At 42.0% G+C, this 144,179-nt stretch overlaps 1 protein-coding gene and 1 pseudogene across 4 annotated transcripts; one reads left to right on the plus strand and one right to left on the minus strand.

Annotated features, from left to right (window-relative positions):
• Positions 1 to 2,915: 2,915 nt before the first annotated feature.
• On the plus strand, positions 2,916 to 16,471 carry LOC309834094 (DNA polymerase subunit gamma-1-like; annotated as a pseudogene). Its single transcript has 2 exons — positions 2,916 to 2,970; positions 14,571 to 16,471. The product of its transcript is annotated as a DNA polymerase subunit gamma-1-like (transcript).
• A 4,285-nt stretch (positions 16,472 to 20,756) lies between these two features.
• ATL2 (atlastin GTPase 2) lies at positions 20,757 to 83,995 on the minus strand. Of its 3 annotated transcripts, XM_082671871.1 has the most exons (14): positions 83,867 to 83,995; positions 53,690 to 53,934; positions 37,277 to 37,411; positions 36,871 to 36,975; positions 33,529 to 33,579; positions 33,173 to 33,229; positions 31,625 to 31,717; positions 29,392 to 29,530; positions 28,490 to 28,617; positions 27,080 to 27,136; positions 25,773 to 25,844; positions 24,659 to 25,090; positions 23,102 to 23,116; positions 22,564 to 23,004 (listed from the first exon to the last, which is right to left on the minus strand). In XM_082671871.1, the coding sequence occupies exons 1-14, from the start codon at positions 83,982 to 83,984 to the stop codon at positions 22,897 to 22,899; spliced, it is 1,755 nt and encodes a 584-aa protein (XP_082527997.1). In that variant the 5' UTR covers positions 83,985 to 83,995; the 3' UTR covers positions 22,564 to 22,896. The 3 variants fall into 3 exon arrangements, with proteins under 3 accessions (XP_082527995.1, XP_082527996.1, XP_082527997.1); XM_082671869.1 differs by lacking the exons at positions 22,564 to 23,004; positions 23,102 to 23,116 and adding an exon at positions 20,757 to 22,517; XM_082671870.1 differs by lacking the exons at positions 22,564 to 23,004; positions 23,102 to 23,116; positions 83,867 to 83,995 and adding exons at positions 20,757 to 22,517; positions 83,322 to 83,449.
• Between the last annotated feature and the right edge of the window lie 60,184 nt (positions 83,996 to 144,179).

Below are 144,179 nucleotides of genomic sequence, written 5' to 3' on the forward strand. Positions count from 1 at the left end.
CTATTCTAGCTGCAGAGCCCTTTCTTCAAAAGAATCTTACCAGAAAACGCAATGAGCAAAACGGATGAAACCCCAGGAAGAAAAGCCCTCCGCTTTCGCGTCTATGGAGCCCAGGTGTTTTGATTTTATCTCCCTTCCATCTTGACCAGCTGGGGCCCCTGACATCTCGGAGCCCGCCTACGGTGTGCCCTCTCAGACTGTAAAGCCAGGCCGGCAGGCAGCCTTCTCTTGCCCGTGCAGGAATGGTGTTTATGGAAAGCCGTGGAAGATGGGCACATTGATGAAAGCGTTAGAATGTTCTCTCTTGAGAGTGGTAGAAGCCCAGTACAAACAAGCTTAATTAAGATGCAGCTTCGTTGTAAAGCTCCTGGAGCATCCAGACACATGTCTGGGCTTTCGATGCCTAGAATTGGGCCTCGACGCCATGAAGACCCCTCTCTCCCCGCCTCCCCTCTCTCCCCGCCTCCCCTCTCTCCCCGCCTCCCCTCTCTCCGCCTCCCCTCTCTCCCCGCCTCCCCTCTCTCTCCGCTCCCCGCTCTCCTTACCGCTACTCGTCTTTATTACTCCAGTGAAGACGGATTTTCTCTGCGTGACTGAACACATAGCCTGGGGGGCTCTAAGATTCCCAAACATCCCTCCAACCTCCCTGAGTTAGGATGACTTCACCACTAGCTCTTAGAACAGGGCCTCCGATTGGCCCAGATTCTGCCATCCCTGAACCAATCACTGTGGCCCAAGGGATGGGTACATGCCTAAGCCCTGGCCAAGAGCGTGGAGTTCTGGGATTGGCAGCCCCTCAGAACCACAGGGAAGGGGGACTGGGAGAAATAGTTCCCCGAAGAAAGTGGGGGCCACTGTTAGGTTAATGATCGTGAACAGCCCAGATTCTCAACATTTGTGACAAAGACTCTCTTGGAAACAGGGCCCTAACCCCAAGGAATGATCCCCATGAGTTCAACTTCAAGCATTAGAGACCGGGGCAAAGAGAGCCTTGCAGAGCCCCCGGGACCACCCACAGAAGGAGCCCTCTACCCTCTCTGCCCACACCACCAGAGCTAAACCCCAGCATTAGCTGGGAGCATGTGTGTTACTTTTCCATTTAAACTTAATTCAACTTGAAAGGACTCTTCATCATATCTTGTGCAAGTGAGCAAGGGAGAGTGTTGGTTCAGTGGTGCAATAAATAACCTCTCGTTATGAGAAACATGATGCCTCAGTCCCTAAGCCATTTGGTAACCATAATCTGATATTACAGAAGCTTTTCTTGTGAGACCAGAGATATCTGAGCCACTTCCCTTTTCAAACAACTTCAGCTAATGGCTTTCCATGCTATTAGTGGAATGAGTCCAAGCTCTCTTTGATTTGTGGTCACTTGTTTGGATCCTGAAAGGGGAGGCTCAGATTTGCAAGCAGGAATAATTGCCTGGGAACACTGCAGAGTTATACAATTCCTGTGGAGTTGGAGGAACCACTCGTTTGGAGAAACTTGACTCCTCTACAGAGATGAAAATATTTGTCAAGGTTTCTCACTCCCATGCTGGCCCCTTCCTCTCTCTGACAGCTCACTTCAGCCCTCTCTCTCTCTCCCCAATGTTCCTGATGCTGAGAATGTTTTCTTAGAAAGGAGGGGGCTCTTCTTGGATCCTACTACACAATGCCAGAAGCCATTTAGAAAGTGATGCAGCGGCACAGCCTGGCTGGCAGGTCCAACCACCGTATCCTCAGGCAAATGTCAGTCCTGGGAGTGCACCTAGAACTCTGCCTCTGAATTTCAAACTCCAGTCACTGTAGGGCAGGTAGAGTGGGAGCACAGCAGTGTGTGTGGCCATTAAACAGTTTCTCTTTCTAGTAGAAAGAGAGACACCATTTTGTAAAGCTGCCTGACACCTGCATGCTTCTGGGCTAAGCCGCAGGCCCATTTGAGGAGTCCTTGGTCCCATTTGATCTGAAAGAAAATGATAGTAGAACTTGACACTGTACTAAATACACTTCACAGGGCGGGAGGGAGAACACCAGTGGGACAGCATTTGTTTTGACATTAGAAACCTGGCTTCATTTTCTGAACCATAACAACCAGAGGTTATCTCAGGCCTGGAAGGGACTTTTTCTTTTTAATAAGCTTTTGATTTTGGAATAAATTTAGATTTACAGAAAAGTTGCAAATGTAGTGCCAACATTTCCCATATACCCTAAGCCCAGTGTCCACTAATGATAACATCTCTCCTGACCGCGCTGCATTTGTCCAAGTTAAGAAATTAACATTGGTACCCTGACATCAGCTACACTCCAGACATTAGTCAGATTTCACCCATTTCTCCATTAACGTTCCAGAATCCCACATGGCAGGCAGTCATCATGTCTCCTTCGTCTCTTCCAATCTGTGACGGTTTTTCTGTGTTTCCTTGTTTATCATGACCTTGACCATTGTGAAAATTACTGGTCAGGTATGTCATACACTGTCCCTCGATTCAGGTTGTCTGATATTGTCTCAGAATAGACTAAAATTATGGGTTTTGAGGAAGAGACCCAGAGGTGAAATACCTGGGAGGAATTTTTTTAAAGAACAGGTAGCTCAGAAGTTACAAACGAACCCGCCTTCAAATCAAATCATGTTTTGCTCGTTCTGTCTGTATCTTTGAGAAATTTTGTGCCAATTTTGTGCCGAAGTTTTTCAATTTAGATTTTCAACTTCTCTTAAAAAAATAGAAAGAGCTGGTGACTGCAGGCTTCCATGACGGTTAGAGGTGGGTGCCAGGAAGCTACGGCCCGCCGTGGGATGCGTCCTCTTCAGGCGCCATCAGTCCTGTGGCCTCCCCAGCTCTGAGCCTCAGCATCAGCTGCCATTGGTCATCATGTCCACGGTGTTGATTTTCTTACGGTAAAGAGGTGGCGTCTATGTTTCTACTACAGCAGAAATGAACCCAGATGGCCCCATGCTTCAAGAGAAAGAAGGCAAGAGCAAGAAACGTGGTGAGTCGAATCTCAAAGAAACTGCATGTTTCCTAATGACAGGAAAAGGTGTGAATGCACACCCTGAAAACTGCCTGTGATCCTCTGTGACTATCGTCACAGCCCTCACCACTCATTTGGCAGCAAAAAGCAGGGGTGTGGGTCAAGAGAGAAGCCAGGGCTTTCCTGGTGGCGCAGTGGTTGAGAGTCCGCCTGCCGATGCAGGGGACACGGGTTCGTGCCCCGGTCCGGGAAGATCCCACATGCCGCGGAGCGGCTGGACCCGTGAGTCATGGCCGCTGAGCCTGCACGTCCGGAGCCTGTACTCCGCAACGGGAGAGGTCACAACAGTGAGAGGCCTGCGTACCGCAAAAAAAAACAAAAAAAAAAGAGGGAAGCCAGTCAAAAGGGAAGTAGATGTATGAAGGGAAAGGATGCTGCCCTGGGTTCCCTTCCCCAAGGTCAAATTCATGTCACTGCCCGGGATGGCCCTGTTAACCTACTGGACACGGCCATGCAGTAGGGTCTACGCAGCTGGGCCTACCCTGGGCAGGAGTTTCCAGCACTGCCAATTCCACCTCAGAAGAGGTCCTGCTAGCAGAGAGAGGATCTTCCACATCTTTTGTGCCCTCCCTAAACTATGGGCCTGCTGGAGGCACAGTGAGGGTCTGTCTGGCTATCCTCTACACTCCACCCTGCTGTCTGTGAGTCAGACATCCTCTGGCACATCACCTAGAGTTCTGAGCCCCAGCCTTCCCTGACCCCTGACAGGTCCCCCAATCCCTCCTGCTTCTCCTCCTCCCCTTTCCTGTCCCACCCCGTCACCCCAGCCTTGAAGGCTTTAGGATCTGAAGAGTGTGACCACACCAGGTGTTGAGGTGGTGACCAAACCAAGTCTCCAAGCGCTCCACTAATGTGCTGAGTCCTACCTGCTGCATCATCAAAGCAAACCTGGGGGGAGCAGGACCTTGAGTGAAAGGAGTGAGCACTGGACCAGGAGTCAGAGGATCTGGATCCAGTCTTGATTCCAGTGCTGTGCAGTGTTGGGCAAATCACCTAACCCCTCTGAGCCTGAGCTATCTCAGCTATCAAGTCCAGTGACGTTTCTGTGATGTATAAATATGATCCAGGGACTTCCCTGGTAGTCCAGTGGTTAAGACTCTGTGCTCCCAATGCAGGGGGCCCGGGTTCAATCCCTGGCCAGGGAACTAGATCCTGCATGCCACAACTAAGAGCCCTCATGCCACAGCTAAAGATTCCACATGCCACAACTAAAAAAGATCTTGCATGCTGCAACTAAAGATCCCGCATGCTGCAACTAAGACCCAGCGCAGCCAAATACGTAAATAAACAAACAAACAAACAAATAAATAAAGATGATCGAGCCACAGAGTCAGTTTCATGACTTGTTTCCTTTGCTCTCAAGCCCAAGTTATACCTTTCTCTACATGTCCAGAGCAGCCCAACTTTCTCCACCAGTGCCCCAACCTCACATTCCCTGCACCCCTACTCCTAATAGAACTGCCTGAGGACAACATATTCAGATTGGAGCATGGGGCCCAGCTCATACATGAGGACTTGCCTGAGGCAGGGGTAGGTCTGAAGGCTCTTTTGTGGCCCAGGACAGACCCTAAATCCCAGAGTTGACAGTGGGAGTGGTGTCTCCCTAAGCTGACTCAAAGATACTTCTCTCAGATGAGCAGAGAAGACTGAGCCATAGGCTTTAAAAATATTCCAGAGAAATAAACCTTCATTGTTATCGCTGTGGCCAGATCAGGAGGCCTCCCAGGACTCTCCGTGGACATGGGCTGCCTCTGAAGTGCTGGGAACTTACCAAACCAGGAGAAGGCAAGCTCACGATAGGCAAAAGGGCAAACAAATCATATGAGCAAAGTGACAAAACCAAGAGAGGGAGACAAAGCCCACTGTGGGACTGGCCAGTGGGATCCTGGTAAGAAAAGATTCCTCGTCCAGGAACTCGGATGGTGTTTGTCATAAGATTATGAAACACTGTGGAACTTGTTGTTCCTGTAATTTGCCTGCTTCAGAGGAGCTAATGTTTATTGATTTTCTTCTGTAAGAGGCAGAATCATCAATTTGGGTTGCCACTGTTGAAAGTTCTCAGGTATCTGGAAGAAGCTTGAACAAAAAGAATTAGGCATCTCTATACTGGTTTTATTCTTAATCACAGAGGTTGCTATTGTGACAGGCTTCGCAGACATCCAAATCCCTCTTCTTTTTCAAATTCTCAGAGGTTGAAAGTGTCAGAAGGAATTAACATTTGTGGAACACTGAACATGTGTCAGGCACTGAGCTGGGCCCTTTAACAAGACCACAGGAGGACTTCCCTGGTGGTCCAGTGGGTAAGAATCCGCACTCCCAATGCAGGGGGCCTGGGTTCGATCCCTGGTCAGGGGCCTAGATCCTGAGTGCCGCAACTAAGACTGGCGCAGCCTAAATAAATAAATATTTAGGCACTCGGGATCTTCGCTGCGACATGTTTAGTTGCGGCATGCGGACTCTTAGTTGCAGCATGCATGTGGGATCTAGTTCCCCAAACAGGGATCGAACCCAGGCCCCCTGCATTGGGAGTGCAGATTCTTACCCACTGGACCACCAGGGAAGTCCCAGTAAATAAATATTAAAAAAAAAGCAAGACAGCAGGGAATTTAATCCGTGCAGGATCTCCAAAAATTATTATTATGCCTATTTCACTGAAGAGAAAATTGAATTGTAAAAAATTAAATAGCTTGCCCAAAGTTCCACAGATAAAATGGAGCCAAAGTGAGATTCTGATCCACGTCTGTGCGTCTCAAGTTCCTAATCTTTCCTTGGCTCATACCGCCTCTTTGTGACTGGTTTTTCTCCAACATTTTACATATTTTATTGTCCTATTGCATTATTTGAAACTTCCAAAACAACACTAAATAATGATACAAGTGGTCAATGCTATTTGTTCCAGGTTTTAAAATGGCTTCTCTATTCCATAGTTTGATACAGTCATCAGCATGTTTAAAGTTTTATTCTATCCCTAACTTACATGGAATTTTTATCAGTAATTGTTGCTAGATTTTATCAAATGCTTTTAGTTTCTACTGGTATAATAATACAGGCTTTTTCTCTTTCAATCTAACACAGTAAATTTTTTTGATGAATTTCCAAATTTCAAACTATCTTTATAAACCTGAAATAAACATGGGCTTAATTTCCTTTCTTTCTTTTTGTAACTTTCACTGGATTGTGCTTACTGATTTTTGTTTAGTATCTTAGCTTCTACATTCATAAGTGAAATTTTCTAGTTTTCTTTTTCTATCCTCATCAAGTTTTAATATTGATATTACTTGGGAGCTATTTCCACCTGTTTCTCTGGCCTATGATGGTTTAAATAGTAACCTACAGCAGTTTCATGGATGCTGGCACGAAACTCCTGGATCAGAGACAAAAGGCAGCTTGTTACTCACAGCAATAGCAGCAGAGACAGATCAGCGTTTTGGTGCCAATTTCCTAAGGGCAATGTGAAGAGGACCAGATGACACCTGCACATGCAGTGGTTGGACTACAGGAGAGAAGAACCCTGGGTTTAAGGAACCTGATAATTTCACAATGGGCACTAAGCATACCTGCCATTTGCTCCATTGTGAGACACACTCTGTCTTCCAAGGTCATAAGTAACCTGCCCTTTATTCTGAAGGGAACCACCATCTCTACCTTCCACAGTCGTTCACCATCCAAACACCCTGGAAAAGATGGCCCAGTAGTTCACTCGCAAATGCACAAAAAGGTGAGAGACCCATGGAGAACTATTTCCCAACAGTGGACAGCTGAGACCAAAAGGACAAAACATTAGTACTTGTTTATTCTTAGACAGTGGGCATGTGAAAGTCATTACATTCTTTTCTACATTTTTTAAACACCCCTTGCCAAAAAAAAAAAAAAAAAAAAAAAAAACAAGGAAAGAAAGAAAGAAAGAAAAAGAAAAAGGAAGAAGAGCTTTCTCGTAATGGAATCACTACTTCAAGATTTGGTGAGTGTTCCAGCAGAATAAGGTGACTTCCCTTTAGGGACGTTGCAGAATTCCTGAACTGGATGGGTGGGGCAGGGTAAGGCCCTTCTAATTGAAGGAATCTACAATATTAGGTCAACTTCGAAGGCATTTCAGAACTCCTTAGCTATTCTTACTCAGTACCTCTGCATTTCGTCATATTCATAGGTGAACAGGGACAGATGATTGGAAATCTCTCACACACACATACACACACACAATTTCCAAATAACTCATGGCTGGGATTACCCACGTTTCTTAATCTCTTTAGTCTTTTCTTAATGAGGTCAGTGGGAGGGCTGTTATTTTTGCTTCTAAAGCACTGGTGTATGAAAAATGTCATGGTCACAGGAAAGTCAGTGGTGAACAAGATAAACATGACCCTGTCCCACAGAACTTACTATGTACAGGAGAAGAGAAATAATTCAACAGAATAATAAGATTTGATTGGCTCTCAGATTCACTAGAAATTGATTTAGCCTCTCCCCTCCCACCTCTACTCACCCACTGGCTCTCTAAGGAGCCTTTGCCAGAGGGAGTTGGTGTGGTTTTCCTGTGTTTGTCCCGTGGAGAGTAATAGAACAGGAGGCCCAGGGAAACCATAGATTAATAAAAGATCCAGTAAGGTGCTGGTTGATAAAAGGTATCTGCTCAGGTAACTCTCCTCTCTTTAGCTCAGATTTTCCTTTTCATAGGAAATTCCAATGTCTAGCTTCACAGCTCAGCTGAATACTTATTGCTTTAAAGGACCCAGCAAACCTAACATACCATTAAAAAGTCCAAAATTAGGATATTCTCTCGACGCCTTTGCCCAAAATGCAACACCCCACATCCTTGGTCCTTTCCTTTCTTCTGCCCCTCTGATGCCATTCTTGTGGCCATAACAGTATGTCAAACACACACACACACACACGCACGCACGCGCGCGCGCGCGCCTGCATTTGCTTTCTCTACATTTCTAACATTTCCTCTTAATTCACTCCAAAAGGATGTAGGAGTGGCTACTATTTCTGAAATAGGAATAAGATTAGCTAATGAGGATGGTCTTTTTACCCATCCTCTCAGCAAAAATCAAAACACAGCTACAGTTCAACTTAAGCAAATACTTAAATGAAAATTCAAATTTATAGAAAATATTAAATTGAATTAATGTTAAATCCATTGAATAGTCTTTATTTTTGAAAGCATTCAGAGTAGAATTCCTTTACTTAGCAAGCGTCCCTCACAGCTATTTCCCAAATATATTTACTCTGAAAGAGAAAATGTACCTGCAGTTTGGCTTTTTCCCAGATTTGATACCAGAGATACCGGAAGTCGGATAAGCAATGAGCAAAATGCAAAACCAGATTCTAGTTTCCTTCAAAAACTGAAGTGACAATTCTAATCTGCTGCCATCTAAAATGCTGGGCTGCCGCAAATGATTTTGAAAGATGGGCTTTATCTGCCCCCTGCTGTATTCTGGGTAAATGACAGGCCATCCTAATTTAGCAGCAGGAGACAGAGCCAGACGTGGTATGTACCAGCACCCCTTACTAGAATAGAAAGGCTATGGCAAAAAGACCATGCCTGGGCTTCACCACTGTGTCTCCAGAATGGAGTGTAGCTGGAATGTAGCAGGCATGACACTAATATGTGCCGAATGCCTGCACATACAGGAAAGGAAGTTGTGCTTACATACTCTGTTTGCATAAGCATAATACCAAGCGCGTATAGGCCCAAGGGGAAAAAAAGATATTTTGCAATTCTCTGTTCATAGTGTTTGAAATAAACTGGTGGCAATTGGGCATGACTGACGTCCTCTAATAATTCCACTGGGCTAAACAAAATAATAAATTGGAATATTCAGACTTAACAATAAAGATAGATTTTCTAAATGTTGCTTACTGCCAAGAAATAAATCTTTGAGAGCTTAGGATCTAAAAGCCACAAGGTTAAAAGACCATATGATTATTTCCAAGATGGAGGACTGGTTGAGATATCATAAAATTCGCTGTGTTATCTCTTTCATCCCTTTCTCCAGAGACACCTGCTGCTACCAGCCCTCTAGTCATTATCCGTATATCTCTCAAACACTAGGGAAGGCAAGGACAAAAATAATAGGCATCTTCCTTAGTTGGGGGTGGATTTATTGAATACGAAAGAAGTCACGTTAGGGCTAAGATTTAGACATTTGATATACCTCCATACCTACCCTGAAGGTTAAGCTTCTCCGATGACTCAAAAAATCAGGGTATGCAGAACAGTTCTAAAGGGAAGATAATTAAGTGCCAATGGATGTGATATAGAAAATGTCGAAAGAGAAATGTTTCCACCAGGGGAATCTTTCTACCAGTTGAGACTGGCACTTGGCCATTTCAGGTTCCTTGCACCACGCCACTAAACCAGCAAATAAGATGGGGTGCAGTGGGGAGTGCCAACCGTTTCAGCTGAGGCCGTTGATCTTGGGTGTTAGGGAAAATAGGAGTGCTTCCTTAGACAGGCCGAAGCAATGTTCACAAACTGAGGGGTCCTCCTTGTACCTCCCCACGGAATGCTGCAAGTTAGCAGGACTAGAGCAACCTTAGAGAAGTAGAGGGCCACCAAGAACTCAGATGCTCAGGAGTGAAGGTTAGGGTCACTCCACCAGGTAAAGGCAGACCAAGTTGTGGCTGAGGGCAAAGGGAACATGGAGTGGGTAAATATCAACTATAGCCTTATATTTCCCCTGCAGGTGAGTTACGTTATATAAGAATATATGTTAAATTTTTCCCCTCTCCCTTCCCCAGATATATAGTGTATATAGCCTCTGTGGATTTATTTTACAATTTATCCATGGCTAACAGGGCATTAAGAAAAGAGTGTGTTTAAATTAGAAGAATGAACATCAAAATTCTGAATATGGAGCTGAATGCAATCAACTGAAATTTGGGGCTTCCCGTTTTGAGGACAGAGTAGCATATTTTGTATAAGGGATTGTTGTATTGTGTTCTGCAGGCTAGAGATTTAAGGATGGAGGGAGGGTGTACATTGATGTTGGGCCTCCAGAGGGTGACTGCGGTGGACATCTGTCCCTACACCAAATCTTTCAAACAGCTTCTTCTCACTTGGATAATTCTCCAAGTATAAATCCTACCTCCCTCATCTGGAATAACTTTTTAAAAATACATTGAAATTTTGAAATTAACACAACAGGTGTGTTAGAGTCTACCAATCAGATATACATGTGTAAGACTTTGTTTTGAAAGTGAATTTTCTGAGAAAACAGAGAAGGTCCAGGCCAGCAAAGGCAGCCAGTTCTGAAGTCAAGTGGTGACGGGACTGTCTCCAGCGTCCACAGCAGAGTCCATGTGTTTTGGCTGGGCTCCGTTACATGGTCAAATCTGAGGTGTGGTTCTGAGAGTTGTTCCGAGAAGCTCAACCTAGCTTCTCCAGAAATTCCACAAATTTCTAATAGCCTTTGTGAATCCCTTCCCATGTAGACTAGCTAGAGAGGATTCTACCTTAGAACTAAAACGTCTGATTAGAATAGAAAAAGCTAGTAGCTATGTGCCCAAGGCAGTTTGCTTTGCCTCTCTCAGCCTCAGGTTTGTCATCCTTGAAAACTTTCAAGCACTGTTGTAAAGACCAGAAATAATACAAAATGTCTTACATGTAAAAAAACTCTATGGAGAACAGTATGGAGGTTCCTTAAAAAACTAAAATTAGAACTACCATGTGACCCAGCAATTCCACTCCCGTGCTTAATTCAAAAAGACACATGCACTCCAAAGTTCATTGCAGCAGTATTTACAATAGCCAGGACATGGAAGCAACCTAAATGCCCATGAACAGAGGAATGGATAAAGAAGATGTGGCACATATATACAATGGAATATTACTCAGCCATAAAAAGAAATGGAGTTATTTGTAGTGAGGTGGATGGACCTAGAGTCTGTCACACAGAGTGAAGTCAGTCAGAAAGAGAAAAACGAATACCGTATGCTAACACATATATATGGAATCTAAAAAAAAAAAAAAAGTTCTGAAGAACGTAGGGGCAGGACAGGAATAAAGACGCAGACGTAGAGAATGAACTTGAGGACACGGGGAGGGGGAAGAGTAAGCTGGGATGAAGTGAGAGAGTAGCAGCTGCATAGCACAGGGAGATAAGCTTGGTGCTTTGTGACCACCTAGAGGGGTGGGATACGGAGGGTGGGAGGGAGAGGCAAGAGGGAGGGGATATGGGAATATATGTATACGTATAACTGACTCACTGTGTTATACAGCAGAAACTAACACAACATTGTAAAGCAATTATACTCCAATAAAGATGTTAAAAAAAGAGAAAAAGAAAATGGGGTTAGACTAGGTAGCGGTTCTCAGTCCTAAGTGCACAATATAATCACCTGGGGAACTTTTAGAAAATGAATAACCGGGCTTCCCTGGTGGCGCAGTGATTGAGAGTCCGCCTGCCGATGCAGGGGACATGGGTTCGTGCCCCGGTCCTGGAAGATCCCACATGCCGCGGAGCGGCTGGGCCCGTGAGCCATGGCCGCTGGGCCTGCGCGTCCGGAGCCTGTGCTCTGCAACGGGAGAGGCCACAACAGTGAGAGGCCTGCGTACAAAAACAAACAAACAACAACAAAAAAAGAAAATGAATAACCAACAAGGACCTACTGTATAGCACAGGGAACTCTTCTCAATGTTATGTGGCAGCCTGGATGGGAGGGGAGTTTGGGGGTGAATGGATACATGTGTATGTATGGCTGAGTCCCTTTGCTGTGCGCCTGAAACTATCACAACGTTGTTAATTGGCGATACTCCAATATAAAATAAAAAGTTAAAACAAAAAAAGGAAGAAGGTATCAGTGTTTATCTCCAAGAAGTTCAAAGTATTCAAGATAATTGGTTTTTATATCTTCTAAATTTCTTGCATTTTATAATGAAAGGAAAAAAAGATGTTTTTATTTAGGGGGATTGTTTAAAGAAATGAGTTTACAATATAGTCCCAATTCCCACTGTTCACAAGTGGAATTTGGTCTGTCTGACCCAGTCTGTTTCTGGTGACAGGAGCATGACATAGGCCTTGAAGTATTAAGAAAAATCATCCAAAACTTGGAAATAACCAAAGACAGTTACAGCATGTCCTTTCAAGGTCATACTGGTGCTTTGTTTAACATGCCTGCCAGGGTATTTCTTAATCTAGGGCAGTGGTTCTCAAAGTGTAATCTAAGGACCGCTGAGGGTTCCCAAGACACTTTAGGGATTTTGTAAGGTCCTCCCTTTCCAACTACATAACTCTGTGAGGCCAAATTTTCCTCATATACTTCAACCAAAAACAACATATTGCAACATATGAACGCAGAAATTGATATAAGGATTCAGCTGTCTTCTGATAAGCCAATTAAGTGTTCTATTTGCAAAAGTGTAAAACAATGCCTCTTTTCTCAAAATATATCTGAAGTTATTTTTCATTAAAAAATGTTAACATATAATGGGCTTGTTATTTTTATTTTTAAAATACAGTTGACCCTTGAACACACGGGTTTGAACTGCGCAGGTCAACTTATAAACGGATATTTTCCCTTAGATACCAACTGCTGTGCTACATGATCCATGGTTGGTTGGACCCAGAGATGTAGAACCCAAGACAAAGGGCGGACGGTAAAGCTATTCCTGGATTTTTGACTGTGGGAAGGGTGGGTAACCCTAACCCTCACCTTGTTCAAGGGTCCCCTATAACTAATACTTAAACATTTGTGTTTTAGTTTCTAATAAGGTTAATATTGATAGATCATTGGGATCCTCAGTCTTTAAGAGTATTAAGGGATACTGAGAACAAAACTTTGAGACTCGCTGAGCTACATGCCTGACTTTGCTATTCATTTTGGAGGGCTCAGATCACTCAGCACACTCATTTCAAAACACCCTTCCTGGTAGACCGCATAATTCCTGTTCCTCCGATTCTGCTTCAAACCAGCTTTGCCATCTTATCCGTTTCCTCATTAAGGAGGTGAATAAATTTGACTAATACTCATTATATATGTATAACAGTCAAGTTTGATCTTTTGAAGATTATACTTCGATAGGAGGTGTAATCTCTGCTGATTCATAAAGACATTTACGATTTAGCCCTGGAGTTCTTTTCTTTGCATTCAAAGGTGGATGAAGCAAGGAACACTATGAAAATCTTACTCTTAAACATTTCCCTAATGAAATGAAATAAGACAACTGTGATGATCAGCTGTGCCTAAAACTACTTTGTTCCTCGAGGAAAGTGTTTAAGAGAGAACCAGTCCAAAGCTTGGGAAGCAGAGCGGCAGGGGTTTTTTTTTTTGTTTTTAATTTTATTTATTTATGGCTGTGTTGGGTCTTCGTCTCTGTGCGAGGGCTTTCTCTAGTTGCGGCAAGTTGGGGCCACTCTTCATCGCGGTGCGCGGGCCTCTCACTGTCGCGGCCTCTCTTGTTGCAGAGCACGGGCTCCAGACGCGCAGGCTCAGTAATTGTGGTTCACGGGCCCAGTTGCTCCGCGGCACGTGGGATCTTCCCGGACCAGGGCTCGAACCCGTGACCCCTGCGTTGGCAGGCAGATTCTCAACCACTGCGCCACCAGGGAAGTCCAGAGCGGCAGTTTTAAAAGAATGTCTAAGGTTAAAAATGGGTCTGTAATTTGGGAGAGACAATATTCACTTTAATATGGAAGAATATACTTTTTAAAAAATTTATTTTATTTTTGGCTGTGTTGGGTCTTTGTTGCTGCGTGTGGGCTTTCTCTAGTTGTGGTGAGCAGGGGCTACTCTTCATTGCGGTGCATGGACTTCTCATTGCGGTGGCTTCTCTTGTTGTGGAGCACAGGCTCTTGGCGCGTGGGCTTCAGTAGTTGTGGCTTGTGGGCTCTAGAGCGCAGGCTCCATAGTTGTGGCGCATGGGCTTAGTTGCTCCGCAGCATGTGGGATCCTCCCGGACCAGGGCTCGAACCCGTGTCCTCTGCATTGGCAGGCAGATTCTTAACCACTGCGCCACCAGGGAAGCCCTGGAAGAATATACTTTTAATCTACTGTTAATAGCTGTCCTTTCCAACACAGGCTCCACCTCCCTCTTAGGTAAACAACATAAGAACATAATTTCAGCTGTCTGCAGAACTTTCCTAGTCAGTATAAAATCAGCAGAAATTGATCACCCTACTACCCATTAGGAAACACTTCTCAAATCCTTCAGCTCCAGGGTGCGTCAGAATGATCTGAGAGGCCTATTAGACACACAGATTTGAGTTCATCGTACAGTGTGGGGCGGGGCAATACTGTGCATTTAAAACAAGCACTCCGGGGGATTGATTTAAAAATACATAAAACCACACTTTGAGAAATTATCTAGACAATTAAAACCTGCTGAACTTCCATTTTTCTAAGAATCACCGTGTATGCTTAACATCTGCATGCCAAGTCTGTCTACAGGGTCCGTAAGGCACTTCACAATCAGACTGGTGTCTCACAACTTCCTCTCCCACCACTCCATCCATCTCTGCCCTACAACCCCCTCCCATCCTGGAGCCCAACTGGCCCACTGCTGCAGTCCTCCTTGCTGTTGATCTCTTTCCCTCTCCCTTCCCCTGCCTGTGCAGGACTGTTTATTTTTCACAGCAGTGCAATAGCGTGGACAGTTCCTGGCTATTTGGACTCTAAAGCCAGTAGACCTGGCTTCCAATCCCAGAACCCTTTGGTAAAAGTGGCCGACCCTGGGGGCGCCTGCCCCTACATAGCCATCGAGTCCCTGTACAGGAAGCACTGTCTTGAACAGGGGAAGCAGCAGCTGGAGCCGCAGGAGGCAGACCTGGCTGAGGAGTTCCTGCTCACTGACAGCAGCGCCATGTGGCAGACGGTGGGAGAAACGGGCCGCTTAGAAGTGCAGGCCGAGGCCAGGATGGAGAACTTGCGAGTGGCAGTTCCAGGTCAGTTCCTAGCTCTGACTGCTGCTGGTGGCCCAAAAGCCAGCCAGCCAGCTTATCACCATGGCAACGGACCCTACAATGATGTGGATATCCCCGGCTGCTGGTTCTTCAAGCTGCCTCACAAGGATGGTAACAGCTGCAATGCTGGCAGCCCCTTCGCCAAAGACTTCCTGCCCAAGATGGCGGACGGCACCCTGCAGGCTGGCCCAGGAGTTGCCAGTGGGCCCCGTGCCTTGGAAATCAACAAAATGATTTCTTTTTGTAGGAATGCCCATAAATGTATCAGGTCCCAGATGGTGGTGTGGCTGCCCAGGTCAGCTCTGCCCCGTGCTGTGACCAGGCACCCAAACTATGATGAGGAAGGCCGCTATGGGGCCATCCTGCCCCAGGGGGTGACCGCTGGCACCATCACCATCTACAGCCCATCACGTGGGCTGTAGAGCCCACCTGGCTCATTGCCAGCAACGCCCGACCTGACCGAGTAGGCAGTGAGTTGAAGGCCATGGTGCAGGTCCCACCCAGCTACGCCCTCGTGGGTGCTGACGTGGGCTCACAGGCGCTGTGGATTGCAGCTGTGCTTGGAGACGCCCACTTTGCTGGCGTGCATGGCTGCACGGCCTTTGGGTGGATGACACTGCAGGGCAGGAAGAGCAGGGGCACCAATCTACACAGCAAGAGAGCTGCCACAGTGGGCATCACCCATGAGCACACCAAGGTCTTCAACTATGGCTGCATCTATGGGGGGGGCAGCCCTTCGCTGAGCGCCTCCTAATGCAGTTCAACCACTGGCTCACGCGGCAGGAGGCAGCTGAGAAGGCCCGACAGATGTATGCAGTCACCAAGGGCCACTGCAGCTATCGGCTGTTAGATGAGGGCGAGTGGCTGGTGAGGGAGTTGGACCTCCCTGTGGACAGGATGGAGGACGGCTTGGTTTCCCTGCTGGATCTACGCAAGATGCAGAGAAGCTTCTAGGAAATCACAATGGAAGAAGTGGGAGGAGGTTGCTGAATAAGCCTGGATGGGGGACACAGAGTCAGAAACGTTCAATAAGCTGGAGAGCATTGCGATGTCTGACACACCAGTACCCCGGTGCTGGGCTGCTGCAGCAGCCGAGCCCTGGAGCCCTCTGCTGTCCAGGGGGGCGTTTATGACCAGCTGTGTGAATCGAGCGGTGCAAAGCTCCGCCGCGGACTACTTACACCTCATGCTTGTGGCCATGAAGTGGCTGTTTGAGGTGTTCGCCATCGATGGGTGCTTCTGCATCAGCACCCATGATGAGGTTCGCTACCTGGTGCGAGAGGAGGACTGCTACTGTGCTGCCCTCGCCCTGCAGATCGCCAGCCTCTTGACCAGGTGCATGTTTGCCTACAAGCTGGGTCTGAATGACTTGCCCCCAGTCAGTCGCCTTCTTCAGTACAGCCGATATTGACCGGTGCCTCAGGAAGGAAGTGACCATGGATTGTAAAACCCCTTCCAACCCAACTGGGATGGAAAGCAGATACGGGATTCTCGAGGGGGAAGCACTGGATATTTACCAGATAATTGAACTCACCAAAGGCTCCCTGGAAAAATGAAGCCAGCCTGGATGGTAGCTCTGCCTGGAGGCTCTGTATTTGCTCCCGTGGAGTTTCATCGGGGCGGTGCAGGCTCCTAAGCTCAGGCTTTCAGCCGTGCTTTTTACAAAAGGGCTTGCCTAAGGCCAGCCATTTTTCAGTAGCAGGACTTGCCAAGAATGATTGCCTCTAATTGACCGTGCAATTGAGTTCAGAACCAAGATGCCAACGTTGGTGCAGGCTGTAGGACAAGGGGGCATTGTTGCTTGTTGGGTAAAAAGCAAGCAGAAGCCCCAAAGTTCACATTAACTCAGGCATTTCACTTCTTTTTCCTTTTCTTCTTGGCTGGTTCTTTGTTCTGTCCCTCATGCTCTGATGCAGTGCCCTAGAAGGGGAGAGAAGTAATACTCTAAATGGAATAAGCCTGCTCGGAGGCAGTGGAAATAAAAACAAAGACCCTTTATCTTCTCACCAAAAAAAATAAAGTGGCTAACCTCTGTGAGCCTCAGATGACTCCTCTATCAAAACGGACATTAAAATACCCACCCCAAGGTTATTATTACACCAGCATTGGCGGTATTTCGTTTAGATGCTAAATGTCTTAGTTTGGGGGTTTTGCCTCCTGTAAAACCTTCAATCCTCCCTGGAAGAACTGCTCTCTCCTCTGTTCTAAGCAGTGCTAGCATTTCTAGAGATACTCGATGTATATAAAAACCCTTATCTCCTTACTGCACAGGTCTATAAACCCAATTCTGTTAAGGACTTAAGAGCAGATACTTAAGCTGCATTAGATCAAATACTAAAGTTCTAAAGATAATCCAAATCCTTAAGGGTAACCTAACCTCACTCTACCCCAAAGTTATTATAGCAGATACTTTTTACTTAATGATCATGTTCCTTCGCATCTTGAGGCCAAGGGGAAATAATGCAAAACATTGATACTTTCGGGCCCATAGCTGCCACGTAACCACCTCGCTCATGTATAGCGGACAGAAGGTGGGTGAAGGGGATGAAGTTGAACAGTCCAGCCCATGTTAAAATACTCTGAGGGCTTGCTTCCCTTGTGGTGCAGTGGTTGGGAATCTGCCTGCCAACGCAGGGGTCACGGGTTCGAGCCCTGGTCCGGGAAGATCCCACGTGCCGCGGAGCGGCCGGGCCCGTGAGCCACAACTACTGAGCCTGCGCATTTGGAGCTTGTGTTCCACAAAGGGAGAGGCCGTGACAGTGAGAGGCCCGCGCACCGCGATGAAGAGTGGCCCCCGCTCACCACAACTAGAGAAAGCCCTCGCACAGAAACTAAGACCCAACACAGCCATAAAGAAAGAAAGAAGCTTTCATTAAAAAAAAAAAAAATACTGAGCATTTACCATATACAAAAATACTAGATAATATGAAAGATTAAAAGATGCATGAAGTATGGTTTCTTCTTTCCAAGGAGCTTAATCCAGTTGAGGAAAAAAGAACTTACTGATACTGCTTTTCTCCATAGACAAAATAACAATGACCACCACCCTCCAAGATTCATCATGTTTTTTCTCTTCAGGAAGCAAAGGGTGTAAAATTAAGTACGTACGGTTTGGAAGGATAGATGCACGTTTCACAAGTATCATCCCCATAAAAGGGATTCAGAAGAATGTCTACCAGGATGTTGATATGTGTTTTCATCTCATCCTCCTCACAACCCTGAGAGGTAGGTATTATCTCCATTTTATAGATGAAGAAGGTGAGGCTCAGCTGTTACCTAAGCGTTTGCCCAAGTTCACAAAGCTTGGAAGTGGTGGTGCTGGGAACAAAGTTCCGTTTTAACTCCAAGGTCCATCTCCTTTTCCTGGAGTTGAAATTCAAGCATTCTTCCAGTTCTAGGTTACATAAGTGTTTACGGAGTCTTCACGTTTTGTGTTTGGGAAATCTAAACTATGCCATTTTAGATGACCTTTCTTGCTTGCTCTGTCAGTAGCTATAGACCCATTTTCCTCCACAATGACCGTGTTGTTTGCCATATAAACGTATTTGTCAGAAAGCTTAAAAATAACTGTTATGTAAATAACAGCCCAAATTACTCCCATGCCCCACCAAAAAAAAAAAAAAAAAAAAAAATCGTTACGGACAAGCTTCAGGAAGTAGTTATCAGACAGACTATTGGCCAAATAGAGCCAGCAGATGGAGACTCAAGACAAGCAAAACTGAGTACAAATTTTCTATGCTACTTGCTTCTTTTCATATTTGATTCTCTCACCAATCCTGTGAGAGGGCAGGAATTGTCATAAAAAGTAAGGAAACTGTTAGCAGAGATCCAAGGTCTAGTGCTCTCTCCTCAAAACCCCTCTTACCCTCAGAAGGGTCAAAGCAACCATGTGAGCATTAAAGAATTACTTAATGGCCTAGAATGTCAGTTATATGAAAAAAATATATCACGTACAGGGTAATTCTATTTTTGTGTAAAATAAAAATTGAGTATGTTTTATGCAGTATAGTGACGTGCAGTATAGTGACGTGTCAATAAGCACAGGGAAAGATTTCCACAGCACACACACCAAATATACGGTTACCTCTGGGGTGTATCAAAAGGACCGGAAGATTTTCACTTCTTGCCTCATGTGACTTGTGTTTTTAATGTAGTATTATGGGTAATTTTCACCTTGTTTCAGTATTAACAGAATCTTTTTTCTCCACATTTAGTACTTCTCAGAATGCAGCTGAGACAGAGCTTTGAGTTAGAAATGTTACTCATCTGTGTCTGAAACCTTCCACTGACTCAAACCCTTGGAGGTGTGGAGTTGCAGAATGCTGGTTTGCAAGCCTGAGATACCTGAGACACCTTTTTTGATAAAGTGGTTTCCTACCACACGACTGTTGTACAAAAAGTGCTAATGTATATTTAAGTGCTTGACTGAGCTATGCAAAGGCTATGATCCCCTCTTCTCCTAAGCTTTTTTACAATCTTTAGGCACTTTTGACCTGGTCAACTGCTAGCTTTGGCACTGAAGAATCGAAAACGTCACAAACCTAAAGAGAACATGATAGGAGCTGTATCGCACTCAAGTATGTCAAGGGTAGATCAATTCTTCAGCCTAAATTCCAGCAAACTGCAAATCTGGAGAGAAAAATTCCTAGGATCTGATAGAAGACTTAGGTAGAGAAGGTGGCATTTCTCTGTCCTGCTTGGGAAAGCTCTAATGTAGCTTTGTTTGCCCAAAAGCCAAGTGGAAGGATTCTCTCTGACAGAGGCTCCAGACTGAATCCAAGTAAGACAGTCATTTGATTAGTAAACTCTGGCCAAGTAAGATGGCTGCCTGGAACAGCTGCCAGCTCTCCAAGCTGGTTCTCACCATCACCCCACAACCAGGACACAAATGGAAAAACATTTAGGTGCACAGATCAATTATGGTCAAAGTACGGGAAAATTCAAGCCAGGAATGAAGCTGCTGAAACCTAAAAGTGTGTGCAACAGACCCAAGCAACCCGCACTAGCAGAGAAGCAGCTCATCAGAAAGCTTTCCGTAAGGCCGTTTGACCTCAGTGGACCACTAACAGCAACGTCAGTGTTTTCTGAAATTTCATGGTATATTTTAATAGGTTCTTAACCAAGTTAAGACCAAAAAACAATTTTTTTAATCCCACAATAATGAAACAATGTAACTAACACCAGCAGCACTCACGCCTACAGCAAGGTCAAGTCCCTAGTAGCTAGCCCAATTGTGGGAGTAAAATAACTAAAGGAAGCCCTGCTCAAAGTTCATCGAAAATATAACCCTCAAAAATTAAATACTGCTCTTCAGCTTCACAAGTAGAATACGTTCAGTGAAGCAAGGATGACTAGCTATCTTCATGAGAGACATACAAGGCATACTCAATAGTAGGGTCACAAATGACTGTCCCTTCCACAAAAGTAAATTATTTATGTCTTAATTAGGAAGATAGACTGTTTGTTATTGGGTTTCTTTTTTAAAAACCTACCTTATAATATAAATTACTAAAAAATTATACCACAGAAAATATACTAACACAAAACTTATTTCAGCAAACAGTTTTGAGTTTGTCTTTAGTCCCTTTTATTGCTTCCTGTGTAGCAATATTCAGAGTCTTCCAGCTGAAACCAAAGTACTTTCTTAGAATCCTTTATAGAATTGTATCTTTGGGGAAAACACTCTTTCCAACAAGAAATACTAAGAAATCCAATGGTTTAGATTTCACAGCACTTTTGCTTAAAAATAAATAAATAACCAACCTGTCTTTAATTTCAGAAGAATTGCTATTATACAACAAACTTTTTATTTTTTCCATTCATAAAAACAGTCTACGGCATTCATAAAACAGGGTGGTAAAAGAAATAAAAAGAGACACATTTCAGGTGGATTCTGTTTAAGAACAGATGAGTTGGTAGCAGTTTAATACAGATGGAAACAAATACAATCCATATAAAAACAGGATCTGAAGCAGGAGGCGGATATATCAACCAAAGTAAATTTAGAGCTTTCGGCCATGCAACTCAACATCTGAGTTCTCTTCACTTAAAAACCAAACTAGACGCTTTAATAGGTGTTCATAGAGAAGGCTACAAAAGTATTACAGAATGTTAGCCTTACGTACACCACAAAAAAGAGAGAAACAAAATTAATAAATCCCCTAGGCTAATCACAACAAGTTTTCCCTAACAGAGACAGACACAGAAAAATAACTTTTTACAAGCTTAGATTCGAGGTATGAGGTACGATACCTTACAGCTCTCACTTGGGTGTTTCCCACTCATGCTCTTTTCAGTATAAACAAATAGGTTTATGTAATGGAATACATATTTGAAGAATTCCTTAAAAAAAAAAATCACAAGTTCCATTTTATATATACAAATTTTTAATTATGTACTGAAAATAAATTACAGGAAGGAACTTTAAAATGCAACAGAGGACAAAGTCACAATAAACATTCCCATTGAATTCCCCTGGGGGGAGGGGGTGGGGGGAGGGTGGTGAGACTGCAGTGCTCAAGAAGATAAATATCACAAATATATCAAAAACTTCAAATTGTCTATGCATTCACACACTGACATGAGCCACAAACATTCCTTCACAGGGACTGTACTCATTAGCCTACCACAGAACCAGATTTTGTCATAAACTACAAAACTTTTAATACAAAATCGTATTTATATATTTATAATTCATATACATGCCCTACCTGTGATTTTAGAAAATAAAAGCTACACACTGTATAGACACTCTTAACTCATAGCTGTAGGCAACATTTTTGGATGGAATTTCTCCCCCAATAAATTAACGGCATATTTTATGTACATGAAGGCTAAACTGCATAAAGACAGTTCAGTTTCCCAGATATGCATCTCCTTTTAGGGCAGGTTTACAAATTTAAAAAGGCAAGACAAATGTACACCTCAGAATCACTTTCTTAGCTACAAGAGTTGTCATGTAATTTCTGTGAAGTTTCTGATACATGCATTTATGTAATACTGGTATTGAAGGCAGTAAAGCAATATATACTTTTAATGTCGTGGCTCAATAAAGGCTTCATTGTCATTCCAATCTGATTCTTGATACAGTGATTCATAACTTCTCTAAAAATTAAAATTTCAATGGGACACTGTGTTAAAGAGACTCTAAATAGATTTCTTAAAATATTTCCCTGAAATATCCTTTACATAAGACAAATTTCACTAACATTAGATTAAGTAAAAAGGGGAAAAAAAGAATTAAACATGGTACAAGTGTGCATGAAAACTAATGCTCCTCAGCCAGTCTTCATGCCTTAGGAGCCATGAACAGAATGCTTAAAACCAACAAACAATTTCACACTCTGTGGCAGCCATCTGTGAAGCCAGTTATCTAAACTACTTCTACAGTTGATTGTAAACTTTGGTTTATTTTTATTTGAGTTCTCATTGTACAGCAAGCATGAAAAAAAGAAAGAGTGGAGTCCATGAGGAGATGAACTGTCAGTCTGTCTTTAATCTGGCATGATGAGACACCTGGTCAGTCAGGCCTGCTTTGATAGAGTTTGTTACAGACTGCCTTATGTTTTCCTCCATCAAATTATCACCCAGGGGCTTCAATACCTGTGGTATGAGAAATGTGCAAAACAAATAAAAACATGAGGTAAAAAAAGAGTTACATATAAAAATATATAAAAATTCAATTCAAAGCAATGAAGAAAATAACCAGGAATGTGGGAAATAAAAAGGTGCTTCTCCCAAAAAAAGTTATGATGCTACAAATAATGCAGTTAGACATTTTATAATGCAACAAAAATTACTTTCCTCCTATTCAAACCATTTACAATTCCTATGAGATGGATGTGCAATTCCATACCCTATATGCAGCATCAAATCTGGTATGTATACAGCATTTATGCAGACCGGCCCAGACGGTCCTGCTTATTGTCCTACATGTGTAAGTGTGAACACTTCGGATAGAGAAAAAAGTTAAAAATACTGTCTAATTTTTCTTCTTGTTATTGTTGGATGACAGTCTCTGTCGCTGTGCTGATGAAAGAGCACGATGAACCATTCGACGTCTAGTAACTTCAAACAGTTTGGAAAACACCTAAAACATGGAGTGATTCGTTAGGAGAATGACTCAGAGTGCCTTGAAGTTAAAGAACTTAAGACTACAAGAATTTGAGACTTTGTAGGTTTCTCACCTTCCTGGGACTCCTCTGAAGCAAAAGAAAAGAGAAATGCAAAAAAATTTAGACAAGTGTTGACACAGCACAGATCTTCTGACTAGTGATCATCTTACCTCAACTATACTGAAAATAATTTTACACACTTTAGATTCTTCCATTCACTTGTTTTGTAATAATGGCACTTCTAAACTCCTAGAATCAATGCTGCATGGGAGATGAGTGGTTTTCAAAAGAAGACAATGTACAACTATCGAAATTCATGTTGCACAAAATTAGTAATGGTCCAACATTTTTAAAGTAGGTAATATTTTAAGTGACATTGTGATAGCTTTTTTTTTTTTTGAGGTTGTGATAGCTTTTAATCCATCTTCGGTCAGAAGATATCAAAGGAATATAAAGAATGAGATTATTTTTGATATAAAAATTTAAATTTTACAAATATCCAGACACAAGCTTCCAAATCAGATCTGAATAAATAGAGCATTTCTATAAAGAAGAAATATAAAATCCAAATTAATATAGTGGGTCACTGTATAAAATAATAATGACATTATTAATAGAAAAGTCAACATCCAATCAACTTCAGTCTTTGAATTTAAAGCCAAACCAACATGGACCTGCATATCTTAGATCTTCAAATAAGCCCAATACTTCATCAGCCCAGAAATGGTATCTGAAAACACCTTTTATAACTGTCCATCGGTAATAACTGTAGTTTTCATTCTGGTCCTTGACATGATGCTCAAGTATTTCACGATGATCATTTTAATGACAACATCCTTAAATGAAATTTTCTGAACACAGGCAATTCCAGACAACAGTTGGCTGATATACAACAAGGCTTTCCTTAGTAGATACTTGTCAGGCCCAACTTTGAATTCTGGTTTGAGGTAAAAAATCATGATTTGAATTCTGGTTGAGATAACGGATTATGATTAAGAAAAGCTGGTTCTCTGTTTGTGGTGCTTTGCTTTGTTCATTAGTATTTCCACAGTATAGAGGTCAAACAAAGTTTCTTTGATGTAAAGAATTCCCTATAAGATTGTTCCTTGTAGTACATCAGTAAATCACTACTAACTTCATGGAAGGCAATGAAGACACAATATTTTTCCTGGAATATAAGCATGCCTTGGTTCTTGCCAATATTAGTAAGAAACTTCTTTTGCTTTCCTAAAGCAAAAGAATTACACTTCCAAACTTCTTTCCTTACCTTCATAACTCTTGCACTAATTATATTTTCTTTTCTTAAAAAAAAAATCCTTAAAGACTCTGGCCCTGCCCACTTGTCTAGTATAATCAGGCCTATGACTAAGAATCTATCCAAAGGATATTACAGATGTAAGCCAACCAAAGCACACTATAATTACAACTTTAAAGGGGAAAAAAAACCAGTTCATACTTTATATTCAAATTATGCATCTAAACAAAAAGGAAACTATCCTTTTACCATTCTCCAGATAAAGGAAAAGTAGGTGTGCAAATACTGGGGGTGGGGAATGGGGGACTGGAAGGAGGGGTGGGGAGTCACAGGGATAAGATTAGTCACTGAAAAACCAAAAGACAGATACCAACCTGTTCCCATAGTGTTTCAGCAATCTGATCAATCACTGTTCCAATTTCTCTGAACTCCCCAGAGTATTTAACATATGCCCAAGTACAAAGAGACGTCAGTGCTAACCCCATGACAAGGTTACACAAGACGGCTATAGAGTTTAGGCCAACGAAGCCAGTCAGTCCTGAGATTATATACATAGCAAACATGACTGCAAATAGTGTGGCAGGGGTACGAGCAGCATAGAAGATATTTTTGCCATCATTGTGCTTTATAAAATTTGCATAGGTTTCTTCTATTTCAGCCTCAAGCTGGTCCTGATAACGACGGCAGAATTCATCTCCACCCATTTTTTTTACTGAACAGAACTGTTTAATCGCCACTTCCTTGAGATTCAGGTGTCTTCGCTCCAGATCTGAAGGTGCAATGTAAGGCTTGTCCCCACCACATACCTGTAAAGGCAGGGTTACATTAGGACAGATTACATGCTGGAAATAATTCACACTTGAAAGAAATTCCCTGATCATAATTTTTAATCTCAAAAAGTCAAACCACCTACATGGTTTAGTTTTACATCTGTTCATAATACTTCACACATTATCATAACCTACTTATTTCTTATATGTTTAACTGACTCAAGCAAAATAAACTTTCCAAAATTAATTATATTGGTATTAATTATATACCAATAAAGACAAAAAGAATTACACTGCAATCTGTACCTGACTTCACCTGACCCAGCAATACACCAAAAGAGTACAAAAGACTGCTGGCAAGAAAGTGGGTAAAAGATAACATAAAAAAGGTACTTTAATGTTTGAGTTAGCAAGCTTAGCAAAGAAGCTGCTATTGCCCTTAAGCTGATGTTGCTTGCGTCAGAAGCTACTAATAACAGCACTCTGAATCATGTGTCGGAAAATATTTCAGTGTGGTCTATGTAATAACTTACTACCCATATCCTGCACTCTAACCATGGGAATTATATTCTTAGTTTATTTCCAGCAGAGATGATAAAGGGAAATTTGGGAATGATGTAACATGACAATGTAAAAGGAGCACAAATTGGTTCAATTATTTTAAATATAAAAATCTTCTATCTTACTCTAGTGTCAAATTTAGATTTTAGTTACAAACCTGCTCCATACTTTTGCAATAGATCTCTCTTGCTCCTGCTACTGCAGCAAGATTATTAGCTTCAGCTGTTGCCTAAGAAATAAAATAAAATGTGCCAATTTTATGTGAAATACCTGATAACTATAAATTCTGATTAAGACAATAAATTATGTACAATGACCAAGTCTGAAAATGAATCAGAGAAAATATTATCAACTTCCAGTTTCCCTTTCTAATTGAAGGAAACACCAGTATAAAGGACATAATAATTGCTTCTAATAGGACTACCTGCTTAATCTTGTTTTGCTTAGGTTTGTTAAAGTGGGTTTGTAGAAAATACCACATATGCCCAGGAAATTATAGAAAATTAAACATATACAACCCTAAAATGTGTCAAGTCCCCAGGTGCAAAGAATCAAGAATTACTCATATGGTCCTCTCTCTCATAATCAGTATTACACACAAGATACATTTTTAAATCCACAAAACTGCTTATTGGATGGGTTTTATGAAAAAACAGTTTAATCCACTATAAAACTGAGAAACTGCCCAAAGTAGCAAATTTTTTAAAAAATGAATTAGGTTGGGCTTCCCTGGTGGCGCAGTGGTTGAGAGTCCGCCTGCCAATGCAGGGGACACGGGTTCGAGCCTTGGTCTGGGAAGATCCCACATGCCACGGACCAACTAGGCCCGTGAGCCACAACTACTTAGCCTGCGCGTCTGGAGCCTGTGCTCCACAACAAGAGAGGCCACGATAGTGAGAGGCCCGTGCACCGCGATGAAGAGTGGCCTTCGCTTGCCACAACTAGAGAAAGCCCTCGCACAGAAACGAAGACCCAACACAGCCAAAAATAAATAAATAAATTAATTAATTAAAAAAAAATGAATTAGGTTAAAATAACATTGTCCCTAAAGAACACCTTTTTTAAAAAAATAAAAACAAAATCTATATTCACTAGAACCAGACGTGAATCATTAACATCAAGAGAAAATAAGCCTTATTTCAAACAACATTCATTGTCGAAGACTCAGAAAGCAGAAGCAAGGCTCTTGGTTTGGCAAGGCCCATATGAAGCTATCTTCTGAAGCAGAAATTCTCCTACACTTTTTGAGCAACTGAAGAGAAGGCACCGAGGACCCTCACTTCTGGTGTGCAAGGTGTGCAACCTGTAGTTACAAAAACCCATTAAAACTTCAGGACCCATGCCTTAAGTATCTGAAACGTATTCGCATGGAAAGAAACACTACCCCATTTCCAGCATTTATCTCTAAAGCAAAGATTTTTTTTTCTCCTTCGTAAATAAATGTATGTACAACACACACACTACCTGAAGCATGGACTTTGGATGTGGAAGTTCCTCTCCTTGATAAATTTTAATGTAAGCCTAAAAATACAGAAGACTCATTATATTCATAGGTTATGCAAGTTGGCTCCACATCCCCAAAGAAAGAAAAATCATTAAATAGAAAAATGATTCACACTATTATAAGAAAAGTCTAGGCTTTAAAAATCATATACTCTCATTCCAACAGAGTTAACCCTATTCTCAACATTATTAAGTGTGTATGTTGCTAAATAATATCCTAGAGAAATGTCTCTAAATATAACTCCAACTTGGCATAAAAATTATGTCTCATATTTAAAAGTTATATATAAAATGCCATCTACTTTATGAAAAGAAATCCATAATTCTCCCCTAATGCCAACATTTCAAATAAATATGTAAGAAAATATTTTAACTCAGTATTTTACTTTGACCAGCTTAAAATATACTTCAGTTCAAGGGAAAAAAAATTACTGAATTTGTGGTTTAAGAGTAAGAAAGAAAGATGAACGTTTTTAAGTAAGTTCTATATAGGAATCTTTCACCTCAACTTTCTACTGACTCTAAATTAATTCATAACTGAACAAAGATAGTATGAAAGTGATCAAGTGTCCATTAAATAATACAAAAATACACTCTTAGTTAACTGTATTTCCCTTCTGTCTATTTACAACTACAATGAATAAATACAAACCTCTACAATAGTCTTGCTCTGGCAAGCAAGCTATAAAGACTAGAGAACAGGGCTTCCCTGGTGGCGCAGTGGTTGAGAGTCCGCCTGCCGATGCAGGGGACACGGGTTTGTGCCCCAGTCCGGGAAGATCCCACATGCCACGGAGCAGCTGGGCCCGTGAGCCACAGCCACTAAGCCTGCGCATCCGGAGACTGTGCCCCGCAGCGGGAGAGGCCACAACGGTGAGAGGCCCGCGTACCGCAAAAAAAAAAAAAAAAAGACTAGAGAACAGCAGAGGGGGAAAAAAAATCCATGCATAATTTACTTGAGCTCAAACCCAGTCTGGATACTTTCAGCTGCTCTTATCAAGGCCCAGACTCTGAGAGAAGGCTTTTGCGAGAACTCAGGATACAGAATTATGCTCCCAATACCTATTATCATTCTCAAATGATAGAGTGGTATTGTAATATTATGGTGAATGGTTCTTCTTTCCATATCAGAGCTGGAGAAAAAGTAGGATAACTCTACAAAGAATAAAATCACTGTCTAGAAGATACATGTTGTCTGCTACAATCTTAAATATTCTTAAATACTGATACATCCAATTCAAGGCAAAAAAATATAAATTTTACTTTTTTGCTTTAAAATAAAGGTAAGAAATTTCTTGTACATACAAATGAGTTTTAAGTCAGCTATATTTCTAACTTAGACAAAGCCATTTAATGTAAGAATTTTCCTACCTTAAAGTATTCTACAAGATCTCTACAAGTGACTTTAGATCCACTTATCTCTTTTTCTACCAAATTTTCTGGGGCAAGCAGCAATGGAACCAGATTTCGAAGCTCTCGTTTAAACTCTTCATCAATATCTAGTGGACATGAAATTAGTCAATATGTTAGTAAAAAAAAAAAAAAAGTAAAGTCCCCATTGGTAAGAGTTAATAAAATTCTATTTCATAAATTAAAAATATGCTACGTAAGTGTAGATTCATTTCAAAAAACTCATCCAAACACATCACACTGGCACATCTCCTAGGAAAAAATATAACCACCCCTCCACTCTACTACCCCACTTCCGTCATCTCCCAATAATTCTTTCAGCCCAAATAACAAATAAAACTGTGGCCTACCAGAACAAATTCCACATCAAGTATTTTAACTAAACTATCCTTTCCAAATGGCAAGCAATTCATGAAATTGTATTAAATTTTAATACTAAATTTTGTTTCTCCAGCCATACTGTTAAAAGTTTTGTCAATCCTCAAGCCTTTTGCCATCATGCTCAAAATAATCCTAAAACATACACAAAAAATTACACCATCACCCCCGAACAGACTTAAATCTAATTACATCAATATAATATATTGGTGATGCTTTTTAGCAGAGTGCAATCAGATGAAATACTGAAATGTTCTTAGCCTTCAGTATTTTTAGGACATCAGTGCTGAGCAACAGACCACCTTATAAAATGTTAATCAATATGCCAGGTGTTTGCAAGAAACCAATACATTACAATCACACCATTAATAATGCATTAAAACGTCCTCCAGTATAAAAGAAAAAATTTAAGGAACCATGTATTTTTTTTAACTTTCAGCCTCTAAAACTTAAGTTCTGATTTTAGCAAGAATGGGAATTCCCACCTTTCAATCTCCCATCAAAACTAGGATTAGTTGCAACTTTAAGACCAGGATGTGGCAAAAGGAAGCAACCAAGATTTGAGAAACAATTGTGAATGTGCTTCCTTACATTCTGTAGCTCTTCATGTTGATTTTGTTTTACCTGGGGACAGAAGGAGACAAGGTGAAGGTGCAAACAAGAGAAAAACACATTTTTTTAAGAAAACACACATACGTACTCACATGCACGCACATTAACTCAGATGCTAGTCTAGGTGTGTGTTTCTTGACAATAAAATTTTACTAAAGACCCATTTCTAACCATTTGATAAGACCCCACTCTGTCTTAAACCAAAAAAGACTTTTTTTTTCCCATGTTAGCTGCCAAGGATATGAATAAATACAAATAATAATTAATCCTAATATCTAACACCAGAACAACAGATGTGGTTGTGATTTATAAACCAGTAAATAAATTAAGAATTTGCCTTTAAAGTACTTATAATGGCAAAGAGAAAAACAAAGTACTAATTTGCCTACGAATAAAAAGATCAGCCCCTGAGCAAAACAACAGATAAGGCGAAAAGCTCCAATGCAGTCCAAAGAGCCTTAAAAATTTATTAGGATTTTGGCACTTACTCCAAATGATTATTTATGATTTATGCTAGTTTACCAGTGTTTTGCAGAAGAGAGACTGCTATGTATTTTCTGGAAGGAAATCCTAATGTTAGATTTTTAATAACTACTTATCCCAATATAACTCATATTCTCCCAAACTCGTCTCAAAAACCATTCTAAAAAACATGCACCATTCGTAATCAACAAAATCTGGAAACTACCTAAATCTCCATCAAAAGTAGAATGGAAAACCTGTTGCCTGTTCATACAATGGAAGACTGCATAGCAATGAGAATAAGTGAACTAAACTACATGCAACAATGTGGATTAATCTCAGAAATGTAATACTGGGCAAAAGAAGCTGGACACAAAAGAATACATACTGTATATGATTCCTTTCATAAAAAGTCCACAAACCAAGCCTGTTGGAGGTCAAAAGAGTAATGAAGGGTTTGGCGGGGGTGGGGGTGGGGGGTGGGGGTGGGAGTTAGTGGATACAGGCAGTTGCTTCTGGGTGGTTACATGGCTATGTTCAATTTGTACAAACTCCTCAAGCTGCACACTTACGATCTGAGTACTTTTCTGTATGGCTTCAATAATATATTTAAAAACCTCCTTATCTTTGAAGTACATAATTCTGAATTTAGTTAATATGCCTGATGTGCTGTGGGTTAATTTCTTCTGAACAAACCAGAGAAAACGCTGATGAATGAAATTATCTCTGACAAGTCTAGAAATGCCTTTCAAATAATCCAAGAAATGAGGAGTTGGTTTTGATTTTATTTTAGGATTAAGAAAAATTACATTATACCCTAAGTCTTTGAATGTGGCTGCGAAATTAAATGCATTTTTTCATAGGAAACAAACAAAATTTTATTACCCCAAAGAGCTAAACCTCCTACTTATGAATAAAGGTATTTTTATGTATCTTTTGTGGACGTCAGTAGGTAGGTAGTATCTGACCTGAGGGTTTCCCAAAGTACTTCCATGTTATTTCCAGGAATGACTTGGTGTGGCATTTGCACAGGCCAGGCCAGGAGCTTGGACTTTTGGGTCCTACTCCCAGTTATCAATAATTAGTTAAGTGACCAAAGGCAAGTCACTTTTCTGGGTCCCAGTTTTGTGTGTGTGTGTGTGTGTGTGTAAAGGCTATACTAGATAATGTTTAAGATCCCTTTTTTCTCTATATGCTGCCATTCTACGAGATAGTATCCTTGGAAAGAGAGTCTCACATCATCTGTGCTCAATGCATCCACACTAGATTATCCAGCCTGTCCCAAATGCTCAGAAGCTCAGCTGGGCCAGAAAGAGAAATGCATGCAACCTGAGCAGATCAAAAAGTTAGTCTACTTCAAACTTTTATCCTTTGAATATTGATTTACTGAAGGGGCAGTTGGCTCTGGAGAGAAATATCCACCCCTTAACTTCTACTTGAGGGCATTTCTATTGTCCTCTTTCACAGGAGTGCTACCAATTTACTTCTCGTCAATTATGTATGCAGTTATCTGGGTTAACTTGGGATACTCAATTTGTTCCAATGACACTCAGAGGTTGGTAGTCTAAGCAGCAGTCCAGACAGTCCACACCTTCACCTGGGGCTTGGTGCTTGTGCTCTCTTCTCTAAGAAATGGGGGCTTACCTGCAATCTCTTTTCAAGGAATTGTTTTCCACCTTCCAAACCATATGAATGTTCATAAGGATAACTCCAGTCTCGAATCAAAAACATTAGTGTCTACAGAAAGAAGGGGAAAAAATTGAAATCATTTCTTATAAAACTTTACCAAAAATTACTACTTTAATAACTGAAGCACCCCTTACTCCCCAAAAACAATCCTTATCAAAGTTATAGTAACCAAATGGCTTAATACTACTCATAGTTATAACAAGAGCCTACATAAGCCAACAATACTCCCAGCTCCTATACCAAGAAACTACCTCCATCTGAGAACCTCACTGTGTATAAGAGTCACCACAAGCAATAATACAGGATATTTTAAAAAGAAACAAAAGACATATCAGGGTATACAGATCATAATTTTAAGTCAAGATTGTGTAACTAGAAGACCAACTAACCTAATTCTAGACCAATTAGTTCTTTTCATAGAATTTTTAATTCCTATATGCTTAAGTTCCTCAACTCAGCACTACTGACACTTCGGGTCAGATAATTCTTAGCTGTGCATGGCTGTCCTACATTTTGTAGGATGTTGAACAACATGTCTGGCCTCTATAAACTAGATGCCAATGGCATGAACTTCCTCCCCAAAACTGTGACAACCAAAAATGTCTCCAGACACTGGTAAATGCCCTCTGGGTGGCAAAATTACCCCAGTTCAGAAAAACTGATAGAGGCCAAATAGAGTATATTTCATCATATACACAAAATAACACCATAACCTGCCCAAATATTTCATAAAAGTGATCACCTGAGCCAGACAAGACTGAGGCAGAATCAATGTAACCCACTAACAGAATCACCAGTGATGCTATCACACAGGAAGGACTTCACACACTGATGAGCAAACAGGGTGGAGTCATTCTCACCTACTATAACACAACTAACCAAATAGTACAATGTCCACTTACAAATTACACTTGTTTCAAAAAAGAATCTATCTGAAATTAGCTCTGCTTTTTTAAAAATCTCTAATGATAAGACTCCACAGAAGCAAGCAGAGCATATGCTTCTCAAATCAAGGTTAATTTCTGACTTAATATTCTGTACCTAGCATTTAAAAGTAATGAAAAAACACATGGGGGAGAGATATAATAAATTCTGAAACTCTTCTATTTGAAACAAAAATAAAGAATAATAGGTCTAACCTCAACTTGTAATATACCACACACACACACACACACGTACAACCAATAACATTTTCTAGTAGTTTATCACATATAAAAGAAATTTACATGACTATCTCAAGTTTTGGAAGTAATATCCAGTTAAAAGAAATGTTATTAACCTTTTAAGTAAAAGTATTAAGAACCAGTCTATATTCATTTGTTCTATTTCCTATCCTGTAAGCTGCTACTGATAAGATGGTGATGACATTACCATAAATTAGTTTCAATTCCACTAGATCTGTTGCTAAAAATGAGTTTCGCATAATGTCCTCATATCTCCAGAGATACAAGATGATAGCTTTTCATAGATAAAATTTTTTTTAATGATAAAATATTTATTTACCTGAAATGGCTTCTGGTAGATTTCTTCCATTGCAAGTCTGCCGTATTCTGTAAATAACTATTAAATCAAATTATTTAAAATAATGCCCCCGAAAAGGTTGAAAGAAGACCTCTGTAAAGCTATTCTATATCAGACGACTAGATGTCAGAGCCTTTAAAATCATTTGAAAGCCAAGCATTTAATTTTTTAAGACTGCATATACTTTAAAATTTCTTCTAGTTAAGAAGTCGTACATCTGTGTAAAACCATATAATAGTCAATCTTCTTACAATATTACAGGTTCTTGGTGTAAAGTCACAACAAAGTGGGAATTAAACTTTCAACACTTTGGCATACATTCTTTGAGACATACATACTTGCAAGTGTTGAAGATCATCTTCTTGAATATTTTGAGACAAATTATACACCTGTTAAAACAAATTTTTGTTTTTATTAGTGTTTTACTTTGAATACCCAGCTGTGTATAACTTTACTTGTGGAAACGAAGGCTATTTTACACCTGAGCACAAATGAATGACTCAGTCACTATCTTAACCAGTGGTCCATGAAAAGAAATTTCTTTTTTCCTAACAGTTAGGATAAAACATTAAGGGGGAAGCAGCGGTGGTAAACTGTGTAAAAATCATGAATATACACATATGGGGCCAAGAAGGCAGCAGACATTAAAAAAAAAAAAAAAAAGTATATTACATAGTAAGTTTCTTTAATGTTATGACATGATTTTTTTTTTAAGTGAAGAGTTCCCCCAACTACCCAACTGTTTTTCTACGTCAATGAACGTGAAGGGCATAGTCCTATTGGTTTGGCCAAAAAGTTCGTTCGGGTTTTTCTCTGTAAGATGTTACAGAAAACCCAAACGAACTTTTTGGCCAACCCAATACAAAGATAAATTCCTCCCTGGAGCATTCATAGTATATAGTTTATGGTTTATTCAGTGGGTGCCTCAACTAACTTGACTGTAATATTATGGTTATCGTTTTACTTAAGCAAAGTCAGTCTAAATAACTTAACATGAACATTTTACCCCCCCCCCCACACACACACAGTAGGTAACACTCTTCCACTTTCCAAGGTCCACAGACCAGAGCTGGTAACGCAAACTTCCACTACTCTCAAGAAACAGTAATTGGAGAAAAGATTCGCTAGGTCCAATCCTTCTGAGTCAGGTCTTTAAAAGATGACCTGGACCACCAAAGGACAAAAGTGGATGTCCATAGTTGTCACCTCTGCTAGGAAATAACTTATATCTAAGAAAATAGGGTTACTCCAAATATAGAACAATTTGTTCTAACAGCAAATAAGTGATAATCTAACTTAATCACTTGGAGGTCAAGAATATAAACAGCCAATATAGCCTGGCAAATCTAAAATGATATTCTCAGTTGACTAATTCCAAACAGGTTCTTAAAAAGTAATTAATGATGAGGTGATTAAACTCTAGATTTAAACTTAAACACTGAAAGAATAACCAACCTATTCTCACTCATATGGGCCTTAGCTTTTAGAAAATAGGACCAGATCCCTACATTGTCAGGGCCAGGTTGTAAATAGCAAACAGAAAAGATTTGTTTATTGTAGATCATTAGTACTTAGCATATTGTGTTGTACTTAATAGATGCTCAGTAATTATTTTTTGAAAGAATAAATGACAAAGGGATCAATTTGTTATTGATTCATCAGCCAGATAACTTATGTAAGGAAGGAGAGAAATCTAGCCTCAAGAATCAGGAAAGAAGCAATAATAAAAACTAATTTTAGGGACTTCCCTGGTGGTCCCTGTGGTTAAGACTCTGCATTCCTGGGACTTCCCTGGTGGCGCAGTTGTTAAGAATCCGCCTGCCAACGCAGGAGACACAGGTTTGAGCCCTGGTCCGGGAAGATCCCACATGCCACGGAGCAACTAAGCCCGTGTGCCACAACTACTGAGCCTGCGCTCTAGAGCCCGTGCTCTGCAACGAGAAGCCAGAGAAAGAGAAGCCCGCGCACCACAACGAAGAATAGCCCCCACTCGCTGCAACTAGAGAAAAGCCCACGCACAGCAACACAGCCATAAATAAATAAATTTTAAAAAAGACTCCACACTTCCAATGCATGCAGGCATGGGTTCAATCCCTGGTTGGGAAACTAAGATCCCATATGCCGCACGGTTCGGCCTTAAAAAAGAAAAAAAAAATTAATCTTCTTGATTATTTAGTTTACAAACCGCTTTCTTATGCATTATCTCATTTGTATCTCATTTCTGACTGCACACAAAACCACATGTGAGATAGGCAAGATGGGCAAAATCTTTGTTTTACGATAAGAAAGTGGCTGAATGGCTTTACGTGGTTGTCCAAAACCAGTTCTCTTGCTATCATAAAGTTGAATAAACAAGAGAACACCATGGTATAAGTTTTAGGACAGAGAACTTATAATTTAATGCAAGCCACAGAGCCAGCTAATCTGAAGGGCTATAATGCGATAATATAAATACAAAGATGTGGCTTCTGCTCGCCTCAAGAAAATGGCAGTTGTGCTGTCCTGCAAGATCAGAGAAAAAGAGGTGGGACAAACTGAAAAAGAGACTCTGAGAGTCCCCAATAACATCACTTAGTTTGTAGTGACAGATATTCCCATCCCTATAATAAAAAGAAGCCACTTCTCTTTTATCTCATAATAATTCCAAAACTTGTTTCCACTCTGACAGCTAGATACTTCAAATTGAGGAAGAAAGGAAATGGGAACTTTAATAGAAACTGGTCACACATTCCAGATATTAATGGAAAGCACAAAAATTCCAAGACACTGTGACGGTATCACCTATAATCTACCATCCATAAGAAATATTTATCTCAGGAGAAGCACATACTTTTTAAAATATTTGCAAATATACATCTTGATACATCACCAGCTGGATCTAACCACCATACTTCAATAATTCATTTTTCAGCCAGAGAAGTATCAACCACAGATGAGCTCAGGAAACAGAAAGTAAAGAAATAAAGAATGACCTGTGGTGGTTTAATTCAGTGCAATTAGTCTAAATTATACAGAAAAGAGATGGCCTAGCTTGAAGAGACTAGAACTTGATAGAACACCAAACATAACTCTAGGGTACAGCATAAGTGAAAAAACAGAAAGGATTTCACCCCTTTCTAAATGAAACAGATGCTTTAAGTCCTTAGTTTATTATATAAACATCATTAAGGTTTCCTAAATAAGAATTATTATGCCTCTACCTCCATTAGTTCAAATAATCATGTACTAGTTGTCATACATATTGAGTAGAAAACTAAATTTAATTACTTGGTTTTGTTGTTTGTTTGGTTGGTTCAGCCAAAAAATAAAGAAACACCCTATACTTTACTGTATATGACTGAATTCAATTGAATTCAATATCAACTGAATATCCTTGAATTCAATTAAGGATATCATGCAATAATATATATTCCTTTAAAAAGAAAAAAGCATAGATGCTATGATGAAATACCAAAGGGATTGGCTATTGGTTCACTGTTTCCCTGGTAAGCACTAAAAGTATGAAATTTCACATTGTAAGCCAGAACAGCAAGCATAGAAATGTAAGTGACCAATACTAAATGTAAATAGTTTCTCTGATTTTAATCCTTTTTTTCCCTTCAATCAAAAGGCATTTTGAGGAAGAGCAAAGGTATTAGGATTGTCTGACCTGATCATACCGCGTCATCTCTGTATCTCACCTGGACAGAGCTAGTCATAGTGCTCAGAGCAAACACTGTTGCACAATCTTTGATAGTTGACTGGCTATCAAAGGCACCCTGGGTATCCATTAGCAGCACAGCCACCTAGGAATTTAAAAGTTTAAAATACTAAGTAAAAAATTCACCAATAGTGACTATAAAAGTCAAATATAAAATGGTTAATATCAAAATCAGTAATTAAGTCAAGAAAAGTCCTCTAACTTAAGTATCTCACACATTTTGACATAATAATCCACATATGTTAAAGTTATCAGATATTAATAGTTCTGTGTTGTTTTGATCAGAAAGAATATGGAAGAAAAAAACCTAGTTTTTTTAGTTAAAAACTATATATATATATATATTTTTTACTATATATAGTAAAAAACTATAAAGAGAATCTCACTTTTGTTCCATTAGGTCTGTCGATCACAAACACTTCATTCCAGACTTGTATGCCTGTAGTTTCTCTTTCGCAACCACCTCTCCATGTAAAGCCAGTCAATGGTTCATTGCTTCCACCAATCCAACTTTGAGAATCCTGTTAAAGTTAAGAATAAATAGAAAATAAAACACACAAAAATAAGAACTCAAAAGGAATATAAGAAATCACCCACTCTTCACAACACTGTAAATCAACTACACTTCAATAAAAATTAAAAAAAAAGTCAGCCACTCATTTTATAGATGAGGAAGGTACATCCAGGGAGATAAAATATACTGTAACATTACACAAGTAGTTACAAAAACAGTCCCAAATCCCATCTAGGGTGTTTTGACTAAGAGAGATGTGGTCTTCCCCCAAACCTGAACCTTCTTGAATAGCTCACATTTTCATACTCTAGGCTTCTAGATAAGTGGGGTCACACCCACTTCCCCATTTTGGAAAGATTTCCTATGTTTAAAAATCATAAAAAATAGATACTAGCTATTTCGATACCTCCTTGTACAAAACTAAGTTGCAGACAGAATGGCTGTCAAAACAGCATTGCTCTCTTAGAATAGCTTATACTAAAATGTTTTCACACTGCCTTAATTTTCTCTTTAAAAAATATCAACTTTAAAAATAACCACAAGACTTGTTTGAAACCTGATTCAAACAATCCAGCTACATAACTCTTTTTCGAAACCAAAAGGGAAATCTGAATCCAGACTGGGTATTATATTAGATGGTGTTAAGTTGGGGTAAAGATGATTGCTTGGTGTGATAATGGTTTTGTGGTTGTATTAATAATAATAATAAAGTCCTTAACTGTTAAATATTCGAGTATTTATGGTGAAAGAATATGCTTAGCATTTGCTTTAAAATATTTCAGGAAAAAAAAAAAAAAAAGAGTAAAAGGGCAGAGAGAAAAACAGATGAAACAAGACCAGCAAAATGTTGATAGGTATACTGGGGTTCATTATACTCTAGTATTTTGGGATATATTTAAATTTTTCCATAATCAAATGTTTTAACGTACCTCACAGGGCTAGACTGTTATAATTAAATATCATAAAATTATATTAAAGTTACTATACCATAAGGTAATTTATCTAGAAAATTAAATCTGGAATATAATAAATGAGTTAACTTTGACATATATTAAGAGCCCTAGGGACTTCCCTGGTGGCACAGTGGTTAAGGTGCAGAGCAACTAAGCCCATGTGCCACAACTACTGAGCCTGTGCTCTAGACCAGCGAGCCGCAACTTCTGAAGGCTGCATGCCTAGAGCCCGTGCTCCACAAGAGAAGCCACCGCAACGAGAAGCCCGTGCACCACAACGAAGAGTAGCCCCCGCTCGCCAAAACTAGAGAAAGCCCGCGTGCAGCAACCAAGACCCAACACAGCCAAAAATAAATAAATAAAATAAATAATTTTTTTTAAAAGAGCCCTATACTTTAAGTATACTTAAAGCCCACATACCCTTTTCTCAAAGTACCTCCCCCCACAGGAAAAATTCCTTTGTTTCAGAAATATTTCTAATAAGCTTTACTATATAGTCCAAAACAGATATCAAAGCTCAAATTAGGGGTGGAAAAAAGATGGGTATGGTAGGCTCAATGAGGGATGAAGCAATTTATGAAAACGAGATACAAGGTGGGGGGAAAAAAGTGTTGTCCAGACGATCACTACCTAATGTGAAGATCCGTCTTAAACTTCAAACCATCTATAATTATTATTATCCCACAAAACTCCCATCCCCAGTAGGTTACCAATCCTATTAACCACAAAATTCTCTTGGATTCTCTTCTTCACTTTCAGTATCTTCAGCTTTTGACCCTCATCCCTCTGTTGGTCACAAGGCTGCCTGCCACATGGCACAATTCTATTCACATTATATACTATGGACTTGTGCTTCAGGAGGCACCCTTACAGGGATTATGGTCTTGCCCCTGGGCTATACTTTAGATGCCCCAAGTAGCCTGGAACCTCCCTGTCGTACTCTCAACCCATCCTTCCCATAGTCACTTAATTTTCTCAACAAGAAATGTAATCTTGCCACTGTCCTACTAAAAAGTCATCTGCGGCTCCCCATTATTTACAGGACCATCTAGAGACCTGCTGCATACAATCCACCTTTAATTTACTTTTTCTATCTCTGCTCCTGATACTACTCATAAGTTCCCCCAACACACACACCCACACACACACACCCACACACACCCACACACACACACACACACACCTCTTCCAGTTTCTACCACTCCAAAAAGGTCACTATTCCGAAATACGTATGTTGTTTAGCATCTCTATACTTTTGTTCCACCCACTGTCTGCCTAGACTGAGCCAGCTGTCAGGAAACTCCGACTTTTGTGGACTCTGAAAGCATATTACCGACACTGCAGGTGGTTATCTTTAAATAGCTTTGCACTGCAGTTCTTGTGTGAATACTGAGAGCATGGGCTGTAAACTCCATTTTTGTTTACAAAACTGTTCCTACCAAAGTGCCTTGCCCTATTCTAGGCTCTCACATGTGGCATCTCATTCCCCAACAATGTCAAAGTGGTATTTAATGAACTGATTATTTTTAAAAGGTCCAACCTACAAAAGTAACTTAAGAGAATCTACCCTATTAGAGAAATCTGTTTTTATTCTACATCTTGTTTCCCTATCTCTCCTATGAGAATGTAAGTTCCATGAAGAAAGAAAGTTTTGTCTTTTTTTCTCTCAAAACATAGAATAGTACTCCCAGAAGAGAGAATGGTGCCTGGCTTGCAGTAGGCACTCAAAATATTTGCTCAATAAATAAATACATTAAAAATTTTAATTATTAAGCTTCAGTGTGTTCCCTTTTGAGCATGTGTAAGAGATACCTAAGAAATATGATCCTTTTAGGGACTTCCCTGGTGGTGCAGTGGTTGGGAGTCTGCCTGCCAATTCAGGGGACACAGGTTCAAGCCCTGGTCTGGGAAGACCCCACATGCCTCAGAGCAACTAAGCCCGTGCACCACAACTAGCCTGTGTGCAGCAACGAAGACCCAATGCAGCCATACATACATACATAAATACGTTTACTAAAAAAAAAAAAATATGATCCTTTTAATTATTCCTAGAAACAATTACATGAACAAGAGAGTAAAAATAAATTTTAAAAAGTATAGATGACTGATATCATAGGCTAAGATGTTTGTTAACCTTACCCTCTCCAAAGAAACTTTAAAAAGAACTGGTGTCTCATTTAAAAAATCTATTGACTATATATCATCTCTTCTTAGTTTACCCTGTAATGGAAATGTTTACTAAACTGATTAGTCAATAAAAGGACGAAAGAAAAAGTAAGTCAGAGAACCTAGCTAATTAAAATCACTAAGTTTTGATATTTCAAAACATGAAATTAAGAAGTCTTACTATTTCTCTAACATATTGAATACCGATAAATTTAATATATTCATATATACTCATTCAACAAATATTTATTGAACCCCTACCATGTGCCAGCCACTGTTTTAGGTTCTAGGGATACAGCAGTGAAAAAGAACAAACATTCCTGCCCTCAAGGAGCATTCAAATGAATTCTAGAAGCAGCCTTGCTGATAACAGATACTATTTGCTGTCATAAGTTAGTAAAAGCAAACTTAAGAACTTGAAAAACAGTAATCTGATACCATTTACTACTGTAGGGACAAAACAGGCCTTAAAACTCGAAATTTCTAAAATGATTTTAATCCTCCAGTAAAATAAAAAAATCTTATTGAATAAATCTCAGTTGCAAAAGGCAATATGAAAACACCTGAACTTTAAATGTAGTCAAATATTATAGTGAATAAACATAAACTCTTGCCAAGAAGACTTACCAGTGTAATATAATTGTCAACAATAAAGAACCCGGGCTTCCCTGGTAGCACAGCGGTTAAGAAACCACCTGCCAATGCAGGGGACACAGGTTCGAGCCCTGGTCCAGGAAGATCCCACATGCCGCAGAGCAACTAAGCCCGTGAGCCACAACTACTGAGCCCGCATGCTGCAACTACTGAAGCCTGCACGCCTAGAGCCCGTGCTCTGCAACAAGGGAAGCCACCGCAATGAGAAGCCTGCACACTGCAACGAAGAGTAGTCCCCCTCGCTGCAACTAGAGAAAGCCCACGTGCATCAACGAAGACAACGAAGACCCAACACAGCCAAAAATAAAATAAACAAATAAATTTTAAAAAAATTAAAAAAAAACAATAAAGAACCCCTACCTACTCTAAATAATAAGAAACAAATTCTTATTTCACCATAGGAAAGATAACATTCTCTAGCAACAAAGTGAAACAACAGCTGGTAAACTTGAAACACAGACTTGGTGGTCCAACCAGGTCTACATGTATCAGACCATACACCCTGTTCCCAGTCTTACTGACTCAACAATGGGCAGGCCAGAAGAATAAAGCCCCATTCAAAAGCCATAGTAACTCATCACAGCGAGGAGGAAAAGGGACAAAAAGGATGAAATTAAAGACCCAAGTAACTGTACAATGAAAGAGCAGATCCTTCCTAGTTATGAAACATTCCTCATAAAAACATAACAGATGGGACTTCCCTGGTGGTGCAATGGTTAAGAATCCGCCTGCCAACGCAGGGGACACAGGTTCGAGTCCTGGTCTGGGAAGATCCCACATGCCGCGGAGCAACTAAGCCCGTGTGTCACAACTACTGAGCCTGCGCTCTAGAGCCCATGAGCCACAACTATGGAAGGCTGTGTGCCTAGAGCCCGTGCTCCGCAACAAGGGAAGCCACCGCAATGAGAAGTCCGCGCACCGCAACGAAGAGTAGCCCCCACTCAACGCAACTAGAGAAAGCCTGCACGCACCAACAAAGACCCAACACAGCCAAAAATAAAATAAATTAAAAAAACATAACAGGGCTTCCCTGGTGGCGCAGTGGTTGAGAGTCCGCCTGCCGATGCAGGGGACATGGGTTCATGCCCCGGTCCGGGTGGATCCCACATGCCGCGGAGCGGCTGGACCCGTGAGCCATGGCCGCTGGGCCTGCGTGTCCGGAGCCTGTGCTCCGCAACGGGAGAGGCCACAACAGTGAGAGGCCCGCGTACCGCAAAAAAATAAAATAAAATAAAATAACAGATGAAAATCTTAATCTGTATAAAACTAGTACCTAATTCTGGAGATAGGTTATTAACATTAAACACACAAATCAGTGGACAGAATGAGTTAATATAAACATTCTGACCACCAAACATAATTTACAGTTTTCATTTGAATATGTAAGAATACTCTACAGGTCCTGGAACAAATTAAGCAACATTAGACTCTTAAAACAGTTTTAAAACTGTCTAACATCTTAACCACCCCCATGTCCAACTCCTCCCTTTTGGGGCTGGACAAACTGATAACATTATGACTGACCCAAGGCACTAGCTCAAACAAGGACAACTATATCAACTTAGGTACACACCAAAGAAGTGTAAATAACCTTTTTTTTAAGGCTCTGGCTAAAAGGTGACCTTGACCTGGAAGACATTATGCTAAGTAAAATAAGCCAGATATAAAATAACAAAATTGTATGATTCTACTTATATGAGGTACCTACAGTAGTCAAACTCATACAGAAAGTAGAAAAGTGGTTATCAGGGGCTGGAGGAAGGGGAGGAATGAGGAGTTTAATGTGTACAGAGTTTCAGTTTGGGAAGGAAAAAGTTCTGGAGATGCACTGGTGATGATGATTGTACAATAATATGAATATACTTAATGCCACTAAACTGTACACTTAAAAATGATTAAAATGGTAAACTTTGTTATGCATTTTTTAACCACAGTTTTTTTTAAGTGTACTTGAGTGCTACTAGAACAGAAAGGCGAAACACCTCTAGTTATTAAATTAAGGTTTGGCATGGAGATTTGACTTCACAGTCTTCCACTGGACTTCCAGCCTCAGTGCTCCCACATATAAAGCTAATGTAAAAAGCACAGTGGCCTCACAACAAGAAAAAAGTTCAATACGAAAATCAACAAACTTTCTTTCTTAGATCAGAGAATTGAGGTCACAGGGCAAATTGCACACCAAAATCTGAGAGACAGGCAAATACAAAGAACCACAAGCTGAGGTCAGTTACCAAGGAGCAGAAGCTGCTGGAGCAACTGGAAGAAACACTTAAATGGTAATTTGGACAAACTGCTGGAAGCTACGAGTAGACTAGCTTGAGACCTAAGACCTCTCATGGAGGTTCAGGCTTCATAGGCCCCCACTTTCTTGGGTTTTACCTCAAGGAGCTCCCTGAGGTTTTCTTTTTTTTTTTGGCCATGGCACACAGCTTGCAGGATCTTAGTTCCCTGAGCAGGGACTGAACTTGGGCCACAGCAGTGATAGCACTGAGTCCTAACCACTGGACTGCCAGGGAATTCCCTGCAACCATTTTCAAATACACTCAGGAAAGTAAGCACTGATAGCAGTCCTCATTAACAAAGGCCTGCCCTCCAAGACAAACTACCTTATCAGAGCTTTATCTAAGCCTGGAAAGGGCAATTCATCAACTCCAGCCCCCTCTATCCTTCCTGTCTCAAGTAAGGGGAGAAAAAAAATTGTTAAGGCTAAGAAACACTTCTGAAGGTCACAGCCCAGGGACTCAGGCCCACTTACAAAACTGAGATTTAATCATAAAATGATATAGCTTTCCTCTCCCACACCTTACCACCACATCAACCAGGCTCCACTACGATGACAGTGGATTACAAATGAGAGAGCTGCAAGACACATTCTATTTAAGGAGTTCTTAGAGAAACCCAAGGATAATGGGGGAGGGGGAGAAAACTGAAGTCTCTGGGACCTAAAGCAGCAGAAAACATTAAACACATCTCTGAGCTAAAGTTAGATTAACATAACACCTCACACTAAAAACTTAACTGTCAGTTCCTATTTTCTGATATTTCATGCCTAACTTTCAACAAAAAAATTACAAGCCATGCCAAAAGGTAAGGAAAAACAGACTGACGAGACAAAGCAACCATCAGAACCAAACTCAGATATGATGCAGATTTTGAAATATGAGGTAGTAAATTTAAAATAACTAGGATTAATATCTTATGGGCTCTAATGAGAAAAGTAGAAAATGTGCAAAAACAAGTAATGTAAGCAGAGAGATGGAAACTCAAAGAATTAAAAGAAAATGGTACATATAAAAAACACTGTAGTAGAAGTAAAGAATGCCTTTAATATACTTATCCACAGACTGGACACAGCCAAGGAAAGAATCAGTGAACATGAATATATATCAATAGAAACTTCCCAAATTGAAATGCATAGACAAAAAAGGATAAGAATAACAGAACAGACCACTCAAGGACTGTGGGACAACTGCAAAAGGTGTAATATAGGTGTAATGGAAATACCAGAAGGAGAAGGGAGAAAAGCATAAAAGAAACATCAGAAGTAATAATGGCTGAGAATTTTCTAAAATTAATGACAGATACTAAAAAACAGATCCAATAAAGTCAGAGAACACCAAATAGGATAAATACCAAAAGATCTATACCAGGCATATCACAGTCTAACTGCAAAATAACAAAGACAAAAAGGAAATCCTGAAAGAAAACAGAGACAAAAAACACTTTACCTGTAGAAGAACAAGGAAGGATAAGAATCACTTTGGACTTCTCACACACAAACAGGAAGAGAATAGAGTGAAATATTTCAAGTGCTGAGAGAAAAAAGCCACCAACCTAGAATTCTGTATCCAGCAAAGTTATCCTACAAAAGTGAAGGAGAAATAGTCTTCCTTAGACAAAAACTGAGGGAGATTGTCACCAGTACACCTGCCTTGAAAGAAGTGTTCAAAGTTCTTCCAAGGGAAAGAAAATAATATAGGTCAGAAACTCAGACATATATATAAAAGAATGTCAAAGAAAGACAAGAAAGTAAATCTTTTATTCTTCTTTCTCTTAATTCATCTAATAGACAACTATGTGTATGAAGTGCTAATAGCAACAATGTATTGGGTGATTATGGTACATAACACAGAGGAAATTAACAACATCATAAGGCACAGGAGGGAGGAATTGGGAATACTCTGTCATAATGTACCTGCTCTACCCATGAAGCAGTACAGTAATATTCTAAAGCACTTAGACTAGTTGTAAATGTATATTGCAAACTCCAGGCAACCAGTTTTTTTTTTAATGTTTAGAGAAGTATAATAGATATACTAAGGAAGAACAGAATGTAGAATCATATAAAATAGTCAATTAAAGCTAGAGAAGGCAGAAAAAAATAAAAAACAAACAAGTAAAACAAATAGAAAATCACAAACATAAGAAATAACAATCCAATCCTATCAAAAATCACTTTAGATGTGCATGATTGAAATAAACCAATTAAATGACAGAAACTGTCACTGTGGATTAAAAAAAAAGACCCAAATATTTGTTGTCCACAAAAAACCCAGTTTAAACATAAAGAAAAGGAATGGAGGAAGATATACCATACTGACACTAATCAAACAAAAGCTAGAGTAGCTATACTAATTTCCGACCAAGCTGACTTAAGGACAAGGAAATTATCAGGATAAAGAGTGGTATTACATAATAATAAAGGGGTCAATTCTCCAGAAAAACTTAACAGTTATCTTTAATGTGTATGCACTTAACAACAAAGCATCAAAATACGTGAGGCAAGAACTGAACTGCAAGAAGAAACAAGACAAGTCCACTATTACACTTGGAGACTTCAACACCCCTCCATCAGTAATTGACAGGCCCAGAAGACAGAATATCAGTAAGGATATAGCTGAACTGAACAGCACCAACAATCAGGTGGATCTAATTGACATTATATTGGGTTGGCCAAAAGGTTCATTTGGTTTTTTCCATAAGATGGCTCTAGTAGTGCTTAGTTGTCTTTAACTTCATTCGAAACAATTTTGTTAGATTGTATTGTGACAGCTGTCATACCAGCATGCCTTTAAAAAAAAATTTATCAAAGTTGGTGAATTTTTGTGTAGCCATTTTAATACGGAAGATGGAAGAAAAAAAGCCACATTTTTGGCATGTTATGCTTTATTACTTCAAGAAACGTTAAGAATGCAACCGAAACGCAAAAAAAGATTTGTGCAGTGTATGGAGAAGGTGCTGTGACTGATCCGACGTGTCAAAAGTGGTTTGCGAAGTTTCATGCTGGAGATTTCTCTCTGGATGCTCCACGTTCGGGTAGACCAGCTGAAGTTGATAGGGGTCGAATTGAGACATTAATTGAGAACCATCAACGTTATACCACGCGGGAGATAGCCGACATACTCAAAATATCCAAATCAAGCAATGAAAATCATTGGCACCACCCTAGTTATGTTCATCTCTTTGATGTTTACGTTCCACATAAGAAGCAAAAAAAACCTTCTTGACCATATTTCTGACGTGATTCTCTACTTAAACATAAGGAAAATGTTCCATTTATAAAACAAATTGTGACAGGTGATGAAAAGTGGATACTGTACAATAATGTGGAACAGAAGACATTGTGGGGCAAGCGAAATGAACCACCAACAACCACACCAAACACCATTCTTCATCCAAAGAAGGTGATGTTGTGTATATGGTGGGATTGGAAGAGAGTCCTCTATTATGAGCTCCTTCCGGAAAACCAAACGAAAATTCCAAAAAGTACTGCTCCCAATTAGACCAAATGAAAGCAGCACTCGACAAAAAGCATCCGGAATTAGTCAACAGAAAATGCATACTTTTCCATCAGGATAACCAAGACCGCGTGTTTCTTTGACGACCAGGGAAAAACTGTTAAAGCTTGGCTGGGAGGTTCTGATTCATCCGCCATATTCACCAGACATTGCACCTTCGGATTTCCATTTATTTTGGTCTTTACAAAATTCTCTTAATGGAAAAAATTTCAATTCCCTGGAAGGCCGTAAAAGGCACCTGGAACAGTTCTTCTTTGCTCAAAAAGATAAAACGTTTTGGGTGGATGGAATTATGAAGTTGCCTGAAAAATGGCAGAAGGTAGTGGAACAAAACGGGGAATACGCTGTTCAATAAAGTTCCTGGTGAAAATGAAAAATGTGTCTTTTATTTTTACTTAAAAACCGAAGGGACTTTTTGGCCAACCCAATAGAATCCTTCATCCAACAACAACAGAATACACATTCCTCTCAAACTCATACAGAACATTCCCCAAAATAGGACATATACTGGGCCTTAAAACACACCTTAAAATAAATTTTAAAGAACAGATCACACAAAGTATGCTCTCAGACCACAACTGAATTAAACTAGAAACCAGTAATAGAAACACAGCTGGAAAACCCCATAATACTTGGAGTTTACACAACACACTTCTAAATAACACACGGGTCAAGAAAGTCTCAACAGAAATTTTAAACTATTTTGAACTAAATGAAAATGAAAATACAACCCATGAAAATATGTAAAATGCAGTGAAAGCAACAGTTACAAGGAGAATTTATAGCATTGGGTGCATATATTAGGAAAAAAGATCTAAAATCAATCATCTAAACTTCTACCTTAGGAAACTAGATATAACCTAAAGAAGCAGAATAAAAATACAGCAGACACCAATAAAGCTGAACACAAGAAAACAGGATAACAACACAACAGGGAAAAAAAATTAATGGAACCAAAGCTGGTCCTTTGAAAAGATCAATAAAATTGATTTGACAGAGAAAAGACAAATAATAATATCAGAAATCAAAGAGGAGTCAAAACTACTAATTTCATGGACATTAGAAAGATAGTAAAAGAATATTAAGAACAATTCTATGCCCACAATTTTGATAACTTAGTTGAAACGGACCAATTATTTGAAAGACACAACCTACCAAACCCACACGAGAAAAAAATGGATCATCTGAATAGACCGGTATCTACTAAAGAAATTTAATCAATAATTAATAACCTTCAAAAGAGAATGAACCAAATTCAGACAGTTTCACTGGTAAGTTCTACCAAACATTTAAGAAAGAAATGATGCCAGTTCTCTCTAAGCTCTTCCAGGAAATAGAAGCAGAGGGAACACTTCCTAACTCATTCTATGAGGCCAGTGTTATCTTAATACCAAAACCAAATAGAGACATAACAAGAAAGGAAAACTAAAGATCAATATATCTCATGAACATAGATATAAAAACACTCAACAAAATATTAGCAAATTAAATCCAACATTGTATAAAAAGAATTATACACCACAACTAACTATTCCAGGGACACAAGGCTAACTCAACATTCAAAAAATTAATAATGTGATCCATCACATCAACAGGCTAAAGAAAAATCATATGATCACATCAACAGATGCAGAAAAAGCATCTGAAAAAATCCAACATCCACTCATGATTAAGAAAACAAAAACCCTCTCAGCATGCTAGAAACAGAACTTCCTGAACTTGATTGAAAAACATATACAGAACTATTCTACAGCTAACAACATACATAGTGTGAAAACCTAGATGCTTCTCCCTAAAGATTAGGAAAGAGATAAGGATATTTGCTCTTATCACTTTGTACTCAACACTGTACTGCAGACTCTAGCCAGGAAAATTAGCTAAGAAAGAGAGAGATAAGAGGAACTCAGATTGGAAAGGAAAAAGGAAAACTGTATTTACAGGTGACATGATCTTATATATAGAAAACATTAAAAAGTCCACTAAAAAACTATTGGAACGGGGACTTCCTTGGGGTGCAGTGGTTAAGAATCCACCTGCCAATGCAGGGACACAGGTTTGAGCCCTGGTCGAGGACGACCCCACATGCTGCGGAGCAACTAAGCCCGCACGCCTAGAGCCCGTGCTCCGCAACAAGAGAAGCCACCGCAATGAGAAACCTGCGCACCGCAACAAAGAGTAGCCCCTGCTCGAGGCAACTAGAGAAAGCCTGTACACAGCAACGAAGACAAAACGCAGCCAAAAATAAATAAATTTAAATAAATAAATAAATAAAAATTGTTCACTTAAAATGATTAAAAAAAAACTATTGGAATGAATAAATGAGTTGAACAAGGTTGCAGGATACAAGACCAATATAAAACAATTGTCTTTCTGTAAACTTGCAACAAACAATCTGAAAATGAAATTAAGAAAACAATTCTGGGGGGCTTCCCTGGTGGCACAGTGGTTGAGAGTCCGCCTGCCGATGCAGGGGACGCAGGTTCGTGCCCCGGTCCAGGAAGATCCCACATGCTGTGGAGCGGCTGGGCCCGTGAGCGATGGCCGCTGGGCCTGCGCGTCCGGAGCCTGTGCTCTGCAACGGGAGAGGCCACAACAGTGAGAGGCCCACGTACCGCAAAAATAAAAAAGGAAAATAAAAAAAAAAAAAGAAAACAATTCTGGGGCTTCCCTGGTGGCACAGTGGTTGAGAGTCCGCCTGCCAATGCAGGGGACACGGGTTCGTGCCCCGATCCGGGAGGATCCCACATGCCGCGGAGTGGCTGGGTCCGTGAGCCATGGCCGCTGAGCCTGCGCGTCCGGAGCCTGTGCTCCGCAATGGGAGAGGCCAAAACAGTGAGAGGCCCGCGTATCGCAAAAAAAAAAAAAAAAAAAAAAAAAGAAAGAAAACAATTCTGTTTATAACATCAACAAAAAATGAATAAATTTAACAAAAGAAGTGTAAAACATACTCTGCAAACTACAAAACATTTTTGGAAGAAATTAAAGAAGATCCACATAAATGGAAAAACATCCCATGTTCAAAGATTGAAATGCTTAATATTAAGATGGCAACACTACCCAAACTGACCTTTTAGATTCAATCCAATCACCAACAGAATCCCAGCTAACCTCCCATAGAAACTGATAGGCTAAGTCCAAATATCATACGGAATTGCAAGAGACCTAGAACAGACAATCTTGAAAAAAGAACAAAATAAGAGAACTCACTTCCTGTTTTGAAAACTTACTACAAAGCAAAGGTAATCAAGACAGTCTAGTACTGGCATGAGAACAGACATACAGACCAATGCAACAGAACTGAGGGTTCAGAAATAAAGCCACATGTCTATGGCCAACTAGCTGTCAACAAGGGTGCCAAGATCATTCAATGGGGAAAGAATAGCCTTTCTAACAAACGGTGCTGGGACAACTGGATAGGCATATACAAAAAAAATGAAGCTGAACCCTTACCTCATACCATTATCATTCATTATTATATATTAATGTATTATATATAATTAGTGAATATATGTTATATTAACATATTCATAGAATTATAGCATTATTCATAAGCCAAAAGGTGGAAAGAACCCAAATGCCCACTAACGATGAGGGGATAAATAAAATGTGATATATGTATACAATAGAATATTATTCAGTCTTGGGCTTCTTGGTGGCACAGTGGTTAAGAATCCGCCTGCCAATGCAGGGGACACGGGTTCGAGCCCTGGTCCGGGAAGATCCCACATGCCAGAGCAACTAAGCCCGTGCACCACAACTACTGAGCCCATGTGCCACAACTACTGAAGCCCACACGCCTAGAGCCCGTGCTCCACAACAAGAGGAACCACTGCAATGAGAAGCCCACTCACCACAACAAAGAGTAGTCCCCACTCGCCACAACTAGAGAAAGCCCACACACAGCAATGAAGAGCCAACGCTGCCAAAAATAAATAAATAAATAAAATTTATCTTAAAAATAAATAACCGATTAATTCGAACATGACATGAAGGAATTTTATTCTAGAAAAACTTTTAATTCACTTCTCAAGTTTACAAAAGACTGATTTCTTTCCTTCTATATTTCAAGCAAAACCAACCTATTTTCATAATACAAGTAGCAGCTTAAGGAAAAAAAAAACCTGTGTAGGAAGCTATTTACTTTGCAAGAAAATGAGACCTAAAAATCAGAATTTCCCCTGTAATTTGGAAATGTTTGGTAACAATCTCAGAATATTCTTGGTTTTAAGAACTTAGCTACTGAAGTTTTTGTTTTTATCCAACAGAAAAGAGCTCACATTCAGCTTTGTTATGATTCCTTTACTAACTAATCAAAATTAAAACACATATCTATTTCTAAATCATGAAGTAAAATATTTACATTTGGCTCCTTTAGTGAACTGCTTTACATAAATTGACTCAAGTCAATACCAGAGACATACGAAATCAGTACAGTAGGTCCTCCCGATGTGAAACCCACAGATACAGTGGGCTGACTGTACTACGCCATTTTATATAAGGAACCTGGACATCCAGGGATTTTGGCATCCATTGGAGGTCTTGGAATCAATAGCCCCCCCAATCCCGCCCCCACTCTGGGATACCTAGGGACAACTGTATAAAGCCACTGTTATCTCCCACCTTCTTCAACTACCATCCCATCTTTGCAGGCATATAGGTTAATGAAATATTCCAAAACTATCCCACTGTTTTTTCTCCTTTACTTTCATCTCCTAGGAAAAGCATGACCCACCACTAAGTCAGTATAAGTAGAAGCCTGTTATTCCTCCAAATCAAACACTGTTTAATGTGATTTTCAATTGACAGAATAAGATTATTTACATCAGGAATCCTATACGGAAACTTTATGAATGAAAATTAATAAAGACATTTAGATTAGAAACCACTAACTAGGTATGTAGCCTGAGGTCCTCCTTACCATTCTGTGGCTTCAGTATCTTACCCACAAAGGAGGAAATTCTATTAGTTCAGAGATTACAAATATACAACACATGTGGGCTGCTACTCGCCCTCTGAACAGCCACTACTAATTGATAAGAGATCAAATAAGAAATGGCACCTAAGGTGAAACTTGCTAGACAAGTGATCTAAGCTTCCTTCCCCTTCTAACATTCTGTCTGTGACCTACTTGGAATCAAATACATTTGCAGTGAACAGCTCAGACACAGATAGAAACAATATACACAAGCTAACTTAAGGAGTCAGAGCCTCAAAATACAGAAATTCTTTATCATCTTTAAATGTACAGACTTTCTTTTTTTAAAGAATAAGTCACAAAAAAAAAGAATAAGTCACTATTTATACATTTCTCTATTTCAGATGTAAATTGCTGGAAAATAATCAAGTCTAAGTGGAAAAACCTTAAAATACTATATCTTTCTCAATTTCCAACTTGTGTCAAATAGTGTTCTTTATCATGAACTACATTCTTGATACTCAGGCATGCTTGAACATGCCTGAAGAGATCCCTATGGAAAGAATATTGAAAAGCTTCCTGAAAATCAACTAGGAATGTTTGCCTTATTATTTATCTCAAGTAGGATGCATATCCAGTTACAGATTTACACAGAACACGTAAAGGTGAACACCCTGACAGATGTTTAGACAATTACATAATTCTGTCAAAGTGTTATTTCTAGCACCTTCATGTGGCCTTCTGAATGTCTAAAGCCTACTCCTATAAAGCCCTTCCCCTTAAGTGCTCCACTACAAATTTCCAATTCCTCCTTCTTGGTTCCTATCAAACTCTCATTCCCTCAGCCCAACTTTCAACTGTTAGAAAACTACTCTGACTCAAGCGGGAAAAAAAAAATTTTTTTCTTGCTTTTGTTCAGGGGAGAAAGTCAAAGTCAGGGAGGGGAGGGAAATAATTGTCTGGTACCATCAAAAAGTGAAAATGTGTAGAGAAAGGGTGATTCATCAGTCAAAATAGAAAATAAGTTCTTACTATGGGCCAATTATCGTGCCAGGCATGGGAGATATGGTAACCAAGATAAAGCCCACTCCTGACAGTAAACTAGCCAGGAAAAATAAGTAACTAAAGTAGTATCAATGAAACATAGGACCTGTGCCATATGGTCATAACACAGCCTTAGAAACCAAGGAAGGCTTCCTATGAAAAAAGATTAGCCAACAGTACAGCAACATTTGAGAGATAACACGACATACTCGAGGAACTGCAAAAACTATAGTATACCTGACATACAGAGACAAGGGATGAGGCTCAGAGATCATGGAAGACCATGGAAGTCACTTTAAGGAACTGAACCTTATCTCAAAAAGTAAGTCTCTGAAGGAGACTTATTTGAGGAGCATAAGTATACCTTTACAGAAGTCTCTATCAGCCTACTTCACCCACTGTTGTAAAGGCGACTGAGAAGGGGAAGGAAATAACAAAAAGCGAGAGACTGAACGGTGCTTCAGAGACTTTAGAGTATACTCAGACATCTTAGGTTAGAGCTACAATGCTTGGAACACAGGTGCTCAACCATATGCCTCAATATGTACTACATGCAAAAAGGAATTATGGAGATGAAGAAGAATCAAGAGCTCAAACAAACTTACATTACTGTCTTAACTGAGAAGTCTTATCAAGAACTGTATTTTCGTAAAATTAAAGATACAGCTCTTACTGTTTTTTGTCTACTATTTTTAAACAATATTGGTTGGTAATTTTTGTTTTTAACTCAGTTCAATTTAAAAGACACTATTCACCTTGTTATACATATATCTAAGCATGAAGTCCAGTAGAAATGATTTCCCTTTACGAAAAGCTCCTGCCACGGATACCACTACTATGTTAAGATCTCGTATGTGCTCCTGTAGCAATATCTGCTCCAAAGCTTCTTCATCAAGCTCAAAGTTATGGTCATCTTCATGTGCAAGAACAATCTGTACTGGACATGGTTTCTTCATAACCTCATCAGAGTTTACTAGGTCATCATCTTCATAATTCTCACCTAGAGTTAAAAAAGAGAGAAACAGGTTACCTTAATTCCTGCATTCTAAACTTTTCCTAAAGGATCACAATGAAAGCAAAATTTCAAATAACTTCTCCTCCATTATAGGTCATTTGGAAATAGTTACAAAAAGTGATGCTCAAACACACACTGGATTTCTCACTCCCTCTATAATAGGACCAAGAATACCAGTCAGTTTCTTACTATATAGAGAGATTAGCAGGAATACTAAGTAAGGCCTCTATCTCAATCAGGTCTTAACAGCTACACGTGCGCAACAGCTGTTCTGAACACTGTGTGATTCTATAAACAAATTTTGCTACTGTATGCACATGCAAACCAGATGTAGTGAGTGGAAAATCAATTTCACCTAATAATTCAGATTCCAATTTCCCTATAGGCATCACCTGGAAATTACTCCAAGTTACAAAGATTAAAATATACATATAAATTGTAAACATTATTTTTCATTCTGAAACTTCAAGGGTTAAGGTCCTAAGAAATTTCCAAAAATGACACATGATAAAGCTAATGGTTCCCTAATTTAATAAGAGTTACCTAAAAGGATAGCATTCCTTATTAAAACAAAGCACAGGATTAATGTTTTAGTGGAAGACATAAGAAGAACAGTCAACGAGGTGCAGAGATTCATCTGTCTCTAGGGCCCTTTTTCACCAAACACCACAGACACCCCTTCAAAATTATATAGCTCCTAAAAAACAGCTATATAAACTCGTTTGTTCACCCAGCACACCAAAAGAAGTTAACCTTTGCAGAAGAACTTTACTGAATAGTGATGAAGAAATAACTATAGAATATGTAACAGGTGAGAGAGTTTTTTAAAGTTTAGGTTTGTGTTTTGTTTTCTGGTTTTTGTTTGCTTGTTTGTGGTACACGGGCCTCTCACTGTTGTGGCCTCTCCTGTTGCGGAGCACAGGCTCCGGACGCGCAGGCTCAGCACGCGCAGGCTCAGCGGCCATGGCTCACGGGGCCAGCCACTCCGCGGCATGTGGGATCCTCCTGGACCGGGGCACGAACCCGTGTGCCCTGCATCAGCAGGCAGACTCTCAACCACTGCGCCACCAGGGAAGCCCTGTTTGTTTGTTTTTAAACCCACTTAATAGCTAGTTTCAGAGACTATGTACCTTGTCTGCCTTTCTTCCCTATCAATTGCTTGATCCCACTAGCAACACTCCTGGGGATCTTATCCTCTCCCACATCAACATTTTTAAGACTCTCCCCTTGAGATTGTCTACTAAGTGCCAGTTTCCAATCTAAGGAGACATACGGTATCTACCGTGTTCAATGCAATGACAGCCCCTCCTCACCGAGGAGACAGCCAGTCCACTGAGGAGTGGCACATTATTAGTGCACCAATACCTTATCCACACAAACACTATTCTCAGCACGAAGATTATATACTTACATTAATGAATTTTTAATTTCTTTACAGAAAGAAACATCTAGCTTATTTGATTTGCAAAGACTATTAGAGTCTTTACCTTCACATCACAAGGCACATTTAACTGTACAAAGCAAAATCAACACTATTTCAAAAGCTGTTGCAAACAGTAACAATATAATGTAATATAAAGAGCAGTCAGTTTCAAAGGAGAATTTTTTAAAGTAAAAGCAAACAGTATTTAATTAAAAAGGATATTATCACTGCTTGTTTCAATGCTATACAGATATAGCCAGGTATGCTATTTGAATGCACAAAAAGTAAACCTTCCAGGAAAAGTACAACATAGTTAAATTCCAATTTAATATATTACCAAACAGTATGCAAATTGTGTGATTAAAACCTTCCAAACCTATTAGTGGTTAAGAATGAACCAGGAGGGGCTTCCCTGGTGGTGCAGTGGTTGAGAATCCGCCTGCCAGTGCAGGGGACATGGGTTCGATTCCCAGTCCGGGAAGATCCCGCATGCCGCAGAGCAGCTAAGCCTGTGTGCCACAACTACTAAGCCTGTGCTCTAGAGCCCACAAGCCACAACTACTGAGCCCACGTGCCACAACTACTGAAGCCCGCGGGCCTAGAGCCCGTGCTCCGCAACAAGAGAAGCCACCGCAATGAGAAGCCCGCGCGCTGCAACGAAGAGTAGCCCTCGCTCGCCGCAACCAGAGAAAAGCCCGCATGTAGCAATGAAGACCCAACGCTGCCAGAAGCAATAAATAAATAAAATAATAAAATAAATAAATTTTTTAAAAAAAGAATGAACCAAGAAGCAAAACGGCCTAGATGCGTGTCATTTAACTTCTCTATGCCTGCTTCCTCATCTGTAACATGGGGATAATAATAGCACTTACCACATTAAGTTGTCATCAGGATTAAATGATTTGAAATATGCTTGATAAATCGTAAGCATTACAGGTGCTTGTCATTAAGGTGACAGTAATTCTAAAATAATCAATCCTACAGAAAAGCTTTTATTTACACCTTAAAATGCTAAAACTCTACAGTGACCTTCAATTGACCTGTGTAGCTGTGTAACAACATCACCATCTACCCATTTGCAGGCACAAACCTGAGGGCTGTCCATGATACATCCCTCCTTTTCCTTACCCCTAAATCTAACCAATAACGAAGGTCTTAAATTTGTCTTCATTCAAAATCTTCTGATACCATCCCTATTCTCATCATCACCACCATCTTATCTCACTTAAGGTGGTATCGAACTGGTCTCCCTTCTTGCCCCCTCCTCCAAACCAATCCTCACAGAGTAGAAACTGAATAATACGGTTAAATGTAAATGTGATTAAGTTACTCTCCTTAAAAATCACTGCTACAGAGCATTAACAACTAAAATCCTACATGTGCCTCATAAAATCCTGTACTCACTGCCAAATCTCTCCTGCCCCATTTGGTGCTATTTTCCCCTGTGTAAACTACCAATAGACAAGCTAACCTTTTTTCAGATCCTTATGCTATTAAGCTCTTTCTAGACCCTTATTTCACCCATGATATTTCTCTGCCTGGAATACTCTTTCCCATGTTGTTCCCCTAATTAATTCCTTAAATCTCAGTTTAAACGTCATGTTCTCAGGAATATCTTCCTCCAAGGTTCCTAACCAAATTCAGTCCTCCTACACTTCCCCAATTTTAATCCACCCATCATTTGAATATTTATGTAAGTACTTATTTATTACATGTCTCCCCTCCTAGACTGCCAATCCTCTGCTTAAAACCCTCAATTAGTTCCCCACCATAACCAGAAAATAGAGGGGAAAAAAAAAATCTTCTACATCCCTTACCATAGTCTCCCCAGTTCTGTGTGATCTGGCCCCTGCAATCTGCCCTTCTTGCTGTTCCTTGAACAGGCCAAACCTGTTTCCCACCCCAGAATCTTTGTCCTGTGTTCTCCCCTGTCTGGAACGCTCTGTCCCTAGAAATTTACGTGGCTTGCTTCTCCATCATCTAGGTCTCAGTGCGAATGTTAATCTCCTACATGTGGCTTTCCTCAACCACTCAGTCTAAATTACAGACCCCTCTCCATCACTTTAACAAAACAGGGTTTTTTCCCACAGCCCTTTCCAGTATTTAAAATAACTTTTTTCATTTGTTTACATGTGTGCCTTATATCTCCCCCTCCATAGAAAATATGTGCCACAAAAATAAGGATCCCAGTCACCCTACTGACCACTCTCTTAGTACTTAGAACACGCTTGGCACCTAGCAGGTGCTTAATAAATATTTCTTGAATGAATGAAATTTACATATTTTACTCAGGAGTTTTACACATGTCCCTACCTGTTTTATAAGCAAATTTGACATTCACATAATTAGTTTGGGGAAATACTTCTAGCAACTCAAGAGTAGTATATTTATCACAAAATTACAATTAAAAGTATGAAGTTCTACCAAGTAACACATTTTAATTAAAAAGAACTCAAAATTAATAAGTGCTAAAGTATCATAATGACCAAATTTGGAGATTGCTGATTTTGTTAAAACCAACAAGTAGTCTTATTCTTAATGTAAAGAAAGCATTAGTTGGTTTCTTAAAAATAAAAATAAACCATTTGGCAGGAAATCTTTGCTACCTTAAAATTTCACCTAAATTAATTGACTACAGTGGCCAGTTTTCTTTTATTAGCACGAATAAAGATAGATACTGCAGATATACAGGCAGCATATTTGTCACTATTTCTAGTCAACAGACCTCTAAAGGGAAGTGTAGCGAATATGTTTCACAGGTATCATGGAGTACAATGACATGATTCAGCTAAATTTACTCCCCCATCATAATTTCCCTACTAAATTTGGACGAACTACAGATAAAGTACTTCATTCATCAAACACTGATATAGGCCACCATATAAAAGAGAATTATATGCAAATTTCTTTAGAATACCTATAAATATTAATACTCTGTGATCACCTACAATTGGAAGTCTTTTTAAATTTAGCACTAAGATCTTAAACTGAAATTAAATTCTACGTAGAGAACAGTGATTTTATTTCCACTCTTTAATGCCAAGAGATTGCTGGAAAAAGAGATTTCAGCCCTCCAACAGATTTTCCTAATTCACTGTTCCAAGTCAGTTCTCCCCGACGTGGATCTTTCAGGGTCAAAGCTGAAAGACACATACAGACAATCAACTCAAATATTTCTCCATACCTTAACACTAAGTATACTTAACCTATTTACCACAAGGCCTACAAAAAGACACCGTCTTGGTAAAAAAGTGGGGAAAGAGAGATGACTAGGTGGAACACAAGAGGATTTTTAGGGCCATGAAACTATTCTCTATGATGCTAATGGTAGAGCTGTATCATCATACATTTGTCAAAACCCATAGAATATACAACCCCCAAAGTGAACCCTAATGTAAACTACAGACTTTGGGTGATAATCAGGTGTCAATGAAAGTTCACTGATTGTGACAAGTGTACCACTCTGGTGTGGGATGCTGACAGGGTGAGAGGCTGCAGGTGTGTGAGGACCAGGGGTGGGGGGGGGGGCAGGGGTTGGGGGGTGCGCATGCATGTGGTCAGACTCTACTTTGTGCTCAATTTTGCTGTGAACTTAAAACGGCTCTAAAAAATAAGTCTATTAAAAAAAAGAAAAAGACACCTGTCTTTTTTTATTGCTATTTAATCATACTTTATCTTAATTCATACATTCAGCACACATTCCAAAAGGAAAATTTACACTTCAGGACCAATCTAGGTATATTTGCAAACTTCAATCTTAATCATAAACTATGACAATAAAAAGGTGCTACAAATCTGCATTACAATGTTACTAACATTAGATTACATCAACCCAAAACTAAACTTGTAGAAAGAGAAACAAAAGTATTTCACTTTTATTATTCACATTCCAAATAAAAACTTGTAACAAATTTTTATGGATAGTAGCCTGGACTCAGTGCACTCAGTCTATCTATAAAAATTAGCTATTCAGTGCTTCCCTGGTGGCGCAGTGGCTGAGAGTCTGCCTGCCGATGCAGGGGACACGGGTTCGTGCCCCGGTCCAGGAAGATCCCACATGCCGCGGAGCGGCTGGGCCCATGGGCCGTGGCCGCTGAGCCTGCGCGTCCGGAGCCTGTGCTCTGCAACGGGAGAGGCCACGGCAGTGAGAGGCCTGCGTACCGCAAAAAAACAAAACAAAACAAAACAAAAAAAATTAGCTATTCAACAGAAGCAAAGTGATATTTTGATGTCTGGTACTTGGACCTCAACATTTATACTCCATAACAAAATGAAAATAGTATCTAAGTATTCAAAAGTTTAATCCAGCACATATTTTAAAAAGCCTTAAAAAGGTTATACCATGGTAAACCTATTTGTAGATATTTATTATAAGAAACAAAGATGCTAACACAGATATATAAGTTGGTTTATCAGTGTTATTTATGGTAGTGAAAATTAATGTTAAATGTCTTTTTTAATATTTATTTATTTGGCTGTGCCGGGTCTCAGTTGTGGCATGTGGGATCTTCACTGCAGCATACGGGATCTTTTTTTTTTTTTTTTTTAGTGGTAGCATGTGGGATCTAGTTCCCTGACCAGGGATAGAACCCAGGGCCCCTGCATTGGGAGTGCGGAGTCTTAACCACTGGACCACCAGGGAAGTCCCTAATGTTAAACTTCTTAAAACTGGAAATTGGCCTAATATATTTTTTTAAATAAATTTATTTATTTTTGGCTGCATTGGGTCTTCACTGATGAGCGCGGGCTTTCTCTAGTTGCAGTGAGCAGGGGCTACTCTTCATTGCGGTGTGTGGGATTCTCATTGTGTTAGCTTCTCTTGTTGCAGAGCATGGGCTCTAGGTGTGCGGGATTCAGCAGCTGTGGCCCACGGGCTCAGTAGTTGTGGCCCACGGGCTCTAGAGCGCAAGCTCAGTAGTTGTGGCGCACGGGCTTAGTTGCTCCGCGGCATGAGGGATCTTGACGGAGCACGGCTCAAACCCATGTCCCCTGCATTGGCAGGCGGATTCTTAACCACTGCACCACCAGGGAAGTCCCGGCCTAATATCTTAACTACATGTTGACATATTATGCAGCTTTAAACCACGTACACACATTTAAAAAATCAAAGACAGTCTTCAACTCAGTATAAAATAAGTGGGGAAAAGGCAAATCACAAAGTAGTACAAATCTTCCCCAATTCTGTTTTGCCTTGTTTTTAAAAACACAGGTACACTTGGGAGTTGGGGGGGAGAGAGAAACAACATTTGAGGCTTGTTCTTCCAGTCATTAGAGTAACTGCTACCAGACTGGTCCTCTGCCACAAACTATAAATCTAAACAAAATATACGAGGCACCTTTTTACAAGCACTGGACAACAGGCAGAAGAGAGTAATCCTTGAGAAAAGGTCACACACACACACGCCTCCCATCCACTGCCACACTCTGCTAAGAACAATTTCCTAAACAGCGTGGGGAACCAAAGCACAAGCAAAGATCTGAGTTCAGGACTACTAAAAGCAGTTGGAAGCTGTGCAGCAGGACAGAGAAAAAGGAACTATGCAGAGGTAGAGCCCAGAAGTCCTTGGCCAAGGGCGATAAGCTTCACAGGTGCAGAGGAACACACTATGCAAGGCTTACCAAAAAGCAGCAACTACAGGGTTGTAAGAGGAACAGAGATACCAGAAGTCAAACAGTACTGGGACACTGTGGCATTTTGGCCCAGCCATGATGAACAGATGAACACTTCAGGCATCAAGCTGAAACACCAGAAAGGCCACATCTACAAATCAAAAACGATGTTCTAGAGTAAGGCCTACTGAAGATCCACCCAAACAAAGCCTAATACTAAGACTTGAAAAGAGGGGCGACAGTTTGGAGATTTAGTGCCCCCCAAGTTAGGAGGATTGCCTCTAAGCTTCCCACAGATCCACACTAAAAAGTATAAAGCCAAGCCTCCAAAAGCTCAAGAGCAATTAGTAACTGAACTGCAAGTAACAACAAAAACTAGATAACAGAATCCAGAATCTCCACACTGTGTAACATAAAGTATATGAACAGAAATTATTAGAAATGCAAAGAAAGAAGAAAATGTGGCCCACAGTAAAGAAAAAAAAGCAGTTGATAGGGCTTCCCTGGTGGCACAGTGGTTGAGAGTCTGCCTGCCGATGCAGGGGACACGGGTTCATGCCCAGGTCCTGGAAGATCCCACATGCCGCAGAGCAGCTGGGCCCGTGAGCCATGGCTGCTGAGCCTGTGCATCCGGAGCCTGTGCTCCGCAACAGGAGAGGCCACAACAGTGAGAGGCCCACATACCACAACAAAATAAAAAAGCAGTTGATAGAAAGCAATCCTGGGACTTCCCTGGTGGTGCGTCGTTAAGAATCCGCCTGCCAACGCAGGGTACAAGGGTTCAATCCCTGATCTGCGAAGATCCCACATTCTGCGGAGCAACTAAGCCCATGCACCACAACTACTGAGCCTGAGCTCTAGAGCCTGCAAGCCACAACTACTGAGCCTGCGTGCCACAACTACTGAAGCCCACGTGCCTAGAGCTTGTGTTCCACAACAAGAGAAGCCACTGCAATGAGAAGCTCGCGCACCAAAGAGTTGCCCCCACTCACCACAACTACAGAAAGTCTGCGCACAGCAACGAATACACACACAGCCATAAATAAATATATAGATAGATAGACAAATAAATAAATAAATGCAATCCTGCAATGGCCCAGATGTTCAACTTAGCAGATAAAAGCTTTTAAGAAGACATTATAAATATGTTCAAGGATTTAAAGGAAAATAAGTTCTTAATAAGTGAATACTTAGGAAGCCTCAGCCAATAAACTGACTACTAAAAAACGAATATTCTAGAACTGAAAAGTACAATAATTAAAATGAAATATTCACTGGATAGACTTAACAGCAGATTGTAAACAGCAGAACAAAGGGTCAGTGAACTTGAAATCAGACCAAAGTTCTCTAATTCAAAGAAGAAAAAGAAAAAAGAATGAAGAAAAACTAACAGAGTCTCAGGGACCTGTAGAGCTACATCCAATATGCAGTTAGAGTCCCAGAAGGAGAACAAAGAGAAAAAATACTGAAAAAATATTTGAAGATATAATAGTCAAAATGTTACTAAATTTGATGACAGAGACTTACAGATCCCAGAAGCTCAGCAAACCTCAAGCAGGGTAAACACAAAGAAAACCACATCAGTCAGACTGCTAAAAACCAAAGGTAAAGGGAAAATTTTTAAAGAAGTGGTGTGATGGGGACTTCCCTGGTGGCGCAGTGGTTAAGAATCCACCTGCCAATGCAGGAGACATGGGTTCGAGCCCTGGTCTGGGAAGATCCCACATGCCGCGAAGCAACTAAGTCCATGCACCACAACTACTGAGGCTGTGCTCTAGAGCCTGCGAGCCACAACTACTGAGCCCGCATGCTGCAACTACTGAAGCCCGCGCACCTAGAGCCCGTACTCCGCAACAAGAGAAGCCACCGCAATGAGAAGCCCGTGCACCACAGCAAAGAGTAGCCCCCACTCGCTGCAACTAGAGAAAGCTCAGGCACAGCAACGAAGACCCAATGCAGCCAAAAATAAATAAATAAATTTATATTTTTTAAAAAAAGTGGTGTGGTGGAGGGAATAATTCAAATGACTGCTTCTCATCAGAAGCAATGGAAGCCAGAAGACAATAAAATGATATCCTTAGAGTGCTTAAAGAAAAAAAAGAATGTCAACTCAGACTTGTATATTCAGTGAAAGTATTATTGAAAAATGAAAGCAAAATAAAGACAATGAGCAAAAGAGCTAAGCAAATTTGTCACCAGCAATTGTGTACTACATGAGATGCTAAATGATGTTCTTCATTCTTCAGGCTGAAAAGAAATGATACCAAATGGAAAGCCTCTTCATTCCCTCCTATAGTATGCAAAGTAGTAAATAAATGGGTACAAAAATAAAAGACTGGTTGTTTCCCCCAAGTAATTTCCTTAAAAGATAACTGATCATTTAGAAGAAAAATAATAGATTGTAAGGTGGGGTTTTTAAAAATTAAGACAAATGTTGTGGGACAAGTAATTAAATTCATTCTAAGGTTATTATGATTTTGAAGTGGAAAGTGGTAAAAACACTGATTCTAAATGGACTTTGATACATTAAAGATACATACTGTTAGCTCTAGAGCAATAACTAAAAAAATAAAGAGGTATAGCTAAATAAGCCAATGAGGAACCAAAATGAAATATTAAAAAATATCCAATTAACCCAAAGAAAAAACAAGACAAAAGGAACAAATGGAAAAAAAATAGGAAGATGGCAAACTTAAACCCAACTAAATCAATGATTACATTAAATGTAAATACACTAAACATTCAAAAAAGACAGAGATTGTCAGACTGGATAACAGAAGCAAAACTATATATTGGGGCTTCCCTGGTGGCGCAGTGGTTGAGAGTCCACCTGCCGATGCAGGGGACGTGGGTTCGTGCCCCGGTCCGGGAGGATCCCACATGCCACGGAGTGGCTGGACCCGTGAGCCGTGGCCGCTGGGCCTGCGCTTCGCTGCGGGAGAGGCCACAGCGGTGAGAGGCCCGCGTACCGCAAACAAAAACAAAAACAACAACAACCCTACATACTGTGTATAGTAGGGGTACTTTTTTTTTTTTTTTTTTTTTTGCGGTATGCGGGCCTCGCACAACGTTGTGGCCTCTCCCGTTGTGGAGCACAGGCTCCGGATGCGCAGGCTCAGCGGCCACGGCTCACGGGCCCAGCCACTCCGCGGCATGTGGGATCCTCCCGGACCGGGGCACAAACCCGCGTCCCCTGCATCGGCAGGCGGACTCTCAACCACTGCGCCACCAGGGAAGTCTGAGCAGGGGCACTTTTAATATAAAGACAGAGACAGGTTGAAAGTAAAAGGTAGGAAAAAAGATACATATGCAAATAACCATAGGAAAAATGGTGCTGCTATATGAATGTCAAAGTAGACTTCAAGAGTAAAAGTACTTCTAGATATAAAATGGGTCAACATCAGAAAAACATAACAACCCTAAATAAGAGATTTAAAATACATGAAGCAAAAATTCAGACAATTAAAGAGAAAAATAGACAAATGCATAATCATACTTGGAGATATTAACAACCCTCTCTCAGTAACTGCTATAAGGAGACAAAAAATTACCACTAAGACTATAGAACAGATAGCCCTGTCCACATGATAGATAAGCCACATGTAACTTAGTTTTCCTTAGTCACTAAAAAGTAAAAAGAAGAAAACAATTTTAATATTAGTTTATTTATTAACCCAATATATCCAACATACTCTCATTTGGACTCAAAATCAGTATTTTAAAATTAAGATATTTACATTCTTCTTTCATACTGTCTTTGAAATGTACTGTGTATTTACACTTACAGCACCTTTCAATTCAGACACTAAATGCTTATCAAAAACACATGATCACTTAGATTTCATAAAATTTACAACTGAAGAGGTAGATTCACATACACAAGTTGTTCCAAACATACTTAAGTTTTCCAATAATTGAATCAAACACCTAAAACTCATTTTCCATTGATATGTGCATCCATACTGACAAAATTACTTCTGTTTTTTAAATATAAACTAAAAATAAATTTAAAATTAATTTAATTAATTTATTTTTGGCTGCATTGGGTCTTTGTTGCTGCGCACGGGCTTGTTGTGGCGAGCGGGGGCTACTCTTCATTGCGGTGCGCGGGCTTCTCATTGCGGTGACTTCTCTTGCTGCGGAGCGCAGGCTCTAGGCACGCCGACTTCAGTAGTTGTGGCGCATGGGCTTAGCTGCTCCGCGGCATGTGGGATCTTCCTGGACCAGGGATCGAACCTGTGTCCCCTGCATTGGCAGATGGATTCTCAAACACTGTGCCACCAGGGAAGGCCCCATTTTGCTTTAACATGCATATAATTGACCGAGGCTGACCATTTTTCCATGTATAATGTTTGTTTCCTCTTGTATGAACTGTCTATTCATAATCTAGGCAGCTTTAAGAAAACAAAGAGTGTAGTCCCTTTAGTCCCAGAAGTCCCTTTAATTCTATAGTAGCAAATTATTAAATGCTTAAACAGTGAATTTTGCAGATAGTTTTCAAAAAAAATGATGTGCTGCTTGCATATTTTAGAGTACAGTGGGGTACCTTGTATACAATACATAATTTAATGCTGGAAACTAATCAAAAAGGTTTACAGTTCCTATATATTTGCTTACATAATATATCTATGATATACTTCTTAGAGAATGCTCAGTCAGGAACATTTTGTTTAAGTTTAACATTATAAAGCAAATTGTGTTTTTCCTATAGGAATAATGTGGTTCTCTCAACCGAATGGGGGTAAAAAAGCTGGAACTGCCTATAAACACAACAGATAGCAAAACTGGTTAAAGCCCCATTGCTGCCTCTCTTATAAGCACAAACAGGCAAAGCCTCAAATTGAAATGGCTTTACTTTCAATAACCCTACCCTGCTTTCATGACCTTTATTACAATTAAGATTCCCACAATAAAGGTCAAAATTCAAATTTATAACTATAAACACTATGACCAACTCGAAATTAAGGATCATTGGCTAATGAGCTGACATTAATAATCGAGCAAAAAAATCTGGAGTCAGTGCTTAGCACAAAGAAATGTATTCTGCTCTCTACTTTTTTTATATTTTCTTCAAATTTTGGAATTTTCCTTTAACTATGATCTCAAAAAAAAAGTATATCATCAAAAGTCAAAAAAATTTTAAGTAAAAAAATTATCACTCTAGAAATAAAGCATGGCATTTTAAATCTAGAGAAGTGAGGAATAAAAGAGTACGGGTTATATTCCAGGTTGAATCTATCATGTTCAACGAAGTACAGTTGTGAAAGACAAGAAAATATAACTGAAAGGAGCACAGATCTCTAGGTCAATACAATTATCAGTCATTTTTGTTAAAAGGAACAGATTGATTAACAATGTGGGAAAACTCTGATAGAATGTATGTATCAGCAAATCCATAAAACTCTGAACCAAAGAGAACATTTTCTTAAAGGCACTATGTACAGTCTTCAAAATGCTTAAAAACTGGGTAAGTTAGCTGTCAAAGGAATAGGTTTTTAGCTTCAAAGATGATTTGAGAGGTTTAGAAAGAAAATTGATCAGCACTGAAAATTCAGTGGGAACTGTTAAATGCCATTACAGATGGACTGAAAAATTTTCCAGTAATGTTACCTGGAAGTTAAGAAGGAATTCACTATTTGAAATCACTATCAACAAAACAAAGTTTTTCAGGAAGTGAATGTATAAGTAAAGCCAAGAGACAGCAATGCATAGTTTCAAGGCAAACTTGACCTAATGGTTAGAACCTCACTCAAAATAGTTCAGCAACAAGGCACTTTCAAAGTGGAAAAAGCAAGGAATCACTGAAGACAGCATTTGCTATTCAAAGTTTTAAAGTATCACCAAGCAAAATATGAACCAGATGATAATAACTTTGGATATAAGGTCTTTGGAATATTGTAGACCTCTTAAACTTGCTAAAGCAAATTCTACCAGGGAAAGAGGGTCTCCTGACTTGCATTTTTATCTTGCTCTTAAGAAGAGGCTCTAGGGAATTCCCTGGTGGTTCAGTGGTTAGGACTCCGAGCTTCCACTGCAGGGGGCACAGGTTCAACCTGGTCAGGGAACCAAGATCCCACAAGCCCTGTGGCATGGCCCAAAAAAAAAAAAAAGTCAATCAATTAATTCAGCCAATCTAGTTCAAGAAAAAAAAAAGTCCTTAAAAGGTTGTGTTAGTATTAAGTATATAATCATTACTAAGTAATAATATATTTATATTTATGCTAGATATCTAATTTATGCTCAATAAATGCCTGAAATTATCTTGTCCAATTTTCTCTTCATTTATTTTCAAGATCAAGCATGATATAGAATGAAATAGATCCCCTAAAACAAAACTCAATTAGAATCAATGCAAACTTACAGGAACTAATGATCTGACTTAACACTGTTTACCCAGGAACCAATTAAGTAGTAAGGTCTAAGGTCATGCATAAAGAGAATCCAGGTGTTCTTCACTCCCTAGAAATGGGGACTTCAAAGAGGCAGCAATGCACAATGACTACTAAGACTACTGAGCGAAAAGCTGATGGGATAGATTATAATGGCTAGATTAACGCCTAACCTTCTCAATCAGTCTTAACATTACAAAGAGACAAACCAAAAGTTTTGTGGCTCCTGATGTGATGCATCAGGAAGCACAAGACACCATCAAAGATGTATGTCTGAGGAAAAATTTTTAAAAACATGAAACTGATCAAGCCTCTAGATCTAACTATGGGAAAGGAAAGATAAGAGACACGTTCACCACCACCACCACCACCACAGAGATGGAGTCAGAAAACTCTAGAACATAGGAAATTCCACTGGACAAACAAACCTGGACAAATAAATTGCAAGAGCAAAGGGGGGAAAGCAGGTAAAAAAGGGGAGAAAGAGACTCAAGAGCCGTATCAACCAAATGCAGTGTGTGGGCCTTGTTCAAGAAAATCAACTATTAACAAATTTGAAACAATCAGGGAAGTATGAAGTCTGGATATTTGGTATTAAGGCATTATTTTTCTAGCATGATAATAGTACCACGGCTATGTTTTTTAAAAATCTTTAATCTTTTAAAGACACAAAACATTCATACAATCTGTTGTTTGCTTCAAAATAGTCTGGTAGGGAGGCTGGCTATGGAAAATAGATAAAACAAAGTGGCCATTATATTGATAATTGTTTAATTTGGGAGTTGTATATACACAGGTTCTTTATGTTGTTCTCTTTACTTCTGTACATATTTGAAAATTCCATAAGAGTAAGTGTGTGTTTTTTTTTTAAAGTGGTGAAGCTAACAAAGGCTTTATTAGGAAATGTAGATCTAAGTTCGAAAGATAGAGATACAGGTTACAGCTATTAGAAGCGAGAAAAAGTCTCTCAAATATTCTAGAACACTGCTTCTCAATCTTCCTTCTGCTTCCACAGCATTTTAGTGATTGGGAGGGGCAGGAGGGTGCTGTGAAGGAGCAAAACAAAATGTTTTCAAAATATACAAGGTCAAGTGACTATAAAATTCTGAACCCACCCCATCACTCCCCTCACCCCACTTCTCCAGAAATACAGTTCTAAACACATATCAATTCTTGCCTCCTAAAAGCTGGAAGAAAAAACCCTATTCTAAGAAATGTATTACTAGCTGGCTAACTAAAAGAATATACTCAGTCTTTAGAAAGGAGAACTGAAAAGAATCAGGTTTAAAATCAAATGCATTAAACCCCTAAAAAGAAAACTTTAGGCCCAGATGGCTTCACTGGAAATTTGGTGAACTACCAACCATTTAAGAATGAAATTATACAAATTCTACACAGACTTTTACAGAAAAAAAAGGAAAGGAACATTTTCCAACTCATTTTATGAAGCCAATATAATTATCCCAATATCAAAACCAGACAAAGACATTACAAGAAAACAAAACTACCGACCAACATCCCTCATGAATAGACATAAAAACCCTTAATCAAAATCCAGTATTCAGAATACATAAAGAACTCTTACAACTCAATAAGAACAATTTTTAAATGGGCAAGAGATGCTTCAAAGAAGATACGTGAATGATCAATAAGCACACGAAAATATACTCACACCATTAGATGCTAAGGAAATACAAATTAATACCACAATGATATACCACTACATACTCACTGAAATAGCTAAAATTTACAAGACTGACAAAAATAGAATTGGTGGGAAACAACTAGCACTCGCATATATTTCTGGTGAGAGTATAAAACGATACAATCAGTTGAAAAAAACTTTCTGGCAATACATTATATAAAGTTAAACACATACCATACAACCAGCAATCACGCTCCTAGGTACTTAAAAGAGAAATTAAACATATGACAACAAATAACTCAAACACATATGTCTGTATATTGGAGAAGGGGACATTTTTTAACTCCTACAAGAGTTTTAAGTTTTAAGCATCAAGAGACTATGCATACACTCCGTAGAATGTCAAGAAATTTTAGAACATTCAAGTTCTAGTACAGATGCTTGAAAATTAGCCTCAATAGAGCTGGAAGAACTGAGGCCCGGATATTGCCCCACACCACCAAGGTGACCCAGCAGATCTGTGACAATGTGCCTGCTGTGAGCCACAATAGTGCTTGAGTCTCAGCCAGTCTTCCCAGTGTAAACATGGCTGCTGCTTCCCTTTCCACCTTCTAAATCTCGAATACCTTTCTCTTTCAGCCAATTCCAACTCAAATCATTCAAGGAAACATGTTTCTGGCTCAGCTGATCTCACACAACCCCAAGTCACCATAGTAAGTAGCAGACGTTACAAAATCCTATAATCCATACAGTCATAAATGTGTATTTCTTTGAAGCTCATTGATTCCAGATAAACCTGGGTACTAATTTAGACTTTACCTCCAACCAGCATGTCAACTTTAGGAAGTCACTTAAACACCTTGACTTTAAGATATTGCACTGGCTAATTAAGGACATTTCAATGATATCTCTAAATTGCTTTCCAACTCCATTATGTCCTGACTCTAAGATCTACCTTCTTATTTTTTAATTTAAAAGAACTGAGTAAAGAAAATTCAACCAATAAACATGATCTTTGATCGTTGTGCATACCTGTATGTTAGTTCTAAATGTATGAAGTTTTACAATACTTATTTTTTACAGATACATACTGAACTCTTTGTGGAGGAAGACATGATGTGTGGGATTTGCTTCAAAATAATAAGGGAAAGAAGGAAGTGCCAGGGAAGAAAGGGAGTAAACTGAAACACAATAGGCCACAGGGACTTCCCTGGTGGTCCAGTGGTTAAGACTCCACACTTGCACTGCACGGGGAGCAGGTTTGATCCCTGATCGGGAACTAAGATCCTACATGCCACACAGTGCGACCAGAATAAACAACAACCAAAAAGAGGCAAAACAATATAAAAGGTGAATTCTAAAGGGCTTCCCTGGTGGTGCAGTGGTTAAGAATCCGCCTGCCAACGCTGGGGATGTGGGTTCGAGCCCTGATCCAGGAAGTTCCCACATTCCATGGAGCAACTAAGCCCGTGCACCACAACTATTGAGCCTGCACTCTAGAGCCTGTGAGCCACAACTACTGAGCACACATGCCACAACTACTGAAGCCCGCGAGCCTAGAGCCCGTGCTCCGCAAGAAGAGAAGCCACCGCAGTGAGAAGCCGTGCACCACAACAAAGAGTAGCCCCTGCTCACCACAACTAGAGAATTCCTGCGCACAGCAACGAAGACCCAACACAGCCAAAAATAAATTTAAAAAAAATCAATAGGCCATAAATTAATAATTGCTGAAGTTCATAATTGTTGAATGTGGGTAATGGGTTCATTACACTATTCTCTCTACTTCTGTGTTTGAAATTCTACATAGTAAAGTGTTTATAAAAAAAAAATTAGCCTCAATACTTAAAATTAAATCTAATATATCACTCACAGGGGCTTCAGAGATTATGCAGCCAAATTCACTCTTTTTAAAGATAAGGAAAACACAAGACTAGACCACTGTTTGGAGGGAGACCTGGGCGTGGTCTTATTAATTTAATGTTATTTCCTCTACATTAGTGCTTCTCAAACTTTTAAAATGCATATGAATCACCCGGGGATCTTGTTAAAATGAATATTCTGATTCAGGAAATGTGGGATGGAGCCTGAAACTGCATTTCTAAATAACTTCATGGTGATGCCAATGTCCTCTGTCCTCTGAACAGAGTACCAAGGATCATGATATTTTACAGGTATTTAGTACATAAAGATCGTTCAGTTTATTTTACTTCATGTAGTTTCTAGTGATGCTACTGTTTTCACTGAAGGAAAAAAAAGTTTTCAAGCTAAACTATAATCCTCCATTTTTCCTAGGAGACTGCTAATACTCTGACAAAACTAACCACTCCAGTCGAAGTACTGTGGATTCTATATAAAGTGAAAAGAGGCAGTGTACATAGACATCCCTACTTTAAGAATATAAATGTACAGATTTGGTCTGAGTCATCATCGGTCACCTGGGTGAGCTTTTAATAGCAGGCTTCCCTCTCCCTGCCCAAAAAGATGCCACCTGGAATAAGAATACTGACAAAGACACAAACTTGGACTTCAAAAAAATTTAAGGAGAGAAGCAGCTACTACAAGAAAGGGTTTAACTATTTGCTCCTATAAAATAATGTTATTAATAACTTATAAAGTTAAATTTCTCTCATATAAAACTGGAACTATGATGCAAACTGCAAAAATAAAAACTATAAAGACTCCAGAAGACCTACTAATAATGTCAGATATCAGATACTTTCCCCCATCAGCTTTGCCCACTTGACCAACAAGACCATCCTGAATAACCAAGCTTTAAATATACGTTTAAAGATCATATAATGTAGTTCATATTTCCTTCCTCCATTACTATCAAATCAGGAGATAAACAAAAAGTTGTTTTCCTATAAGATTCAAACATTTTTCACTTGAAATCTACTCTGTTTCCACAGTAACCAGCACTGATGTCACAGAATCTTTGCTGTTCCCATTTAAAAAATACTGAAGAAAAAAATGCATTTATCTAAACAGATGAAGAAAATTGTAAAATAGATTACAAAATATTTTTCCCAAAGTTTATCATCAAGTATTAACCAGCTCTTAAAGCATACATTTAAATAAGAAGTAAGTATACTCCATAGAATAAATAATGGCTCAGGAGACTCTAAGCAACAAGACAGAAATTCAGAAAAATTATATTTAGGTTCTGCAACTTAGAGTCCTCAGTAAGGTTCTTCTCTATTTTCTTCTAAAGGAAAGACTTGCAGAAAATCTCACCCAAGTCACCCAAAGGGTCCGACATCTTTTGTACCTTTTTTCAAAGGGTGGGGAGACACACTCTTGTTCTGTGGTCCAGATTTTTAAAGAATTAAGAGTACACAATACTGAAACTTTTTAAATTTAATTTTTAGACAAGTTATTTATATGCTAGAGGAATTCCTACACAAATGCACAGAAGAGACAAGGTTCCTTGTTCACTGAAGTATTGTTTGTAACTGCAAAAAAAAAAAAATTGGAACCTAAATATCCACAGATAAATAAACCATGAAATAGAGAATTAAAATTAATGAATACGATTAAATGTGTACACATAGATAAAACTCAAAACCAATGTTGAATGAAAAAACAAATCAAGCCACAAATACATAGTTTGAGCCACTTTCTAAAAATTTTTAAATATAGCACTATACCACATATTGTTTATGGAAAAAAATAAATATATATATTATAGGACTATTAAAAAATCAGGAAACATACATACTAACTTCAAGATAGGTGTATATCTAAGGAGGGAGGGAAGAGGAAAAAAGAAAGATGTCAGGAGAACACTAACTGTACAGTAACATTTTATTTCTTTTAAAAAAAAGGATTCAAAACAAATATGGCAAATATTATGTATTAGATCTATGCAATGGGCACTTGGGCATCTATTATATTTTCCTCTGTCATTTTTGTAAGTTTGAAATACATTACAATTGTTTCTAATGAAGTATTTTAAGTTGCTTAAGAATTTACTTCCATAGGAAAGGAACTTATTTATTGAATGACTCTATAACTTTATGCTGGGCACTGTGAAAGGAATCCTCTCAACAACACTGTGACTTAGCAATTATCCCCATTTCAGAGAAGAAATTCAAAGAAGTTTAAAAAAAAAATTCTTCCAAGATTCTACAGCTAAAAAGTAGTAAAGGAATCAAGATTTCTATTTAAGTCTTTTTATTAAGCCCATGCTGTTTCCTCTATACCAAACTGCCTTTCAACGTTACAGGATAATTCTTATAAAGATCAATCTTTGTTCCTCAGTGGTATAGCCATAGAAAGAAGATGCAAATCAGTCCATATTTTTAAATGATGCTTATCACTTAAAGTAAATCCCTGATATTAGCTCATCTATTCTTATGAGTTAAAAATAACAAGTACAGATTATGTATGGGTTTAAAGGGTTTGGTTTTGTTTGGGAAAGGTGGACTGATAAGCATCCTGTATTTGAGATTTTAAGGTCTGGATTAAACTGGATTTCTGGACAAAAACTAGAGTAACCAAAATAATCAAAACTACAAAAATACATAACTATTCCTTGACATAGCAACAGGAAAAAAAAATGTTTGCTACAGAATAGTTGATTCATCTGAAATTTAATTATACATGGGTCTGAAACCAAGTTATACTGTCAATATTTAATAAGCTCCAGCCACACCGTAAAACAGTTAGTCCCATGCACTAAAGCTTAAAAGAACCACCTGGGTGGCTTGTTTGGAATACAGGCTCTTGATTCTCATCTCCAAAGTTGATTCAGCTCAGATATGGGGTCCAGGAATCTACATCTGTAACAAGCACCAAGGCAATTCTGATGCAGGGGTGAAAGGACTAGAGGTGGGGATGCATAAGCCTTTATTCCTTCAATATTCACTGAACACCTATAACATGGTTCTAAGAACTGCAGATTCGGTATCAAACAAAATAAACAACAAAGAAAATCCTTCCCTTAGGAATTTATTACATCCAAAAGGTGAGGAGATAGAAAACAAATATATGACATCAGCTGGTGTTAAGTGCTACAGAGAAAAATAAAACAAGTTAAGAGAAATGAAAGCCGGGGTTGCCATTTTACAAAAGAACATTCAGGCAAGCCTTCTCTAATAAGGAAACATTTGAACAGAGAACTGAAAGAAGTGGCTATCTGGGAGAAGAGGTGAAAACATTATTAGGAACTTTCTCATTCCTTGAAATAATTTATTGTATGAAATAATTTTAGGTGTTGTTCCTTTTACTATAGAAGAGAGAAAAACACTTAGAGTGCTTACTCTATACTAATGACTATATAATCCTCAAAATCACTTTGTGGGATTAGCTAAGAGTTTCCTTATTTGTATAAAGGAGGACACTGAGGTTTAGATTAAGCAGTTTGCTTAAACAAAATTTAACATTTTGTAAGTAATCGGATCACGACGTACACCCAGGTCTTTGTAATTGTCAGATCCATCATTTTCCAATTATGCACGTTCGTTAAACTCAGAAGTGAATTCTTATGTGCTCAAGATTTTTAGAGAGCTTAAAAAAGTTAACAAAAATACAGTTTGTTTAAAAACAGAGAAGTTTATTTCACATCTTTATAACAAATCTTGGCAACAGCTATTTTTCTCTTTATTTTTTCCAAAAATCTCCTTGTCAAAACTTAATGATTTATAGTCAGCAAATCATTTATACAGTCCCCCAACATTTGGGAAACAATTTTTTCTTCATAAGCTATGTAGAAGGGCAGGTTTTAAAATTGCAGACTTTTAAAACATAAGATGCAATAAAATTATACTTTCCCATATTTAGTAAGATATGCATATATATGTAAATAAATGTGCAACTCGTTTCATATTCACTGATTCCAACAAGGCTCAGTACACCTATACAACGTGTCATGAATTGAGGAAGGTTCCCCACCGTACCTACTTCAAACTAGTAATCAGAGAGCAAGGCACTATGCTAGATACTAAAGTAGTACAATTTGCTACTAATAGTCCTTACTCTCAAAGTTCTGACACAAACAAGTATAAAAGGACAGTACAAAGAAAAAGAGCTATATTGGATTATTTAAACTAGGGTTATCAGTGAAGACACCCTGGAGAAGGCTGTATCCATGAGACTCAGATTAAGCTAACCTTAAAAGTTTAGGCTAAGAATGCTAGGCATTATCCTGAGGAGAGCCATGGAAAATTCTGAAGCAGAGTGATAGGATCAAAGCTGTGCTGTAGAGATAAACTGAAAGTGATGAGTGAGTAAGAAGTATAATGAGAGTCTAAAAACAGGGAAATCAGATATAAGGCAAATGGAAGAGCCTGAATGTAAGGTGAAAAGCCCAAAGTCAAGATGTGACAGTAAAAATAGAAAGCGATGCATGCAAGAGCTAGCTAGTTCTTCAACATCCTTCTTTGGAGTAGGCAACAGATAACACTAAATTATTCCGTATACATTCTATTTTCTATAGGCCTTTATAAAGCGACAATGTACTAAATTTCCACTTCCAAAAGTATTGTTGGTATTGACTCCAAGGTTTTGTAACACAGCAATCGGGAATCCAACAAAACCAGAGTACATACGTTGCCTCGATTTAGGCAAATAGTTTAACCATTCTCTTTGTGGCCCCCAAATTAACTCTGTAGTAAGTTAAAAGATATTAAACTCATAGAAGAGCTATTGAAATTTGGGATAACCAGTTAACAAAGGAGTTATTTTTTAAAAAAATACATACAAGTTTAAATTTAGAATAGCGTTTTCATGACAAATCTCAAATAGGTATCTGCCAAGACTCTGGAAATAAGACACTAAGTTCCACTTTGCTCCAGCTCTCAACCTCAAATGACTTGTTACAGCTGCAGTTTAAAAAAAAAGGAAAGAAAAGTAGAGCATATACTCAAATCCCAACCTTGGCTCAATACAGGCAAAATTCCTACTAAGAGAGCAGTTGTAAAAAAGAAATAGTGCCAAAAAGAGACAAATAAACATCCTTCCAGCTAGATAAAATGTGACTAATTTGAAAAAAACAAATGGGATAAGAGAGTCAGAGGTTCTCACTATACTCTCCTTTTGTCCTTTCCTAAGTTTGGCAATTTTAGAGTACGTGTCAGGACTCCTTGTGGCGGAGAAATACACATGCTCAAAAATAGGGGCAGGGAACACACATCTTTACAGTTTTTAGTCACATTTGGGGGACTATTCAGTTTTTCTAGGAATTATTCAGTTATTTAAATCAATTCTTTGCTCTACTTGGCTACAGGAAGACTCATATTCCTTTTTTTTAGTAAACATGCTCTAACACATTTGATTTTTCAATTGTTTCATCTAATTGCTTTCAAATACTTTTTAAGCAACCCTTTTAGAAATATTCTTAGAAAGCAGGAACAAGGGCTTTAACTAAAGCCTCCCAACATACTGCCTATCTTTCTATCTTCAAACAAGTGGTATATCCTACAAACTCTGCTAAGACCCACCCATTCTTCAAGGATTGATAAGCCCAACCTCCCCCATGAAGTCTTGCTCAACAATATTAACACACATTACTTTCTACTTCTGAAATTATAAACTTAATGATAAACTTTACTCACAAATATGCATAAGGTCTATCTGATCTCCCATCTACATAAAAGCTTAGAAACAGGGATCTGTTCTACACTTTTCTACGTAGGTATTAATTACAAGCAACAGAGAAGAAGCCCTTTTACAAGGTAGGTGCTCAATACAGCAACATAACATCAAGGGGACAAAAAAGGTAGTTCTTTGTCCAAGTATGGTCCTCCATCTGCCTGTCCTACTCCATCTCTTTACTCCCAAAAGAAAACTAATCTCAGCCCCTTCACGTTCTCCTTTACCCTTGAGAAGGAATAACTTCCTTTGTACGCTCAATACACGTCAGGTGTTTTAAGACATTATCTTTTAACCTTAAATTTCTAAAGTAGATTTTTTTGTTAAGGAAGCCAAAGCTTGGTGGTGGTGGTGATTTGAACCCAGCTCCTCAGCTTGGAAACTTCTACCACACTACTGGGCACTGAAGCAGATGCCCATACTCTGGCATTATAAAGAGACAGTAATAAATATTCAACATCTCACAAAGAATTTAAAACAATAAAAACAGAAAAAGAGAAAAGAAACTCCCAAAAGCATACCTAAATATTCAAAAGAGACTAGCACTAAGTTAATAAGTTGAGAGTTGCCAATTTATTTAAGAAAAACACCCATATGGAACCATTTTAAATATTTTTTAAAACAAACTATTCTATTTTTTATATACTAGTATACTATTTTTAAAATAATAAATATAATAATATACCATTTTTAAAACATACTATTCATATGTTTGTTAAAAAACAGACATAAAAAAGAATTTCTTGTATACAAAAGAGTTTTCACAAAGATAAGAGAAACACTGAGAGCTGGTCAAAGAATACAAAAATGCAATTTAAAAAAGAATTCACGTTCAATTACCATATTAAAATTTCAACATCAACTGTAATTGAAGAAATGCAAATGAAACAAACAGTGAGATCCCCATTTTTCCTATGTGTTGGCATTTATTTTTAATTAACACCCACTTGTGAACAAGCACAAATCTAACCTTAATGGAGACAGAATAAATGGATACAACCTTTTTGAATGGATTTGCTGATGCGTGTCTTCAATTTTGAAAATGTACAGGCCATCTGACCCAGAAATCTACTTTTAAGACCTTACCCTATAGGTCAAGGTTTATCTATAAAGATGCTTAGCTAGCATTATTCACGAGAAACAATTCCATAACCAAAAGGAAGATTAGTTAAGTAGTAGAATAATGCCATTTAAAAAATCATGTTGTAGAGATTTAATCATATAGAGAAATACAATATGAAATGAAAAAGTAAATTACAAAATTACAGTAAGATCCTAATCTAGGAAAAATTAAACTATGCATTTTAAAAAGGATGTATACTAAAATGTTAGCAGTGGTTACCACTAGTTGGTATGATTTCTACTCTCTTCTTTTTTCCTTTATTTGTATTTTCCAAAGTGTCTACAAAGATTTACTGCTTTTGGAATTAAATTTTAAACTTTTATAACAAAGCATAAATTACCATATTACTCAATTAGGTTAAGAGCTGTGATCACAAGTCCTGTTAAATCACAAGTTTAGCTGTAACTTAAAAGGCAGTAAATTTCTGTCTTAATATCCAGTTGTAAGACATTTGTTATCTGGTACATTGCTCAACCTTCACAAGGACTTTTAGCCTACTTCAGAATTTTTTGAGAAACAATATCCAAGTGTATGCAATAAAAAGCTTCTTGACTCTAAACAAAAATTCCACATAGCCTGCTCACATTGTCAAATCTATCTTAAAATTAAAGGGCTATAAAACAGCATTTTCTGATGATTAATAACTGTTTTTGTCAAAAAAACTAAGAAGAGGGGTGATTTTCATGTCAAAATTTCTCTCCAACTTATCATTCAAAATTCAACTTCTCCCCCACCATTTCAATAAAAGTGAACTTAATCCAGCTTTTAATATCTCATAAACCCATTCATTCAAATACAAAAAGAGCAGCTCGCTGAATGTGCCAATTTCACCCCCTTTACAGAGTTTCTTTGTAGAAGGCTTTAAAGTTTCTAAAGTGCCTTCATAGATTATTATCTATTTAATAACCCAAAAAAAGACCTACAAGCTTGCTAGGGTAGATATTAACCATCAGGAAGGAAAAAATGTTATTCCATTCTGAAGGCCATAGGAAGTTTACAGTACTCAAAATTAAGTCTTTAGTTAAAATAAGTATGTTCTTATCACTACCCATGACTCTTCTATAAACGACTATTACATGAAGGGGAAAAAAAGCTTTTTATGGGATTCACGATTAGTGTGGTTTCAAGTCAATCACTTTTTTAGGCATTCTTGTGCATAAGAGACGTAAATTAGATTTTGTACCTTTACTGTTTGAAAACCCAATGTGCTCTACTGGAAAACTGCCATGACCTTAACTAAGAAATTAATTCACATTGAATCCCGTAACTGAAAGACTATTTTGCCACATGATTAAATGATTCTCTAAAATGAAAGTTTATTAAAATAAAGATAGCTGAGAAGCATGAATGCTTGTTTTTATCTTATAAAAACTGAACAAAACGGGCTTCCCTGGTGGTGCAGTGGTTGAGAATCTGCCTGCTAATGCAGGGGACACGGGTTCGAGCCCTGGTCTGGGAGGATCCCACATGCCGCGGAGCAGCTAGGCCTGTGAGCCACAACTACTGAGCCTGCACGTCTGGAGCCTGTGCTCCGCAACAAGAGAGGCCACGATAGTGACAGACCCCCGCACCGCGATGAAGAGTGGCCCCCACTTGCCACAACTAGAGAAAGCCCTCGCACAGAAACTAAGACCCAACACAGCAAAAAATAAATAATTAATTAATAAACTCCTACCCCCAACATCTTCTTTAAAAAAAAAAAAAAAAACTGAACAGAGACCTTTTAAATCACTTATTTTAAAAATTAAATGTTTAGTTCAAAATCTCTTAAATAACCACATATTATAGTAATAAGTACCATCAAATAGAATGTTTGCCATTGGGTTAAGCATTTTAATCACATTTAATACGATAACTCTAATCATGAACATGTTATCAGCATTTTACAGATAAAGTTAAAAATTTACCCACCATCCTCACCCACATTAAACCTTTGTCCATATTATAGGGAAAAAAAATTAGAAGAGACTTTCTGATTGCAAATATATATATATATATATATATATAATAGAACAAGTAGTCAAACTGGCACATTCTTACATATATATTACTGTGTCTTACACACAGCTCTACAATTTACAAAACACTTGTACCCTATCACCTCATTTGTTCCCCCTACAGCCCTTATGGGATTATCATCACTACTGTTTGTGAGGGGTTTCAAGCTCAAAGAGTTTAAACCAAGTCACTCAGCTTTTGATTCCTCATTCTTTTTCCACTACACGATCTTGATTCCCTGTGATTAAAGAAACACTACCCCCACAATCAGAGTATTACACAATAAACAGGTAAAATGTGCTACAGAGCCTAGATAAATAACGTCACTTACACATTTCCCCAAGTTATTAGTTACTGCTTATTTTGATGCCAATCACAGAAATACAAGTTATACAAATAATTTTATTAAACTGGTACCTTAGCAAGGGAATCCCCTAGATTCTACTTGTATTGCCCAGATTAACCCCAAAGCCTACTTTATTAATTCTTCTACTTCCTTCTACAGTATCCGTCTTTTGCCTTCCTACTTTAAAATTTCCCACTCCACTTAGTGACCTGCCCTATCTTTACTTTTTAACTGTCCCATCTTCTCATTAGTATGATTTCAGACTTCATTCAACAAAGTTTTACCCAGTCATCTCTAATGATATGTAATAATTTGCAATGAAGAAAAGCCCCTACCCTCCTCCAAGCCTGGTGAGGAGCAGTAAGAGTACCTCTGAGTAGTTTCTGTGACTGTAGACCAGTCACAATCACTCCCTTCAATGGGAATAACTTAATTCCCTCACAGGAAGGTTTTAAGAATAAAATCAAAGCAAGGTGTTTAAAGTGCTTTATAAAGCACTTTATAAAGTGCTTTATAAAGTCAGTATTATCCTACTGACATATTTTCAGGTTGGTCTTTTTTTCTGGATATCCACTTTTAAAGCTATGAAGAAAACCCTCAATAGTTCTTCTGTATTATGGGTGGTGAAAAAGAGTAAAGGATAGGAAGAAACTTACATGAGTAATGAATTAATTGGGGGATCAAGTTTAGTTATTCTATATTCACATCTCTCTTCCTTAAGTTAAATAATACCCAAGAGAGTAAACAATACAACCCTAAAATGGCTAGACAATCAGAATATGTTTACACTTAAAAAAAAAAAAAAGAAAAACTGTTTCCCTGCACCCACTCTGGAAAAAACTCCTTCTGTAAAGCTATAAATCACTATTACAAAAAAGTTTAACTTCTATTCTCATCCCTTACATTTCTGGCTCTTTGACAGCCTGCCAAACAGTTTTGCCTACAACCCTGTGTGTCAAAAAGCTCTTCCAATTGAGCATAAACAACTTTTTAAAATGTATCTTACTACTAGGTCTCACAATTTTAAATATGTCTTGAACTCCAGCATCAAACTACATGACAGTCCTCCAGGTATACTCTTAGCAGCTGCTTAATAGCAGATGAATGGAAAAGACACAATTTTGGAAACAGTCTAACAATTTCAAGAAAGTTACTTTCACTTGTGAATACTCAAAAACTTTATCCTAAAGTTAAAACACAGAGGTAAACTAAAAATGAATCCGAAAATAAGTGCCTTGGACTTAAGGCCAGAATCTCATTTTAACTCATGGTTTATTTGCCCTATAATAAGTACCTCTTTACTGTAAGGAAGCTCTTTCTTCCCCAAATAAAGAATTTCAAAGGATTTCAAAACACTTTACTAAATACTTAATCACATCCACAGATTCTTAGCATCCGACAAAGTCATCAGAATAGTTCATAAGTGCTTTATAAAGGTCTTACAATATAACCCTAGAAAGCGTAAGCACTTCTCTTTAAGAGACACAAAGCATCTTCCTAAGACTAAACTACTAGAGTGGCACCTGACTCACCCCAACTCAACTCTTATGACTTTATCCAGAAAGCAGAGGGAGACAAAGAGTTTCTACAGCCAAAATCAGATGAGTCCCTACTCATTCACAGCCTGTTTGCTCTTACTTTAAACACAAATCTCAAAAAGTTCACTTGGTTTTTAATGTATTAATGGGTGACTCAGAGCAAATGAGCAGGGAGAGGGACTATTTTAGGCAGTCGTTTGATAGGAATGGCTATCAAGTGAAGGACTAACTCCACACACACACACAAAGACAAAAACCTGTGAGTAGCAGACGGAGCATTTAATAAATGATGACCCCTATTTATCAAGTCTTAAGAATAGCATCTCGGGGCTTCCCCGGTGGCGCAGTAGTTAAGAATCTGCTTGCCAATGCAAGGGACATGGGTTTGAGTCCTGGTCCGGGACGATCCCACATGCCACAGAGCAACTAAGCCTGTGCGCCACAACTACTGAGGCTGCGCTCTAGAGCCCGTGCTCCACAACGAGAGAAGCCACCGCAATGAGAAGCCCACCACCACAATGAAGAGTAGCCCCCCTCGCCGCAACTAGAGAAAGCCCACACGCAGCAACAAAGACCCAACTCGGCCAATAAATTAATTAATTAATTTTTTTAAAAAAAGAATAGCATCTCTTCTCACTGTGCCACAGCCTAAAAACGATGTTCATAACCCTGAGTCATAAAGCAATGCTTTTCCTAATAAGGCAAACACGTAAAACGCTTTGAAACTACATCTAAAACGGCATAAGTAGGTAAGTAAACAAATACGCACAACCCTCCCTCTCCAGGGTCCAAAAGAGCTAAATTAACCAATCCATCAGCATTCCAGAACAACTTATTACTTGAGAATTCCAACCAGAATAGGTCTACGGCAAACCTCTCTCCTCTGGCAGCATTTTCTTCTGTGTAAACAGTTCTGTCAAGTGCTTTGGTTGGCAAGCAATAATAAAATCAGCTTTATTTCCTGTTCTTTTTCCCTTAGCAAAACTTACAGTTTGTCATCACCTCTGACATACGTTCCACACGTCCAAGGTCTACCATGAATGACGAAGTACATTTCACATAAACTTTTCTTTTAAAGTGAGTCTTTTATCAAAATGTTTTACATTTTACCTCACAAAACCTTTATCAGACTGTGGAGAGAAATTTGAAAAACACAGTTCATACTTAGTATAGTTAATAAACTCTTATCTATGCCATGGCCATACTTACCTAACCGTAGGCTTTTACTATTTATAAGCCTTGGAAAAACTTTATGTCTTTAAGTAACATCAAAATTCTCAATCAGGATTTCAGGCGTTCAATTCACACCACAGTGAAGGATCAAATGCTAAACTCCTAAAAATAGGGCGTTGTGAGTGAGAGGGACACACAACACTCCGCCGCCAAGGCAAATGCGTCTTCCAGGGGGCAGGGGCGCTCCTTGTACACGTACAGTAGGAGCTCACATTCAGCAAAACCGGGGAGCGAAGGATCAGGTGACTTCACACCACCGACACTTTCAGTCCGATCGGGCCTTACTGTGATCTCAATATTAGTAAACAGCTCATAACCCCAGTTTTGACAATTAAATCTGAACTTGCATCCTAAACACGCGCTATCCGCATGAATGGGTTCGGCAACCGAGGGTCCCCGGAATCCGAGCCCCCAGACACAACCCTGGCCTGCGGACCGCGGTTCCCTCCTGGAAGGGTGTCTGGAGAACCTTCCAACCTGGCAGCGAAGTGTCTCCTCCCCCCGCGAGCTGCGCGTCCTCCTCCTCTGCTGGGCCCATCACGACCTGGTTAACCCTTCCTCCCTTTCCGCGCGAAGGACAGAGAACAGCGAGTGCCGGCCGGGTGACAGGTCGCCCGGAGCTCCCTAGGACCTCCCCGCGCCGCCGCCAACCTCCCCGCGCCCCGGGTCTGCGACCCCTGCTCCAGGCCGCCCCCTCTGGGGGGAAGGACGCCGCTACAGCCACGCGGCGGGCGGGAAGGCAGGGGGCCGGGCCGGGCGCAGACGCGCGCGCCGCCCGTGCACCCGACAGCTGCGGGAGCCGCGGCCGGAGGACCGCCCTTTCAGGCCGCGCGCCGCGGGCGCTCGGGGGCGCGGCGGGGGCGCGGCGGGTGCTAGGCGCGGCGGCCAGACGCGGCGGCTGGAGGAGAGCCGAGCCAGCGGCGGACGACGACCCCACAGCCTGCGGCCGGTGCCAGCGAGCCCGAGCGGCCCGCGCCCTCTCCCCACCCGGGCCCTGCAGCGTACACCTCGCCGGCCCGTACCTAGGAGGGTTGTGGACGAGACGTGGTTAACCCCGGTGTTTGGGTCGCTGGTTCGCCTCCGGCGCCGCAGCCCCTCGTGCGACTGCTGCCTCCGCGCTGCCTCGTCCCCCTCCGCCATCTTGTACCGATTTAAAATTAACTCCCCACTGACGTCAAACGCCGCCGCCGCTTTATCAACCTCCCGGGAGCCGGCGGGGCGCCGGCGGGTCCTAGTGCCGCCCTCACCAGGGCCTCCTTTTCCTCACCACGCCCTCCCTCGTCCCGCCCCTCGGCGCCCTCGCTCCGCCTCCGCCCTGCTTGCCTTGCAGCCTGCCGCTCGGTTTTCCCAGGCTTCCACCTTGGGGAGAAATTGGGCGGTGCCCCCACCGCAATCGTCTCACACTCCTACCGCCGTAAGCCCAGGACCACACCCCCTTAGCTCTGAGCGGGTCTGTGTAAAAACCGAAGGGCTCTCCAGAGAACCAAGTCCCTCCTTCCCAATCGAGTAACCCAATTCTCTTTGCAGCTCTTCTCCATAATCGTTGACTCGTGCACTGCACGTGAGGTTGCTTTCATGCTCCTTTCCTTCTCTCCTTTTTACCTCCTCCTCTGCTATTCTCCCCCCTCCCTCCTTCGCTCCCCCCCGCCCCGCACTCCCAAGCTATTGCTGGTGCCCTGCTTTTCCTTTAGATCTTTCTTTGCACAGGTCTCTAATATTGTTTCCCATCTAGAGACCATCCTATGCTTTGTTTGGCATAGCTTCCTTCTACTTATGAGGCCCTCCTCCTGTCTTCTTACTGTGCATACCCTTCCCCTGCTGCTCCTAGCCCCTTACAGGGTCAAACCAGAAAGCACTCTAATCAGAAAATGAATTGTAGCTGGTCCTTTCCTAACTGTGATGAACCTTCCTGTGGGGATCCAGTGACATCCTATAGAAAGTTCAGGTCACTTTTAAAAATAACTATCTGCCTGTGGAAGCTTCTGTGAAACATGGCCCCTATTCTTTTGGATTTTTTTCGATTATCACCAGCTGCACTAGAAATTCCTTCTCTCTGGTAAAGGCATGTGTCCAGGTGTCCAAATCGCTGCCTTGTGCAGGTCTTCTCACAGACTTTCATCCAGCATGACCTCTAGAAAAGCACTGTGTGTCACCAAAGCTTGCAAGGTGCCATTCTAGAGGGGTTTTGGGGGCTGTTTATTCATCTGTTTTCTGTATTAATGGAAAGGGATTTGGAGCTCCTCCCGGACTTCCTAAGTCCCTGCATCCTGGTTTGATGCCCCGGGACAACCTAAGCCCCAAGCCATAAGCCCTGCTTGATGATGGATTTCCTTTCATAATCTCCCTATGAGGCATCTATTTAATATTGCCACAGTCTGCTTTATGCAGGGTATCATCTAAGGTGTGAGACAAGATGCAAAGATGAGTATTTTTGCCATCAAAGAATAAACTTCCAGTTACAAGTTAGCAGTTAACTTAGCCCTGAGCACACCCCATTAGGGACCCCCAGAGGGTTAAGGCTGCACTACTAGTCAAGTGACCTCCTAACCAGTGTCCGTTCCACTATCAGACAGTTTATCCCATACGCTACTACAGTGCCCTGACAGGTCCAAATCTCCTGACTCCAAGGAGTGTAAAGAAGCCAAACGCAAATACAGTCAAGAGATTGAGCGTTGTCCCATGGTCACCTCAAATCCCTATGTTTAAAAGGCCTTCCTCCATTTTCCCCCGTCAGCCATCCCTCTTCAATTTCTTATCACAGTGAAACCTCAGTGTTACTGCAGACTTCTCCCTCCCTCTACACCCATCAAGTCCCAGTGAAGTCAATTCTGACTTCTAAATTTCCCTCCAGCTCATCTCCTCTCCATCCCCTCAGCTTCCCTCTTGATTCAGACCCCATTATCTCCCACTGGACTTATTACAACAACCTCCCTGCTGTTCCCCCTTCTCCTGTGGGTCCTCCACACAGACTGGCTTGAGTTTTCTTAGATGCAAATCTATTCATGTGATTTCTCTGCTCAGGATAAAGTCCAAGCTCTTCAAAATAGTTGACAAGACCTTTCATGATTTGGGCCCTACCTATGCATCAAGCCTCGTTTTTCACTACTCTGTCATTTATTCCTTTATTCTTTCATTTAACAAATGAATTTTGACACTGTTGTGTGTGCTGAACAGACAAGGACAAACAAGACAGACAAAATTGGTTTCCTTGGTTTTTGTTTCTTTCCACACCCACACAGGCCGCCCCAGCACAAAAAAGTGAGCATCCAAGAGCTCAAATATCTGTCTTGTTCAGGCTATATCTCCAGCTCCTAAGCCAGTGCCTAGTACATAACAGGGTCTCAAAAAATAGTTGTGGAATAAATGAATGAATAAACGAATGAATGAATGGGTTACAACCTGATTCTACCACTGATTCACCTAATGTTTCTAAACTTCCAGGTCCTCATTTTTATAACTATATAACAGGATTCTTATGGGATCAAATCAACATATTGAGAGCATTTTCTTGGCTCTAAAATAGCCAACATTTATGGAATGTTTACTGCTCAAAGTACTTTACATATGGTAAGTCATTTAATCCTAACAGTAATCCTAAACGGTAAATGCTAATGCTATTCTCATCTTACAGATAGAGAAACTGAGGCACCAAGTGGTGAAAAACTTGCCTAAGTGGCAGGACTGGCATTTGAAGGCAGGCAATCTGGGTCCAGAGATTATGCTCATATCCACCCTAACAGTGTTCAGCCTATAGACTGTGGCTTTTTGTCTTTGTTCATTTTTTTCGGTACGCGGGCCTCTCACTGTTGTGGCCTCTCCCGTTGCAGAGCACAGGCTCCGGACGCGCAGGCTCAGCGGCCATGGCTCACGGGCCCAGCCGCTCCGCGGCATGTGGGATCTTCCCAGACCGGGGCACGAACCCGTGTCCCTTGCATCAGCAGGCGGACTCTCAACCACTGCCCCACCAGGGAAGCCCAGCTTATAGACTGTGAATTCCTGGAGGGCAGAATCCATAGCTTATCCACAGCCAGGTCTTTGGGATTCTGCTTTCAGTTAATGTAAATTGTATTAAAAGCTATTTCTACCAAATAAACAACTTTAAAATTTTTTAAATCCTATTAATAATTGGGCAAAGACATCCACAGGCAATTCACCAGAAAGAATTATCAAAGTGGACCTTAAACATATGAAAAAAGGTTCAGTTTTACTCATAATAAGAGAAATGCAAATTAAAACAACACTGAGACACCATTTCTCACCCGTCAGGTTGGCAAAAATTCAAAAGCTTACGATTACACTCTGTTGGCAAGGGTATGGGGGAATGCAGGCACTCTCCTACATTGCATTCTCGCTGGGAATGCAAAATGGTGTAACCCCTATGGAGAAGAACTTGGCAACATCCTACAAATTTCATTCCCATTTACACTTCGACATGCCAATCTCACTTCTGGGCATTAACTCTGAAGACACAACTCCAATAATCAAAAAAAATTTTTTTTCTGCAGAAGGTTATTCACTGCAGCATTATTTGCAGTTGCAAAATATTGGAAACTATCTAAATATCCAAGTGTAGGTGATTGGTTAAGTAAACTATGATAATTACTCATGATGAGCACTTTTTAACTGTAAAGAAAGAAGAGGAAGATCTCTATGAACTGATATACAGTGATTTCCAAGAGACATTCTTAAGTGAAAAAGCCAAACTGCAAAAGAGCCTATGTAGAGCCTACCTTTTGTGTGAGAGGAATAAGAAAACATACAATATCTACTTGCCTATCCAAAAAGAAACTCGGCGAGGTTAAATAATAAAGTTAGTGGCCTCCAAGGAGTTGGGAGTGGGGGGAATAAGACAGAAGTAACACAGAACACAGTACACCTTTTTATCTCGTGTTGACTTTTGGAAACATGTTCTACATGATAAAAAAAATAAAATTAAATCAACAAGAAAGGGAAGGGGGTACTAAAACTGAAAGCAAACCAAATAAATGTTAACAGTATTTAAATGAATAACAGAACCAAACAGAAGAGGGAAGAAAAGAAAGCCAACTAATCCAAGTAACCTACAAACATAGTATTGAACTACAAATACTTCTTGGTCCTGGTCAGGGTGGAGGCAGAACAGCAAACAAGTCCTGAACTCTTTTTAGTAGGCTTGTTTTTGTAGATGTATGGGCAAAGCAATTCTGAACCTATTTTCAACATTTTATAGAAGTAAACAAATGAGTAAGTGTTTTATTGTTGAGAGCCAGCGTTCTTGATGGGAAAGAAGGGACATACAAATAACAAAAGGGGGAGGTAAGATAAACTACATGGGATGGATTAAATTGGAGGTATTGATACTGACCAAAGGTTTCTAAAATATGTATGAATATGTGTGTGTATGCAAGTGTAAACATTCATGTATATGTGTTGCATATGTACAGATGTGTGTATACATGCATATATTTCCTAGCTCTGTCCACAGAAAAGGCCTAAGCAAAGACACCCGGGTAGTAATGATCATACCTAGTGCCCACTCTTGATCTCTAATACTATTCCCTTCTAAAAAGAAGTGGAGTCATTGGAGAAACGGCTAGTTCCAGAGCTGGGGTAGGGTGGGTACAAGGCAAACCATGAGCATCATCTTTGTGGCAGAAATTAAGGAGGTAGTCCAAAATATGATGGAGCCTATCTCAGAGAGAATTTCTTTCTGAGTCTTCTAGGGAAGGAAAGCACAGGGTACTGGGGATATGAGATGTGACTGGAACCAACCCTAGGATCTTTTTCACCTTCATGGAAATGGTGTAAGATAGAAGGAATCTTCTCCCCTGTAAGAGCTAGAGATTTGGGTGTCTATTAATGGAAACTATTACCTTGATTTAGGGGCATCAGATGGATAGGGCAGGGTTAGAGTAGGGGAACAGGTAAACAAATATAAAACAGTGACCACCATAGAAAAGACGTTGAATATTGCTGTGGCTAAAAGATAAAATGCTCTCTGAGGATGAAAAAGGTTGTGTTAGGGGCAAACTGCATCTTTGTAGACCTTATCCTTTCAGTGATGTGTTTACTGGAAGTATAATTTAAGGTAACCACCATGTTTGCATACCATTGCTCCTTTGTGTGAAGAGATGTGCTTTTTTGTCCAAGAATGGTTGACAGAAGATGAATGAGCCATTTCCAGGAGGCTATCTGAGACCAGATCTGGGCACAGGCAGGACTGCTTCAGGGGCCAGTAGACAAAAAGAAGAACAAAGCTGGTATATTCCCTGGCAGCGTTGGGAGCACTAGTAGCTTAATCCAATCATAGGCATCTCTTGGTGGACTTTGCAGGCTCCTCTCATTGACCTCGGGGGCAGTGGTCACTGATTGATCCCAGAAGTTGTACAGTGACTGTGGCTAACAAACCGATTTGCCACATTGGCTTTGGCTTTCTTTGGGGTTACCATTTTGAGGGAGGGGCAAAGAGGAAATTTTTTTGCAAGGAAGGACGGAAATCAAGGTTCTTGCTGGAGTAGCTGTGAACAAGAAGAGGGACTCTGGGGCTTCCCTGGTGGCGCAGTGGTTGAGAGTCCGCCTGCCGATGCAGGGGACACGGGTTCGTGCCCCGGTCCGGGAAGATCCCGCATGCCGCGGAGCGCCTGGGCCCGTGAGCCATGGCAGCTGAGCCTGCGCGTCCGGAGCCTGTGCTCCGCAACGGGGGAGGCCATGACGGTGAGAGGCCCGCGTACCGCAAAAAAAAAAAAAAAAAAAAAAAAAAAAAGAAGAGGGACTCTGAATTATTGATTGGCAGGGAAATTTTACTTATATACAAAGCTGATATGCCAGGGTCATTGAATTACATCTTATAAAGGAGATCAAATCATGAACATCAAGGGTTCCTTGAGGTTAATACTAGTAGCACCCCGGACGTGGGTGCACGCCTCTCTGACACAGCCGTGCTGAACTCATGTTGAGAATTGTGGACATCTTGAAAGGCACTTGCTCCATATGGAACACTGTGGCCAGATGGGTTTCCATCCAGCTTGCTGCTTAATATTAGGTGTCCATTGTTCTCTGAAGCAAGGGACAGCTGTCCCTCATGAATGTGAGAGGGAAATAATGACCCTTCCAATCCATATTCATCCTCAGATGTAATTATCTGAACTGGGTACATGAGCATCAGTGTCACTTAGTGAAAAGAACACCAACTCTGGAGTTCAAACCCCAGCTATGCCACTTGGTTTTATGACCTTGAGAAAGTTAAGTAACCTCTTCGATCCTCAGTTTCCTCTGCTGTAAAGGTCTCTTCCTAGCATTTTTTCATGATGATTACAGATAATATAAAGTATTTAGCCCAGTGGCTGGCACATGGCAATAAATGATAACCATCATGATTATTACTCCAATCAAGTCTAAGAAGAAACTGAAGAATGGGAGCATAATTAAAAATGATAATACCTGTTCATAATTTCATTTAATCTATAAAATACCTCTATGAGGCAAGCATTATTGGTACCATCAGCCTTTTACAGGACAAGAAACTGGGGCTTAAAAGGTGGCATAATTTGTTCAAGCCCACATGATTAGTAAATTGAGGAGTTGAGATCTAAATGCAGCTCTGTCTGCCTGCAGAGTCTATTTTCTTAACTGTCTAGCTCCGGATAACACATGGTCTAGGGGCTAGATGCTGGAAAGGTTATAATCATAAGAACCATTTATGCTGACCACTAAGTAGCTAGAAACAGCTTCTGGATATCCAGGAAGCTGTTTCAGGTAGCTGGAGCGGAGGTAAACATCACTCAAAGTCCAACCCAAGAGACTTCCCTGGTGGTGCAGTGGTTAAGAATCCGCCTGCCAATGCAGGGGACACGGGTTCAAGCCCTGGTCCGGGAACATCCCACATGCCACGGAGCAACTAAGCCCGTGCACCACAACTACTGAGCCTGCGCTCTAGAGCCCACGAGCCACAACTACTGAAGCCCATACGCCTAGAGCCCGTGCTCCGCAACAAGAGAAGCCACTGCAATGAGAAGCCCGTGCACCACAACGAAGAGTAGCCCCCGCTCACCACAACTAGAGAAAGCCCACGCGCAGCAACGAAGACCCAACACAGCCAAAAATATACATAAATACGTAAATAAATAAATTTATTTTAAGAAAAGTCCTGCACAAGTGTACCCATGAGCACCATGACAAGCACTCTCCTTGATGCAATGGAAACATTACTTGCTGATCGACTTCTATGGAATTCAAGGGTGTCTTGTGGTCACTAAATTAGTCTAGTAGTGGGAGTAACAAAAATCCCAATTCGTGAACTGAACTTGCTTGAGAACATTTTGAGAAGTAGATAGTGATTGGTTTTTTTTTTTTTTTTTTTTTTGCGGTACGCAGGCCTCTCACTGCTGTGGCCTCTCCCGTTGCAGAGCACAGGCTCCGGACACGCAGGCTCAGCGTGCATGGCTCACGGGCCCAGCCACTCCGCGGCATGCGGGATCTTCCGGGACCGGGGCACGAACTCGTGTCCCCCGCATCGGCAGGCGGACTCTCAACCGCTGCGCCACCAGGGAAGCCCAGTTAGATCAATTTTGGTACATAGATACAATGGAATATCAACACATGGAATATGCAGCTATTACAATTTTATGGTGGAAGAAAAAGCAGTGGCCTGCAAAAATGTTCACAATATACTGTTTCATTAAAAAGCAGGCTATAGGGCTTCCCTGTTGTAACGTACTTAATCCTTGGGTTCACTGCCACCAGTGTAGTTTCATCATCATATTTTGACTGTTAAAGCTGCACCTCACCTCAACACTTCCCCCCAGCCCAGTGCCATTTCTCCACACCCCCAGTCTTCTTGAGGTCTGTCTTCAGGTATAAACACTCAGAAAGTGAGTTCCTTCTCTCTTTTCCCATGACAGTTCCTTGCTCAAGCTGATATATCTGCAGGTGATCCCACTGCCACCTGATCTGACTGGCGAATATTTATCTTTCAAGCTTGTCCTGATCACCCTCTAAGAAGGTGAGCTATTATAAGCCATAATGAAATGATTGTTATTTTAACATTCAGTTTTGGGGTAATTTGTTATAAAGCAATAGATAACCAGACCACATGCACAGAGTGTACTACCGATGTGTGAACATGAACATATATACATAGAAAAGTATAAACTAATATAATACATAACAATAATAAACATTGAATTCAGGACAGTGGTTATCACTCTGGTATAGTTACTTGTTTGCTTTTGCTGTCTAGAGCAGTGGGTTTGTTTTTTTTAATAGATCTTTATTGGAGTATAATTGCTTCACAATACTGTGTTAGTTTCTGTTGTACAACAAAGTGAATCAGCCATATGCATACATATATCCCCATATCCCCTCCCTCTTGAGCCTCCCTCCCACCCTCCCTATCCCACCCCTCTAGGTCTTAGCAAAGCACTGAGCTGATCTCCCTGTGCTATGCGGCTGCTTCCCACTAGGTAACTGTTTTACATTAGGTAGTGTATATATGTCGATGCTACTCTCACTTCGCCCCAGCTTCCTCCCCCTCCACGGTGTCCTCAAGTCCATTCTCTATGTCTGCGTCTTTATTCCTGTCCTGCCACTAAGTTCATCAGTACCATTTTTTTTTTTAGATTCCATATATACGTGTTAGCATACGGTATTTGTTTTTCTCTTTCTGACTTACTTCACTCAGCATGACAGACTCTAAGTCCATCCACCTCACTACAAATAACTCAATTTCATTTCTTTTTATGGCTGAGTAATATTCCATTGTATATATGTGCCACACCTTCTTTATCCATTCATCCGTCGATGGACATTTAAGTTAGAGCAGTGGTTCTTAATTTGTTGTTGTTGTTTTGTTTTATTTGACCGTGATACAGATAACAAGTAGCGTTCATTTACAGGTCGTGTTCCCGTAGGCATGCACAAATATCCCCTGTTGGCCACTGTCAATTAGACTACTGGCTGTGCAACTCCCGACAGGAGCAGATCCAGGATCTGTGGGGTCTAAAGCATCTACAAATTTGGGGAACTTCTTTAAGAAAACAAATTATGAATCAAAAGTAGATTTGAAAGTAAATATTTAGAATAAGAAAAGAAATCCCCAGAAATCACGAATTTTATAAAGTTAACATTCCACAAATGTACAGAAAATTTATATTTTTATTGATTAAGCTCATGGCATACATCTCATACTTTTTTTCTGACTTTTTTGGCTGCATGGTCTTTGATTGGCTTTTCATATTATGTGAATTGGGATACTTTCTGAAGAGAAAATAAAGACAACTTAGTTTTTCCTCCAACATAGTTAATAAAATTTTCATTTATTGATAGCTTAGAAAAGTCTCTTTTAGCTTCATAACATTTTATTATTGATATGTAAATTTTTAGGATTATTGTCAAATTTGGGAAAATCTCCATCAGGTCTCTTTCAAGTAGGAGCTTCAGATTTCAGGGCGTATCAAGTTTTCTTTTCAGTGACTAATCTCACATACTCTTTGAACTGAAAATGCATGGGGCGTTTATAATTGTATGTGCTGCATTTCGCAGTAGAGGCTTAACAGGAGAGAAATTCCATTTTTCATCGTCACCGATGAGTACAAAATCCTCTTTTTACATTTTTACCCATCTAGTGGTTGGAAGAATCTTCCAGAGGCTACTTTCTGGCTACATACTTTTCAAACATTATTTTCCCTCCACTCCCCACATATACACTGTCGACACTTTTACTCCTGACCTTGCACATGTTCCTATCTCCTCTGAGTCTGAGAGCAGGAAGAGAGACAAAGGGGACATGTGATCTGGTCTGCCCCGCTAGGGCTTATATCAGGAAGTCGATGTTAAACAGAAAGCAGAGAGAGTTTGTGCCCTCTCCCCCATTTAGTACTCAGGGAGCAAACTGCTCCACTAAGTGTCCTTGCTCCTTCAAGAAATGGTCATAGCAGATTAAAAACGATGGTGCGGGACTTCCCTGGGGGTCCAGTGGTTAAGACTCCACGCTGCCATTGCAGGGGGCTCAGGTTTGATCCCTGGTCAGAGAAGAAGATCCTGCAGGCCGAGTGGTACAGCCAAAAGAATAAAAAATAAAAACAATGGTGCACGGAGGTTAAGTGGAAACAGGCCTTATTTATCCCTTCTGAGATCCCCTTGGCTGGGGCCTAGAGGCCACCACATACACCATGGAGGACTAGGAAGGTAGCTGATTTGGCAACCAGAGGTCATCGTTGTGAGTACAGAGTGTTCACCCTAAGCTAGGAGTCAGATGGAGGTTGTAGGCGAGATTCATACAGGTATGCCACTCCAAGGTGCCCTGAACCAGCAAAAAAGAGCACTGGGTCCTGGACACACCAAAGAACAAAGCACAGGCAGGTCAGCTCCAGCTCCGCAGATGAGTGCAAGGTGCCTAGGGACCAGACTAGCCAAGCCACCTCACAGCAGAGTCCAGCAAGGCCCCGAACAAGACCACTGGGATCCAGATGTGTATCTGGGACCCTCCCCTTGCCAAGTGGGCAACCGAATAAGCTCTCCACTCTGTCTGCAACCCTCTGTGTTCCTTTAGCTAGTGCTTTAGGAGCAAGTAGAAACAATGGAACCTAACATACTAGAATTGGATTTTCAAGTCACAGGGGAAGATCCCTGGAATCCTCTACTAAGACTTATAAGAGCACAAGGAAAAAAATTTTTTTCTATTTCTTTAATTTTGTATCTATATGAGATGATAGATGTTCACTAAACTTATTGTGACAATCATTTCATGATGTCTGTAAGTCAAATCATTATGCTGTACATCTTAAACTTATACAGTGATGTATGTCAATTATATCTCAATAAAATTGGAAGAAAAAAATAAAGTGCATTTCTTGTACACAGCACAAAAAAAAGTAACATTTATCAGGTACTTGTATGTGTCTGGTAATTCATGTTACCATAATAAGTATATTTATATTATATTACTTTTCATTTTTAGTTAAGTTTCACAGTAACTCCAAAGCAGAGGTACTATTACTATTTCCATTTTATACCAAGAAGCCTGAAGCCAAGAGAAATTAAATAATTTGCCCAAGGTTACCCAGCTTATAAAATAGTGGAGCTAGGCTTTGAACCCACTGGTAGAACTCAGGAGTTCACACTTGGAACTACTAAATTCTGTTCTCCTGTAGCAACTTGAGGAATTCCAGGTGTATGATACCACCAGCTCCTTGGGGTTGGCCTGACTATCCCCCACTACATGTCACCACGTGACATCAATGGCAGATCTCAGAATATAAGATTCCTGCTCCAATGTATCAGGTGTAGTCTGCTTCTCAAATCCAGAGCCCAGACTGCTTTGGAGGAGGGTCCCCTGTTGCTGGAGAAGAACTACACATCAGCTGTCACCACCCTGTGGATACCACACTGGGGCATGCTGGCAGTGGCTGACCACGCCTTCCATTCCAGAAGCCTATGGTGCCTTTTAAAGACACGCTCACTTCCAGCACAACCATGTTTTAATCCATGGAAATTCATCCTTAAAAATAACCACACTTGCTAAGGATAACCCAGAAACTGGAGCAGCAAGGGGTCGAGATTGCAATTCTGACTCCGTGATAAGAACCCTTGAAAACATATTTAACCTTTATGGACTTTCATTTCCACCAAACTGAAGGGGGTGCAACATACTACTATCATTTATAGGCTGGTTAATTTGTTTTTTCTTGAGCAAGTATTCGTGTTCAGGGTTCTTCTCTGCCCAGCCTTGCCACCTCCTCCAACACTCATCAGCATCTGCTTTCTTCAGAGCTCTTGAGGACAAAGCCATATCCTTGCTGGCAGAGAGAGCTAGGATCTGTGCCAAGCCTGCAAACTACTGATGCTCCTAGAGCCTCTGGTCTACTGGGTACCATGGCTGAAAGATGCCATACAGAGACAGCGAGATCAGCCTCCAACCAGCCCTGCTATGCTTTGCTCTAAGCAGTTCTGCGTGTGCCTGAAGATTCCCAAAGTCTTTCCTGAAGGGAGACTTTGCAGTTTTCTCCTCCCACCTCTTGCTGCCTCAAAGTCCCATGAAGCCATTTCCTCAGTTTCTGGTCTCATCCCTCTAACCAAGGTCTCCAGCAGCTTCCAAGAAGACAGGCAGGGAGCAGATGCTGTGCCTCTCCTCTACCTCCTGCCTCTCAGGCCCTACTCTCAACTAATCCGACCTGTCCTCCCATCAAGGGCACTGGATATTTGACCAACCCAGCACAAAACGATGCACATTAGTGATGACAATGGGTGCAAAGCTGAAAAGGATTTGAAGGAGAAATACTGTCCTCACTAACTGTATTTTGGCCCCAGCTCTGTACGGCAAAATTGTCCTGTAACAGATGTTAAAAATAAACACACTTAGGAATTTCAGCATGGATTAGATACTTTCCTCCTGTTCTTGTTTTACTGATACAGAACCAAAAAAGGGTATGTCCATCTGGGAAACATCATTTAAAAATTTTAGATCATGGACGTATTTAAATCTGGAGGTCATGACCAACAGCACCCTGGATTCCATGCTGGGACTCTCTCCTTGAATACATTCATGTTTTCTTTTATTTCATCCTTCACTGATGATGACTGATAGGATTTATCAAATTCAGGTCAATGGAAAAAACCATGGGAAGCTCACCATGACTGGAGGTAGGGTACTCGTTCTTTACAAGATAAGCAGGTTATTTCCCACAATAAAACTTGTAGTTGTAGAAGAGAACACAAAGCCTCTCAGTGTAATACTTCAACAAGGAAAATGATTACAGAGTGGTTTTAGTATCTTTCATGATGCCTACTTGAGGCCTGAGGAGCTGGTAGTCACTCTGGGGGGAGGTTAAGTAGTATGTGCAGAAGACTAATACACGGCTATTTTCCAAATTAAGTCAGGAGAAATTCCACATGCACACACAGATGCTTTGGGGAGAGTGGAAGGAAAATAACGGGCCTCTGGTGAAGAGAAAGGAAAAGGGATATTAGGGGATAAAAGAGCTAGTTGTAAGCAGTCAAGAATGGGAAAGTGAGGCTAAGAGGAAGTTAGACTTATAAAGGTGAGAAAAAGCCCATTGTGGGTCAAGAGCGAAGAAGGAGAAATTAGGCAACAAAAATTCAGGAACCAGAAAAGAAAAGAGAGAGTATAAGTGGGATATACTGGAGTCCCTCGTGAGTCTGGTCGATCTGCACCTGCTCACTAAATGATGGTGTTCCCAAGCCCCACAAGCAAGGAAATGAAGAATAAGATCTTGGTTTCTAGTCTATCCTCTCCAACATCCACCAAAGCAATCTGGCCAGCTATTCTCTCTTGGGTGGCAGAGGAAAGGAGAAGGATGCAGACCCCAAAGGTGGGAAGGAAATATAAAGGACAACAGGCAGCAAATATCTTAATAAGAGAGACTTGGGAGGTGCTGCTGGGGAAACACGGAGAGAGGAGTGCAGGATCTACAGTGAGCTAGGATCTGGGAGACAGCCTCAGGGCGGCTTGCAAATGGAGATCGCAGCCAAAAGGCAACTTCCTAGGCTCATTGATCCTTTGATCATTTTTAGATCATTTGCAGTTCAATGAGTGAGGGGGATTTAAATCTAGGACAAAAATTTCCCTTAGGCTTTCTCTCTATCTCAATGCTCAGAATTGCTACCCGTGCTGATTTCTCAAACTAATCTCTGACAAGGAAAATGGATTTACCATGACTGGTTTGTTGTAATTAAGATCCATCCTGCTTTGGGCTGGGAGCAGATTTCTCTGAAGCCCATAAATTGCCGGATACCTGAACAAAGTTGGGATATTGTTAGCAAGGATGAAAGGAGGCGTGGTCAATGGAGAAGCAGTTCTGTCTGTCATAGATCAGAACATGGGGCATGACTTCCAAATACACCCTGACCAGCAGCTCCTCCTCTTCTGCTCCAACAATCCACTTGCCACAAGGAAAATAAACTTAGCCCCACATCCCCCAAATTTGGGCATAACTGAAGTAATGAAGCTAGGAGCAGCCTGGAAGCCCTGAGACTCACTCAAGAAGTCTACAATTACCAGAGAAATTAATGTAGTCATAGGCAGCTTATATTGAAACGTGCCACCAATTGAGAAGCGTAAGTTACACCACTGATGGTGACAAAGAACCTTCCAATTCTCAGTAAGTACCAGTTATGTGCTGTTCCTATTCAGCCCTTGACCTGGCATGTTTATAGAGTTCTTGGCTTTCTATGAGACCCTGCCGTGTGGTTGAAAATCCTGTTTATCTTATTGTCACACGTATCCTTATAATACAGATCTTCTTCCACTCACGATGGAACAAATCCATGATAAACCCATAAACCTATCTTAAGTTGAAAGTATCATTAAATTGTAAAGGCATTTAATACGCCTAACCTACAGAACATCATCGCTTAGCCTAGCCTCCCTTAAACGTGCTCAGAATCCTTATATCAGCCTACAGTCGGGCAGAATCATCTAACGCAAAGCCTATTTTATAAGAAAGTGCTGAATATTCATATAATTTATTAAATACTGGAAGTGAAAAATAGAATGGTTGCCTGGGAACAGAACAGTTGTAAGTGTATCAGTTGTTTACCCTCATGATGGTGTGGCGTCTTGCGGGGTGCAGCTCACTGCCACTACCCAGCATCACTAAGAGAGGACGGTACTGCACATCACTAGCCCAGGAAAAGATCAAAATTCAAAGTACGGTTTCTACTGAATGCATACCACTTTCACACCATCATAAAGTCGAAAAATCATTAAGTCGAAACATCACAAGTCAGGGACCATCTATATAGTCCTCTACAACTTGAAGTGACTTGAATAAGTTGGGTTTTTCCCACCAGAAAATCAGTTTAACCTGGAGGCTGAGGCTTGGGAACTGGATAAGACCTGCAGATTTGTTTTGTTTGTTACACAGTTGGCCTGCAAAATGATTTTTTTAAATTTTGAATTAATTATAAACATTGGAAAAATCAGCAAATTACACACTTTTTTAAAAAAATCTGGATTTCAGGCTTTTCTTGAAAAATCAGAAGATCTGGCCCCCTGGGCCAGCCTACCTACATAGTCACCATTGTCTGGTGCTGACTAGTGTATCCCCCCTTTGGAAGAGAAATAGATTCTCCAGCTCGCTACAAACCCCACTTCATATTCATGCTGCCTGCTTGATCTACCCCAAGCATTTGAATTTATGGCACCTGGCTACCTAACAAATATACCCATGGAGTAACCTAATGGACCTGAATTTAATAAACCCAAGAGTCAGAGCCAGTTCAATCTGAGATTGAAAAGCAAATACATACACGAAGGGAGAAACATATATGTATGTGACATGTGATCTCCTATCAGGAGATTTGAGACATGAGGCCCATCCCCAGAGGAAAAACATTCTGAAACTCATAGCCCCCCTCCCTCTCCCCACAAACCTTGGGAAGCTGCCCAGCCCGGATAAGAGAGAGTCAAACAGCCCATTGTTTTTGAGTCTAGTCTACAACAATCGCTGTGTCGTGGGAGGCCCCAGAGCACTAGATCTGATTACCTGCTGATCATGATTGCAGATTGCAAAACAAGCCTGTTCCCATTAGTGACTGTATACAATTACAATCTGATATGCTTTGGGGATCTTACCACAATATTCTTTTCAGGGATTTCTCATTTCTGCCACCATCCCCCAGACACAAGCACACACACTCTCTACCTTGATATGCCTGACAGCAGGGGGCCCAGATGGAGTCTGGAAAACTGGCTTAGTTTGATCAGCGCGCTATATATGTTTCTCAAGATCCATCTTTTCTTCCTTCTTTCATCCCCCCTTCATGACCACGCCCTTTAAAACCCATCTTCCCAATGAGAGAGTCCAAAACTGAAAGAAAGGGGGTGGAGGGTGGATATTTCCACCAATTGTTTTCAATAAGTGCCTAATTCCAAACTCAATCAGAACAGTTAAAATGTACTAACGTGACATCTCAGGATCTCAGTCAGAAAGAGCTAATATTCGGTATGAACAAAAATGTGCGTAATGTGACACACTGCTGCGTGTTGAAACAGAAAACCGAGTACGGATCCTTCAGCTGATGAGATGACAGAAACAGTTCTTAACAATTAGGACAGATTTTTTTTTAAATCAGCAAAAAAAGGAACTAAGTATCCTAGAGATTACTGTGGCCTTTGGAGAAATTTCTTTCAAACTGGATGCAGCCATAGGGAAATCAGGTTAGTGTAATAAGATCAGACATTTTGAGTCCAAAGCACCCCTTCAAGCATGGAAGGGCACAAACAATGCTCTCTCCTGACAGCCCCGGGTAAGACAGTCTTCTGTCTGTTCCGCTTTCTAGTGGACTTAGGTACATGCCTCCGGAAAATCCTGTTGAAAATAGAGGGGCTCATTCTACCTAAAAAGTTTTAGCGCTTGGAATGCAGGCTCTAGAGGAACATGAAGGAATTGGACATTTTCTAGAATTCCTCTCTCTTGGTCCTTTTATCACCCTAGGAAAGTGGAGTGACTAGGCAGGGAACCATGAACAGAGAGACATTGGTGGGTCTGCCTCCATCACTTAGTTCAGCTCAATTCAATCAGAATTTACTGGGTGCCTACTCTGTACCCAGCACTGTGCTAAGGCTATAACAACTATGAAAGGAGCCTGTGACAAAGCCCTTGACCTCCAGAACTTGTCATCTTTTGGGTGGGCTGAACCTATACACATGAAGGAATTAGGGAACAACACAAGAATATAACTGAGCATTAAAATTGATCTAAAGTAGTAAATCAACTATACACCAATTAAAAAAATATTTTTTGATCCAATGTCTACCTAATCTCAGGTTCCTTATCTACCATTTCACAAATGTATTTACAAAATTATAACAAATTTAATTAATTATAATTTAAATATATTAAAATCCATCATAGGTCACATTCTAGCAGAGCTAAAATTAGAAGATAGATAACACCAACTGTTAAGAAGAACATGGGGACTTCCCTGGTGGCGCAGTGGCTAAGACTCCGTGCCCCCAACACCGGGGGCCCGGGTTCAATCCCGGGCCAGGGAACTAGATCCCATATGCATGCTGCAACTAACAGTTCACATGCCACAATTAAGGAGCCCACGTGCAGCAACTAAGACCCGGCACAACCAAATAAATAAATAAATATTTTTAAAAAAAAGAAGAACATGGATCATTTGGACATCTCATACTTCAACGATGGGAGAATAAGTTGGTAAAACCACTTTGGAAAACTCTTTGCCTATATCTACGAATATATCTTATGATCCAGCAGTTCTACTTCTGGATTTATGTGCACGTGAAATCCATACATATTTTCACCAAAAGACATGTATAAGAGTGGTCACAGCAGCACTGTTTATAATAGCCCCAAACTGGAAACAACTCAAATGACCATCAGTAGTAGAATATATGTGCAGCACAGTCAGGCAAGCAACTATTATAGACCAGTGAGAAAAAACAAACTACAACCGTATGCAATAATATGGATGAGTCTTACCAACATGATGTGGAACAAAAGAAGCCAGACAGAAAAAGATGACTACATACTATATGATTCCATTTGTTTAAAGTTCAAAAGCAAGTAAAACTAATCTATTGTGGTGGAACTCAGGGCAGTGGTTACCCTTATTCCATTCCGGGAGAGTAGTTATTGAGATGAAAGCCAGGAGGAGGATGCTGGGGTACTGGTAATGATCTATATCTTGATCTGGGAGCTGATTACATGAGTGTGTTCACTTTGTACAAATTCATTGCACTCTATGTGATTTGCACATTTTTGTATGTAATTTGTCAATTAAAAACTCCATACAAGGGTCTCATCAAGTATCACAAATGCATCAACATTTTCCTAAAGATTTCTATCAGTGGAGAAGTAAAGCCCAAAAGAGTTGTAGAAATTGACTTTCAGTAGTCTCTGACAAGGACCAGGAATTTCAGGATTCTGAACTCCCTGTTCTGTCACTGATTCTCCAGACAGTTTTAGGAAAACATTACTTCCAATGCCTCTGTTTTAAAAACCAGCAAGGTTGGCTTTCATTCTTCATTCACCATCTAATAGATTTACCTTTATGGGTGAGATATGTGAAATTGCCCAGCAGTCAGTACTTTTGACAATAAATCAAAATGAAAATTCAAGTCCCTCATCATTTTCATGATAGGTAACAAAATTCTACTGCATCTAAGGGATGTATTGTTATTGTCCAAACTTAATCATTATCACTACATAATAATTGTGCTGATTCTCTGCTGAACCCACAGGTTAAGACTGGGCTGTCTGCCATGAACCTTTATGTGGAAGCCAAATCCTTTGCTCCTTCCCTCTCAGAGGAGTGGGGAGAGGTGTCCTCTCATTCCATACATGGATAGATTCTTTGGTTCTGAGGGGCCAGGAGAAGTAACAAGTCTTAGGAATGTAAGCCTAAGAGTTGGTTTTGATGGAAAGAGACCTTGTGCTATCACTTAATAGCTAGAAAATTTTAGACAAGTCGTCTCACCTCTCTAAATTTCAATTTACTCCTCTTTAATTTGGGGCCGTATCAATCCCTCTCCTACTTACCTCCTTGGGTTGTTTTGAGGTGGAAGTGAGATCACGTATTTAAAATTTTTTTGGAAACGAGAAAGTGCTATACAAAGTATTATAATTATGGGAAAATGCTCGCAGTAAACTCTGTTGGGTTCTTTTTAAAATGAGTGTCTATGTGAACCACTGCAGGATATAGCACAGTGAACAAGACAAACAAGGTCCCCGCTATCAAGCAGCTCATGTGGGGGGAGAGGACAGACAGGAAAACGGCAAACAAAAAGATAAGATGACTTTGATTAGTAAAAAAAAAAACAAAATGCTATGAAGAAAATAAAACAAAGCCGTGTAATAGAGAGTGACTAGGAGGTTTCTTATTTGTTGATCAGGGAAGGCTTCTCTGAGATGGTGGCATTTAAGCTGCGTCCTGAATGTGACAAAGAAGTTCTGGGGAGTGTTCCAGGCAGAGGGAACAGTAGATGCAAAGGTGCTGAGATGGGAGGGAGCTTGACAGTCTGAGGACCAGAGCGAGAGCCAGTGTGGCTGGAGCTGGAAGAGAGGCTCGAGATGGTCAGAGGGCGGGCAGGGACTTCACCACAGAAGACGTGGTGAGGGCGCGTCCCCTAGGGAAAGGGTGTAGGTAGAAAAGAGGGCACAGGACCAAGCGCTGTTTATAGCAGAGGAAGAACTGGCAGCAAAAGACTTTCCTCCCAGGGAAATAGCTGTGAAATCATAAAATCAGGCCTTCCTTCTGCCTTGCACAATTTAGGACAAACACCACGCAGGTTCCAGAGGTGGCATCACTAAGAAGCTGATGAGTATAAGCTTCAGGGCGCCTCACTTGTACCAGGCTCTTCCAAAGCCCTGGGAGGCACCCTGGTGTATTTGCCATCAAATTTTATACTCTTTTTCTTTAAAAGATCTCCCCAAATCTTCCCCTACCACTGAATGCATCCAAATGCCATGGCAAACTTCTAGAATCAGAGCTGCAGCAACAAGTCAGGACCCTGAGGGTTGGAACTCTGTCTCCCTTGATTGCCTCAGGGTCCCCCGTCCAGTCCCGGAAGTCTGAGATGCTATTTCGCCTCTCTTTTCCTTACGAGGCCCTGGAGCCAGCCTTTCCAGAGTCTGGCCTCACTTAGCCTTTCTAGCCCGGTTCCCTGTGGCTTCTCCCAGCCGCCTCCTTCCTCCACCTCCACAGCCTTCCCCGAGCCTGTGCGAAGCTCTACCAACTTATCCCTCTTCCAGTCTCACGCGGGTCCTCTCCTGGCTCCGTCTCTTTGCACGTGCTCTTCCTCGTGCCTTGAAGGCTCTTTCCTCTCTCCTCCTGTCACGCTCTTGCTGAATGTTCATGCTCTGTAAAGCATCATGGTTCAGCTTTAAAGCTGTAAAGCACGAGGGTTCAGTCACGTCTTGTCCCCCTCCTCTGACTGCTGCTCCCAGGACACCGTGTGTATCACTCGATGAAGGAAGGCACCGATCTCACATAGTGGGGCTCTCATTTCCACGTCTGTCCTCCCCCGGATGCCCACCCTACACTGTAAGGGTGGATTCCTTGAGAACATATTCTGTTCATCTCCCGCTTTCCCCTGCCCATCCCAGGACCCGGTACAACATCAAGTGGTGAATCAGTGGATGGCAACTTCCCAAATTCTTGGCAGGAGAGAACACGAGGGTTTGAGGAAACTTCTAGTTTTGCCAACAGACCTCTAAGCATGTAACACATTTATTTCATTTCATTTCATTTTTTTAATAGACGCATGCATCCCAGCAAGCCCAATATCTAGTACATACTAGGTGCTCCATAAGTGGTTATGGACCGCTTGGTTGTGCACTTACTCTCGCAGGCGAGGCTGTGGGCACTCAGCACCCCTGCTCCTGGGAGGAGCCCACACTCCAGTGCCAGGTGGAGCACGACAATCATTCTAAACAAAAATAAGTAATAAGATCATCTCAGTGGTAAGTGCAATGAAGACCATTTTAAAAGGACTACAGATCGGGAAAGGGAGCTAGCTTGGAGAGGGCGTAAGGGATGACCTCTCTTGAGGTGTAAATGATAAATGAATCTTGTCCTTGGGGAAACTGTCTGCTTCTCTAAGGGGGTCTGGCTTGGTGAGAGCTTGTTCTCCTGGAAGTTTTTCCTGACGTCCTGCAAAAGGAACAAAGCTTTCTTTTCCAGAGCAGTCACTGGCCATTCGTCAGGCCACTGGATTGCCGAGCCGGCCTCAGTGTTTACTAAACAAACCAATGTGATTATCCTGTCAAGATCTGAAAGAGAAAGACAAAAAAACTTAGCACAAATACAAGGCCACCTATTCAATTAAAGCTGCAAACCAGGGCAGCGAAAAGGCTGAATATAAAACAGTCAGGGAGAGTTTTCATAAGAGTGAGTTACATAACTTGAGACTTGCTTGAGACTCGAACAAAGGCGTTCCTATCTCAAGGTTAGAGAAAGGGATTAAGACTAGGGGCAGCTTCCAAGCACTTTTCCTATATACTTTCTGCCAACAATGAAGCTCAGCGCTGGGAACTAGGGGTGACAGAGGCTACACAGCTAGCCATTCCCGGGGGTTAATTAGGGCATCTTCTGGGCAAGTCATGGTTCCCCCGTGGTGGTATAAGTATGGGGTTTCAAAATCTTTACCATTCCACAGTTACTATAGGACTGGACCTGCTGACGTCCAGGCTGTGGCCACTTCCCCTCCACCACACTACCTGCACCTTCTGACACCTCCATGGGCCCGCGGTCTGCAATCGATGGCTGAGGTGACAACTGGGTGTGCCCCCTGCCCCCAACAAACGACACTAGCCCCCAACCTGCCCACCTGAAGCCTTCTCCTTCCTCCCTTTCCTTTCTCTTCTCCTTCTCTCTTCTTTCTCCTCCTTCCCTTCCCCTGGCTATGTCCTCAACCCGCTGGTGGCACAGAGGCACCTTAGCCATTGCTTTCTCTTCTTTTTTTTTTTGCGGTACACGGGCCTCTCACTGTTGTGGCCTCTCCTGTTGCAGAGCACAGGCTCCAGACGCGCAGGCTCAGCGGCCATGGCTCACGGGCCCAGCCACTCCGTGGCATGTGGGATCTTCCCGGACCGGAGCACGACCCCGTGTCCCCTGCATCGGCAGGCGGACTCTCAACCACTGCACCACCAGGGAAGCCCTGCTTTCTCTTCTTGGTGGCGCTGGAAGGCAGTGTTGTCTGGAAACAAAATGTTTCTTTCTCTTTCAGCCTCCTCTTCTCTCTTCCGGTCCAAGCCTTGCCCCACCTAGTGGCCCTTCCTCTGCCCCCCAGCCTTCCCCCACAACCTCCTCAATTATCAGTACAGTACTAGAAAACCAGTCAGGTTTAAGGCAGAACCCTCCCCAAGATAACTGCATTTCAATAGGGCACTCTTTAACACCCAACAGCTTTCAACAAGAAACAGAGTCGTGACAGTGGACACATTTAACAGATAAATACTCAGAGACTGGGCTGTCCTGACCTCCCTTAGATGATAGCTTAGAGGCAGCCCAGTCTCTGTCCTGCTGCTCGAAGGGCAATCAGAGCTACCCAATGGCCCGCACCACGTCCTTCAGAGACCAGTAATCCCATCCTGGGGTCCATCACCTGCCCTGGCCAGACTCTTCCTTTAGTGGAAGCTATATTTGCCATGCTGTAATCCGAGGTCATGTCTTCCGGTGTTATTCTCCTTGGGGACATACAACACTGGTCAGCTCAGAAATTCTGACTTACACAAAGAGAAAAGGGCTACTTCTGAGCCACCTGTGCCAGTAGGTGGGTGGCTTAGTGCTTTAAATCCAGCAGAATGGTCCAAGCTGGTTCTATGGACAATGAAGTGCTTCTTTGTCTCAAGGACCTGCTGGACCAGGTTACAGTAGGAGGCAGGCTCTGGCAGGACTGGTAGTTTCCCAGGGGTGCTGGGAATTACACAATCTCTTGCTGGATGGACAGGCCGAACTGGCAGGCTCCCTGGAATGGAATGAGGTCTTGGGAAAGAGCTTTTTCCCTGCAACTCTGCCAGCATCCCTAATCATTCTGGCTCTAGATTTGGGGGCTTTAAACGACAAAATGATAGGTCTGAAATTTACTTTGCCACTCCAGAGAAAATTGTAAGACTCCCCGTAGGCTTCAGAATTTTAGAAGAGTTAGTTTTGAATAACGGGCTTTTCCAAAATCCTGCCACACCAGCGAAGCGCACCGGAGAGAATGACAACTTGCATTTCTGAGGGACCAGGTCCCGCGCTGCCCTTTTCCTCTTTACTGAGCAGTGGCCGTCTTAGATTTGCATCAAAACAAAGGATACAAGCCTCAAACTGGGTGGCTGTTGCTGGGTTGTTTTGCATTTTTCCATCATCTGATTTAGAAAGCACTAAGACCTTTCTCGTTCCTTTTGGCTCTCTCCAAGTGGAATGGTCTTTTAGGTCCAGCATATTTTGAAATAAGTAATGGGGTCAGAGAGAGCATGTGTTTAAATTTCTAGTGCTGCTTTTAGAACAATCAGAGGATGAAATCTTCCCAGGGTGCCCAGTGTTCCCAGAGGGCAAACCCATACTGTGAGTCAGCCAGGAAGAAGGGATGGTTAAAACAGGGAGAGGGCTGCTTCTCCAGCAACATCTGAGCGCGGCGCCTGATGGCTTCTGATGGCACTTCTGAAAACTGCCATCCACCTCTACTGAGTGCAGCCACAGGAAAGCGCCACAGAATATCTCCATGGTGTCTCTTGCGTGAATGTCATTGAAGACACGGTGTATTCATCGTGCAAGACCCTCTTTTTGAGGATCCTCAGGACAAATTTCATTCTGGTCCTAATACTGAGGATAGATAGAACCATAATGCTACCTTATGGGGTTTCTTGCAAACAGTCTTCAGAACCCAGGTATATATCCTGCATGGATCCTGCATCTGTGGTTTATCAGGCTGCTCTGGGGAGAAACTGCCTGCAACTCTCAAATCGCAGGGGACACCTCCCATGGATAGCCAACCCAGACCCAGGGCTTCAGGAAGCCTGACCTTAGCCCAAACATATCCCTGGATCTGAGTTTTTGTGGATATATCATTCATTAAATAACAAATAGTTACTTGACAAATATCTATAGAGCACCTACTATGTGTCAAAGGATATGGCCATGAACATGACAGGCAAAATTCCTTATTCTCATAGAGTTTGCAATTTGGTCGATTTATCCAGCTGGATCCACTTGAATTTATAGATACACCGATGAAATTAACAGGCAGCTAAGGTGGAAACCTCAGAAAAAGATGAGAGGAGCAAAATAACAACAACAGAAAGCTGATCTGAGCCAGAGTGAATAAGAAAGACACTTAGAGGAAGTGAAAGAATTATATTTCTATTTGCTGTGTGATCTCGAGCAAGTGACTTAAACTTTCCGAGTCTCAGTTTCTGCATCTAAAAAATGATGACGCCGCAAAGGCTTATCATGAGAAATAAGTGAGATAATATTGATTAAGCTCTTAACACATATGGATAAAGCCCGTGAATGTGCTCCATAAACACTGGCTCCCCCCCCCCAATATTATCCAAGGAGTGCTGAGAGGAAAGGGGCCCTTTGCATGGTATTTTGGCCACATGGCCGATTTCAGTCCTACCCGTGGTAGACATGGAAAGGTGGGGAGGAGTGAGATGGCCATTCTATAGGGACCACGCCCGTGATGTCACCCAAAGCCCTATTATTTCCAGTACACTCACACTTCAATTATTTCTAATCACAATCCCTCTTTTGAGGTAAGAAGGTAACTTCCATTGTCCTTTCCATTTACTGATGAGAGCAGTTTCCATCTTACTGATCTTGGCCAATGTTAGAGAATTTTAGCACAGACAGAAAGTCCAGACCTTCTAACTTGCATCCCCTGTTTGTGTGTTATTTCTTTCAAAGGAAGGAAAAAAATCAATTTGCGTTCCTTTGTACTTTTTAGGCAGGAGCAAGCAGTGTCACATGCCATGGACAAAAGTCTGAACGGTGCACATTCTAATTTTGGAGTTCTTTGCAACTGGCTTTCGTTATTACTTCTATAAAGTTCCTAGTCAAAATGCCGCATTAAATGTAACATCTAAGGGACTGTTGGTTGCAGCCCTGGGACGCACAAAAAGGAAAGTTAGGAAGATTCCAAAAAGATATGGTTCCCTCTTTGGCTCCCATCTCAGCCTCAGTGAATAGCCCACTTCTTTAAATATTTATTTTTTATTTATTTGGCTGCAGCGGGTCTTAGTTGCGGCACTTGGGATCTTCGCTGTGGCATGCAGGCTTCTTAGTCGCAGCATGCGGGATGCGGGATCTAGTTCCCCAACCAGGGATCGAACCCGGGCCCCCTGTCTTGGGAGTGTGAAGTCTTAGCCACTGGACCAGCAGGAAAGTCCCAGAATGGCCCACTTCTATTTCAAGGGGTTGATCTTCAATATACAATCTGGGCGAGGAAAATCACATTTTGAATCCACAAGATACTAAAATCCCAGGACCTTGAAAACCCAGTCTCCTCAACTTCTGTGCTTCATCATACCCACTAACCCCCACCCCCACTCATTTCTCCATCCCTCCCACACCTTAGTGGTCCTGAAGAACCTTCTCCAAGGCCAAGCAGAGAGGAGCTCTGCAAACAGAGTGGTGAGTGAGAAAAAATATCCACATGCCCCACCCCTATCCCCATCCCCCCAGGAGCTGAGGGACACTTAAAAGAAACGGCCTTACTGCATGCAAACCAGGAAAGGCTAGAAGATGAGGGAGAAACAGCATGCCACCAGTAATTTCTACTCACGTAAGACGAGTAGGCCAGTGACATAAATAGGAGAGGGACAAGTTTCAAGCCCTCATGCCTTTATTCTCCATAGACCTTATGAGCTGATCATGGCCTGTCCTCTGTTAGCAAACAGGCCAACCAAGTGCTGGCCTCTCAGCTGGCTGAGTTCGGGCCGGGTACCTTAGAGCAGAGGACTCAAGGAACCCAAAACATCCACTGTCTTACTGGGGCCTGAAGCTTGGAGCAATTCCTTCCAGTTAATGTGCTGGAAGGCAAAATTCAGGGCGCCAGGTCTGGATACCCTTGGCAAGCACTTGTCAGAGCTCTCGAGCAGGGATCTGAGCCTAGTTGTCAAGTGCACAGGAAAGGAGAAAACCAGTCCCAGGAAACAGGCCTCTAAGTTCTCCAATTTTACACTATTTCTGCTCATCCGGTGGCTCTGAGTTCGGTGTGAGCGTTGTGCTGTGTCCTGTACTTCTGGTCTACTAGATATTATACAAGACAGTTCTGTGGCCTAATCTGTAGCCCATAGGAGCTGCAAAACCTCCCAAGTGTGCGTCACCTTATATATTGTCCTGCCTATATGCCCTTGTAGATGTACCCAGGCTTATTTCACCTAGAAAGATTATGTTATAAAAACTTCTGGGAAATCTCAAAGAGTATTATCACGTGGACCTAGGTGATCTTATAATTGCTATACACATTGCTTTTTGAATGCAGAATGTATATTGAATATTTTTTTCACATCCAAAGCTCTGAAAGTTAGTCTCTATTTGTTAGCATGCTTTAACTATCATGTATTCTAATTAAGTGTGAATCTGACCTGAATCTGATTCCCTTGATATTACCCTAACCAAAGATCGTGAAAAATATTCTAGCCCCCATGAAATGAGTGTCTACTATGTACAGGTCAGTAAATGTCTCAGGTACTTTACATACATCATTTCATTTCATCTTCACAGAAGACTTGTAGTATTATCTCCAGTTTACAGATATCAAATCTAAAAGGCGGAAAGTATAAGTAACATCCAAGAGTACAGTTGCAAGTGGTAGAACCCAAATGCAAACTCAGATACGTCTGATTCCAAATGCAGTGATAGGACATACTGCTTCGCCTGAGTAGGAACAGCCAGGACATGGAAATTCCTTCAACCTCGCTTTCTCCACGTAAATACTGAAAAGAACTCGTGAAGCCTTCCTTCTGAAAAAGGCTCATGGTGTCCACAAGATGATCCTACTCTACTCCACACTAGTGAGGCCTCATCTGTGGTGTTGTGAACACTTGTAAGAGCCACAATTTAATAGGGATACCAGCGAGGGAAGTTGACAAGTCTAGGCAGGTCTGAAAAATGCAAGAAACTATTGAAGGGTAATCAGCCTGTTAGAAAAAGGCAAGATGGGGAATAGGAGAGAAAGTCTAACAACTGTGTTGTAGTATTTGAAAAGCTGTCATGCAGAAAAAGAATTGAATTTTGTTCATTCATTCATTTAGTCATCTATTCATCCAACAAACATTTCTCACACACCAATCACGTGCCAGGCACTGAGCTAGGGGATGGGCAACAGTGAGAGACAAGCCAAATATACCTACACAGTGTAGCAAGGAAGACAGATTTTAAAGAAATCATTGCAAGTATAACAATTTGCATGGTAGTAAAGGGAGATGACAAGGAGTCTGGGTCTTAGTCCTGAGTAAGACAGAATGAGTCTTCATGGGTAGAAATATCAGCAGGTAGAAGTGAAAGGGAGGCAGATTCCGGGGCAGAATAAGAAGAGCTGTCCTGAGCTCCCAACAATGAGGCAGCATCATGAAGAAGTGAGTCCCTGTCACTGGGAGGGCTCAACTGGAGGCTGGATGACCACCTGACAGAAACACTCCACAAGGGATGCCCACACAGGGTAGGAGGTTAGCTCTACCAGCTCAGATTCTCAAGTCCTGTAGTCTTGAACCTCACCCCCAACAGAGTGAATAAAAGCTCTCTGAAAGAAGGGCTTTTTCACACTTTCAGGGGATTGGTGGTCCCCTCAGACCCACTGCTGATGAAATCCTGGATGAAGGAAAACTCATTGGGCATAAAATGTAGCATCCAGGACGTGGAGTTAGCTGAGCCTATTGGCTACAGTTTTGGGACAGAGACGATGTTTTTAGGAACCTACTCTATCATTACTCTGAACCAAAATTCAAGAGCCCCTCCCCCCTTACTTCTCTTAATCTTCTCAGCCTTGCCTCTTAAGAACCACTGAGTGTTCATCAACTATTCATTCTGGTTGAGTGATAAGGAGGAATCCTCTTGTCTTCTGTGATAAAGCCTGTTTTCTGCTTCCCCAATTGGGTAAGTAGCCACAAGCCTGGGAGATTTATCAATTTATTATTCATGCCAATTTTGAAGCTTACAACTTAGAATCAAACTAGGGAGCTCTACTATTATACAAACCTAGCTAGCCAGTGTGGAAACCTCAGGAGAGAAATATATATATATATACACACACATATATATATATATATATACACACATATATATATGTGTATATATATATATATATATATATATATATATATATCTCCCCTTTTACCAAATTATTCAAGTTGGCATCATCTCATTTCACAGATCAATTGCCCATTTAATCATAATGCCTTGTAGTCACATGACATTGCAGGGAGAGCTTACAAAGCATGTTCTCATTTGGTATCTCTTCACCCTCTGAGTAGTCCTCTGCAATGGGCTTGGCTGGTGCTATCACAGCAGGCTCTGGACTATGAGTCAGAAGGATGGGCTCTGGCTCCAACCGCTTCCTTGATTGATGTACTTAGGCAATTTCACTTAAGCTCTAACTTTAAGTTTTCCTTTCTGCACAAAGGAGCTTGAACACCTAGAGACAGATGAAGCCAACGAAGCTTTAGATTTAGGACGTGCCACTTGCACAGGCTGTGAACCTAATTTTGAATTCAGCTTTGTGTCCTTTTTCTTTTTTTAAATAAATAAATAAATTTACTTATTTATTTATTTATTTATTGGCTGTGTTGGGTCTTTGTTGCTGTGTGCGGGCTTTTCTCTAGTTGCGGCGAGCGGGGGTTACTCTTCCTTGCGTTGCGTCGTCTTCTCATTGCAGTGGCTTCTCTTTGTTGCGGAACACAGGCTCTAGGCGCACGGGCTTCAGTAGTTGTGGCACGTGGGCTCAGTAGCTGTGGCTCGCGGGCTCTAGAGCACAGGCTCAGTAGTTGTGGCGCACGGGCTTAGTTGCTCCGCAGCATGTGGGATCTTCCCAGAACAGGGCTCAAACCCATGTCCCCTGCATTGGCAGGCGGATTCTTAACCACTGCGCCCCCAGGGAAGTCCTGTGTCCTTTTTCTTTAAAAGGGATCCCCAAATTGTAATAAGCTTCAGGACCCACAAAACCTAGATCAGTCTCCTAATAATAGCTGCTCAGTCTATTACCAGAAAGCAGGACTACGACAAGCATCTCTACAACTTCAGCTTTGTCAAATGGCCCTTATTGATCACCATTCATCCCTGTGTAGTCAGTGGGCTCTGTTGGTGCCCTGCTGGATGGCTGCAAAGGCTCACAGCTTCCCCTTCTCTAGAGAACTGCCCTCCACTGCATAGGAGCCCCTCGTCCTGGAGGCTGTTCCACCACCCTCAAGCAGGGCAGCGAACCAATGTCTGAGTGATGCAGAGTGGCCCCCTCCCTGTAACAAAAGGCTGCAGTCCTGTCTCAGGGTAGGACCAGCTCTGTGGTGCAATCCATGCTTCTTCTTCTTCTTTTCCTTTTCTTTCTTTTTTTTTTTAATTGAGGTAGTTGATTTACAGTATCATATAAGTTTCAGGTATGGAACACAGTGATTCACAATTTTTTTGTTTGTTTGTTTTTTGCGGTACGCGGGCCTCTCACTGTTGTGGCCTCTCCCGTTGCGGAGCACAGGCTCCGGACGCGCAGGCTCAGCGGCCATGGCTCACGGGCCCAGCCGCTCCGCGGCATGTGGGATCTTCCCGGACCGGGGCACGAACCCGTGTCCCCTGCATTGGCAGGCGGAGATTCACAATTTTTAAATCTATGCTTCTTTGACTGAAGCTTGACTCCAGCTGAGATATCTTTGCTTAGCTTCTCCCTCTGTCTTATTCAGCTTCTCTCACACCCTTTCTCCTAGAGCATTGCCCCACCAAGACATGCACACCTGAACCCCTGCCTGGGGCTTGGCTTCCAGGGTACCTGACCTAAGACACAGAGTGATAAGAAAAGTGTCATTTCTTTCCTATCTCAAAACCTGTCTGGTCCACTTTCAAACACAGTCAAAAAGCCATGAGCCTCCAAGACCCACTGCAGCTGATGCTCAGGTGACTGCAGAGATGTGATCCCATGACCAACATCCTGGCATGAGGCCCAACCTGGGCCCTGAGCAAAGTCCACAGATTAAGAGCCGTATGTACCTTTGGAATTAGGCAGTGGGAGAGTGAAGTACTGAGTACTTCACTGAGTACTTGGTAAAACCCTACACTGTGACCATATCACCCTTAGAATCTTCTCTAAAACATTTGCTTTGGATGTTAGAAAAGAAACCAAGAGATGAGAAAAGAATGACTGGTAGCATCGTGTCTCTCTTGATCATTTTCTTGACACTTTTTCCTGCAGGAGATTTATAACTAGCTCTTTGATCCCAGCTGAAGAGAAGAAGGATCCGGACTCTCCAGTGTTGTCTGTCATTTTAGAGAGAGACAGAGTTTAGGAGTAAAGAGACTTACAGCCTGTCTCCGTCTCATCTCTGACTTGGTTTGTGACTTGAATGGAACTCGTCATCACCTTTCAGCACTCCCACGTGTGGCGTGGAGATTTGCTTACACATCCCACAAAGAGCAAAGAGTCTCTGAGGAGCATCATCATTATAGCCACATGTGGCCCATGCGTCTGTCTCTCCTCTGCCATAATTTCTGACTCCAGTTCCCTCTCCAGCTCCCTACTGGGTCCAGGGCCCATCCCTGAACCTTGGTTCCCCTGGCTGTGGCCCTGTTCATTCTGGTCTCTTCCCCAGGACAAATGGACCCTTGGATAAACACATTGGATACACACAGGGCACCCGAACTCTCCTTAGAAATGCCACCCTGTGCTCTGCCTGCTCCACCCAGATAGAATCCCCTACCCACCAGCCCAGCCTGGAGCAGACTCAGCCTCACTCCCCAAGCTTAGTGGCTTGGACCGTAGATTCTGCTCCTGGTGGGGATAGGTCTGCAGCCATCTCCCCCCACCCCCCAGCTAGTTCCCCTCCACCCTCAACTTAACATCAGTTGTAAGTCTTTCCCTCCTCCCCTTTGGGAGCCTACAGTGTGTACAATGACAGTTTTTAATACCTTTCTCTAAAACTATCAGCAAAGACAAGGAAGGCACAAGACAAAAGGCTCAAAAGAAATATGAAGCATGTACTTTAAAATTTTTCATCCTTCAAAGGAAGAATCAAAGATAATTAAAATATTAGTGAAGGGCACACAGGTAAATAAGAATTATATTTGCATATTCTTTAAATTATAAATTAGTGTGTTGCCCCTGAACAGGGGGAGAAAAAAGCTTTCTACTTCAACAACCTAGCTTATTGAAATGAGAAAGTTTGGAGAACCCTGAAAGCCTGTCAAAGCTGCACGTTGTAAGCACTACGCGTATCATTGATGATTTTATATTGTATAAACTCCGTTGAGATGGTGGGTGATCCTCAAATAAGCACAAAGAAGATAACAGGCTATTAGGCCAAACAAAAGATGGCTTTTGTTATTCACCTAACAGTTTGCAGATATGGCATGGGATGGCTGTTTCTCTGCTGGGCCAGGCAGGAGTGGACTGTGGGTGGCTGAGCGAGGGGATGGAATGCCCCTCAAAGTGTTGTTTCTGGAGCAGAGGAGAGTGATCCTGGAGGCTTCATCCTGAGACCTAACGTCCCCCACCGATGCCAAGCCAGGCTGGTTGGAAACCAAGTGGCAGCTGGTGATAAGTAGCTTCAGGACCTTGGATTGGACACTTGGGAGGCAAACCAGAAAGACAGAGGTTAAGTGCAGAGACAGGAAATTGTCTACTTGGGAGAGGAGCTGGGGCACCTTTCGACAAAGCCGTTGTAGCCTCGACACACGGCCAAGGAGGGAGCCATTTAGGCATCAAGTGGGTCTGGATCATTTCTCTTCCTCCTGGAATCGTAACTCAATCTACTTATGTCTAAAATTCACCAATCTTGCAACTCCAAGGAGGGGCACACCCCAAAACTTAGAATATCTAAGCATCTGGAACAGGGATTCACACTTTGTTTTCTTTCATGGGAAGTCTCTACTTTTTGGGGGGCTGCCGCACTGCGCAACTTATGGGATCTTAGTTCCCCAACCGGGGATTGAACCAAGTCCTAACCACTGGACCGCCAGGGAATTCCCTACTTTTTTTATCTTGACCGTAAAGTAATGTGGTTGACTATTTGGGCCGAGTCTGGTAAATAAAGCAGGTAAGTATCATTTGGGACTCAAAATCATGCAGCCTCTCTGATGTGAGCACACGGTGATTAAGCTGACAGAGGTGGAACCAGCATAAAAGAAACAGGAGACCAGGGTCCAGGGTCCTGGCTTTTCCACTGACTGCCTCCTGTGGAATTAAGGAAAGTCACTTCATCTCAATTCCTTCAGCTTTAAATGTAAATGATAAAGTGTTCTTTAAAATAGTAAATAAACCAGAAACTGATCTGCCAGTGTAAGGTACTGTTAGGCATACATTGACCAATTTCCCAAGAATGAGCCTCAAAGATATTATATTGAGCAAAAATTGCACCTTTCTTTGATGATTCAGAAGGTATTTCAGCAAGTGCTTCAGGCTCATTATAAACATTCTTTACCATTACACCATAAATCTGTGAAAATACCAGTTAACAGAAAGTTCCATTTGATAGAATGGTATGTAAGCCAACTTCTGAATAATACTGTGTTGTTTTCAAATTGACACACCATGGAAAGACCTAATGAGTTTATCACCAAAACAGTGTTAAGGTTTCACAAATTAAATGCAGACTTAGGGCTGGAAAGCTTCATTCCAGCTCTGTCAGTTTAATCACCGTGTATGAGTCCCCAGTGGGTTTAAAGGGATGGTATTAGGCATTACACTGTATGGTCAGTGATTCACATGCAAATCATTGTTTTCGGGCAGGAAAATCAAACATTTGGGCAACAAGCCTTGTAAGATTCTCAGTGACAGGGAGGTTAGGCAGCCTTGGTGATTAGGCTCATCGAAAGAGAATTTTAAAGGCTTTCATCACCAGCAAGTCTGAAAATTCCTGTTTACCACAGTAACACAGAAACTGCATTCTAGGGAAAACATCTGTCTTCCTCCAGACTTTCTGGAAACCATATACTGTGGTGACCATTACTTCATGAAGAAGTGGTGTGCGAGCTGAACAAAAGTTGTCTCACCAAAGCCATGAACTGAGTCTCATCTAAATCCATCCACTGTTAGGAGATTCCATTTGTAATTTTGCTCTGAGGCAGAACCAGAAAGAAAAGGTGGAAGCCTGTTCTTGGTGCAAGGGCTGTGCGTTAAAATCTCTAGAGAAATAAAACCAGGTGTGGTAGTGGCAGGAGGACAGAAGATTTGATGTACGAGTGACTCAAACCAGGAAAGGACTGGAAATGAGATCGAGAAATAAGAATCAGGCTGCGGGGGGGAAGGAGAAGCTACTGGAGGGACTTTGAGAGTGAAGGTGACTCCCATGCAATGTTGAGAGAAGCTTTGTAAATGCTTTCTCATTTTTGACACGAAGACAAAAAAGCATCATTAGTGATGAAAGAGGTAATTAACAGGTGTGAGAGAAGCAGCATAAGAATAGCAGCAGTGAGAGAACACGCCTTTCCACCAGTTCCCAAAAGGTACAACCCAAGCTAGAGCCTTGCTTCTCAAGGGAGGTCCATGGGGCTGCAGCATTGGCCTCACCCCGAGCGTGTTAGAACACGCAGACTCTCGGGTCCCACCCCAGACCTACTGAATCAGAATCTGCATATTGATAGAATTCCTAGGGAACTGGATGCACAGTAAATTGAGCCCTCGTTTTTTTAGAGCCCTTGCAACCTCATCTCCTCCTTTTCTTTGTTCTCCTTCTTTTCCTTCTTCTCCCCTTCACCTTTTATCATCTTCTTCCTCAAATTCCCAGAACAAGTTACATGTGAAAGTCGGTATCTACTTGTCTACTTTGTCCTAATTCAAATATGTAAATACATCTCTACTTGGTCCTCATTCAAATCACAAACCAGCCTCAATCCATAAACATGTGAACAAAACAGTTACACTGGGCCCCAAGAGAAAGAGCAAACAACAGCCCTCCCCGACAAGATCTATATGTGTGTTAGACAGAGCCTAACACACATAGAGCCTTAAGTGTGCACAGTACTTTGTGTGGGAACATGCCAAGGAGACACTACAATCCCTGACCTTTAAAAAAATATTTTTCTTTTTCTCTCGTAGCCCCAGGGAATAGCCAGGGTGGGGACGGAATTATGAAATCTTTGTACCAAAATGTATGAAATGAATAGAAGGAAGCCATAGGTATTTGTTAGGGCCTCCGGTCCTCTCTAAGAAGACAGGCAAGACTTTCCCAAACAATATGCATGATCTTTGCTGTGTGTGGTAGCAAGCCCTCGGTTAACTGAAGGAGGCTCAACCACACACACACACACACACACACACACACACACACACACACACACACACACAAAACAGAGAAAGGTAATTTTAAAGGCATTTTGGACAAAAATATCCATTTATTTATTAGTTTTTAATATAGTTATTTATTTTTGACTGAGTTGGGTCTTTGTTGCTGTGCGTGGGCTTTCTCTACTTGTGGCGAGCGGGGGCTACTCTTCCTTGCGGTGCGCAGGCTTCTCATTGCAGTGGCTTCTTTTGTTGCAGAGCACGTGCTCTAGGCACGTGGGCTTCAGTAGTTGTGGCACTCAGGCTCAGTAGTTGTGGCATGTGGGCTCTAGAGCGCAGGCTCAGTAATTGTGGGGAACGGGCTTAGCTGCTCCATGGCATATGGGATCTTCCCAGACCAGGGATCGAACCCGTGTGCCCTGCATTGGCAGGTGGATTCTTAACCACTGCGCCACCAGGGAAGCCCCAAAAATATCCATTTAGAAAGGAAATTTATAAAAAAGGAACAATATTTCATGATACTTGTAAGAAAACAGGTAACAAAAATATGGAACCATATGATAAAATATTATGTAGCCACTCAAATCAGGATTTCAACATCTAGTGCAAAACATTAATAGTAAGTGGCGAAGCAGGATACGAAACTTTTATACTCACCATCATTCCACCTTTATGTAAATTTTTAAAGGGGAACTAAGTAAACCGAAATGTTGGTAGTCTGTATCTCTAAAATTGATAATGTGAGTGATTTAAATGTTATTCTTTGTACTTTTCTGTACTTTCCATATACAAGTAGTACACGTACTTTTCTAAACAGTCACATTTGTTTTGGGAAAAGTTCTTTCTTAACCCCACTAATTCTCCCTTTCTCTCTACTGCCTTACCCAAGTCCACTTAATTATCCCTCCTAATCCAGAAAAGATTTGGTTCAGAAGCATGGTGATTCTCTCCACTTGAAAACTCATGCTGGCTCTACACACTAAGAAGAGAGTAAAGCAGAGTTGGAAGAAGTCAGAATGAGGAAATTTAACAACTTCCCAAATCCTCCTATATCAGCCCTTTGATGTGAGACTTCCAGACTTCATTTCAGAGTGTTTTGAATTCCCAAACACACCCATTATTGCTTGATATGGAAATGCATTCTAAAGTCCAAAAACATGGTTTCTGCACTACCCAAAAGCTCGAGAGTGGAAAGGATTATGAAGACCATCTAGTTCACTAATTCTCAGTTTTGGTGCACGTTAGAATCACCTAGAGAGCTTGAAAAACAGATAACGCTAGGGTCCTACCCTCGGAGATTCTGATTTTACGGGTCCAGAGTGTGCCCTAGGCATCTGGGTTTTCTTTTTTTTTTCAATTTATTTTATTTATTTATTTTGGCTGTGTTGGGTCTTGGTTTCTGTGCGTGGGCTTTCTCTAGTTGCGGTGAGCGGGGGCTACTCTTCGTTGCGGTGCGCGGGCTTCTCACTGCAGTGGCTTCTCTTGTTGCAGAGCACAGGCTCTAGGCGTAGTTGTGGCACGCAGGCTTCAGTAGGTCAAATTAAGCAGATTGCTGACGTGGGAACAGCAAAGGGAACCCTCGCACAGCTACTAGCTGGGGGTTCCTGGGCAAGGCACCCTCTGCTGCAGCTCATCTACGGAATCTGTAATTTAGGAGACTGGGGACTGAGGAAGAAGACAGACGCTAAAGCCTCTGAGATTTCTGACTTAGGAAAGAAGTGAGAGAGCAGGCACGTGGTCCAGAGGGATCTACTTGGCAGAAAAGAGCAGAACACACAGATGGCTGCTCATCGCTCCGGCTCATCAGACACCCTGGACACCGGAGCAGAGCTAACGCCTCAGAATTGCCCTTAAACACCTCAGTCCTAATTTTCTCATATGAAAAGGGATCTTAATCACCAAATGGTTCTAAGCCTGACTACACATTAGCATCACGAGGGGGCTTTAAAAACACCGGGTGCCTGAGCCCCACCTTGGGAGGTTCTATTTAATTAGTCAGGTCCGGCCATCAGCGCTTTTTAAAACTCCTCAGCGGGTTCTAATGTGTTGTCACGCTTGAGAACCCCACAGTAGGTGAGATCTAAGATTCCACCTCTGACATCCTATGATCCTCTGAGAAACAACAGGTAACCATTTTTTGACTTGGCTTCTCCAGACAGAACGCCGTTCAAGTGCTCCCATTAAAATGACTGTGAGTTTCAAAAAGGTTAAAGGTTTTTAATTAAGTCCTTGGGCCCCTGGCAGAAGGGGGTTGAGCAAGAGACAACCATGATGACAGGGTTAATGAGTAAATTTTCAAAAAGAAACTGCTACAGGGGCTCACGGCCACAGTGGCAGCCGAAGTCCAAATTAAGTTGCTTCACGTGCTCAGGAGCCAGTGGGCCTGACCTTGGACCATGGCCATGCCGCCCTAATGGTTATGCAGTTACTCAGCTCCCCCCAAAGTGGACGCGAGGCCTTGGGTAATCAGCCGGCAACCTCAGCTCAACCTCCTGCGAGGACACCAATGCCAACTAAACTAGAGGTCGCCTGAGCCTGCTGAGGGTGGCAGCCAGCCTGGCTTCCAGGAGTGGTAAGTGAACAGTAGACTCTGCTGTGCAGCGGCTGTTAGGGCCTCAGTAAACTGGTCACAGGCTGGCACACGGTGACCGAAAGGTGCACGGGAGGCTGGGCAACGGTGGATTGCAGGACCAAAGTCCCAGGGCAGAGGTACAGACGTACCTCACAGTAGACAGTTCCGATAGAGGTGCCCAGTGGCTCTTATCCAGAACAGAAACATGCTTTGCGTTCCCTTCCTACTTTTTATTACTCTCCTCTGGACTCGCCACGTGTACTGTGGACGCTGAGTGCAGTGAACACCGGCTGATGATTTTGAAGAGACTGCCTCCTCTGAGAATGCCATGAGAAGCTTTCTGGGGGCCTAAGGGGGCAGTTCTCAACTCCAGCTGGCTTTAGCTGGTCTGGAGTGGGGTCTGGGCATTAGTATATTTTTCAAGCTCCCCAGATGATTCGAATGTGCAGTCAGTGGTTAGGACTCCGAGCTTACACTACCGAGGACCAAGGTTCCATCCCTGGCTGGGGAATTAATATCCCACGAGGGGTGCAGGGCGGCCAAAAAAAAAAAAATTAACATCTAATGTGCAGTCAAGGGTGAGAAGAACTGGGCTAAGCCTTGCTTGGCCAGTTTTCAGAAATCACCTACTGATGCCTATTAAACCTAATGCTTTTCAGTCACCCATTCACTCACCAACACTGATGGTAGTTGGTTCCAGGGATATAAAGATGAATGAGATCCAGTCCCTGCCTTGAGGGAGCACACAGCCTAGTAGGGGAGATAGACACATAAATGTAATTGTATAACAGAAGTTGGTCATGGACTTTGTATTAGTTAATTACTAGGCCCCAAAAGGCACCCCAATCTGTGGGTGAGGGTCAGGCTCCCTCCACTGTCAAGCATGCTGGGAAGAGGCAGAAGCTAACATATCCAAGGAGAGCTTGGAAGGAGGGCCTGGGACAGGGAAAGGCAGGAACTCCCTGGCCTTTCTGGGCTTACTCTCTAGAGCCTGTATCCCAAGGAGTCTGGGAAACAGGTACAGTCAGAGTTACTCTACTGAACAGCTCCAGTGGGTGCCATTCGTGTTGTGTTTCATGAAAACACTGCCTGCTAGAGCTGTGCACTGAGCTGGTCTTGCCAGTGGTGGTGAGGGAAGCTGGCTCTGAGCAGGGAGCCCACGAGGGGAAGGCTGGGAGGTCTCTCTGCCATTTGACAAGGAAGCCCCCATAAGGAAACATGAGAACAGATCTGGGCCTGTGGGCTCTGAGAGCCAACATGTCTAGAAGCCAGGAGGAGGGCTGTCTATTTTCCTTCCCATTCTCCCAGAGCTTTCAGCGAAGTAGTACTAAGGACAGGCCACCCTGTGGGCTAGCATGGTACCCAGCACCAGCATCCCCTGGGGCCAGGGCAGTTGTGGCTTCCCCAGAACTGCAGGAGGAGATACTGCAGAATAGGCAGTGACCCAGGGTGATGGTCCCATGACACCTCACCTGAAGACCCACTGAAGAGACTGGGTGGAAGGGGACCCAGGAAGGTGACTTGAGGTCCTGCCACCATCCTGGTGAGGCTGGGCAGCCAGTGGGTTTTGACTTTAAATACTCATGTGACCTCATCTGTGCCCATAACCTAGTGAGGCTGGGGAAGTGTGGAAATGGGTTGGGGACATTCAAGTGACAGTTAAGTACTGCATGAGATAATAAAGGACTGTGTATGAGCAAGGAGAAGCCCCAAGGAGAATGGTATCCCTGGGCAAAGGGTCAGGAGAGTCAGGGAAAGCCTCTCAGCAACACGCTCTGAGTTGGGTCTTAAAGGATGAATGGACCCCAGCCAAGCAGACTGAGAGAAGCAATCCAGGGACAGCATGCACAGGGCATGAGGCCAGAGCTTTCTGTGGCTTGGACCTAGACAGGCAAGTGGGGCCTCACTGGGATGGAAGCTAAGCGTACGCCCGCTTAGCAGTGTGGACCTTGTCTTGCAGTGGATGAGGACGCCCAAAGAATTCTAATCAGGATCCTGATGTAACGTGAGAGGTGGAAAATCTGTCCAGCAGCCGTGGGGCCCTGTGCCAGGTTAGGCGGAAGACTCTGAGAAACGTCCCTTGCCGCCTGTGCCACATCCCGCTTTCGGAGGAAAGAGGAAGAGAAGTGGGTGTCTGCTGACTCGCCGGCCAGCCGCTGTTTCTCCACAGCTGACAGAGGGGTTGTTCGTGGCCTCTAGTGCCCTCTCCTCTGCTCACTACCATCAAACAAAGGATGGGGCTTCCCTGGTGGTGCAGTGGTTGAGAGTCCGTCTGCCTATGCAGGGGACACAGGTTCGTGCCCCGGTCCGGGAAGATTCCACATGCCGCGGAGCGGCTGGGCCCGTGAGCCATGGCCGCTGAGCCTGCGCGTCCGGAGCCTGTGCTCCGCAACGGGAGAGGCCGCAACAGTGAGAGGCCCGCGTACCACAAAAAAAAAAAAAAAAAAAAAAACCCACAAAAAACATAGGATGGCTTTCAATTTCCAGGCAGTGCAGAAACCTCGCCTTCCTTCCCTCTGATGCATCTTATAAACTACCTATCTCTACAGTCAAGGGTAAAACAAAAGCAGCTAAGCTTTGAACATCAGGGGTCTGCTTCGCACATGGGGAGTGAGGGGCCGGCTGAGTGAGTTCCTCATCCACCTCCCACCAGCGCACTCTGACTTTCCTTTGATGGTCAAACCCAATTCTCCAGACCTCCAGAGTGACTCCCATCACTGTCTGGGTCAACCTGCTGCCTCCTTCCCCACAAGAAAGCAGCACGGAGGCCCTGGGTTTGTTGATTCAACAACCATTTCTGTACTTTATTTGCTCAGATCAGGAAAAGACAAAAAACAAACTAAACTCTTTGAGACACAGATGTAGAGAACAAACGTATGGACACCAAGGGGGGGAAGCGGCAGGGGGTGGGGGTGGGCTGAATTGGGCAATTGGGATTGACATGTATACACTGATGTGTATAAAATGGATTACTAATAAGGACCTGCTGTATAAAAAAATAAATTAAATTAAATTCAAAAAAAAAATTTTGAAAACTCCTAAAAAAAAACAACAAAGACTAAACTCTGACTATGGAAAGACACAGACACCATGCTGGATAAAGTGAATGTCAGTGAGAAGCATTATTTATTCAACCGTCTTGATTAGTGGGTGCCAGACAGCTATTAGAACAAAACTCATGCTCTGGGGCAACTGTGTCTATTTATGTCATGGTGAGCCTCCACAGAGAGCCCAGATAAATGCCTGTGATCTTCACCCACACGAGCCAAATATTTGGATAAATAAAGATGTTGTATGAAATCCCCTATCTGTCACTTTTACACAAATTGACATATAATGGAACGCTACTTGATTGTGTTCCATTTCATGGCTGCACGGCTTCCATGGCCAAGGAAAGGGGAAGGAGGGGCTTCCTGGGACTAGGGATCCGTCGAAGAATCTGTCTGCTTAACCTGCTGCCCTCCTCTTTGCCTTCTCTGTGTGCACCCACCAGGTCCTCCCCCAAGTCCATGGGTCCTTGTCCATTAGGTAACCTAATCCTGAGTGGGTACTACAATTGTCCACCTGCAACCAGTGTTTTAATCTAAACAGACCTATAGGGAATTCCCTAGAGGTCCAGAGGTTAGGACTCCGTGCTTTCACTGCCGAGGGCCCTGGTTTGATCCCTGGTTGGGGAATTAAGATCCCACAAGCCGAGAGGTGTGGCCAAAACAAACAAACAAAAACAGACCTATATACACAGGTCAGCGTACATCAGTCAAAGGGAGTCTTGGGCACACCAGTCCCACTGGCAGCCACTTTCTTAGATTGTCTACCTTTGCTCCATTTTGGTGTCACATCTTTTCTGAGACCCTTTGGGTTTTGTGTCTTGTTCCTGGATCCCTGGAGAATATGATCTAATTCAGTTCCCTTGCTTTGACTGCCAGCACTGGACTTGCACTAACCCCGAAGCTCCCCTGGGAACACACCCCAGCCTACAGACACCAGTGAGCCCCTTGCTGGGCAAGTTCTAGTTTCCCACATGGAGGGCTGGACAAAAATGGAAAGTAAGTCAATTGTTACAACCAGAAAGGGCAGCTACTGAGCCCTCCTTACAATCCCACCTCATTCAGATATCCAGCTACAACACAGAGAACCAAAAGTAGCCAAGCTCTTTCACCAGTCAGGCTACATAGACTAAGGAGCCCCACTAAGGTAAACCCTCTTTTTGAAAACCAGCTGCAAACATGGCATAAACATGTCCTCTTGCTGAGAGTTTCCCTACTCACCTGTTTGAACCTTTATGTGTAGTTGCCCACACTGAGGTGGTCTTACCACCTAGTGGTCACTTTTTATCTCCCCCAAATCATTCTCCTTTTGAAACTAGGGGCCAATTACTATTCAGAGAATTTGGGATGAAGTTGATGAATTAGTTAGGACCAACTCAAACTAGCTTAAATGAAGAACAGCGTGTATTAGAAGGATACTGGGGGCATTTATAGGATCCAAGGAAGAATCAAAGAATCTAATCTTAAGAAAGGCTGGGATGCAGCTGAGCCTCAGAAACAACTAAAACCAAGGACCCTGTCTCTGCCCATCTCTGCTTCTTCCTACAGGAGATCAAGTTCCTATTCCTCTCTGAAGTCCAGCTCTCACCTCATGGTAGAAAACCTGGCCACCAACAGCTCCTAACTATTTCATCTCCTGGCCTCCTCCACTGGAGAGAGGACCTCCATCCCACTCCCTTCTGGTCTGCCATCCTAAATCTTCAGAAGATCATCAGTCCATTTTGTAACATGGCTGCTTCCACTACAGGCCTTTGATGGGGTTGGGGGCACGGCATGGCACAGCATGGCACAATCGCCCCCGCAGAAAAAGGGAACTGCCACAATTGATTAGAAGAAGTGAGGATTATCACCTCAACTTGTTCCTGAGCTCTACCAATCCCAGCCCCATCTAGCAAAATAATAATTTCTCTGTTGTGTCTCAGCTACATCAAGAGATAGAGGCTGCAGTGTGTTTTAGATAAGCCACTGTGGAATCCTTACCACTTATTGGCTTGTAATACAGAGGATCCCTTTTCTATCACTATGCGATGGAGAAAAAAATTGGAGCTGCCCAGTCTGAAGAGTCCCTGTGTCTTAGACAAAGAGCTTGTTTTGTATTCTGGATGAGGCCAATCCTCGACAAAAGGCAATGGATAGAGAGGTTAAGCTCATTGGTTCTGAAGTTAATCAAGGGCTGAGTCCAAATGCCTGCTCCAACATGTACAGCTATGCAAGCCACAGTGTCAGTTTTACCATCTACAAATGAGGATGGTTGATATCCACCGCCTGGTGCTGGTGTGACGATTTGAGACAGTGCATGAAGAACACGTAGCACGACACCTGGCATGCAGAAGGCTTGTCATGACGCTGGATAGACTCGGTCTTCAGTGATATTCTCTGTCCCTTTCTGATGTCTTCTTCATTCCCCCTCTGGCCACTCCCCAGGGTACGCAGGGCTCTGCCTCCAAGCTTGCTCCCTATCTACTCTTCCTATGTATGATTTTCAGAGGTATCTTTATGAAATATACATCCCCCCCCTAATTTAAAATCCTGCATGACTCATTAAAACAGTCTAGCCAAAGTTAAACTCTTTAGCATGGACCCCAAGGCCACGCTCAGTTTGGACCTTACCTACCTCTCCCACCTCACTTTGTCTACTCTAAGCTCTCACCAAGCTAGACCACTTGCTATTGCCCAGATCTGCCATGCTTTTTCACAGTAATGCATGTCCACACATGCTGTCCCCTCTTCCGGCAGTGCCTTTCCCCTGGCTGTCACCAACTAGCCTAGCTAACCAGTTTTCAAGATTTGTGTGATCAGGAGATTCCTGGAAACTTTTGCTGACCCCAGCTTCCATTCTGAATTAGATGTGCTTCGCCTGGCTCCCTTTATGCCCATGTGTGCCTCTATCGAAGTCCTTATCACACTGCATTTCCTCATTTGTCTTTGCTACTAAATCCTGAGTTTCTTGAGGGCAAGACTACATTTCCAGCACCAAGCACAGAGCCTGGCATAAAACAGATGTTCAATAAAGTTTGATTGCTAAAACACCAATGACGTATTTGTGAAACCATGTGCACTGGAAGGAATGAAGATGAAACATACAGTCCTTTTCTCCAGGTGGCTAAGTGAGCCAGCTAAGCATACAACCCATGACCTTGGCCATAACAATCCAATTGGCACATCTAGCTGCTCCACAGGAAACAAAATCCAGCATCATGTATAAAATAGTGGATTTTAAAGCTGGAAACCTACTTGTAAAGTCCCTATGTCCTGTGATCTTGGTCGAAATGCTTAATTTTGTTTTCCTTGCCTACAAACAGAGTTTATAACTCTGTAGAGAATAAATGAGACAATGCCTATAAAATGTAAAAGTATCATTCAAATTCTTCCTGACATTCTCATGATTACTTTCAGAAGATGCTGAATATCCCCACCTCTAAGCAAAAGTTAGTCCTCGCTCCTAAATATCAAATCATTGTCTGTTATAAGATAATGCTGGGCATCATATGTGTTTGTCTCATGTTTGGGTATTGCATCTCAAGTGGAGACCTGGGTGTACCTTTTACACACCTCATGACTTTTAGACTTTACAGTGTTCACTGGAGCCTGATTGCGGCCCAGCACTGTCCTTAGGGGCCATGCTGTGGGATCAGGTCACAAGTAAAACTCCTATAATGAGCTCTTCCTGGTATAGCCAACAAAAACAACCCTCAGTGGGCTTCCCTGGTGGTGCAGTGGTTGAGAGTCCACCTGCCGATGCAGGGGACACGGGTTTGTGCCCCGGTCCAGGAGGATCCCACATGCCGCGGAGCGGCTGGGCCCGTGAGCCATGGCCGCTGAGCCTGCGCGTCCGGAGCCTGTGCTCCGCAACGGGAGAGGCCACAACAGTGAGGGGCCTGCGTACCGCAAAAAAAAAAAAAAAACCTCAGATAAGATGTAACCTGTCCTGACACAGATTTCTACCCTTTCACAGGTCACCCTCTAGTGAGATGAGTAATAAAAGAAAAACCTGAAATTAACCATGAGAATAAGCTGTGCTTTATTCTTCTGTAAGTATTATGTATTGGGTTTTAACAATACATGTATTAAACATTGCTAAGCCTATTTCTGCTTATAATTATTAATAAGTTGCAGAGGGACTCATGATAATTGTCATCTGGGAATACCACTCAGAGAGTGCACAACTCTTAAGAAGGTGAACTAGGACTTCCCTGGTGGCGCAGTGGTTAAGAATCCACCTGCCAATGCAGGGGACATGGGTTTGAGTCCTGTTCCTGCAAGATCCCACATGCCACAGAGCAACTAAACCTGTGCGCCACAACTACTGAGACTTTGAGCCACAACTACTGAAGCCCGTGTGCCTTAGAGCCTGTGCTCTGCAACAAGAGAAGCCACCACAATGAGAAGCCTGCACACTGCAACAAAGAACAGCCCCTGCTCGCCGCAACTAGAGAAAGCCTGCGTGCAGCAACAAAGACCCAATGTAAAATAAAAAACAAACAATAAATTAATTAATTAAAAAAAATTTAGGAGCACATATCTTAATAAAAAAAAAAGAAGGTGAACTAATTCCTAAGGTCAGGTGATGTTGAGCAGGGATGTCAAAGTATGCAGTATAGAAAATAATGAATAAGGTAACCACGAACAACAAGGCCATAAATTCATCTAAGGGGTCTGAATGAGCCCAGGAAGAAAGAACCACAGCCTCATTAGGATTTGCACATTTCTAAACTTCGTTCTGTTACTGATGGTGCAATTTGTGGTTAGCGTCCCCTAGGTAACCAGCATATGGCACCCAGGGTGTCAACCTGGGGCAGAATGGAAGTCAGCAAGCCTTTGTTCATTGCATCAACATTTAGGAAGCACTCACTGAACACCTGGCACAGTAGCAGGTCTATTAAGTTCCTGGCCCCAAGAAGGAGGTAACTGTGCACATCAGTATGATAAGGGCAGTTCCAAGTCTGCACAGAGTACCAGGAGAGCCCAGAGAAAGGAGTGAGAGCTTCCTGGGAGCATCGGAAAGGGTATCTTTAAGGGCATGGCTTTTAAGCTAAGTCTTAGAAAGCTCCTCTGGCTGAGAAGTGAGGAAAGGGCATTCCAGGTGAAAGAGAAAAGCTAGCGCTGTTGAATCTCTGCTTGCCTGGAGCCAGAGTGGGCCCCTCCAGGGCGTGGGGCAGGCAAGCTGGCCATGAACCTCGAAGTCAAGCTTACTACAGAGTGGGGAGAGCCAGGGAGGAGTGCCAGCCAAGCCCTTTAGAGAGTCGGGAGGTCATCACCGACAAAGTCCAGATCGGTTGGCAGCAGAGGCAAAGGGTCAGAAGCTGGCAGAACAGGAAGAGAGAGGAGACCTAGAAAAGAAGCAGGCTCCTGTTTATTGGTGGCAGCCCCTTAGTGGGTTGGTCTGGTTTACAAGTGCGGGACCAGAACAGACAAGTTTCCAGGCACAGGGGTGGGTGTTTGGGGAACAGTAAGTACCCAGCAGAACAGGAGCATGTGTTCTTAGGGAAGTGAAGAGGCAGAAGGACAGCCCAGAAAGTGGGGCAGGAGCCAATCATGGCGGGCTTTCCCTGTTAGCTAAGGAATTTGGGTTTCATCTTGTAGTCAATTGGAAAATATTATGGTATTTTACGCTGGGGAGTGACACAGAATACCATTTTAGAAAGATCACTTGGGCAGCACTGTGGAAGACAACAGCCTTTCTTGAAGGGTAGCAAACACCTACCCGTTTCAGAACACCCTGGATGCTGCTTTAAAATGAATAAGCATCATCTTAGCTGCGCCCTAGACCTACTGAATTTGAATTCAATGGAGAGACCTAGGAATCTGCATTCCTGGTCATTTGGGGGCACACTAGAGTCTGCAAGCAGTCGCCTGGGCAAGAGAAGACAGGGCCCATACTGAAGAGGAGACTGGTAAAGAAACATGTAAGCAAACACCCTGTCACACAAAGTAGCTGCCCAATAATATTTATGGGATGGGTAAATGAATGAATGCAATATAAACAGGGATTGATGGGACGGAGAGAAGTCAACTCCAAAGTATAAGGTAGAACCATATAACACAGCTATTTTTATGGGTCAAAACAGGATGAATATTGGCAATTCATACAGCTCAATTTAATGGTGAAATCAATAAAAGCTATGTCCTTATCATTTAAGTTTGTTTCTATCAGTATAGTAGTATGTCACTCATTCTTTGAAACCAGTGGAGACTCCAAGGGGAGACTAGAAGGGCTTTAGTTCCCTTCTGTAATCTCTAGGACAATCTGGAAAGGATTCGAGGGATTTGGGGCTGATCAAAGAAAGCTATGACCACTAGAGGCATTAATATGCAAGCTGTACAGCAGAAATTAACAAAACATTGTAAATCAACTATATTTCAATAAAATAAATATTAAAAAAAATTTTTTTTAAAGGGATTTCTCGGGCTTCCCTGCTGGCGCAGTGGTTGAGAGTCCGTCTGCCGATGCAGGGGACATGGGTTCGAGCCCTGGTCTGGGAAGAACCCACATGCCGTGGAGTGGCTGGGCCCGTGAGCCATGGCCGCTGAGCCTGCGCGTCCGGAGCCTGTGCTCCGCAACGTGAGAGGCCACAACAGTGAGAGGCAGGCGTACCGCAAAAAAAAAAAAAAAAAAAGGCTTTCTCCGGTGGTTCAGTGGTTAAGACTCCACACTTGCAGTGCAGGGGGCCCAGGTTCGATACCTGGTTGGGGAACTAAGATCCCCCATGCCAAGCAGCACGACCAAAAATAAAAATAAAAATTTTTAATTAAAAATTTAAAAAAATAAAAAAGCAACAGTGCTGAAAAAAAAAAAAAGCTTTACTGAACAGTGCCTGGACAGGGTTGCATGAGAGGGGAAGACTCTCCAGAAGCTTATGGTGAGGGGGCCACCACCCATAAGAGGAGGGCATGGTGGGGGGGAGTCCGAGAGGGGGCATACACAGCTAGGCGATGTCTCTCAGCAGCACGGTGGGGAGTCTCTGGATCGGAGAACTCCAAAGGGCCTTACCACCTTGGGTGGTCATGTAACCACAAGGCTCTATCTTATTAATGGCCGGCAGATGCTAGATGATATGCAAAGCAGACAGGCTCTAAATGGCTTAACTAACTGCTTGTTTGGGTTTTGGGGGGGTTTTTTTGCCACGTGGTTTGCAGGACCTTAGTTCCTGGCCCAGGGATCCATCCCGGGCCCCTGGAATTGGAAGTGCAGAGTCCTAACTACTGGACAGCCAGGGAATACCCTGTTTGGGCTATTCTTAAAATATCTGGACGTGTAAAATTTTTTTTTTTTTTTTTTTTCTGTACGCGGGCCTCTCACTGTTGTGGCCTCTCCCGTTGCGGAGCACAGGCTCCGGACACGCAGGCTCAGCGGCCATGGCTCACGGGCCCAGCCACTCCGTGGCATGTGGGATCTTCCCGGACCGGGGCACGAACCCGTGCCCCTGCATCGGCAGGTGGACTCTCAACCACTGCGCCACCAGGGAAGCCCTGGACGTGTAAAAATTTGAATCTGGTGCCGGCTAGCTTTTGAGCTAAGGGGTCCAGGCTGCAGTGAATAAACTATCTAGGGGCCAACACACAGAGGTCTTCTTTGGCTCATTTACATAACACAGTCCTGGCCTGAATGACCTCGGCTCCATTCTTCCCACTTCCCCACCTGCTCTGTATGGCAGGAAGGCTTCCATGTCACTGACTGACAGCTGGGTTTGGCCAATGGGAAGCACTGGCAGAAGACTGGAAGACAAAAGAAAAGGAGAACCTAGGGTATTTCTCACCACTTTTCTGTCTTGGGCTGCGTCGACAGCAGTGGCCACTTTTGTATTTGAGGTGACCCCTGCCTGCGGGCTCTGAGAATTCACCTCCTCCCTTCCACAGTCCCTCCAGGCTAAGGATGGTAGTGACATCCAACTCTTGCTAATTTTCCAGTTGTCTCCTTGCCCTCTGGTTGGTTTCTCAGTCTCATCCATCACCTGTATAACCAATTCCCTCCATTCAATTCCCTCTGTAAACGCTCTGGGTGATTTCTGACTTCCTGCTTGCACCCTGCTAGATACAATTTCTTAGTTCTCCCCAGGCCTCCAAATCATGATAAAAATAGGGAGGGTCTTTAATAGAGACAACTGATATTTTCACAATGTGAATGAAGACATCTGTTAAAAAAAAAATTGTTTCTCTTTTTATCTATCTAAAGAACATGATCTAAGGTATAGGGTGTTAGCATCCTCAAGATAAGGCCCCCAGCCTGCCTACCCTGCCTTCCATCCACACGTAAGCCCTCGTGTGTTGCAATCCTGCAGCCACCCTCTTCACAGCAACCATTGTGTTGTGAGACAGCCCATCATCAAAGTGGCCCGTGATCTCATACTTTGGCAATGCAGAGGGGAGAAGGGTGAGGCCGCCTCCAATCTAGCAAGGAGAAAGTTGTGATTCTGAGTGGGAGCTCAGCTCTTCCAGAATATAGAACATCAACAGTTAGGAATCTGACTCTCCTCGGAGAAGTCTCTGACTCCTAAAATTGGCCAGCCTCACTTAGTTATCCAAGATCCACTTTCACAGATTCTTCCTGAGACAAACGGTAAAATCACCTGTGGTCCCACAGCCCAGAGATCGCTCCTGCTAACGCTTTGGAATATCTCATTACAGATTTTTCCCCTGTAAGTATATAATGGTTCTTTTACTTCAATAGGAAATTGTTCTAGAATCTGATTTTTTTCACTTAGAATATTGTAAACATTTTCCCTGATCTGTTAAAACTCTTCTGCGTTATCTTTTTTTTTGGACATGGATTCATTATCACTTTTAATGAGGCATGGTTTTCTAGACGATATGGATGTCTTGCCATTTTATTTGCCAGTCCACTTGAACTTCCACCATTCCCCTGGAATAAACAATGTTCTGACAAACGTTCTCGTTGTGCACACCCTTCACAGTGTCTTCAGTACAAATGCCTAGAAGTGGAATTTCTTGAGCAGAAAGTGTGCACATTGTAATATTTATGGCAATTTTGCCAAACAGCTACAGGGAGGTTTATGTTTTGCTTTGTTTCAGTTGCTTTTTAAGATTTGGGTTTTTTCATATAACATCAATGCTAGTAAGATACGGAAAAAAAAAAACACCTAAATTATAATTTCTGGAACGCAAGGATCTGGCTATGTTCATCTCCGTATCCCTCATAATGTCTACCCACCACAGTGCAATAAATGTTGAATTTGAAAGAAAGATTCACAAGAGCATATTCAACCTCAATGAAATATTTTCGTAAAATAAGGGCAGACCAAGCTCTACAATGCTTAGTCCAGTGGTTCTTACCTTGACTGCACATTAGAATCACCTAGGGAAATTTTCACAAGTCCTGGACCCCCAGGTTATAGGAACCTGGACCCCGACCCTAGACCAATTACATCAGAATCTGGGAAGATCCTGGGAAGGGGGGATGGGTAGTTCCAGCATCAGTATATTTTCAAAGCTCCCCAGAGAATTCTAACATGAAACCAGGGCTAGGAGTTGATAATCCTTAAAAATGACAGATAACTGAAAAAGAAAAAGTGTTTTTGTTCCTTTTCCTTAATCATCATGAAGAATATAAAATAATAGAAACGAGAAAACTCAGCAATTTGGAGACCATATGTACCCAAGGCTGACTTGATGGTATTTAATCCAAGAGAGCCAGTTTAGTATCTTTTAAAGGCGGTGTGTTTTCCCCTGCACCCAAAATGCCAAGCTTTCAGGAAACCCCTGTCTTTTCGTTATCCCTATATGGAAACCAGGACACAACAGATGGCAGGATCATGGATTGTACTGCTTTTCTTTGCGAGACATCAAATTCATATTGACTGCAGAGACAGGCTGACATGATTTATTTCAAATGAAAATGGAGGCATCATGGGCTCTGTCTTTGCTCATTACTGAAAGACAGAGTCTCATGTGTGATCAGGACACACTAAATTGCTGATGACAGAAACTGTTCGCCGGGGCTGCAAGAGGCTGCCCTTGTTTTCAGTGACTACATATCGGAGAATCTCCACATGCCCAACCCAGCAGCCCAAATATCACAGCAGTGAAGTTTACCACCCAGAGTCCCGCTTCTCCAGGTCAGTCAGCAAAATACAAGGGAAGCACCACTTCTATTTATTTTTCACTGTTAACACTTTAATTATATACTCCTCCATGTGCTCTCAGAAGGGCAGCTTGACATTTTGAAAAGAAAACGCGGTAGGTACAGCCCATTCATCTTGAAAGAAACCATCTCCAGTGACATGAAAGCAGCCCCAGTTCGGGGCTCTCCACGATCCCTCTTCAGCTTGGCAGTGTGAAGTCGTAGGGAGCCTGGGAACTGCTCCCGGCTTCTCACGGAGGCTGGCTAACAGAAAACCCTAGCCTGGTGGGAGAGGGAGGGCAGAAAGAGAAATAGTCCAGGGCAGATCAGGAAAGACGCTCATTTCCCCCACCCATCAGGTCTTTACCTGATGGTAAAGCAGAGCCTAGCAACGGCCAGGAGTACTCCCCACACCCAGCACCCCCTTGCCCGCACCTCCCCACCCAGGTCAGTGATGTGGAATGGGCCTTAGAAATCGGGCTCGGGGGACTTCCCTGGTGGTGCAGTGGTTAAGAATACGCCTACCAATGCAGGGGACACAGGTTCGAGCCCTGGTCCAGGAAGATCCCACATGCTGTGGAGCAGTTAAGCCCGTGCGCCACAACTACTGAGCCTGCACTCTAGAGCCCGCGAGCCACAACTACTGAGCCCACGTGCCACAACTACTGAAGCCCACGCGGCCGAGAGCCCGTGCTCCACAACAAGAGAAGCCACTGCAATGAGAAGCCTGCGCACTGCAATGAAGAGTAGCCCCCGCTCGCCGCAACCAGAGAAAGCCCTCGCACAGCAACGAAGATCCAACACAGCTTAAAAAAAAATGAGAGAGAAAGAGAGAGAGAAATTGGGCTCAGGACTCCCAATTTACGGATGAGAAAATGAGGCCAGAGGAATAACCCATTTGCCCAAGATCCTGCAGTGACTCAGTGGCAGAGCCTAGGATTCAGGTCCCCTGATTCTCAGATTCCTCTGCTTTGCTTCCCCAGTAGTTCTCAAGCTTGGCTTCATATTAGAATCACCTAGGAGCTTTTTTTAAAAAAATTATTGGGACTTCCCTGGTGGTCCAGTGGTTAAGACCCTGCGCTCCCAATGCAGGGGCCCAGGTTCAATCCCTGCTCAGGGAACTAGATCCCGCATGCATGCTGCAACTAAAAGAGCCCGCATGCCGCAACTAAGACCCAGAGCAGCCAAAATAAATACATAAATATATTTTTTAAATTATTTGTTAGTTTTAATTGAAGTATAGTTGATTTACAATGTTGTGTTAGTTTCAGGTGTACAGCAAAGCAATTCAGTTATACATACACAGATTCTTTTTTCAGATTCTTTTCCCTTATAGGTTATTACAATATATTGGGTGTAGTTGCCTGTGCTATACAGTAGGCCCTTGTTGGTTATCTATTTTATATATAGTAGTATATATATATGTTAATCCCAAACTCCTAATTTACCCTTCCCTCCCTCATCTGGGAGCTTTAAAACAAACAAACCCGCCCAGCCCCACCCCCTAGAGATCCTGGTTTCATTGGCCTGGGGTGGGGCCTGGATGTGGGTATTTTTACAGTTGCCCAGGTGATGGGTGTGTGCTGCCAGGACTGAGAGCCCCTGCACCCCAGCCTAGCTTGACTTAACTGTCTGTTCCATTTTGTTCCATGATGAGCCCAGCCCCTGCTAGGGGCCGGAGCAGGGAAAATGAGTCAAGATTTCGGTTCCTGCCCTAAAGCTGCTCAGCATGTGGCAGAAGAGCCTACTGTGAAAAGCTCATGCCAGCAGCAGAGTGATAAGAGTAACACTATAAATATAAATAAGTGATCGCAGTGGTCAACTCTGTATGGGAAGGTTGAGGGAGGTGGTATTTGAGTCCACATTTAAAGGATGAATAAGTTGAATAAGATGAATGAGTTGCTAAGAGGACTAGATGCAGAAGGGTTTTCCAGGGAGAGGGAACAGCACTTGCAAAGCCCCGGAGGTATGAAACAACACAGCATATTTGTAGTTGGTGTATCTATTTAATAAAACAGGGTGTGAGAGCAGTGGATACAGGAGGTAGGCAGGGCCTGGATCCCAAAGGGCCCTGTGATATAAGCCATTCTAAGGGTTGGGGACGATCCTGAAATGATGGTGAACCACTGAGATACGGCATGCAGAAAAATGACAAAATACAACCTGAATTTTAGGAAAACCACCCTAATGGTGGTGTGGATAATGAATTAGAAGAAGCAGCTAGATGCGGGGAGACTAGTTGAGAGGGGAGGCAAAGAGATGATGAGGGTCTAAATGAACCAGGCAGTGGCCACAAGGACTACAGGCTGACGACAGACAGGACCTGAATTCTGAACTTTGCCCCTGATGCATTGCATTTAGAAGATGGAATTGATCGCATGAAGTGGTTGGTTGGCCAACAAGTGAGAAGGTCTGACCCCAACCTAACTTCTCCCTATTCCTCTTCATATACTCTGACCTGAACTCCCACCCCACTTCCTTTGATTCTGCTGGTCCCGCAACCTAGGATACCAATCCCTCCTCCATCTCCAAATGTCATGTAGGATATATCCTGTAGGTCTCAAATCAATGCTAATTCCTTTGAAAATCTGGTTTCTGAAGGAAGGAAGGAAGGAGTGGGGTTCAGCAAGTTCATTCTACATGTTCCCAAGGGTAGGTCACTGCATCTGGCCTCCTGAGAAGTCTGCCTTCTCATCTGCACGGTACCCTCCAAACCTCTGCTGAAACTCACCTATTCTGGGAAGGTGTCCTTGGCACCTGCAGACATGGGTTGTGTCCCCATAGCACTTTTGCATTCCTCTGTCAGTATTTAGAGAATTGCTCCATGTTGTCAGCCATTATTGCTTTAGACATGTGTCTTCTAGGGTAAACAAGCTCTTTTGCTCTTTTGAAAAACGGGGGCACTGTCTTCTTATTCCGTCTCCTGTCCTAACACAGTCACAGAAAAAATATATTTGATAAAAGTTCGTCAAATGAATGAATGTCAAAGGCCAAATTTGTGAATTGCAGGAAGTGTCCTATAATGATGATGATGATGATGGGATTCTGCAATCCCTCCCCAGAATAGGGCACCTCAGAATTCTGCATCATTTGGAGCCCAAGGGTGGAGTATTATACGGAGGAATTACACCCATGTAATTTAAACCAGTCTGAGGACCACTGGGAAGACTCTCTAAGACCACCACAAGGCTGGGAACTGTACTTTGAGAACTGCTTCTAGGGCATTCTCTCAGCAGAGCCTTTAGCCATGCAGAGTGAAAGGCAGAGAGAAAACTGTCCTGCCCAGGAAAAATGAGTCTTATCATTGTCATCCAGGCAATTCTTCCAGCCTCCTCAGGTAACTCACATCTTCCAGAAGCACCTCTTCCTCTAGGAATCTTGTGCCTTCACTGGGTATTATAAAGAAACTTCTGGGCTTCCCTGGTGGCACAGTGGTTAAGAAACCGTCTGCCAATGCAGGAGACACGGGTTCGAGCCCTGGTCTGGGAAGATCCCACATGCCGCAGCGCAACTAAGTCCGTGTGCCGCAACTACTGAGCCCACGTGCCACAACTACTGAAGTTCCCATGCCTAGAGCCCATGCACTGCAGCAAGAGAAGCCACCCCAACGAGAAGCCTGCCCACCACAACAAAGAGTAGCCCCCACTTGCTGCAACCAAAGAAAAGCCTGCGTTCAGCAACGAAGACCCGACGCAGCTAAAAATAAAATAAATAAAATAAATAAATAAATAAAAAGAAACTTCACGGGCTTCCCTGGTGGCGCAGTGGTTGAGAGTCTGCCTGCCGATGCAGGGGACACAGGTTCGTGCCCCGGTCCGGGAGGATCCCACATGCCGCAGAGCGGCTAGGCCCGTGAGCCATGGCCGCTGAGCCTGCGCGTCCGGAGCCTGTGCTCCACAACGGGAGAGGCCACAACAGTGAGAGGCCCGCGTACTGCAAAAAAAAAAGAAACTTCTGATTGACTGATACACTGAAGGTATGCACCCGTGGTTGCTATCTTAAATCCTCCCACAGGGTTATCTTTTTAAAGCGCTGGAAGATTCACAGGAATTTCAGATGCTACAGCAACTTAAAGGGGAAAACACTAGGCCTCAGCAGTGTACCCCAGCTCCCCTGCCATGAGGGAGGTATACTGGAGAGTCATTCCAGCACCCCTCGAGCCACCCATTAGAGCAAGGAAGTCCAAATCTTGAGTCTGAGCTGGTGACTGAAGGAAGAGACCTGGAACTAGCACAGCAGTCAGAATCCTGTTTGAGGGCAGCATTGCTGAAACTAAAAGGAATAATTTTATCTGGAGCAGCCTCTCTGCACACTTTTTCCCCTGTGGCAGTTGTGGTGTTCAGGTTAAGGCTATGTATACTGGGGCTGGGGTGGAGCGCGGGGTAGAGAGAATGATGGGAAAGAGGAAGGGAGGGAAGACCTCCTCCTGAGCACTTGCAGATGTGGGAGATTTCCCAGGTGCTCTGCTGCTGAATGCAGGAAAAGGAGCACCTTCCAAACAGGCTGCATTCCTCCCTGGGAATCTGAGGGCATGTTGTAACCACTTAGTGGAATTCCCCCTGAGGCTTTGGCTCTGCAGGAAATTCCTGGCTGCTTTCCAGGAGATGCAATTGCTGCAGAAGGAGATAACACAGGTTGCACAAGGGCAGGGCAGGTATGGCTGGCCCAGCTCTTCATCTCTCCCAGGCAAGTCCAGACTGGAGGGCCTTGCTTTAGGACTGCAGCTCTGCTTGGAAATGAGATCTGGAGGAAAGTCCCAGAAAAGAAAGAAAGCCTCTCTTCCTGGGAGACCGTCAGCTTTAAATCACCAGTGGAATTTAAAGGCCCAGCCTGACACCCTTGAAGCAGCTGCAAATAAAGGGTGAGTGCAGTGAGATCCTGCTGAAAAAGATCCTGTGAAACAGAAGTTACTCAAAATGAAGAACACAACGTCTGTGTCCCAAGTGTTTCTATAGCGCCTGTTGCTCGGATGGGTGGATGTGTTCTCTCCAGGATAATGCCTGGAAGCCTCCAGAATGTGTTCTCCATCAGGCTGCCTGATCTGATACTATTCTTTTTTTTTTTTTTTTTTTTGCTGTATGCGGGACTCTCACTGTTGTGGCCTCTCCCGCTGCGGAGCGCAGGCTCCAGACGCGCAGGCTCAGCGGCCATGGCTCACGGTCCCAGCCGCTCCGTGGCATGTGGGATCTTCCCGGACCAGGGCACAAACCCACGTCCCCTGCATCGGCAGGCGGACTCTCAACCACTGCGCCACCAGGGAAGCCCCTGATACTATTCGTTAAGGCAAGATTCTTTCTGCCCTCGACCTTAAATTCTACCTCTAGCATTACTGGATTGAGTCCTCAATACAGGTCATTTGAATTTTTAGCGAAAAACACTGCTTTACAACCAAGGGCTGGTTAATAGCTAAACACAGCTCTGGGGTTTGATGGACTGGTTCCTGTTTTGCTTTGCCTGTTTTGCTCTGTCTTTGTTCTTGTTTTTCCAGAAATATATGCCCACCGACCCCTAGAACAGACGTGCTGACCTGGACAACGTAACGACCACACCCAAGTTCCAACGCTATTAATGTACATGTCTCCGAAGGGTAACTACCCTCAGCACGCCTGCAGCCACTTCCTACTTCACTTCTTGTATAAATCCTGACTAAAACTTGGGGAGTGGGGAATTGGTTCTTTCGGACAGGAGTCCACCTTTTCCCCACGTTGCAGGCTTCCTCAAAATAAAGCTACTTTTCCTTTACCCAACACTTGTCTCTCAGTATTGGCTTCTTGAGCGGGAATAGCCAAGCCTGGGTTTGGTAACAACATCAGCCATGTCTCCAGACTGTACTTCTTCCTCTCTGACTTTAGAAGGAGGTTCTAACCTCCATCTCTCCAGATCTAGCTGTAGAATTTTCCTCCTCAACATGAAGTTCTTGCAGACTCCAGTTCCAGAACATTCAGAATCCACCTAAAGCCGCCCCTGGGGGCTGCCCCCAGGGTGGAGTTTGGTAGATCCTAGTGTAACAGGGAAGAGCTAAATTGGACTCCACCTTGGATCTGTTTCTTTGACTTTAACCTTTGCTTTTCATTGCTTTTGTTGTTATAATCATACATAATGGCCTGCCTGGGGAAATGCTGCCCTTCTGCCTGAATGTTAAACTAAAGTGCCTTTGTTCAGCTCACCCGGAAACAATCCGACCCTGCCCACCTGTGAATGGCTGCAGAAAAGAAGAAATTAACACGTCCCCTCCTATTTTGCAAGATAAATGGCCTTTTTACTTTACTTCCTCACCTCCTCTCCCTCTCTGTTCTATAAAAGAAACTGGCATCCAGATCCCTATAAGATGGTTTTTTGGGGGACCCTAGTCTACCATCTTCTCGGTCTGCCGACTTTCCAAATCAAGTCGTTACTCCTTGCCTCAGCACCTCGTCTCCCGAGTTATTGGCCTGTGAGCAGAGCGAGCTTGGACTCGATAACACCAGGCCCCATCCAGCAGCTCTCCCTTTCCTAGGGCATGGTCCACCCAACAGAAAGACCATTTTCCAAACAGTCTTGAAGCTTCCCCCAAGGGTCTCCTTCTGAATTGATTGGTCAACATTAACTAAATACCCATTATGTGCCAGGCACTTTACTAGGCATCAGAAATACAAAAAGAGTAAGACTAGAGAGAGGAAATAGCAAACCAGAAGGTCCTTTTTTCTACTGAGAGTGGAGAACTGACCATAAAGTACTATACTGGCCCTATGAGACAGGTTTAACTTAGAAGCTCTCAAATTATTTACAATATCAGATTTTTCTAGGCCTCATTTCCCACCTTCACTGCAGCCAGTCTTATAGATGTGGCCCCAGGGACAACTAAGCCAAACTCCATTGCAATTTTCCTCCTAGCACAATACACATCTGTGCTAGGGGAGAGACTAGGAGGCAGGGAAGGCCTGGTCAGCCTGTGCATTCCACCTGCCACTGGCAGTGCCACCACTGAAACCTAGCAGGACCCTGTGGGGCTCCTGGGCACAGAAGCCTTTCTGTCCCCCCTTTCTTCACTCCAGCCTCCACGACCTTCCCTGAGTTCAAAGGGCAGATTTGAACTGTGGCTAATCAGGTAAGGGAAGGGATGCAAGACAAGGGAGGGGCAGTCAGGAAACAATAGTGCAGCCTGGGGGCAGGGTCCCAGTTCGCCTCAAGGGATACACATAACAATGTCTGTAAGTTCTTTAAAATGGCTGCATTCGTCATACCAGAGAAAGATCACCTGAGGTTACATTAAAGGAACCAGAGAAGGTCACCAAGAAGATCACCTGAGACCAGATTACAGGAGTGGAGGCCCTTCACATACCGTAATTTTATCAGCAACCCCACCCTTGAACCGTTGCTATAAAACTCATCAAATCCTCCTGGGTTGGTACATACAATTTTTCGGGACAGGAGCCCACTGTGTCCCCCTTTGCCTGGCAAAGCAATAAGGCTATTCTTTTCTATTTCACCCAGAACTCTGTCTCTGAGATGGGAATCGGCACCGGTGCACAGCGGTCAAGCTTTCGCCATCACCATCTTGATTTGTTCATATGCCCAAAGCCTACATCTGCAGTCTTCCTGGTCTGCCCTCTCCCTGCAGAAGGGGTTAGGAATAACAACGGTGCTAAAACCAGCCTGAGGGTCTTGGCCCACTTTGGAGGGTTTCCAAACCACTGCAGCTGAGGCTGTCCTGCAGCTGTGCCTTTAAGCAAATGATGCAGGCAGCTGAGTTCATCTTCCACAGAGCTCAGTGCAGAAAAGGTGTGGTCTCTGCTTAATTTTTTCTTGTCCTGCAGAGTCTGAAGACTTGGAGGAATTAGTGCAAAACAGCTCACCTTCCCTTTTCCCCATGGAACATAGAAAGGTTGGAGCAAATATCAGAGTCTGAAGTGTGATTTTATTCAGTGTGAGAATAATAAATAGGCATTTTCACTCTTCCTTTACAGTAGGTTCAGTTCCTCAGCTCCTGGCTTGGGTACCAGTTTCAGCAGTTCCAGAGACCAACAATAGCCATTCACCAGTAGTGTCTGAACTACAGATTGTTCACCGCTCTTTATCGTGACTATGTTTGCAATGATGAAGAATTAGGCCATCAAGTGCTAATCCTCAGAACCGGGTCTTGGACCTGGTTGTAAATATCACTTCTGCCACCACTAGCAATGTGATTCTGGGCAAGTTACTTAATTTCTCCAAGTCTCAGTTTCTCTTCTGTAAAATGAAATTAACAACAGTACCTACTTTATAGCATCGATGTGACAATTAGAGAGCACACGGAAAGAGTGTAGCACCTGTGTGGCACATAATTGGTGCTCAGGAAATGACCCACTGATATGCTGTCAGTCTGGGGTGGGAGGGGAAATAACATCCCTTTAACAGTCATCGTCTATTGACCAGGAGGATTGAGAAAGCAGAAATTCTGCCTATTAAAATCCCTACACCTCTTTCCCTTCTATCCAGCACTGACTTCATTCTTTCTTGGTTGTCAACTTGTTGCTCCCACCAAAATGTAAAGCTCACTGAAGACACAGATTACAGCCCAGTGGTCAGCAGAGTCTTTCTTTCTTTCTTTTTTTTTTTCAGCAGAGTCTTTCTACATTAAAAGATAGTCAATAAATATTTGTGTGTAGATGCATGGATATTTTTTCAATTGACTGGTTGAATATGACTTCTGAGGCTTATGGGTATTAGTACCCAGGAAATAATATAGTCTAAGCCTGGAGAGACATGGGTTTAATTTTTACTAACATTTTCCCTTACCTGCCACCTTTTTTTTTTTTTTTTTTTTTTGGCAGGGGGTAGCTCATTAAATCCAAAGTCCTTAGATCTTGTTGCTTTGCATGACTGGGTTAGGTTACATATGAGAATTCTGCGAAGTAAAAAAGATACATCACACCAATTTGCATCTCAATTTCTGTTCCTCTCAAAAGCCACAAAGTTCCTCAGCAATAATCATGTGCAAGGCAAAGAAATTAAGAAGTTTGTCTGGGAAGACACTAAATGAGTCTCTGGAATGTAGTAAAAGACATATCCAACGGTCTATCCTTCCCCTAGATTGTTTTCTGGCCCTGCCACAGGAGAACAAGTACTTGAAGGGAAGTTTCCTCTTGGAAAATGAGAGAAGATACATTCAAATTGTGTTACAAATTGCTGCGTGGTACTTTGGATTTATCGTATTCTAGGTCAGATCACGTCCCTGTGCACAGCGGTGTGTACAAAGCATCACTCCTGATAACAACAAAAAGTTTCTAAGGCACAGAGTCCCTCGGTAATAAAAAATCTTCAAAGCCCGAAAAACCCAGTTCTCCTTATCCCGTTTCATTGATGTTCCAGAGAAAGTCTGCTGTACTTCTCCCTTCCAGTCTCTTAGGAATCATAGTGATAATGAGAGCTCGGGAAGGCAGGTGGTGGATGAATATGAGTGGGTTATTAGAGCCCAGGGTTGTTGTATTAAAAAGAGGAGTCTGGTTGAAAAAGAAGCAAACAGCCCAGCCTGACTTATAATGATTCTGAAGGAATCTGAATTCCAGATAGAAAATCCAGATAGATAGAGTAGGGCTTTTTTGTTTGTATTTGTTTTAATAGAGCAGTAAGAGAAGGAAAGTTTTCTCAATGCTATCTGTAGATTTATTGCTTGGGGGAGAAAGACTCCAATCAATGATGGGAATGCTCCTCTCATCAGAGAGGGTGTCTGTCTTCAGTGAAGCCTCAAACCTCTAAACAAGACTTTGTCTGCAGGGTGGGCATGACTATGTGGTTGCTATTCCTCTTTTCAAGTCATTTCCTCCGGGAAGCCCTGCCCAGCAGACTCCCTCCAGTTTGTCAGCCCAGGTCACTTTAGGAAACTCTTAACCTCCACCCACCAGAACATGAGGCACCCATATGTCCCAGAGTTTCCCTTCAAATATTTCACCCATAGTCTCCACAATTAGACTTGTGTCTGACAGGCATTTTCGGGGGGGGGGGGAGGGTCGCAAAGAACAGCCAGCGTAAACATCCCTGTAACAATAATCGATCCCCTTTGTCAAGTCCCTCACCCTCTTAATGAGGCCTTCTCGGATATACTAATTAAAAATACAGGGACTTCCCTGGTGGTGCAGTGGTTAAGAATCCGCCTGTCAATGCAGGGGACATGGGTTCAATCCCTGGTCTGGGAAGATCCCACATGCCGTGGAGCAACTAAGCCCGTGCACCACAACTACTGAGCCTGAGCTCTAGAGCTCACGTGCTACAACTACTGAGCCTACGTGCCACAACTACTGAAGCCCACACACCTAGAGCCCATGCTCTGAAACAAGAGAAGCCTCTGCAGTGAGAAGCCCACGTACCGCAACGAAGAGTAGCCCTTGCTCGCCGCAACTAGAGAAAGCCCATGCGCAGCAACGAAGACCCAACGCAGCCAAAAATAAATGAATAAATTTTTAAAAATAATAAAAATTTTAAAAATAAAATAAAAATGCAACTTGCCCAGCCCAACCCTACCCCCAGTACTCCCTAGCTCCTGTCCCTGCTTTATTTTTCTCCACAAAACTCACTACCTTTGACATAATCTACTTTTTATTTATGTGTTTACCATCTCCTTCCACCAGACTGTAAGCTCCAAGAAGGCAGGGATTTTTGTCTCATTCACTGTATTCCTATTACCTAGAAAAGTTATGTGGCCCATAGAAGGCACTCAATAGTCGTATTTATGGAATCAAAGCCTACCGACAGCCAAATGCTTTGCACTGATCACAGCCTCCAACCCAACCTGCAAGTGAATGTTGGC

This window comes from Grampus griseus (genome assembly GCF_964374135.1).
Source record: "Grampus griseus genome assembly, chromosome: 15".
Classification (NCBI taxonomy): Eukaryota; Metazoa; Chordata; class Mammalia; order Artiodactyla; family Delphinidae; genus Grampus; species Grampus griseus.

Bases quoted from the DNA above. Each gene is read 5' to 3' on its own strand.
- ATL2 (XM_082671871.1), bottom strand. From the start codon at position 83,984: ATGGCGGAGGGGGACGAGGCAGCGCGGAGGCAGCAGTCGCACGAGGGG. The intron at 33,580-36,870 runs GTGAGATACAGA...TTGTTTTAACAG, and splicing joins CTATGACTAGCTCTGTCCAG to GTGTATAATTTGTCTCAAAA. The intron at 27,137-28,489 runs GTAGGAAAATTC...CTGTATTTTTAG, and splicing joins ATCTTGTAGAATACTTTAAG to GCTTACATTAAAATTTATCA.